Source organism: Papio anubis, chromosome 16 (genome assembly GCF_008728515.1).
Source record: "Papio anubis isolate 15944 chromosome 16, Panubis1.0, whole genome shotgun sequence".
NCBI classification, from domain to species: Eukaryota; Metazoa; Chordata; class Mammalia; order Primates; family Cercopithecidae; genus Papio; species Papio anubis.
In genome coordinates, this window is record NC_044991.1 from 61,002,078 (window position 1) to 61,123,973 (window position 121,896).

The 121,896-nt window shown below is 45.4% G+C and overlaps 3 protein-coding genes and 1 long non-coding RNA gene across 13 annotated transcripts in view; 2 read left to right on the forward strand and 2 right to left on the reverse strand.

Annotated features, from left to right (window-relative positions):
* Positions 1–2,119, forward strand: part of LOC110740604 (phosphatidylinositol N-acetylglucosaminyltransferase subunit P-like) — a 2,308-nt gene extending 189 nt beyond the window's left edge. The window contains exon 1 of the mRNA XM_031656666.1: positions 1–2,119. This exon is cut by the window's left edge and continues 189 nt beyond it. Coding sequence (XP_031512526.1) covers positions 1,604–2,002 — 399 coding nt within the window. The 5' untranslated portion in view covers positions 1–1,603 and the 3' untranslated portion in view covers positions 2,003–2,119.
* A 29,514-nt stretch (positions 2,120–31,633) lies between these two features.
* LOC108580625 (serine/arginine repetitive matrix protein 3) lies at positions 31,634–37,953 on the reverse strand. Its single transcript, XM_021944155.2, has 4 exons — positions 37,910–37,953; positions 36,240–36,310; positions 32,575–33,254; positions 31,634–32,121 (listed from the first exon to the last, which is right to left on the reverse strand). The coding sequence occupies exons 1-4, from the start codon at positions 37,951–37,953 to the stop codon at positions 32,014–32,016; spliced, it is 903 nt and encodes a 300-aa protein (XP_021799847.1). The 3' UTR covers positions 31,634–32,013.
* Positions 32,797–120,105, forward strand: RALY (RALY heterogeneous nuclear ribonucleoprotein). Of its 8 annotated transcripts, XM_021921825.2 has the most exons (12): positions 33,078–33,186; positions 56,548–56,639; positions 71,002–71,084; positions 109,681–109,785; positions 111,963–112,227; positions 113,433–113,505; positions 113,686–113,733; positions 115,739–115,905; positions 116,544–116,657; positions 116,870–117,099; positions 118,352–118,400; positions 119,754–120,105. In XM_021921825.2, the coding sequence occupies exons 5-11, from the start codon at positions 111,972–111,974 to the stop codon at positions 118,394–118,396; spliced, it is 933 nt and encodes a 310-aa protein (XP_021777517.1). In that variant the 5' UTR covers positions 33,078–33,186; positions 56,548–56,639; positions 71,002–71,084; positions 109,681–109,785; positions 111,963–111,971; the 3' UTR covers positions 118,397–118,400; positions 119,754–120,105. The 8 variants fall into 8 exon arrangements, with proteins under 8 accessions (XP_021777519.1, XP_021777513.1, XP_021777517.1 ...); XM_021921822.2 differs by lacking the exon at positions 109,681–109,785; XM_021921823.2 differs by lacking the exon at positions 56,548–56,639 and having other exon boundaries at positions 33,079–33,186; positions 109,677–109,785.
* LOC103888044 lies at positions 95,213–108,664 on the reverse strand. 3 transcript variants are annotated; one of them, XR_004179055.1, is made up of 5 exons: positions 108,378–108,664; positions 108,109–108,178; positions 103,126–103,188; positions 95,408–95,551; positions 95,213–95,293 (listed from the first exon to the last, which is right to left on the reverse strand). It is a non-coding gene; the product is annotated as an uncharacterized LOC103888044 (long non-coding RNA). The 3 variants fall into 3 exon arrangements; XR_004179054.1 differs by having other exon boundaries at positions 95,220–95,311; XR_652389.4 differs by having other exon boundaries at positions 95,220–95,311; positions 108,109–108,222.
* Positions 120,106–121,896: the final 1,791 nt, after the last annotated feature.

Below are 121,896 nucleotides of genomic sequence, written 5' to 3' on the forward strand. Positions count from 1 at the left end.
CACCTGCTGCTTCAACTCGTATTATTCCCAGTCGTTTACCTTCTGGCTGGCAACCTTCTCCTCCTTACCTACTTTTAATGCTCCTACCTCCATTCTGTTCTCTCTACCTTCTTCGCAGGGGCAAAAAAGAAATTCCTCCCATTTTCTCATGGAAAGCTCTTAATCATGTCTTCTGTTACTAGGGGCCTGGTGCTCCTGCCTCCAGTTTGTGGTTCCTCAAACACACTTCCTTCTTGTGTCAGTTAAGGATTGCAACGTAGCAAGCCAACCCCAAAACTTAACTGTCTTAAAACAATACTACTTATTAGCTCATGAATCTCTGGGTCAGCAGTTTCGGCTGGGCTCAGCTAGGTATTATTTCTGGTTTTGGCTAGGTTCATTCAGGCACTGTGGTTAGCCAGGTGACTCTGCTTCAGGGATTGGTTGACTGTCAGTTGGGACAACAGCAGTGACTTGACCACTCGTCTCTCCTGCTCCTGCAGGCTAGCCAGGGCCTGTTCTCACAGTAGCAGCAGGACTCCAAGAGCGACAGAAGCAGCATGCAAGGCTGCTGGAGGTTCAGGCTCAGAACTGGCACGATGTCACCTCTGCCTCATTCTATTGACCGGAGCAAGTCACAGGCCAGCTTGGATTCAAGATGTCAAAAAATAAACTCCATCTCTTGATTGGAGAAGCTGCAAAGTCACATTCCAAGGGGCCTGGAAACAAGGAGGATGGGAGGACTGTGGGTTGGATTCTCTGGGAAGCCGACTCTGAGATGGAGATTAACATGCAGGAAGTTACTCAGGGAGCACTCTTGGGATCAACAGCAGGGGAAGAGCAGAGAAGGAAGCAGGATGGAGCAGAGGGAGAAATTGAAGTGCAATGTCAGAACAAAGGCTTCCACTGACCTCATGGAGACCTCTGAAACTGGAATAGGTCTTCCAAGTTGTCCTGAGTAGAGGTAAGGGGACCAGGCCTCTAAGCTCCCAAGCTGATCAATCATTTATGCAGACTGCCCTGAAAAGGCAGCAGCCAAGGAAATTCCCAAAGAGGGCTTACAGCCAAGAATCATCTGCCAACACTTCTCCCAGTAGCTGGTGGAATAAATCCTTCATTCCTCAGTGGGGGAGGAGGGGTGCCTGTGCCAAACATCACAGTCCACTCGACTGCCACCTCTCCCTAAGAATGCTAATGCTTATGATAAAACGCTTGTCACTTGCTATATATGTATACATTAAATATTTATAATCACTTACTAAATGCATCGCCTAACTTGTACAGATTTTAGAAGATCACAATGCTAAATGTCACTCCTTTGAACTTAGTCGTCATAGTTTCATTGCTCATTTATCTAGGTCATCCACTCGAAACTTTAAGGGATGAGGAGAAACAGCTTCTCCCATCAGAAACCTAGGGAAGAGCCGCTCGCTGGCTCCCACCCAGGGGGAGGGTCATCGTGCGCCTGTGCCTGAGTGGGAGGAGCCTTCGCGCCTAGGCCTTTCCCTCAATTTTTCTTCTTCCCCTCACCCACCCTTCCCCCACCCCACTCCCTCACTGGGGCTTCCTGGTCGGCGCTTGCGCAGGGAACTCAGCGCTGAGACTGTCTAAAGCCCCAGGAAAAATGGTGGAAAATTCATTGCTGCCAGGAAGAGCGATTTATGACTTTGTGCTTCTCTTAAGCTCCCAATTTGGCTTCATACTTTACCTCGTGTGGGCTTTTATTCCTGAATCTTGGCTAAACTCCTTAGGTTTAACCTATTGGCCTCAAAAACATTGGACAGTTGCATTATCTCTCTACCTCCTTATTACTATAGTAATTGGCTATGTGCTCTTGTTTGGGATTAACATGATGAGTACCCCTTCAGTCAACTCCATTCATACAATCACAGACAACTATGCTAAAAATCAACAGCAGAAGAAATACCAAGAGGTGGCCATTCCAGCATTAAGAGTTATTTCTACTAGTGAAGTAAACCAAATGTTATTTCTTGCAGCCAAAGACCTTTACACCAAAAACTGAAATGTATGTGGCCATGCTAATGAGAGGTGAAGCTGGCTGGGCTTCTGGGTCCGCGGGGGACTTGGAGAATTTTCTGTCTAGCTAAAGGATTGTAAACACACCAATCAGCACTCTGTGTCTAGCTAAAGGTTTGAAAATGCACCAATCAGCACTCTGTAAAATGGACCAATCAGCAGGATGTGGATGGGGCCAAATAAGGGAATAAAAGCTGGCCACGGAAGGGAGAAGTGGCAACCCGCTGGGGTCCCATTCCCACACTGTGGAAGCTTAGTTCTTTTGCCCTTCACAATAAGTCTTGCTGCTGCTCACTGTTTGGGTCTGCACTGCCTTTATGAGCTGTAACACTCACCATGAGGCTGTGCTCTGCAGCTTCATTCCTGAAGTCAGCGAGACCAGGAACCCACGGGAAGAAAGAAACAACTCCAGATGCGCCACCTTTATGAGCTGTGACACTTACTGTGAAGGTCTGCGGCTTCACTCCTAAAGTCAGTGAGACTGCGAACCCACCAGAAGGAAGAAACTCTGGGCACATCTGAAGGAACAAACTCTGGACACACCATCTTTAAGATCTTAAGAGCTGTAACATTCACCGTGAAGGTCCGCGGCTTCATTCTTGAAGTCAGTGAGACCAAGAACCCACTGGAAGAAATAAATTCCAGACACACTAACACCAAGCATTTATTTATTTATAAGTTTTTGCCATCATAATTTTGACCATAAATTAATTCAACCGTTTCGTATTAATAGAGATGTACAAAATGTAAGTTGATCTTCTCTTAGATTGTGTTCAATGAATATTGTAAGTGCTCTCATGTATTGTTAATGAACAGAATAAATAAAATACTGCATTACCATAAAAAAAAAAAGTCTAAGCAAGAACCATTTCAAGCCATGCTGGCAACAGAGTCACCAAACTGCAGTTAAGTTATAGACACAATGTTCTTTGTAGTTCTTTGGAGAGAGAAAGACTGAGATCTGGGTCATGGAGAGATGATCACTCAACAGGGAATGCGGAAAGCTAGGATAAAATTTGGCTGGCAAATCAGGTCGTGAGAGAAAAAAGAGACCAAGTGAGGCATTGAAAGATAAAGAAACAGACTGGGCGCGGTGGCTCATGCCTGTAATCCCAGCATTTTCAGAGGCCGAGGCGGGCAGATCGCCTGAAGTCAGGAGTTCGAGACCAGGCTGGCCAGCAGGGTGAAACCCTGTCTCTACTAAAAATACAAAAAAATTAGCCAGGTGTGGTGGCAGGTGCCTGTAATCCCAGCTACTAAGGAGGCTGAGGCAGGAGAATCTCTTGAACCTGGGAGGGGGAGATTGCAATGAGCCGAGATCACACCATTGCACTCCAGCCTGGGCGACGAGTGAGACTCCGTCTCCAAGAAAGAAAGAACCCCACGAGGGCAGCTCTTGAAATATGGGAAGACATTTTATGCCTTACAGAGGCAAGTTGTTTTGGCAAAATTCCAGGAGAGCTGTCAAATCAGAATTTGGGGACCTGGGTGGAGAATTGATTTCACCTGCAACAAAGGAGACTCCCTATGACCACACAGAAAAGCCTCTGCTTTTTGGAAACCAAAGGCTATGACCTTCAAATGCAGGCTTATAGATAGGAACAAACTAACAGGTCAGACCAAAAAGGAGGAGATGACAGAGGTGGCCAGTTGGAAAGTTCTGGGAGAAACACAAAATGCCAGAGTCTTTCAATTAAAGTGGAAAAACCAGTTTACAGTGACTCAATGGAAAGACAAGGATCATGCCATGTGTTGTTAGCTATTCTGTTTAGTCCTCTAGATCTACCCTTCACCTTCTCCACCAGTGGTGCTGTGCCCCAGAGATTCACTTTAACGGAATATATCAAAAGGATTCTTTACTCCCTGACTTTCTATTGGGTTTGCCCAATGGGAGACACATGGAGGATACTAGAGGATGGAAGAAGAGAGAAATGAGGGTATTTATTTACCCAGATCCCCCTCCACTGGGGCCGAGGACTGGAACCATCACGGAGATCCTTTTCGCAACTCCAGCTCTTTCCACATTCATGGAAGCACTCCTTCTCCCTGCCCCATAATGTACCCCCCTCAACAGTCGCAGTCTATGGGGTGCTTCCCCCATTCCTGTTGGCTTCCCTTAACCATTCTTACAACTTTATAAATACTTTCCTGGCCAGGCAGGGTGGCTCACACCTGTAATCCCAGAACTTTGGGAGGCTGAAGCAGGAGGATCGCTTGAGTCTGGGAGGTCAAGGCTGCAGTGAGCTGTGATCACACCACTGCACTCCAGCCTGGGAAACAGAGTGAGACCTTGTCTCAAAAAATAAAATAAATAAATAAATACTTTCCTTGATCACTCCACTTGAGTGTTCTCTCTTTTTTGATGCAATTCTAAATGCTAATCACTTGAGCTAGCTTATTGAAAAGGAGACACCGTGGATTTTTATGGATAATTGTCCCTTTTGGCTGTCCAGCCTCAGAAACGCATACTCACGTCTGGAGAATTTCCCATCATATGAGTCTTGGTGGGAAGTAGAGCTCACTTCCCCACATAGAATGTGGAAGTGCTAACTATTTGCTTTTCAGCCTCCCTTGCAGCTAAGGCTTGGGCATGTGACCTAGGCTCAGCCAGTCAGAGGCATAAACTAAACTTTGAATGAGGAGTTGGTGATGTAAAGACATAAGGACAGTGTCGGGCATGGTGGCTCGTGCCTGTAATCCTAGCACTTTGGGAGGCGGAGGCAGGTGGATTTCTTGAGGCCAGGAGTTTGAGACCACCCTGGCCAATATAGCGAAATCCCATCTCTACTAAAAAATACAAAAAAAAACTAGCCAGGTGTGGTGGCACGCCCTATAGTCCCAGCTACTTGGGAAGCTGAGGCAGGAGAATCACCTGAACCTGGGAGGTGGAGGTTGCAGTGAGCCAAGATCACGCTACTGCACTCCAGCCAGGGCAACAGAGCAAGATTCTATTTTTTTATTTTTAAAATTTTATTTATTTATTTATTTTTGTGATGGAGTGTTGCTCTGTCACCCAGGCTGGAGTGTAGTGGCACAATCTTGGCTCACTGCAACCTCTGCCTCCTGGGTTCAAGCAATTCTCCTGCCTCAGCCTCCTGAGTAGCTAGGATTATAGGCACACACCACCATGCCTGGGTACTTTTTGTATTTTTAGTTGAGACGAGGTTTCTCCATGTTGGCCAGGCTGGTCTTGAACTCCTGACTTCAAGTGATCCGCCCGCCTCGGCCTCCCAAAGTGCTGGGATTACAGGTGTGAGCCACTGTGCCCTGCCAAGACTCTGTCTCTAAACAAAAGAAAACACACAACACAACACAACAATAACAACCCAACCCAGACCAAACCAAAAAAACAAAAACTTCCACCTAAATCTTAAAAAAAAAAAAAAGACATAGAGACAGTGGAGAGGCCCAGTCTGGTGGTGGTGGCCATAGAAGCAGCAATATCCTGTCTCTGGGGCAGCCCAGGCAGTAGGGCCAGTGACTGTTCCTAGCATCCAGATGTGGAGCTTTAGCAGAATCAGAGAGGCAAGTGGAAGGGTCTGGTACTCTGCACTGGGGACAGCAGGGTCCTCACAGGCCCTGTGTTTCTGCCATTGCGGTGTCCAGGTCTGGTTCTTCAGCCTTCCCAGCAATGCCAAAAACTCTCTGGTATCTTTTCTATGGATTCCTCTCCTGCTTAAATCTGCCACAGTCAGTTTCTGTTGCCTGCATTATGAATCCCAACTGGTGGTTTGCCTGCAACCCGAATGTGGATTGCAACTAGGCTTCACAGGGAAATAGAAAACTGGGGCCAATGCAGCTACTCACTCTGCCTCCCACTTTGGTGCCTTAATTTATCTCTACCTATCTATCTCTTTCTCTGTCTCTCTCAATACAACTCCCACATTCTTCTTTCCAGCTGTGGTTCTGTCTTAATTCATGGAAAGACATTATAGCTTATTGTTTAGGAAGCACCCACTTGGAGGTCAGAATGCCTGGATTCAAATCTCAGATGTGCAGTTCACCAACCACAAGGTTTTGGTCAAGTTACTGATCCCCTTTGGGCTCCGTTTCCTCATCTGTACAATGAGGACAGTAGTAGGGTTTTTCTGTTTTGAGGATGAAATCACACAACGTGTGTACAGCCCTCACCAAACTACTTAGGGAACCATCAGTAATTGTTGCTATTGTTATCTTCATTATCAGCGTTATTATCAGCATGGTTTGGGGACTTATAGAGACTACGTAGAGCAGGCATCTTAAACTTTAAATGCCTACAGGAGCCAACAGGGATGATGAAAAGGAGCCATGTATATGAACACAGGCACACACATTTTCCATAGTCCCAAGGGAAGCTCTCCCAAGGGACTATGGAAAGTGTGTGAGTATGTGCCTGTCTAGAGAGAGCAGCCACTTGCCAGCAACAGCCATTTATTGCCGTGTGGAATATGAGCCCAGTGATGCCAGATTTTCCACTATTTCAAGAGAGGTCAGATATCCAGCTTGATGTTTTTCAAAAATCTAAAAAAGCACTATCCTGGCCAAAGGAAAGCTTCCTGGGGCCACAGCAGGCTGCAAACACTAATTTCTATGTTCTAATGCAAATTTCTGGATTGAGTTGAAATTGTCAGGGAGGGAAAGTGGTTAGGTCAGGTTAATTTCATTGGCTCAATCAGGTATGGCCATGGTCCACCACTCACCCAGTGGGGAATGTAGTGGACACTCTCTGACAATGGGGTGTGGGCAGGAATGTAGTGACAGGCATACTATAGAGAAGGAGGCAAGGACCAAAGGGGTGCCCTGAGAGTTGCTTTCCTATGAATGCCAGTGCACTGAAAACAAATGCATCAGGAATGCAGTAAGTCCCAATAACTGCAAGGTTAAGATAGGGGCTTGTTTATCTTGTTATTTATTTAAATAACAATGTGTCTGGTGGTAGGGCATAACAGGGCTAGCACAAAGGCTCAGATATATCCATGTGATTCCAGATTACTTCCACCTTTTCACACCTCTGTCCTGGCATGTAGGCCTTTGTCCTCATACTTGTCACCTCATGGTTGCAAGATGGCTGCAATTGTGACCATCACAACTATATTCCAGGCAGAAGGAGAGGAAATGAGAAGGAGTAAGTAATGGCCCTTATGTCAGGACTTTTCAGAAATTCCCAGCATATGTATATATTTTCATCTTATTGGCCAGAGCTAGTTCCATACCCATACCTAGTGACAAAGGAAATTATGAAGGTGAGTATTTTTAGCTTGGTACATTGCAGCCCCAAAGAACATCAGGGTTTTTTAAAACCCTATTTTGGAAACAAGGAGAGAATAGACCTTGAGTAGGAAATCAGCAGCCTCTGCCACCTCCTCTGGATATGCACCATGTGCCAGACCCCAGCCGAGTACTGAGATACCAGGCTGACAAAGTCTGCACAGCAGAAAGACACAGAAGTGGGCCAGGTGCAGTGGCTCAAGCCTATAATCCCAGCACTTTGGGAAGCCAAAGCAGGCAGATCACCTGAGGCCAAGAGTTTGAGACCAGCCTGTCCAACATGGCGAAACCCTGTCTTTACTAAAAATACAAAAAATTAGCCAGGCATGGTGGTCTGCACCTGTGGTCCCAGCTACTCGAGAGGCTGAGGCAGGAGAATCACTTGAACCCAGGAGGTGGAGACTATGGTGAGCTGAGATCGCACCATTGCGCTCCAGCCTGGGCAACATGAGCAGGACTCTGTCTCAAAAAAAAAAAGAGACAGATACAGAAGTTGTAATCCCAGCACTTTGGGAGGCCGAGATGGGCGGATCACGAGGTCAGGAGATCGAGACCATCCTGGCTAACACGGTGAAACCCCGTCTCTACTAAGAAATACAAAAAATAGCCGGGCGAGGTGGCAGCGCCTGTAGTCCCAGCTACTCGGGAGGCTGAGGCCGGAGAATGGCGTGAACCCGGGAGGCGGAGCTTGCAGTGAGCTGAGATCCGGCCACTGCACTCCAGCCTGGGCGACAGCGCGAGACTCCGTCTCAAACCAAAAAAAAAAAAAAAAAAAAAAAAAAGAAGTTGTTGTGGAACCCAACACAGCTGGGCCGGGTTCCAAAGTGAGAAAATCAGCGCTTTGGCTCCTTACAGATCCTCTAGGCCCCCCATCCTTCCTGACCCTTCCCTGACTCTCCTGCTGTCAGTGCAGTCCCACAAAGGGAAGAGTACAGTGGAAAGAATGTGTGACTAACACCGGTAGCAGTTTCAGGAGGCATCCAAGAGATGTTCCAGAGAGAAATATGTAACTGGCATATCTGGTTTATAATGTGTATTAATTCCTGACATGTAACTTGAGTAATATATGTAAAGCAAAAAGTCCAAGTGCTGATTTAGGGGCCTTATTATTACTCTGTCAGCAGAATTCATGTTCTATTTGTGCAGTGCTCTGGGCCCAGCATCTCGCCTAGGGCAGCAGGAAGGGGAAGGCTTTCTCATAGGTGCCAGTGGATGGTGGAGGCCCCTGCTGATGGCGATAGGGACGTGGATGAGTACTCGGAGCCCCTGGTAGGGTTGGCAGGAGCTCGTTTGGCAAAGAAGATTGTGGAGCTAGACCAAGTGCCAGCTGAGGCTAGAAGCAGAGGCATCCTACCCCTCAGAGACAGAAGTAACTTAAAGTCTAGAAAACTGTGGGCTGTGGAGTTCAAAGCCAGCTCTGCCACTTCATTGCCATGTGACTTTGAGTAAGTTATTCCAGCTCTCTGAGCCTCAATTTCTGCTTCCGTCAATGAAAACCATAATAGAGCCTACCTAACCGGGCTGTTGTGAGGTTTAAATAAAAGTAACAGGTGCTGAGCATTTACTATGGGTCAACGTAGTGTTACAAGTGTTTGACATGTATTATCTCATTGAATCCTCACAGTAACCTCATGTAGATACTATTGTGATGCCTAATTTACAGTTGAAGAAATGAAGCACAGAGAGGTGAAGTAACTTGCTCGGGGTCACACAGCTAGTGACTGGCAGAGCTGGGGTTCATACCTAGACAATCTGGCCCCAGACAACACCCACTGAGATGCTTCAACAGACTGCTATATTTTATAGTAAGCACACAGTAAAGGGGAACGCTCTAGGTCAGTGATGTCCAATGGAACTTTCTGTGATGTAAATGTTTTGTAATTCTGTGCTGTCCAATACACGAGCCACTAGCCACAGATGACTATTTAACATTGAAATATGGCTAGCTTGACTAAAGATGTGAATTTTTAATTTAATGTTAATTAACTTAAGTTTAAATAGTCAGGCCGGGCACGGAGGCTCACGCCTGGAATCCCAGCACTTTGGGAGGCCAAGGCTGGTGGATCACTTGAGGCCAGGAGTTTGAGAGCAGCCTGGGCAATATGGTGAAACCCTGTCCCTACTGAAAATACAAAAATTAACTGGGCATGTTGGCGCACACCTGTAATCCCAGCCACTTGAGAGGCTGAGGCACGAGAATCACTTGAGCCTAGGAGGCGGAGGTTGCAGTGAGCTGAGATGGTGCCACTGCATTCCAGCTTGGGCGATGGAGCGAGACCCTGTCTCAAAAAAAAAAAAAGAAGAATTTTGAATATTGAACCAGCCTTGCATACCTGAACAAAATCTCACTTGATCATGGTGTATAATTCTTTTTATCTGTTGCTAGATTTGATTAGCTAATATTTTGTTGAGGACTTTTACATCCAAGTTCATGAGAGCTGTTGGTTTGTAGTGTGCCTTCTTCTTTCCACCCTTGAGAATCTTCCTAGGCTTGCTGTGTTATGTCCAGGGATTTTTAGTTGTTAGAGAGAGGTCCTGGGAGAAATGGAGCTATTCCATGTTGGTGGAACTGGAAATCCCACACATTCTTTTTTTAAACATATGTACTATTATATGGATGTGCTGCAATGGATTAAACCAATTTCCTGATTAACACTTAGATTCTTTCTAATTATTTGTCATTGTGAACAATGCCACAATTAATAAGTTCATGCATTTGTCATTTCATACTTAAAGGTAAAGATGCCATTATAAATTCTCAGAAATGGAATTGTTGGGACAAACAGCACGTGTATTTTTAATTTTGATGTTTCCAAATTGTCTTCTATAGGCATTGCACCAACTTATATTCCCAATTTTCATGAGACTGCCATGCCCCCTCCACTGACCCTCTGCCAATGGATATCATGTTAGGGTCTTGCTAATCTGATAGTAAAAAAAAAGTCAAGTTTATCTGAGTTTTGAGTCATAGGTAGGCCTTTTCCATACCCTCAAAAAAAGGGATTTTCCTATGTTTTCTTTTGGTATCTTTACTTTTTTTTTTTTTTGAGACAGTTTTGCTCTGTTGCCAAGGCTGGAATGCAGTGGCATGATCTCGGCTGACTGCAACCTCCAACTTCCAAGTTCAAGCGATTCTCCTGCCTCAGCCTCCTGAGTAGCTGGGGCTACAGGCATATGCCACCATGCCTGGCTAATTTTTATATTTTTAGTAGAGCCGGGGTTTCACCATGTTGGCCAGGCTGGTCTCGAACTCCTGACCTCAGGTGATCCGCCCGCTTGGGCCTCCCAAAGTACGGGGATTACAGATATCAGCCACTGTGCCCAGCCAACATCTTTACTTTTTTACTTGAATCTTTGATCCAGGTAGAAATTATCCTGAGCTGTATGTGGTGGCATGTACCTGTAGTTTCAGCTACTAAGGAGGCTGAGTCAAGAGGATTGCTTAAACCCAGGAGTTGGAATCTAGCCAGGCACCATCACCAGAGTCCTGTCTATCTTTTAAAAGTTCCCGTATCTTATCACCAGGAACTAGAGACTAAAAAAGAAAAAAATGACCTGGTGATGAGAGGGATAAATAGATCTAACTTGTTGCTGTTGTTTTCTATCATATGGGTACCCAGTTTTCCCATCAACTCTCTTGGAATAGTCTATCTTATCTCCTCTGGTGTAAGATGCCACTATTATCATATACTTAATTCTTGTGTGTATTTTGGATGTATTCTGGGCTTTCTAGTCTATCCAGCTAGTTGTCTATCTATTCATACAACAACACTATACTGCTGTAATTATTATTTATAAAGATTGAATATTTGATAGCAGTAGTCCTCTCTCATTCTCTTCTTATTTATTTATTTTATTATTTCTTTCTCTTTTTTTGAGACAGAGTTTCACTCTTGTTGCCCAGGCTGGAGTAATGGCACCATCTTGGTTCACCACAACCTCCGAATCGCGGGTTCAAGCGATTCTCCTGCCTCAGCCTCGTGAGTAGCTGGGATTACAGGCATGTACCACCATGCCCAGCTGATTTTGTATTTTTTGTAGAGATCGAGTTCCTCCATGTTGGTCAGGCTGGTCTCGAACTCCCAACCTCAGGTGATCCATCCACCTCAGCCTCCCAAAGTACTGGTATTACAGGCGTGAGCCACTGTGTCCGGCCTTCTTTTTTAATTTTTTTGTAGAGATGGGGGTCTTGCTTTCTTGACCAGGCTGCTCTTGAACTGGCCTCAAGGGATCCTCCGGCTTCAGCCTCCCAATGTGCTAAGACTACGGATGTGAGCCACCATACCTCGCCTTCTTATTTACATTTTTAAAGTTAACTTTAAAACATCCTCAGGCAGGAACTTCAGGAAGTATTCCCGAAGAAGGCATTGTTGTCATCGGAGTTGACAGCTCTATGCATGTATTGTTGCCGAAGACCTTCCAGTGGCACGAGATGTGGGTGGACCTGGAATATGATGATATTGGTGATCCTGATCCTGTGTGGGCCTAGGCCAATGTGTGTGTTTGTGCCCTGGTTTTTAATTTAAAAGTTTAAAAAATAAAAACAAAAACCTTCAGAATCAAAAAAGCTTATGGAATACGCGTATAAAGAAGGAAAATAGTTTTGTAGAGCTGTACAATGTGTTTGTGTTTTAAGCTGTGTAACAGTCAATAGGTTTTTAACATTTTTTAAGTTTATAAAGTAAAAAAGTTACAGTGAACTAAATTTATTTTTTAAGAAAAAAAGATACTTTTCATAAATTTAGTGCAGCCTTAGTGCCCAGTGTTTATAAAGTCGACAGTAGTGTACAGTAATGTCCTAGGCCTTCACATTCACTCACCACTCACCCACTGATGCACTCAGAGCAACTTCAGTCTTGCAAGCTCCATTCATGGTAAGTGTCCTATACAGGTGTACAATAAGATCCTTTATACCATATTTTTACTGTACCTTTTCTATGCTTAGATATGTTTATTTATTATTTATTTATTTGGGAGACAGGATCTTGCTCTGTCGCCCAGGCTGGAGGGCAGTGGCGCAATCTCGGCTCAATGCAACCTCTGCCTCCCGGGTTCAAGTGATTGTCATGCCTCAGCCTCTCGAGTAGCTGGGATTACAGGTGCATGCCACTACACACTGGCTAATTTTTTTTTTTTTTTTTTTTTGAGACGGAGTCTTGCTCTGTCACCCAGGCTGGAGTGCAGTGGCCGGATCTCAGCTCACTGCAAGCTCCGCCTCCCGGGTTAACGCCATTCTCCTGCCTCAGCCTCCCGAGTAGCTGGGACTACAGGCGCCCGCCACCTCGCCCGGCTAGTTTTTTTGCATTTTTTAGTAGAGACGGGGTTTCACCGTGTTAGCCAGGATGGTCTCGATCTCCTGACCTCGTGATCCGCCCGTCTCGGCCTCCCAAAGTGCTGGGATTACAGGCTTGAGCCACCGCGCCCGGCCCACACTGGCTAATTTTTATATTTTTAGTAGAGACGGTGTTTTGCCATGTTGGCCAGGCTGGTTTGAACTCCTGACTCAGGCGATACACCTGCCTTGGCCTCCTAAAGTGTTGGGATTACAGGCATGAGCCACCACGCCCAGCCAACTTAGATATGTTTAATTACACACACACTTACCATATATATGTCTATGGTATAGCAATAGGGTGTGTAGTAGGGTATACCATCTAGGTTTACATAAGTGCACTCTATGATGTTCTTTGCACAAGGATGAAATCACCTAATGAAGCATTTCTCAATATTTATCCCCATGGTTAAGTGATGCATGACTATTTATATGTACATATATACATATAAAGAGAGAGAGGGAGAGGGAGAGAGAGAGAGAGCACATAGGGACTGTGTATAATTACATATATATATATATCTCTTTCCCTATGCCTTATATATTAAAAAAGAAATACATATATATATATTTTTTATTATTGAGTCATCTTATCCAAGAACATGACACATTTTCCTATTGTTCAACATGTCCTTTGGTAATATTTTAAACTTTTCTTCATATAAATCTCGCACCTTTATTCCTAGGTACTTTGTAACGAAGTGTTTAAATTTCTTCATAAATTGAATCCCTGCATCTTTTTTGTTGCTATTGCAAATGGAATATCTTCTTCCTTTGTGTCTTCTGGTTGACTATTGTTTGCCTACATGAAAGCAGTTGATGTTTATTAATTATTTACCATATTATTCCGTGGAATTCATGTATTGTTGTCAGCAGCTTTGCAATTAATTATCTTGGTGTTTTCAGTTACATAATATTTTCCCCCAAATACTAATAGATTTATTTCCTCTTTTCCACATCAATGCCTAATAAGATGACCTAATAAGAAGAGACCTCAGTTCCCTACCTTAGTAGTCTATCTGGAAAAAAAAAGTCTCAACAAATTAACCATAATAAAGATACAAAGGGCAGAGTCAAGACAAGAAGTGAAGGTGTCTGGAATCCCAGTCTAAGTTCATTTGCAGTGTTCTATGCAGCATAAGAGGTGAGGGCCTGCCTGCTTCACCCCTCAATACTGTTGCTTCTCAAATAGCCAGCTTAGAGCTGCTTCTCAAAATCCAACCATAATTTTTCCAGACTGGGCTGAACCAATGAAATAAAATATCTGAGAAGCGAGGAGAGAAGAGGAAGGGTGGAAATAATAATTCTGGCTTTCTTGGGTTTGCACTGTGGCTTCTGGCTAAAAGCTTCATGCCAGAGCTTGCTTAACCTTTCCATGGTCTCAGGAATGGGAGAATCTACCAGGAAGATCCAGACCCTTTGTGCAACAGATCTATGACCAAGATATATCACTAAATAACACATTCCTGTTACAAAACAATGTACCAAATAGGCTTATAGTAATACTTTTTTTAAAAAAAAAAGTATTTTTATTTTGAATAAAAATACTTTATTTTAAATACTATTTTGCGGCCGGGCGCGGTGGCTCACGCCTGTAATCCCAGCACTTTGGGAGGCCGAGGCGGGTGGATCACAAGGTCAGGAGATCGAGACCATGGTGAAACCCCGTCTCTACTAAAAATAGAAAAAATTAGCCGGGCGCAGTGCCGGGCGCCTGTAGTCCCAGCTACTCGGGAGGCTGAGGCAGGAGAATGGCGTGAACCCGGGAGGCGGAGCTTGCAGTGAGCCGAGTTTGCGCCACTGCACTCCAGCCTGGGCGACAGAGCAAGACTCCATCTCAAAAAAAAAAAAAAATAAATAAAAAAATAAATACTATTTTGCTTTTATTTCAAAATAAAATACATTTTGAAAAGTATGAATATATGCTGGTACATGCATAGAAAAAGAGATCTAGAGGAATATTAGTTAAGATGATGTCAAAAGCAGTTATGAGCCAGGTGCAGTGGCTCACACCTGTAATCCCAGCATTTTGGGAGGCCAAAGTGGGAGGACTTCTTGAGTTCAGTAGTCTGAGACTAGCCTGGGCAATGTAGAAAGACTCTATCTCTACAAAAAATTTTAAAAAACATTAACTGGGCATGGTGGTGTGTGCCTGCAATCTCAGCTACTTGGGAGGCTGATGAGGGAGAATTGCTTGAGTCCAGGCAGGTGAGGCTGCAGTAAGCCCTGATCACACCACTGTACTCCAGCCTAGGTGACAGAGCAAGATCCTGTCTCAAAAGAGAAAGAAAGGAAGCAGTAATGTCTAGAGATTGTGGCTATGAAAGATGTCTTAGTCTGTTTTCTGCTACTATAGCAGAACACCACAGGCTAGATAATATATAAAGAACAGAAGTTTATTTGGCTCATGGTTCTGGAGACTGGGAAGTCCAAGAACATTGCATTAGCATCTGGTGAGGGTCTTCCCATGGTGGAAGGGCAGAAAGTGGAAGCTAGTGCACAAGACAGAGAGGGGACATTGGGCTAAACTCTTTCTTTTATCAGGAGCCCACTCCCGTGATAATTAACCCACTCCCTCAAGCCCTCATGACCTAGTCATCTCTTAAAGGCCTCACTACCCAATACCATCACATTGGTAAATAAATTTCAACATGAGTTTTGGAAGGGACATTCAAGCCATAGCAAGGAATATTTATTTTCCATGTTATCTGTGTCTGTAACATTGGTGTTTTAAAGTAACAACCAGATATTGCTTTTGTCATTAAAAAAAGAAAGATAGCTCTACACATACTAAAATGTTTATGAATGAAACAATGTAATTTCTGAGATCTACTTCAAAATAATGTGGGAAGAAAGAAATGGGTGTAGGTAGAGAGAAACCAGACTAGCCATAAATTGATAAACACTGAAGTTGGATGATGGGCAAATGGGAATTTGATATATTATTTCCTCTGCTTTTGTATATACTCAAAATTTTCCATAATAAAAATATTTTAAAAGGAAGTAATTTTATAGACACAGATATGAAGAGACAGCCATGTTGTAATTTTTAAAAGAAACAGCGTTGTATGTATGATATTGCATCTGTGTGCAATGATACTTGTGTCTCTCTCTAGGTTTGGTATATAGGTAAGAAAAAAAAACTTGGGTCAAGTAATAATAACAAGCAAGTTTACTGAACACTTGTGAGGGTAGCAGGGAGCATCTTAAGTATAGAAATCTCTACTTTCTTTTTTTTCAAAATGATGTGTTTAAAGCTGAGCGCAGCACGCATCTGTAATCCCAGCACTTTGGGAGGCCGAGGAGGGCAGATCACCTGAGGTCAGGAGTTTGAGACCAGCCTGGCCAACATGGTGAAACCCCGTCTCTACTAAAAACACAAAAATTTGCCTGGTGTGGTGGCATGTGCCTGTAATCTCAGCTACTCAGGGGGTGGAGGCAAAAAAAAAGATATATTTAAAGCCACCACCTGCAGGTCTTTTGGAAATTTAAGTTTTTGCTAGCCCAGTGAATTTTTTGACGTACTTCCCATAAAAGGGTGGTGTCATGTACCCTCCTTTTGAACCTGGATGGGCTTCTGTTTTGACCAACAGAGTACAACAGAAGTCCCACCTACCTAATATTCGCACCCTTTCTCTACCACTTGCTAATTGTGACCTGTGGCACAATATGAACTTTACGGCTCTATACCTCCTTTTCCACCTCTGTAAAATGAGGATAATCATAAATACCTCAAAGGATCATTGTGAAGATTAGATGAGTTGTATGTGAAATTCACAGAACAATTTATGGGCAGGTAGTAATTACTAAATAAATATTTTCTTCATTAACAACAACAACAAGAAAGAGTACAGCAGAAATGATGCAGTGTGATTTCAGAGGCTGAGTCATAAAATACCATGCAGCTGCTGCCTTGTTCACTGGAGTACTTGCTCACAGGTTCCTGAGCCACTGTGTAAGTTTAACTACCCTGTGGCTGCCATGCTAGGAGGAAGCCCAAGCCACATGGAGGAGCTATGTGGAGGTATTATGATCTGCAGTCCCCACTCTGCCCAGCCTTTGAGTCATCCCAGCCCAGGCACCAGATAGGTGAGCACAGAAGTCTTCAGATGATTCTAGTCCTCAACCCTAGGAGTCTTCCTCAATAAGCCCCTAAACATCATGGAGCAGAAATAAATTATCCCTACGGTGCCCTGTGTGAATTCCTGATCCTCATTATCTATGACCAGAATAAAGTTGTTTTTGTTTTACATCACTAAGTGAGATGGTTTGTTATACACAATAGATAACTGGAACATAACATGCAGACTTTCAATTATATGAGATAATTACATTTGGTTCTTATGGTTTAAATCACTGTAAAGAGCATTTTTGTCCTTGCAGTTAATCACAGTCTTACACTGTAGTCTTCTTTACTTATATTTTTAAGTTAATCTATTATTTTTGTTTAAATATATCTTTAAGAAGAAAAAAGAGTGTTTTTGTAATGCATACTAGAAACAATTGCCATGAAAATTTTAAATCATGCTTTTCCATGTATCATTTTAAATCATGTTGTGGCTCACCAGGGACGTATCCCACCTTCTAGGAATTACTGCATTAAGCTTTCTTCTGATCACAAAGGTCTCTTCTAACTTTTACATTTGAGAATGTATGAGGTTCCTGTCCCCGGGTTGTCATTGCATGCTGCCCCAGGACACCCTCTCTCTGAAGGAGTTCACAGACAGAGTTCCCGTGCAGTGCATGGGAAAGTTAATACTCGCGGGAGGTGACCCACATCAGGAACGGTGAAGGGTCTGAGATTTTACCCTACTTACAAACTCATTAGCTGGATTATTTCCCGAATGCTGGCAGAAGACACAGACTCCTGGGTCAGAGATAAGAAACTGTATTACTTACAGAGAAAGTAGAGGCTGACATCAGGCTTACCCTGATTCCCCAAACCTCCAAAGTCCTGAGGATGCGATGCAGGTGGGCCTGCTCACACGGAGTTGTGTCACAGGAGAGGAATATTGAGCTAAGAGAAACTACTGCTTTTACAGTGAGCAGTCACAAACCTTCCCTTTGAAGACATGACTTCATCCCTCAAGGTTGTTTTCTGCAAACACAACCCTGAGAAATGGCCTGAGTAAAGGGCAATCAGGGTCTTGCCTTCCTGGTGCACCAGCAAGAACATGCAGGGATGCTCAGAGCTCATGGATATCCTGATCACAAGCTGCATGGCCTAGGTCAGATAGGCTAGGGGGTGCTGTGAGGTCCCAGAGCTGAAACTCCACCACTCCCTTCCCAACTCCTGAAAGCATAGCATAATGTCAGCAAAGCGGAAGGAGGGGTATTAAGGGGATCACCTTGACTCCACTTTAATCAGTAATAATAAAAGGCAAATGATTTGCTCACTTCAGCTTTGCTTTATTAGTACAATAATCCAAATGATGCTGAGCTTCTTCAATTTGCACTTTCAAGGAAAATCACACTAACAGGTTTCGTCAATTAGTTATTGCTATAGCAATGCCACATAACAATCAACCTCAAAGTCTCAGTGGCATATGACAGTAAGCACTGGGGTTACAAGTTTCCTGATCAGCAGGTGGCTCTGCATCACTCCAGAAGTAGGCTGGGTGGCTCTGCTGCACGCAACTCCCATCCTCTTCCTGGAACCAGTGGGCTAACCAGAACATACTTAGTTCTTGGAGATGATGGAATTGCAGGAGAGTATGCCTAGCTGTGTAAGCATATTCCAAGCCCATTTGCTTTATGTCTGGTGCTATGCCATTGGCCAAAGCAAGTCTCATGGCCAAGCCCAAAGTCAAGGGGTGAGGAAGTATACTCCATCCATGGAGGTGGAGGGGAAGGAGGAAACGTTCCTGACAACGATGGAACCTATTTTCTATCAAAAGCCCATGGTTTCTCTTCCTATTTTTCACTCACACAGGCCTCACACTCTTTTTGCAAAGTCTTCTTCGTATTTTCCCTTCAAGTCCAAAGTACCGAAGTACAATTAATTCTCAAATAACGAATATACACATGATAGTTCCTCCCTTACCTCTCAGAATTAGGCTATAGAAAAATTTGCACTCGTTTTTTCTCAATTAACCAATATTTCTTCCCAAATAATAAAGAAGAAACAAAACATTGACTCGGAGTTTATGCCTCTTAGCTCCTACTTCTGCCCACCCTGCTGGGATCTGCTCCTGGAGGCTTGACAATGACCCCAGCACTTTATGTTCAAGCTTTTACATGCACACGAGAACTTCTGTTTGAGAGATATGTACTGTGCAATTCCTTATAAAGAATGACTATAGTTTTTATGGTTATATAAGGTTATAAAAGGTAATAAATTAATTTAGGAACGATTCTGAACGAACAGCAAGAATAAGAGAACAATAACTAAAACATCTATTTTCTTTGCTGTCTTGTAGAGTTGAAAAGAACATACTTAGGGAATGAGCTTTACAAAGACGTTAAACAATACAGTACCTAAGAATGTTGTTATGGTGATATCTTTTCCTTAAAGATATTTTTTCTTTATCCCTGGTGTGTGTGTATGTATGTGTGTGTGTGTGTGTGTGAGAGAGAGAGAGAGAGAGAGAGAGAGAGAGAGAGAGAGAGAGAGAATATCAGGGGACGTGTGTATCCCTAGGAGTCTCTGGAAGGTATTTGTTACATGCTTAAAGACCAGTTATTGGCAGCCATTATTATAGCCCCCCAATCTTGTCCCAGCTGTGAACATCCGCTGCCTGGGAGGGCACCTGAAAACTCCTCATCTTTTCCATTGCTGGCGATATCAGTATTCATCAAAATTCATCAAAGGTTTTTTGTTGGAAGTGATAGAAACCCAACTGCAACTACTTTGAGCAAGAAACGGTAGTTCATTCGTTCACATAACCAAACCGTGGACAGCGCCCTGTGGAGCCAATACCCCGGATGACTGGATTCAGCTACATAAAGGCCACCAGGCTGTTCTCTCTCTTTTCTGCTGCTCTTTGCCTGTTGGAGCCATTCTCGCCAGTCGCAGGTGGACTTCTCCACAGGGAGGGGAAGACGGACTCTGGCCACTCCAGAATCACAGCCTTTCAGCTTTAGCAACTCTTGGAGTTCAGAGAACATCTCTCCCTTAGTTTTGGTGTAAAAAGTTCCAGGAGATATCTCTAATTGGCCTAGCTTGAATGACATGCTCATGGCCCGGACCAATCACTATGGCTCCATTTCCACAACAAAGGTGGGATGCGCTGATATGGCCACTGGGGACATCATTGGGAACTATGAAACCACTTTAATTTGTATTAGCTATGGAGATTCTTATGAGAACTATCAAGTTGATAGCAAGCCCTCTCTCTTCGTCTGTGCCTTAGGAGGCCCATCAATGGGAGGGAGGGGATCTGGAGGTTCCTCCTATACAGCAGGGTTTGGTCCCTGTGGGTCAGTGAGTGGGGCTTATAAAATTAAAAGCCAGGTGCGGTGGCTCACGCCTGTAATCCCAGCACTTTGGGAGGCCGAGGCGGGTGGATCACCTGAGGTCAGGAGTTCTAGACCAACCTGGCCAACATGGTGGAAACCTGTCTCTACTAAAAATACAAAAATTTGCTGGGTGTGGTGGTGGGTGCCTGTAATCCCAGCTACTCAGAAGGGTTAGGCACAAGAATTGCTTGAACCCAGGAGGCGGAGATTGCAGTGAGCCGAGATCGTACCACTGTACTCCAGCATGGGCAACAGAGAGACTCTGTCTCAAAACAAAACAAAACAGAACAAAACAAAACAAAACACTAAATGGGTGATGTTTTAGGGTTCTCTCAGTCACACACCTTGGGACAAGAATCCAAGGCCAGGTAGTTTATTTGGGGGATGATCCCAGGGAACACGTTAATAGATTAGGGAGTGAGACAGGAAGGAAAAGGCTGCCAATAAATCAGGTATGATGAAGAAATTCCCCACTGTGGACAACTGGAGCTCAATCCCACTGGGACTTCCAGGACACAAGAACACTCAGGTGTATCCAGTACAAGGGGAGAGGATACTAACATCATCATCAATTCCCTGTCATTGGCTGAACGATATTTCTGTGGGTACCACATCTCCAGTACTTCTGTCTTGTCCAGTGAGTGGGCCAAGTTTGCCTTGGTGTCAGGAGAAAGCTCTCAGCAGAGTCACAGCTGCAGTCATCATCTTAGGGATTCAGGGCTGAGGAGGCACACGTGGGGCCCTAGCAGATGACCCCGGATTTTTAGCCCACGAAACCATGATATGCTGGAGTTTCTCCATCCCGCTGCTAAGTCAATGGGAAGGGCCTCTCAGGTCATATTCCCAGAGGATGGCTCAAGGATCCATGTGTGACCTGGCTGACACCCAAGCCTTCTTGAGGGAGGAAGAGGTGGGAGGAAAGGAAGATGGACCTTTTACTCAAATGCTATGAAATACTCCTTCATGAGACTTTTAAACTGGAAGAGACTCGGTTACAATTAGTAATCAGATTTATATTTTTCTCTATCAGAAAATAAAGGAAGCACACACACAAAAATGATCACTTACGGAAAATAAAGGCTACTCAGGAGACTGAGGTAGGAGGATCACGGAGGCCCGGAGGGTTGAGGCTGCAGTGAGCTATGATTGTGCCACTGCACTCCAGCCTGGAAGACAGAGAAAGACTCCGTTAAAAAAAAAAAAAAAGAAGAAAGAAAGAAAGAAAAAAGGAGAAAGAAAATAAAGAACTATGCATTTTTTGCAACTGTGAATTGTAGAGGGTAGAATTCAATCCTTCCATAATCTCCATGATTATATTTGGGCAGCCCTTTATCTGCTTTGATCATTGCCATATTCATTGCATGTAGCACTGTACTAGGCACATAAAAGATGCAGACTAATAATTTATTGAATGAATGTATGCTTCTATATTTCCCTACTAGTGACCCTTTCCCTCCCGAGATTCAAGCCATTGAATTTCAATTAGTATATTGCAGCTTCACCCAGAGCTGTGGGAGTGTTGGTATTTTTTCTCGGACAATTAAGTGCTTTAGTGGAGAGTCAGGGGGTGAGGGGTTGCGCTCTGTGCCCCACACAAGCTACGCTGGCCTCACAGAAAATGGTGAGACTGTCAGAGCACTGGCTGGTGACGGAAGGGCTGTATGTGCCCTTCAATTTAATGGCCTTTTAATTAGTATCAATAATAGCTAGGCCGTCCCTCGCTGCACTGCCTGTCTGTCTCCAAGGCTCATTATGACCAGGGATGAACAGCGCTCCTCCAATCCCTTATGTCCTCATAGTCATGAGACCCTTTGCTATTGCATAATATTGCAATCCACCATCACACCTGGCCCACAGTAGTTGTTTAATGGATGCTACTTCTTTTCCACTTTTGGCCCTCCTTTGAAGCCCCAGCAACTTTAGGCATTCGAAGCTGGGCCTCTGCACCCCATTCCTTGTAGACAGAGGGGTGGAAGGGCTGGAGATGAGAGTCCTCGAGAGAAAGAGAGTAGCTACACCCAAGGCCTCCCTGGTGTTCGGGCTCTGTGAGTTGGGCTGGGGAGATAGATGGAACTGCTCTGTGTGCGCAGGGCAGGGCTGGGACCGGTAGGCATCCTTCTTTGATGTCGGCATAAACTCTAGCAGGACATTTTGAAATAATCTGATCCAGGGTTTCAAACCAGCAGACTGTAGGTTTGAATGGCTGTATATTTTTAAACAATTCAAATGAATTCATAACATTTCCTTTTCTTTTCCCTGCTTTTCCTGAGCTGTATATAACATTTTAATATTGGGAAATTTAACATCATAACCTACATTTCCTGTGTCTCTAAGGAAAAGAAAAAAATCAGGTGATCTAGCTACACTGGGCCCCGATTCCATATGGTAACAGTTGGTTGAAGCTGGGTAGTGACCACCCCCACATAGAAGGGCATAGGCTCAGCCACTATAATCCTCACCTGACCTGCTTCCCTTGTCTGTGTTATCTGCCTGGCCTCTGCGAGCATTTCAGTATGCTTCCCCCCTCACTGAACAGCTGGAAAGACGGGCTCAGGGAGGGAAGTGGTTTGAGTTGTCTAAGCACATACAGACAAATAATGGCCAACTTCAAGCCAGGCTATTGTGAATCCCAGTCCAGTGCTCCTATACCTCACCACTTTCTGCTGCTGCTTATAAGTTTCTTCAACTGGACAGAAGTTACTGCAGTGGGAGGTGCAGTGGAAGGAGCTCACTCAGAAGTGTATGAATGTGACAGCTCTGTCTCTGCTTGACTGGGGCTGTTGCTTCCCATCTTTGGGCCTCAGCTTCCCCATCTGTAAAATGGGGCTAATAACAATCCTAATCTCTTAGATGTGGTAGAGCTCTGAGAACTCTGTGGATGTAGGAAATGTTATTGAACATGATTGTTGTTTCGATTGCTATGTAACCCCGAAACTTTGTGATTTAAAACAATAACCATTTTATTTGCTTATGACTGTTCAATCCGGGCTGGGCTCAGTTGGGTGGTTTTTCTAGTGATCTTGCTGGTGATCACTCTTATGGTTGCATTCAGCTGGCAGGTCGGCTGATGGCTGGGCTCAACAGAGAAGCTGGGATGGCTGGCCTGACTCTCTTTATACAATTTTAGTCTCTTCCCACCATGTGTTCTCTCCATGTGGTCTCTCCAGCAGGGTAGCCAGACTTCTTACACAGTTGTTCAGGGCTCCCAAGAATGAGCATTCCAAGAGGACAAACCCCAGTGTGCAGGCATTTCCCAAGTCTCTGCTTGCATCACAGCTGCTGATATCCCATTGGCCTAAATTTGTCACATTGAGGTAGAAGGCAGGACTCAACTCCAGAGGTGGGGCTCAAACTCTGGACCAGATTGAAGACCAGCTGAACAGGGAAGCAGTGAAAGCACCTCTCCATAAGACATACCCAGCAATGCCATGTCAGTTTACCACTGTGATGGCAACACCTGAAAGTTACCACCCCTTTCCATGGCAATGGCCTAGAAGTACCATCCTTTGTCCAGAAAATTCTGAATAACTGGCACCTTAATTTGCAGGTAATTAAAAGTGGGTATAAATATGACGACAGAACTACCCCTGAGCTGCTACTCTGGGCATGCTGCCTATGGGGTAGGAGCAGTACCTCTGCTGCTGTTGTACACTGCCACTCCAATAAAAGTTGCCATCTAGGCCTGGTGCGGTGGCTCATGCCTGTAATCCCAGCACTTTGGGAGTCCGAGGCAGGTGAATCATGAGGTCAGGAGATAGAGACCATCCTGACCAACATGGTGAAACCCCATCTCTACTAAAATTCAAAAATTAGCTGGGTGTGGTGGTGCTTGCCTCTAATCCCAGTTATTCAGGAGGCTGAGGCAGGAGAATCACTTGAACCAGGGAGTTGGAGATTGCAGTGAGCAGAGATTGTGCCACTGCACTCCAGCCTGGTGACAGAGTAAGATACTGTCTCAAAAAAAAAAAAAAAAAAAAAAATTGCCATCTAACACCACCTGTTTGCCCTTGAATTCTTTCCTGGATGAAACTTCCCGGGCTAAGCCCCAATTTTGGGGCTTACCTGCCCTGCATCAACATGGCAAAGTCCATAGTCAATGTGGGAGGGGACTACATAAGAGTATGGATGCCAGAAGCATGGTTCACTGGAAGCCACCAAATTAACAGTCTACTGCAATCATTTCATTGGGGTCTAACTAATGGCTAGAGTAGGCAGAGTAGGCCTTCACCTGCAAGGTGAAACTTGATAGTCCCCAAATCTTCCTGCTCAGAATGTTCTCTCCTGATGAACCAGCCCAGATTTGATGTTTACCTTTACTTTGCAGCTTTGGCCCAGCATGACCAGGCTTTCAGAGTTCACATTAGGTCACAGCCCTCAGTGCCAATCCAAATGATTAGTATGATTGTCCATGTGTGGAGAAGGATTCCATGGTGGGCAGGGGGACAGAATGTCCTGATTGGCCAGGCCTGGGTCAGGTGCCATCACCAGGGCCGGGGGGAATGAAGTCAGCCCCTTCTGAATTAATAGTAATAATATGAATACTAGATGACATTTGGGGGTGTTTACTATGTGCCAGTCACTCTTTTAAACATTTTATCTGAATTAACTCATATAATCCAATAACTCCATGAGGTAGATACTATTCTCCACATTTCTTATATGAGGCACAGAGAGGTTAAGGAATTTTTCCAGGTTCACACAGCTGGTCAATGGCAGAGCCAGGATTCAAATCTAGGCAGTCAGACTTTAGTTTCCATACTCTTTATGGCCTGGACCAAGAATAGGAGTAGAGGCTCACAGAAAAATCGGATGCTGGCCAGGCACAGTGGCTCATGCCTGTAATCTAACACTTACAGGGAGTCTGGGATGGACAGATTGCTTAAGCTTACGAGTTAGGGACCAGCCTGGGGAACATGGTGAAACCCTGTCTGTACGCAAAAATACAAAAATTAGCTGGGCATGGTGGCACAACCTGTGGTCCCAGCTACTCTGGAGGCTGAGGTGGGAGGATCACCTGAGTCCGGGAAGTTGAGGCTGCAGTGAACCATGATTACAGCACTGCACTCCATCCTGGGTGACAAAGGAAGACCCTGTCTCAAAAAAAAAATTTTTTTTTAAAGTCAGATGCTATTAAGAATATTGGGAAATGATACAGCATAGACAAAAATAGTATCTATAACTTGCAACTACCCACTAATAACCATAAAGACATGATGTGCCATTTAAAGCATGATCTAAGGAAAACCTTCACGTTCTTTACGCAGAAACTTGGGCTACATGTGGTGGCTCGTGCCTGTAATCCCAGCACTTTGGGAGGCTGAGGTGGGAAGATCTCTTGAGCCCAGGAATTCAAGACCAGCCTTTGCAACATAGTGAAACCCTGTCTTTACAAAAACATTAAAAAAAAAAAATTAGCTGGGCATGGTGGTACATGCCTATAGTCCCAGCTACTCAGGAGGCTGAGGCAAGAGGACTGCTTAGCCCAGGGGTTCAATGCTGCAGTGAGCTATGATCGCGCCACAGCACTCCAGCCTGGGAAACAGAGAGAGACTCTGTCTCAGAAAACAAACAACAACAAAAAACTGGGTAATTGGGTATCTTCCTCTCTACTCCAGATGGGATTCTTTTAGTTTTAGGTTCCCCTTATTGGATCCAAAGCTGAGAAGTTCTTGGGCCACCTAGTCAAGAATTCCTGAAGTATAGCAAATAAGAACATCTGGGACCACACGTTACCAACATCTGGCCACAAACTCTTAAAATAATATGGAGAAGTAGTTTTGGAGAAACAGATGAAGAACATGAGGGGGAAGGTGCTGGGTGAAATGTACCTGGGGAATCATGATTGAAGCAAGGATGATTGAAAAGTCTCTTCAAGTATGTGTGACACTTCTAAGTATTGGGGGGTGGGGTGGGGGTGGAAGGCCTCATGTATCTGTTGTTTCCTGGGCACTCAATCCTCTTTGAACAAGATGCTCTTGATGGTTTTTCTCATTAGAACAAATGTCACAGACCCAATGTCTTCCTCGTTTATATTTCTTCTAATGTGCTTCTGCTTGAGCAAGTGAGCCCTTAATGTCAATTTCAATTAACATAACTGCATCTGATCTCAGTGGTGTCACTCATGGATGCAATGAGGGATGGAGGAAGGTCACTGGGAAGTGGGGAGATGTGTCCCCTCTTGTTCGAAGGCTTGAAGGCACCAGTGAGGGAGGTATTGGGAGGGAAGGTGCGGAATGATTTGCTCCCTACTTTATAAAGACCATACTTTAAAGATGTCAGCCTGTCTTTTGTTTGATAAAAAACTAATGGGAAGACCTAGTGGCAAGGCAGAGAGCAGGGACAAGGGCTCTGAGGGCTGAGCCAGGGAGAAATGAGAGACACACAATCTTGTATTGACTTATAAGAGCTTCCTCCATAACCTTGAGCTCCCTAGTGATCAATCACAGCGTGTGGGAACTGTATGCTCCAAGTCTGCTATCCGGTGTCCTGGGGATTCCCAGGGATGGCTCAAAGTGGTGGTCCGGCCCCACCACTTCTGTGTGTGGCCTGATCTCAGCATGGAAATGGGATGGACCACAGTTTGGGGTGGGTATAACAGAGCAAGCCTCAGGGAGAGGTAGAGATAGTCATAACCTGCCAACTCTTCCTCCCTCTTGTTTTCCATCCTTCCTTCCCTTCCTCCCTTCCTTCCTAAGAAGGGAAGTTGTTCCCTTTGTGCCCTTCCAAAGGGAATTTGTTCAGGAAAGAGAAAAATATGGATTTATGTTCTCCAAGACACAATCCTCAGGGATGATTCTCCCTTCTTTGAGAAGTCAGAGCATTTGTTCTTTCATCCTCTTTGTCATCAATAACAATTATTAGAAGAGCTTACTATTTCTTGAGCACCTTCTGTGTGTCAGGGGACACTACATATATTATTTCTAGCTTTCACAGCAACCCTCAAGGTAAATGTAATTTATGCCCACTTTACAGAGGAGGAAATTGGGGCTTAGAGTGCTTGAGGAGTTTGTCCAGTAAGTTGATTGAACTGGGCCCGGTTCATTCGATTTCTGGCTCCAATGTCATCAATTACTTGCAATATATACTTGCAAGGGACTGGCTCCTGGCTAAGACCTGATAATGGATGCATCTGAAACGAGAAATGTCTTCTATTCAAGTCCCAGACATCCATATCAACAAGGATTAAACACAGAGTTTAACCTGCATCAACTGGCAGTCAAGATGCAAGGGCCGTAATCCTGGTTCTGCAACTCTTTTGATGGGCAGCTTTCAGTGTATATGATGTGTGAACTCCCCTCTCCAGACTTCATCTCTCCATATGCACAATGGGCAAGTTGGACTAAATATGTCCAAGAGTCAGTTCAGTTCAATCCAATCTGACAGCACTCATGGGGCTTTCCTGTGTGACTGTGCCAGAAGGATATAAAGATGGACAAGGTAGACCTCCATTCTCTAGGTGAGCTAGATGCATGCTCTAATACTTCTACACAAAGAGCAAGAAAGCTTGGCGAGCACGGTATCTCATTTAGACTCGGCCAGTGGCAATGTGTGTGGCACAGGAGATGAGGCAGGCTTCAGGGTGGAGGTGCCATTGGCACTTGGGCTTGAAAAGGAAATAGAACATGTGGAGGTGGAGACAGGAGGAAGCTTTTCCCAGCCAACACCACATGGAGCAGAAGAACCACCTGGTCATTCCATAAAATTGTGAGAAGTAACAAATCATTGTTGTTTTAAGTCACTACATTTTTGGGGTGATTTCTTATGTAGTAATAGATAATAGACCCCAAAGGTGGGTGTGTGATTATAGGCTTTATCCTATAAAGGTCAGAGATTGCCCATTTTTAGACCACAGCCTACAGTAATTGGCCTGCAGACATAATTCATTTGGCTTGCACAAGGTTTTTAAAAATAGTTGAGCCAACATTTAGAAATTGGGAGATTTTATATGAAAATCCAGATTTGGGGGCTCTCTTGAAGAATCCTACATCTCAGCACCTGCATTCTAGGAACAGTATGCAACACACATCCTCCAGTTCATGACAGTGCTCTCCACTCCCTGTTGTCTCATGTCTAATCTTCCTAGCCCCTGTAGACACTTGAGGGTTTGCTATTGTTGTTGTTTATTTGTTTTGAGAAGGGTCTCACTCTGTTGCCTAGGCTGGAGTGCAGTGGTGTGAGCATGTCTCACTGTAGCCTTGGCCTCCTGGGCTCAAGTGATCCTCTGGCCTCAGCTTCCCAAGTAGCTGGAAGTACAGGCACATGCTACCATGCTGGCTAGTTTTTTTTTTTTTTTTGTAGAGACAGGGTCTCACTACGTTGCCCAAGCTGGTCTCAAACTCCAGGGTTCAAGTAATCCTCCTGCCTCAGCCTCCCAGAATTCTGGGATTTCAGGCATGAGCCACTGTGCCCGGCATGACATTTGAGTTTTTGATCCATGCCGATGACATGGCAGTGGGAGGCCATTGAAGGTTTTTTTGTTTTGTTTTTCTGTTTTTGAGACAGAGTCTCTGTCTCTCAGGCTGGAATGCAGTGGCATGATCTCTGCTCACTGCACCCTCCACCTCCCAGGTTCAAGTGATTATTCCACCTCAGCCTCCTGAGTAGCTAGGATTACAGGTGCCCTTCACCACGCCTGGTTAATTTTTATATTTTTAGTAGAGATGGGGTTTCACCATGTTGCTCAGGCTGGTCTTGAACTCCTGACCTCAAGTAATCCCCCCACCTCGGCCTCCCAAAGTGCTGGGATTACAGGCATGAGCCACTGTGCCCAGCCCATTAAAGGGTTTTGAGCAGAGAATGAATGATGAGAGTTGGGCAGTAAGTAATGTATTGGTTGGGGGTGACTCTGGGATGGGTGTAGTAAAAATCTATTATTCAATCTGCCCCAGACCATGAACTCCATCTTTTGGGAAATGCATCTTTCTCTGACCATACGGTTCCGATGGGGTTGCCATCTCCCTGTACATCCCACTTCCCTATTCACAGTGATTGGTTAGAGAGTGGCACCTGGCTTAAGTTGGGCCAGTCACAGCACCTGGTTTTCCAGCCATAGATGACTGGTACAGGGACGGGGTCTTACCCATGTTGGACCAACCAAAGTTTTTCCCTAAAATTTTGTCCTTCATACCAGAAGCAGAAACCCTCAGTCTCCTTCCGGTAGAGCAGGTGAGAGTTGTGAGTGGTGAGTGCTGCTGCAGCCAGGTGCCTAGCCTTGAGGAGAAAAACTCACATACAGAGGCCAGAAGAGATAAAGGACTGGGAGGAGAGTCCCGGCAACATTGAAGCCTCTGCGCTCACCACTTCTGTGCATTTTCTGGGCCTGGTTCTCCAGCCCTCCCATCAGTTCTGGGAGCTCCCCATTCCTTCCTGATAAATTCATTTGCTGCATCTGTTAACCTGAGTTTATTTATGTTTCGTAATTTGCAACCGAGAACACTGGTGATAACCAGGGGCTTAGAGGCAATTCCAGGAGGGCTACTTCTCACCCCAGTCAGGGAGGAGCCAAGACAGGGTTTATCCTCAAACGCAGAGCAGGAAGGAGATAGTGCTATTCCCACTGGAAAGTGAATTGTCCTGTGAGGCAGGTATCCCTTCCTGCCACTGACTTCCTCCAGAACCATTAAGTAAATATCTATGCCTTTCTGAGCCTCCATTTCCCTATCTGTAAAACAGGACCTGGGAAAGAATGGTGATTCTTAAACTGTATTCTGTAACACCCTGGGATTTTGTGGAGGGATCACTGCTTAAGAAGGGTGGCCTGTGGCTGGGGTGGGGAGGTCTAGCAGGAAGGACTCTGGGTTCCTCTCCCCTACTTCAAGCAAAGCCACCTCCTCTCCCTCATCTGTTTCATGCCTTGCCTTTCTGTGAAAGGTCTTGCGTAAGAAAGGTGGACAGCTTGAGAGGTTTGAAAACCCCTAGATGAGGTGTCTTGGAGGAACTTTCCAATTATAAATAGTTCATGATTTTATGGATTCTAAGAGAAAGCAGGATAACTTTTGTTTTGTTTTGTTTTTGAGGCAGAGTCTCGCTCTGTTACTGAGGTTGGAGTGAAGTGGTGTGATCTTGGCTCGCTGCAACCTCCGCCTCCCGGGTTCAAGCAATTCTCCTGCTTCAGCCCCCTGTGTAGCCCTACATTGGCCATATCACATTTCCTCATCTGTGAAATGGAGGAAAAAAACAGAACTAACCTTGTAGGATTACTAAGGGGATTAAAAATGCAGTCAAACCAAATTACGTTATATTCTTCCAATCTTGACGCTTTATCATTTATTGTCTCCACCTGTTGAACTGTACTCATCTGTTTTAGTTAGGAAATTATGGCTGCAGGTTATAAAAATCACAACTCAAATTACTATAAAAATATATTTGTTCATGTTAAGGTCCAGAGGTGGGTCAAGCTTCAGGAATGGCTGCACCAGTCTCTGGTTCATTTTTTTCTGTAATGTTTTCTGTCTTGCCCTCCTCCGTGCGATGGTTTTGTCTTCTGGCTGGCTTCCCTCATGATGGCTAAAAATAAAAAAAAAATCTGCTGCAACTCTAGGTAGGCATCATACCCTATGCCATACTATCCAGAAAGCAAAAGAATGTGGCATCTTCATTCTTCACCTTTATTGGACTAACGACCCTAGGTCCTTAATAATTAGGGAGTAGGATAATATAGTAATTCAGCATGTAGGACCCAAAGTTGGACTCCATCATCAGCTGTGTGACTTTGGGAAAGTTAACCTCTTTGTGCCACAGTTTCCTCAGCTGTACAATGGGGTAAGAACAGTACCTACCACATAGGGGTGTTGTGGGAATTAAATATGCTTGAAAAGCACTTAGCAGACTGCATGGCAATTAGTAAATTCTCACTAAGTGTTAGCTAGTGTTGCCAGCATATTTCCTTAGAAATGTCTCCCTTCTGCTGGATGTGGAGGCTCACGCCTGTAAGGCCAAGGCAGGAGGATCACTTCAGCTCAGGAGTTCAAGACCAGCTTGGACAATATAGTGAACAGCCCAGAGTGATAGCACATGCCTGTAGTTCCAGCTACTAGGGAGGCTGAGGTGGGAGGATTGAGTTTGGGAGGTCGAGGCTGCAGTGAGTCTTGATCATGCCACTGCACTCCAGCCTGGGCAACAGAATAAGACCGTGTCTCAAAAACTGTACAAACATGGCAGGGTGTGAGGTGGCTCACGCCTGTAATCTCAGCACTTTGGGAGGCCAAGGCGGATCCCCTGAGGTCAGGAGTTAGGGCCCAGCTTGGCCAATTTGGTGAAAACCCGTATCCACTAAAAATACAAAAATTAGCCGGGCATGGTGGTACACGCCTGTATTCCAGCTACTTGGGAGGCTGAGGCACAAGAATCGCTTTGAACCCAGGAGGCAGAGGTTGCAGAGAGCCGAGATCGTGCCACTGCACTCCAGCCTAGGCGACAGAGCGAGACTCCATCTCAAAAAAACACACAATGAACAGACAATAAATGACAGAACAAGAAGATAAACTAGAGAACATCTCGAGACAAGGTGTTCAGGGAAGATTTCTTTTGAGGAGGTGATATTAAAGCAGAGTTTAGGGAATAACGTCCGAGGCCTTGCGCTCAGGGTCGTCAACTCTTTAATTTGATTACTCTTCCTTTTGAAGCAGGGCAGGGAGTCATCAAACAACAGAAGGGCAATTATAACTGCTGGTATGGCAAAGCCAGGACTCTGAATTCAAATTCTGCTCCATTCTCAGGAATCCCGTCTGTTAAGCAGGTTCTGGGGAAGCGATGTGAGTCGTGAAATCACAGTTCAGAGCAGGCATCGAGAATATGGTCAGTTCTCAACTTTCAGGGAAGTCCATAGCTGAAGAATGAAGGACAACGGGCCTCTTGTGCTCTCATTAGGAAGACTGGTTCACTGGAGGCTGGAACACGATTCAAGTGAGAGATCCCGACAGGAGAAATGTGTAGGAGGGAGGACTAGCACCTGGATCAAGTTATAAAACATCTCCTGCATCTTTTTCGGACATCACCCTCAGCGCGGCCTCTTCGCCCAGTCCCAGATTAGGCAGCGAAGAGCGATCCTCACCGTAAGTGCCACGTCCCTTGAAAGCGAAAGGACCAGGAGTTTCTTCCTGCCTCGTCTCTTCCGGATCCCTCCTGCACCGCCCGCAGCCTGCAGGTTTCAACGCCATCTCCAGGCCCCGCCCACCTCAAGCACCACCCCTCAGTCCTTCCTTGGGGCACGCCTCCTTCCGGCACCCGCCCAGAGTAGGCGCCCCTGGGGCCCCTCCTCCCCTCCCTGCTTCCGGGCCCGCCTCCTTCAGGCCCGCTTCTACCTTCCTCCCACTCTAGGTTTCTCTTCAGCCCCGCCTCCCTCTGTCCGTGGCTCCGCTCTCTGGGCGGTTCTCCATTTAGCCCCGCCCACAGCATCTCCTTTCAAGCACTGTCCTGGCTCCCAGCTCTCCATCGCCTGCACGGCCTTCCCTGCCTGTCCGGCGACACTCTTACCAGGGCCTCATCACCCTCTTAGCTCCGCCCCTACTTGGGCTCCAAACCTGTGCAAGCGACTCTCTCTTCCCGCCCCAGCCCCGCCTCCCCAAGCCGCGTCTCAGTCCCTCCTCCCTTTCAGGCCCCGCCCCGGCCCCGCCTTCCTCCTGTCCCCGCCGAAGCTCTGGACCTTTCCAAAGCCAGGCTGAGAGGGTGGGGAGAGCCCATGCGCTTGAGAAGCCGGGCTGTTTCTGGGCGGGGCTGCAGACTCCTAGTTCTCGTGTCACCGTGTCCTTCCGGGGAGACAGAGAGAAGGGGGAGAGCCCGGGACTAGGGCCGGAGCGGCGGGCGGGGCTGAGCAGCGGGGAGCCGCTCCGGGTGCCCCCACCCCCGCGCGCCTCAGTGGTGCCGGCCGAGGGCAGGGCTCGCGGCTGCGGGGCTCGCGCCGCTGTCAGTGCGGCGGGGCGCGCAAGCGGCGCGGGCGCGGGGCAGCGGAACCCGGAGAAGCTGAGGGGGCGGTAGCGGCGGCGGCGGCGACGACGACGACGACGACGACTCCCGCGCGTGTGCCCAGCCTCCTCCCGCCGCAGCTGCCCTTTTCCTCCCTCCCTTACGTCCCCGAGTGCGACAGTACCGCCTCCTTCCCAGCCGCGCGGCTTCCTCCAGACCTCTCGGCGCGGGTGAGTGGGGGCTGCGGGCGTCTCCTTAGGGGTGCGGGGAGGGTGTGTGCTTTGTGCCTTTCCGTTCACTCACTTCTTCAGGCAGGCCGCTGCCTATATTTAGAAACTCTTATTTCTGCCCTTCGGGGAGTTCCCGAGAGCCCGAGTAACTCTAGGCCCCCTCCGCCGCTCCTTTCTCCCACTGGGACCCGCCGCCCCGGGTCGCCGGCCCCAGCCCTTAGCGCCCGGTCCCGCTCCCGGCCGCCCTGGCGTTCCCTGCCTGCTCCTTTCCCGCGGGCCAAGTCTGGGCCAGTAGTTGGCTGGGTGGGCCCGCGCCCGCTCGGAAGTTGGAGTCTTTTGTGCTCGTGCCCCGCCCCGCCCGACGAGGGGCGGAGGGAGGGGAACGGAGGCTGCTCCGGGGAGGCCTCGGGCGGGCCCGGCCGCGGCTGCTTCCGGCTCTCCTACCCAGGCTGGGTCTACGGGCTCCCGGAGGCGCGCAGAGCTGGTCCTGTCTCGGCTCCCGCCTCTTCTGGGCTGTTTGCATGCCTTGGGCTCGGAGAGAAACAACAACGGGCCCTCGAACTGGGGCCGTATCCGCGTTTTCCTCAGCCCCCTTGGCGGCCGAGCCTTAGTTTGCCTCTCGGTGACATGGGGGGAAAGGGAAACCCGCCTCGCGGGGTGTTCATGGATTCAGGGAGGGAACTAATATGTGAAAGAAGTGGTTAACACCAACAGGGAGCATTTAATGAGACTTCACCCAGGAACTTCCCAAGCCTTATTTCGTTTAATGCTCACAACGGCCTTGTGGTTTATCCTCATTTACAGAAGCAGAAATCAAGGCGCAGAGGGGTCAAGTAATTTTCTCCGAGTCACAGTAGCCACAGAAGTGCAAAGGAGCGGTGCCAGTACCTGTTATTTATTAATATTTCCTGGTGTGAGCATATATCATCTCTTAGTGCAGAGGGCATTTTTACCTAGCCTTGGGTCACACCATTTAATTAGGGACATAACTCTGGGTTTTCCCTGACTTCTGGGCCGTTGTCCACTATACTATGGATGAAATTCCATTCTGGGGTTACCATAGCTCCAAAGGAAAAGGTTTGGATGAATTCCTTGCTGGTATTGCGACAATTAGAAGTTGATGGATGCAGACTCCAGGACTCAAACACAACTCAAATTCCCGGGGGTTTTGGCTCAAGGAAGCTTTGAGACTGTAAACGGTGGGATCCACCCTTTAGTTTTTGTGTGGCGTGTTCCTCCTCCCAGACCTTGCAGGTTCTCTATGTTTAGATTTATCAATCCTAGTTTGATGGGGGTTAGGGGGAATCGCTGAAGTCATCTGCTTTGAAATAAATATTTCTCCTATTTTCAGATAAGGCCCAGAGTGGTTAAAGTGAACTAAAATTAACTTTGGCAAATGTTCCAGTTTTTCAATGTGATCCGGTTTGAGGGAGTGTCTAAAAATCAGGCAAGGGAGTTTCTGGGCCAGGTCTTGAGGAGTCTCTTGATGTTCACATTAGTTCTTTGGAGTCTGGTAGGTCTGTGGTGCCTGGCCAGGATTCTGGATTTAGGAGTCCTATGTAGGAGTTGAAAGGGGTCCTACCGACCATCTGGTCCACCTTTTTCCATACCTGCCTTTTCCTGCTTCCCTGCTAACTGAACCTTGGAAAGGGGAAGTAAGTTGTCTGAATTCAGATTGCCTTGTCAGAGCGAGAACTGAAATTCCCGGTCTTCTTCCTCCTAATCCAGTAATATTTTTATTTCTCCCATACCTTGCCACTTCTTGTATTTTTTTTTTTTTTTTTTAGTAGAGACGGGGTTTCACCGTGTTAGCCAGGATGGTCTCGATCTCCTGACCTCGTGATCCGCTCGTCTCGGCCTCCCAAAGTGCTGGGATTACAGGCTTGAGCCAGCCACTTCTTAAAAAGGGCACGAAACCACTTATTCAGGTCTTAACGTCAGGAATCCTGAGTAATTGGAAATCCCAAGGAAGTTTTATAGTCCCCACCACTTTCTGTGCCTTATGGTTAGTATTAAGAGGAGGCCAGGTTTAAGCACAGGTGTACTAGTTCTCACAAGTCACCACTTCGGTTTTATGTGTTTATGGCTTATATACTCTTCCATAACCATTATGTGGTTTAATTTCTAATCCATTTCTGTGAGGGGGTTTGTAGAGCTTGGTTTATGTCTCTTACTGTGAGGGAATGGAGACATAGCATAGCACTTGCCTTAGATGACAGAATGAGTAAGTAGTGAGGACAAGACACCTCTCTGGAGCAGAGGATTTGATCTGGCATCATAAACTGAGCCACTCATTGTGGCTCTCTGAGCCTCAGTTTCCTTATGTGTAAACTCTCATAGGATTGTTGTGGGGATTATTTTAAAAATGGCTTTGAAAGTGCTTTATAGTGGCAGTAGTAATAGCTAAATTTATTAAGTACTTAACGTGTGCCACCGGCCAATGGACTGAGGACTTTATGGACTATATTACTTAATTTTCAGAGCAACCTGTGAATTAAGTACTATTATTATCCCTGTTTTATAGAAGAAACAGGCTTAGAGAGGTTACATTACCTGCCTCAGGGTCATGTAACTGGTAAGTGGCCAAGGCAGTATTCAGACTGCAGACAGTATAACCTTAAAGCTGGCATGCTTTTTAAAAAAAAAATTGTGGTAAAATATATATAACATAAAATTAACCATTTAACCATTTCAAAGTGTACGTTATGTGACATTAAGTACATTCACATGGTTATGCAACCATCATCACTGTCCATTGTCTTCCCCAGCTGAAATTCTGTACCCATTAAACTAACTCCCCATTCCCTCCTCCCTCCAGCCTCCTGAAAACTATCATTCTACTTTCTATGAATTTGACTACTCTAGGAACCTCATGTAAGTGGAATCATGCAATATTTGTCCTTTTGTGACTGCAAAGCTGGCACACTTAATGTCTTCTTTAGTCTCAGCGTGCATTGTAAATGCAAAATATTAGTCCTTGCCTGTAGCAGAGATGTGACATGCAGCTCCAGAGCAGGAACCCAGGCCTGGTTGTATCTCTGAGTAAGACCTACTTCTCTCCCCCTTCGGTTGAGCTTGCTTATCACCGAAGCCTGTTTTGAATCTCTGCTGGCTCCCTCGGTATCTGCAGAAGAGACCTTATACCCTGTGTTTTTGGAGACGGAGTCTCTGTCGCCCAGGCTGGATTGCGGTGGCACGATCTTGGCTCCCTGCAACCTCAACCTGCTGGGTTCAAGGGATTCTCTTGCCTCAGCCTCCCGAGCAGCTGGAACTACAGGCTTGCACCACCATGCCTGGGTAATTTTTGTATTTTTAATAGAGATGGGGTTTTACCATGTTAGCTAGGCTGGCTTCGAACTCCTGAACCTCAGGTGATCCCCCTGTCTTGGCCTTCCAAAGTGCTGGGATTACAGGCATAAGCCACCACACCAAGCTATTACGCCCTTAAAATAGAACCTAGATAACTTCCCACCCTCACCTCGTTTGCAGCTGCCTTTCTGACAGTCTAGGGTTTGGGGATATGGGGCTGCAGTTATCAGGAATAACAGTGCAGTGGCAGCAGCTTGGATCAAAACTACTCAGGATGATTAAGTAGATCACCTTTATGAAATGTTCCCTCTTTCGTCCCCCTCTTTCCATAAAGACACACAGGAGGGATTAGCTTTTGGGTTCTTAGAGGATGTTTATGGATCCTCACTGCTTGCAGTTGGTTAAGATGAAGTTAGATGCTGCATATAGCGTGTCAGAATGTCCTTTTGACCGTCTTCTGTGTTGGTGTATTTAGGGGAGTGGGCTTTTTATGCTTATGAAGATGGTTGGAATTTTGTCCTGATAACAACTGGGGGTTGGGAGAGGTGGTGTCTCAGAGATGGGTAATAGGGTAACAAACACATGATCATGTGTCTGGTCATGTCACACTCTCCTTAAAAATCTGATGGCCCAAACATTGCCTACATATTAAAGTTAAACAAATGTGACCCATGAGGTCAATGTGTTGAATTTATTGGATAGAATCTTGTAGTTGAGGGACCTTATAGTCATTTAGACCAGCTACCTGGCTGATATTTGAATTGGTTACTTGTTGAGACTGTCTTTCATTGGATACCTCATTTTTGGAAAGTTTTTCATTCGCTGAACAATTAGTAAGCATCTGTCAGACCTGGTACTATGCTTAGGGATTTGGGTTCATATAGCCTAGTGGGAAAGATAGGCAAGGAAACAGGCAGTGTGAAAAGTGTTGTGACAGGGACAGGTACCAGGAGAGCACAGAAGAATGATGCCTAACCCAGCACTGGAAGGTCAGGAAAGGCTTCTTTGGAGGAGAAGTTAGTTAAGCCTAGCCCTCAGGAGAAGAACAGACATAAGCCAGGAAAAGAAGAGATCTGGGGAGTCAGGGAGGAGGCAGAGATAAGACTGTTCTAGGTAGAAGGAACAGCAAGTTCAGAAATGGTGATAATAGGTTAAGACTTTTGGCCATTTACCATATCCATTACGTACTATTCTAAGAATTTAATTTGTATTAACTTATTTCTTCCCATAACCATCCTGAAAGTAAGTACTATTATTAATCGCATTCTGTAGTTGAAGAAACGGGCTAAGAAAGCTAAACAAATTTCTCAGGATTATTGGGTGGAGCATAATGCTTGAGGTGGGTGGATGTGGCCAGACAGGAGACTTTCAAGGTAGGCAGAGCAGAAGCCAAGTCAGGAAAGGGCCTTCTTGCCTGTGTTGAGGAGTTTGGACTTCATCCTGAGGTGAGGGGGCCATGATTCGATGTACATTTTGGAAGGATATCTCTGGCTGCCTGTTCAGGAGTGGACTGGAGAGCTAGAGCACTGTGGGCAGAGAGGCCAGTTAGGAGGTTGGCAAGAGGTAATGATGTTTCAAATGAAGGTGGTAGAAGAGCATGTGCAAGAGTGTGTGTAGAGAAAAGATGGAATTGCTGGGCCTGGTGGCTCACGTTTGTAGTCCCAGCACTTTGGGAGGCCAAAGTGGGTGGATCAGCTGAGGTCAGGAGTTTGAGACTAGCCTGGCCAACATGGTGAAACCCCGTCTCTACTAAAAATACAGAAAAAAATTAGCCGGGTGTGGTGGCAGCACCTGTAATCCCACCTACGTGGGAAGCTAAGGCAGGAGAATCACTTGGATCTGGGAAGTGGAGGTTGCAATAAGCTGATATCGAACCACTGCAGTCCAGCCCTGAGTGTGAGACTGTCTCAAAAAAAAAAGAAGAAAAAAAAGAAAAAAGGTGGAATTGAGTCATGAGACACAGATTATTGGTGTGGAGTTAGGTAAGGAAGGAATCAGGATGACATCTGGTTTCTACCTGGTGCAGTTTTGTAAATGGGTGCTGTTTATTGAGGTGGAGACACAGGAGAAGGAGGAACACGTAAGGGAGGGGGTAGGGTTTCTTATACAGGGTCTCCTTACATATGCTTTCGCTTACCTCTAGTTATGGATTCCAGTTCTTTGTGTCAGGTCTGAAAGGGAGAGAGTGAGAGTATGGCACAACTGGTCATGTTCCTGGCTAAACTGGATGATGCGAACATTAGTTTAGGAAGAGAGGAGATATTCAATCCTAGACATCCAGGCATGGCACAGCCTGGAAACTACTTACGTTAAGCCGAGAAAAGTTTACATTTTCTCCAGGCTACGTCCTTTGGCACTTTACTTTTCATATATTAGTGTATTCCTCTCTAAGTCGAAGCCACTTCTCTGCTTACTCTCTGCTAGGCACTGGGAAAACAAAGATGAGTAAAACTTAATCCTAACGAGCTCATAATCCAGAAGGGCAGAAATCTCAGTAGCTTGGATGCAGCAGTGGCCTGGGGAGAGGGTGGATGGGGCAGGGCAGGGTAGGACAGGATGGAGAGGGACCCGGACGGGTTTTTATTAGGGATAGGAGTCAGGAGACCCCACTGTGTGTGCCAGTCTTTTTCTCAGTTGGCAAGTGTCTAGGTTTATTCATCCAAATAATGACTAGATGACCCACAAAGTCCCTTCTAGCAATTACATTTTAAGATTCTAGGTGGTGGTTTAGATAATATATCTCTAGGAGAGATGTTTTCTTTCTTCCTCTCCCCCTTCTTAGTTTGGCATTGGTGAGGGGGGAATGGGGGTGGAGATAGCAAGGTTTTCACTTGAGTGTCTTGGTCTTAATTCAATTTTGGCCTCATGCATAAAATGTATAGCTGGAAGGGAGAAAATGACAGCCGTTAACCTGCTTGTCCTGCAACTTCCCCCTCGATACTGTAAGGATAGTTTCAGACCTGTGCTCAGGATGCAGCTCACAGACCCTTAGGAATAGAGACAGTGTGCAGTGGAATAAATAGGAAGTCTAGTCACTAGCCTGAGCATCGTTTGGTCAGTGTGTGGGCTGGACTAAGGCCCTTTTTATAGCCTTGTTTCCTCATAAAATCATCTGGGGAGTCCCTGAAATTCTGTAAAGGTCCAAAGAGTGGGGGTGGGGAGGTAGGGACAGAAAAAGGGTTGGAGGTCCCCCTCTCTCTCACTTCTCCCCTGTCTTCGAATGAATAAGTAGAAGCAGGTATCTGGCCAAGTATTAATGTTTATCATCTTTTGTTTCCACAGCCTTGCCTTAATTTCCTCAGTGTTAGCGTCTTATGTCATTTCATAATGGCTTTCATGGTAATCAATGTCCTGTACCTCCTGGGAGGAAGGAAGGAAAGATGGGATATTGTCCCTGGGCTCTAGTCTCCATCTCCAGAAGAACCATTTAAGACATCCACTGCCCCCTGTTGTTTATTCTGGGGTTGGGATAGGGAGTTGTGGCTGAATACTTGGGTTTCCTAGAGGGTACATACTTGAGTTTCCTAGGGAGTGCTCTACTAACTAAAGTGCAAATCTGGCTATCTTCCCAACACACCAGTGAGTTTGACTGGGGAAAACAGCCGTCAGTGGGCTTTTGATGCTTGCCAAACCCATGTTAATTGTAGGTATCTAATACTCTCTGGGATCTCTGTCTTCCTGTCTGTGAAACAAGGGAATTGGACTAGATAATCTTAAGTGATATTTCTACCTTTTTACAGTTTTGTGAAAGTGGCTTGAGAATTTATCTCTGGAAGGAGAAAGGACTTTGCTAAAGTATTGAGAGGATCTCAGAGGGTTGAATTCTGGGTTCACAGACGATACCTTTCAGTATATAAACAGATGGATATTGCTTTTTAGAGTGGACAGCTTGCTGAAAAATTGCTTGTGAGATGAATTTGTCAAATTGTATGCTGAGCTCCATTATAAACTTGGAGCTGTAGCCTCATGGGACAAACTTGGAGTCTAAGACTATAAAAAAAATTACATTTAAATATGTAGCAAACTTTAAAGTCACATAATAAAGGAAAAAAAAACACTTTAAGATTCTCACACAGTGGTAGTAATGGAAAAACACTAGACCAGAAACTTGCATTTCTTAAGAGCTTTAGCTTATGGAGTATATACCCCACTGAGGTTACCTGCCCCTTGAAGTGCCATCTGTAGAGACTGAATAGTTCTGTTTGTCAAGGTAAGACTCACTGCTTTATTTCAAGTAAATATTCTCTTTTAGAATGCCAGGTTTAGAAGCTTAATGTTATTGGCCAGATTTTCTTCATTCCAGAAACATTTATCTGGTATTTAGCTGTCTCCTGTTTATTTTATTAAGGATTTTAATAAGCTTAGTTAATGGTACTATTTACATGGTGTCTGTTGATCTCTTTGTCTAGTTTCCTTTGAAATTATTTGTGTTAGTGAAAGCAAGCCCAGCAGTAGATTTAAAAGGGTCATTTCCGTAACTTCATTTATCTAGATCTGGGTTTTCTTTGTAAATGTGACCACACTATACTGAGAAGTCAAATTTTTTTTTTTTTTTTTGAGACAGTCTTGCTCTGTCGCCCAGGCTGGAGTGCAGTGGCATGATCTCGGCTCATCGCAAGCTCCACCTCCCGGGTTCACGCCATTCTCCTGCCTTAGCCTCCCGAGTAGCTGGGACTGTAGGCGCCCGCCACCACGCCTGGCTAATTTTTTGTATTTTTAGTAGAGACGGGGTTTCACAGTGTTTGCCAGGATGGTCTGGATCTCCTGACCTCGTGATCCGCCCGCCTGTGCCTCCCAAGGTGTTGGGGTTACAGGTGTGAGCCACCGCGCCCGGCCATGTTATTTCCTTTTTATCCAGAACATGAATTTAAGGCTTTGGAATTTTGTTCTTGCGGATACCTGTAAGGTGGTACTGAGGAATGGTGTTGCTGCCAATGTAATAATGAGGGCTGTGCGTGACTCAGTTGGACACAAGAATAACTTCTCTTCAGACTTTTAAAGATTCACCCTAAATTGATTCTTACACCAATTAAAATCAACCCTTCCTAAAATTAGGGTTCAGAGGAAGTTACTTAGTTGCTGTGGCATGATTATTTATGCTTGGGAGTCCAACAGCCTTCCATCCCTAATCTCAACCATTCGTTCCAGGAATTTGGAGTACCTCCTATGTGTTCTCCTTGTGGAGAACATAAAAACCAACAAGACATAATTCCTGTCCACAAATTACTTTGAGTCTTGAGAGGAAGACAGAGAAGTAATTCAAATCCAGCCTGCTGCCCTGGCTCATATATTTGGATTGAGAGTTCAAACGGAAAATAACATAATTGATGGCTACGTCAGTAGACAAGGAGACCAGTTTGATAATCTGACTTTCAGTGTGTAGACTTTTTTTTTTTTTTTTTTTTTTGGCATTTCCTTCTCTCCCTTCTGTTTTTTACAGATATTTATCCTCCGTTGCTAAGGTGTCCAACACCCAGTGTGTAAAGTCAGGAGTGTTAGAGTAGGGGACAACATTGCCCTTCAGGTTTGGGTGGCCAGATACCTGCATCTGGACACCCAAACAGTTCTCTGGCTGGCTTCAGGAAGATTTGGTATTGTTTTGCTTCTTATGAAGAAATGAAGAAAATTAAGTTTCATACTGAATTATTTTAAGTTTTATTACGCTCTATTTTGAAATAAAATTGCTCTGTTTCGTATGCAAGTGGAATTATCTGAGGTGTGGTTTCTGGCATTCGATCAGTCTGTGATTTAATAATTGTGATTATATTGTAGTTTGTGAAGCCCATTGCCACTGCCTCTGCCAGCCGCCTTTGAACACTTTGCAGCAAGGAGCCCTAGCAAATGGAAATGGTGGGCACATTGAGGCTCTCCTGGTTTTGAAGGGCTCTTCCCTCTTTCCTACCCTTCAGAGAGAAATGTTACTTGGGATGCTGTGTTGTGCTCCCTATTTCTTCCAACAATTTAGCATTGCCTGTGGGGTCTGGAATAATAAGGCCATGTAAACTGGAGATGTCATTTCTCACTCTGAAGTTCCATTTTCTCGTCTGTGAAGTGGGGTTAATACTCCATATCTTGGCCGGGCGCGGTGGCTCAAGCCTGTAATCCCAGCACTTTGGGAGGCCGAGACGGGCGGATCACAAGGTCAGGAGATCGAGACCATCCTGGCTAACATGGTGAAACCCCGTCTCTACTAAAAATACAAAAAACTAGCCGGGCGAGGTGGCGGGCGCCTGTAGTCCCAGCTACTCGGGAGGCTGAGGCAGGAGAATGGCGTAAACCCGGGAGGCGGAGCTTGCAGTGAGCTGAGATCCGGCCACTGCACTCTAGCCTGGGCAACAGAGCGAGACTCCGTCTCAAAAAAAAAAACAAAAAAAAAACAATACTCCATATCTTGCCTTCCTCACAATGTTATTGTGAGGAGCAAATTAGAAAGTTGTAAAATCACGAGACAATTTATATGTGAAGAATCCATTAGTCATTTGTCAGAGGTGAAAGGTAAGTGACAGAATTTTCCATAGGAGGGGAGATCGATCTCTTTGTAGGGAGCAGGGAGAGTGATCTCAGCTGATCTCTGGGATTGGGAAAAGGTGTGATGAAAGCATTTGGACAGGGGCAATGATGAAGCAAAAGACTAAAGGTGAACTGTGTAGCGGGAACAGTGAGTGAGTGTTCTCTAACCTCATACTCTTAAGTCCTAGGTTAGGCATATGTTTAGCTTTAGTAAATACGCCACAGTTTTAAAAGGCCTGCCAGATTACATGGTTAGCGATGAGAAAATTGCTGCTGTTCTGTGTCCTTGTAAACGTTTGGGATTATCTGTCTTTTTCATTTGAAGCCATTCTGTTTAGTATAGATATGAATTTTAAGAACCACAATATGAATTCTCACATAGCAAGTACCATAAAGGGGTACAGTGATTGGGAAGGTCAGAAGGGGAAGAGATTGCTTCCTTTGTACATGGAGGAGGGGCAGAGGGGGAGTTCCCAAGGAACATTTGTGGACCAGTGAGTATTTGTGCTGGACCTTGCAGGATAAGGATAATGACCATCTGTTGTCCAGGACCATTTTAATTTCTAAGATTCTGTCTGGTTGTACTTACAGATTATGAAATACCAGTATTGCCATGTCTGTACCGTATCTCCCATACTATTTAGAAGCAACACCCAGGTATCTTTTCCTCAACTGATGTGCTTCCCTTCCCCCCTTTTCCAGAAAGAATGTTCACAGGTGATTAGGCTGCAGAGATAGAGAACATTCTGTGCAATGGGGACAACTTGAGTAGAGGCACAGATGAATGACTAGACTGAGTAGCATCCATATTTCTGCTAATGAGCAGGTGGTAGAAGTGTCCCACACTTTGGAGATGGGTGATACCTTCTCATAGCCTCTTAGAGCAGAGCAAGGTCATGTCGTTATGAAGCCAGTTTGTATTTAAACTGGATAAAAGGATGAGAATGATCTCTTTGCTTATAATTACATCATTTCAGGAAGGAAATTAATCCAGTAAACAGTCATACTTGAAGTATATCAAAAGAGAGTTTTTCTTCTTAAAATGGTTGGGGAGGGAAGGGAATACTGAAACCTACATAACTTAGTCTCTCAGAGCTCATCTATTACTTGTATATTTGCTCAGGGAAAAAATTGCCATTTCTTTGTCAGCTTTTATCCTGCCAGTGGACCCTAGCTGGGTGTTTATTTTGTGTAGTTTTACCAAATCACTTTGAAGGTTGGCATGAACATTGATCATGTCTTTGAGCCTTTCTTCTTTGTTCTGTCAGCAAATATTAGAAAATGTACCTTAAATTACTTGGTTGGGGAAAATAAGGTGGCCCTGCCTGCTTCCAGAGAACAGCGCTTTCATGTTAAACATTAGTCAGCTTCTGATCCTGTGTCAGGTCATGGGGTGTTTGTCAAGATAGACAGGGTGCTAGAGCTGCCACTAGGGACTTTCACTAGAGAATTTCTAGGCCCCCTGTCGAGGAGACTAGTTGAGTAGTTGATTTAAAAATCTGATGGGCCGGGCACAGTGGCTCACAGCCTGTAATCCCAACACTTTGGGAGGCCGAGGCAGGCAGATCATGAGGTAAGGAGATCGAGACCATCCTGGCCAACATGGTGAAACCCTGTCTCTACTAAAAATACCAAAATTAGCTGGGCGTGGTGGTGCCTGCCTGTAATCCCAGCTACTCGGGAGGCCGAGACAGGAGAATTACTTGAACCAGGGAGGTGGAGGTTGTAGTGAGCTGAGATCGTGCCACTGCACTCCAGCCTGGAGACAGAGTGAGAGACTCTGTCTCAAAAAAAAAAAAAAAAAAAATCTGACCTGGGTTTTAAATGTTAGCGCAGCCTTGCATATTAGTGATATTAATTGGGTGTCCACTATGTTGAGATACCGTATTTAGTACCTTGTGTTTATACTAATACAGCTAATATTTACTGAAGGTTACTATGTGTGAAGCTTTTTATGTATATAAAATATTATTTAATTCTCACCTCAAACCTAAGAAGTAGGCTGTGTTGATCGTGATCATACAGATAGGAAATCCAGACACAGGGAGGTTAAGAGATATGCCGTGGTCAGCCGGGCGTGGTGGCTCACGCCTGTAATCCCAGCACTTCGGGAGGCTGAGGCAGGTGGATCACGAGGTCAGGAGATCGAGACCACAGTGAAACCCCATCTCTACTAAAAATACAAAAAATTATCTGGGCGTGGTGGCAGGCGCCTGTAGTCCCAGCTACTTGGGAGGCTGAGGCAGGAGAATGGCGTGAACCCGGGAGGCGGAGCTTGCAGTGAGCCGAGATCACACCACTGCACTCCAGCCTGGGGCGACGGAGCGAGGCTCTGTCTCAGAAAAAAAAAAAAAAAAGATGCTGTAGTCACGCTGCTGATAGATGGAGTTGCTAGAATTGAAACCTAACTAATTCCTCTTTATTTTTAATATGGAAAATTTCAAATATATACAAAGTTGAATAGGTTAATAAAATATGATTTATCCATCACGTGACTTCAACAGTTAGCAGTTCATGGTCAGTCTTGTTTCATTTATACCCCTACCTACTTTTTTCCATTCTGTGCTTTGAAGAAAATCTCAGCTATCATATTTTGTCCTTAAATATTTCACAGTGTGTCTCTAAAAGATGACTTCTAAAAACAATTGTAATGCCATTACCATCTTTATAAAGTTTAACAGTACCTTAATAAAATAAAAATCCACATGATTATGTTCAAATGTTCGATTGTTTTGTAAATGTCACAACCTTATTTTGATAGTTTGATTCAGGATTCATATAAAGTCCACACATGGTTCTTAAGTCTTTTAAGTCTCATTTAATTTATATGGTCCCTTCTATAGTCACACTTTGCATAGAGATGTTTCAGTCAATGATGGGCCGCAGATATGACAGTGGTCTAATATGATTGTAATATCATTTTTTTTTTTTACTGTACCCATTGTATGTTTTAGGTGCACAAATACTTACCATTGTGTTACAGTTGCCTACACAGTAATATGCTGTATAGGTTTGTAGCCTAGGAGCAACTCTATACAGCGTATACTACGTAGTCGAGGTGTGCAGTAGGCTGTGCCACCCAGGACTGTGTAAGTGCACACTGGTGTTTGCACAAGGACGAAATCGCCTAATGATGCATTTCTCAGAATGTATCCCCGTTGCTAAGTGATGCATGACTGTAGTTATCCCCCGTTTATTTGTTGAAGAAGCTGGGTGTTTTTTTCTATAGATTTTTCCATGTTCTGGATTTTGCTCTTTGCATTCCTATGGTGTGTTTTCTGTGTTTCTTTGTCCTCTGTATTTCCTGTCAATTGTTGGTTAAGGACGATATCTCTTTTTTTTTTTTTTTCGAGATGGGGTCTCGCTCTGTCACCCAGGCTGGAGTGCAGTGGCGTGATCTCAGCTCACTGCAAGCTCCGCCTCCCAGATTCACGCCATTCTCCTGCCTCAGCCTCCTGAGTAGCTGGGACTACAGGTGCCTGCCACCACACCTGGCTAATTTTTTGTATTTTTACTAGAGATGGGGTTTCACTGTGTTAGCCAGGATGGTCTTGATCTCCTGACTTCGTGATCTGTCGACCTCGGCCTCCCAAAGTGTTGGGATTACAGGCATGAGCCACCACGCCCGGCCAGAACAATATGTCTTAACCATGACAGCCCTACAAAAATAGGTATTGTTCTTATTTTGTAGGTCAGAAAACAGACTGAGAGAGGTTGGGTGGCTTGTCCAAGGCCACACCAGGATTTGAACACAGGCCTACCTGTCTGCAAAGCTTTTGTTCCTTCATCACTAAACCACTCTGTGACCTTAGGCAAATCATTTTAAGTTCTCTGGGTCAGCCAGGTACACCTGTAATCCCAGGACTTTGGGAGGCCAAGGCAGGCGGATCATGAAGTCAAGAGATCGAGACCATCCTGGCCAACATGGTGAAAGCCCGTCTCTACTAAAAATACAAAAAATTAGCTGGGCGTGGTGGCACGTGCCTGTAGTCCCAGCTACTCAGGAGGCTGAGGCAGGAGAATTGCTTAAACCCAGGAGGCGGAGGTTGCAGTGAGCTGAGATCATGCCACTTCACTCCAGCCTCGGTGACAGAGCGAGACTCCGTCACAAAAAACAAAACAAAACAAAAGCCAGGTGCAGTGGCTCACACCTGTAATCAGCACTTTGGGAGGCAGTGGAGGGTGGATCACCTGGGGTCAGGAGTTTGAGACCAGCCTGACCAATATGGTGAAACCCCATCTCTATTAAAGTACAAAAAATTAGCTGGGCGTGGTGGTAGGCACCTGTAATCCCAGCTACTTGGGAGGCTGAGGCAGGAGAATCACTTGAACCCAGGAGGCAGAGGTTGCAGTGAGCCAGGATTGCACCATTGCACTCCAGCCTGGACAATAAGAGCGAAACTCCATCTCAAAAAAAAAGTAGTTCTCTGGGCCTTCACTTCTTTGTTTGTGACCGTTTGAGTGCCTACCATGTTATAGTATGGTACTAGATGGTGTGAATAATACCCATATGAGTAAGACTGTCTTCAAGGAGCATGTAGTCAATCAGGGACTGCAAGACCATATGCTATTTCAGACAAGGTCATTGTGGGGCTATGGGATCCTTAATCTCCCTTAAGAGTGTCCTGCCTCCCTGCCATCCTGTCTTGCTGTTTTCTGTGCCATGCTCTTCACTGCTGCCTGGTACCTTTTCCTACAAACCAGTTTTGTTGTATTCTCCCTGCTGTAAGTCTAGCATAGGAGTTTTGGTAAATAAACAAAAGTTTTTCCAGCAATAAACTTTTCTTTGGATTGAGTTACTGTTTCAAGGGCAGCTACTCTTTTTTTCTCTTGTGTTTGGCAAAGGTGTTATTGCTTTTATGGAGATGCTGAAGGAATCTAGGGAAGATAGAATGATGATGGAATGAAGCATGGGGAATGCCATCCTGCATCAGGGGAGAACATATATTTAGCATTGTACTGTTCACTCCCAGGGGCATCTGACTAATGGGGTAATTTTGCTCTTTTGCAAAGACAAGGAGCTTTTAGTTGTGATGTTCAGGGAGCAGAATTTTAAAGGTATTCTATTTAGGGGAACCAAGCTGCCAGCAGTGTTGTCGTTTTTTAAATTGAGACAGGGTCTTGCTCTGTTACCCAGACTGGAGTGCAGTGGCACAATTGTAGCTTACTGCAGCCTCGAACTCTTAGGCTCAAGCTATCCTCACGCCTCAATCTCCTGAGTTGACATGACAGCTGGAATGACAGAGACATGCCACTACACCCAAGTGTTTTTTAAAGTTTTTTGTAGAGATAAGGTCTTGCTTTGTTACCCAGGCTGGTCTCACACTCCTGGCTCAAGCAATTCTGCTATCTTGGCCTCCCAAAGTGCTGGGATTATGTGTGAGCCATTGCACCCAGCCTCTGTTATTATTTTGAGTGGAATAAAAGCCTGGGGAGATTGGAACTGCTTTTCAGTCGAGATTGTATGTATGTGTGAGATGAGAGGTCCTGTCATAGGGCTATGAAGGTGACTGATTTCTCATGAAAAAGGAGGACGATTTTTGAGAAAGTAGCAGAGACTAGAACCTGACGCTGACCATGAGGAATTTTTCCATTTATAAGAGTGGGAGTAGGCCTGTCTTCACTCTCTGAGTCCTCTACCTGGGATTTGTTTTGTTTTGTTTTGGTGTTTTTTTTTTTTTTTTTTTTTTTTGAGACGGAGTCTCGCTCTGTCACCCAGGCTGGAGTCAGTGGCTTCATCTCGGCTCACTGCAGCCTCTGCCTCCTGGGTTCAAGCAGTTCTCCTGTCTCAGCCTCCCAACTAGCTGGGACTATAGATGCGCGCCACCACGCCTGGCTAATTTTGTATTTTTAGTAGAGACAGGGTTTCACCAATTTGGCTAGGCTAATCTTGAACTCCTGACCTTGTGATCTGCCCGCCTCAGCCTCCCAAAGTGCCGGGATTACATACATGAGCTGCCACGCCCCGGCCTCTACCAGGGTTGTTATATTGTGACTCCTTGTACACTGGCTAGTCCATGCTTTAGAAGCTTGTAACCTGAAGCAAAGAGACATGGCTTGGATCTTTGGGCAACCCTTTGAAGCATTGGCCCAATTTGGCAGAAGCTTTGAGTTTACAACTTCATGTACTTCATGTTCTTCATTTCTCTACTTTTTTCTACTTTCTGCTTCTTTATCGACTGGCTTCTTTAGACAGCATATTTGTTCTCAAGTTTGTCAAAGTCACACCATTTCCTATTGTTTCTTTGATACTCAAGCCCAGTGTCAGTTGTCATTTATCACCAGAGTAGCACTGTTTTTGGGAAACACTTGATCAGCTCATTTTTGCTAGCTGCTTGCCACCAAGGTCCAACCCAGCTCTAGAAGGAACGCTAATATTGAAGAGACTTTTACCCAGTTAAGGTGCTGGTGAATCCCCTGCGACTAAGTAAATTATCTTCATTTTACTGGGAACTTTTGGTGCCCTTATTGGCTGGTAAATCTGTCTCCTGGCCTATCTTAGGACTTCATATGGACAGCAAACTAGTCAAGGCTCAGTGCATCATGTCCTTGTCAAGTTGGCATTTTTTGCAATCCTTGTTATATATTTGTAAGGTAGAGTGGAAGTGAGTCTGATGCATCATAAAGGAAACCATGGACATTAATTCAAAATCAATAGTGTTTTACTTAGGAGTTGGTACCTGGTCTTTTTTTCTTCTAGTGGCACTCTGTTGCCCAAACTGGAATGCAGTGGTGCAATCTCAGCTCACTGTAGCCTCTACCGCCCTGTCTCAAGTGGTTCTCCCACCTCAGCCCCCTGAGTAGCTGGGACTACAGGCATGCACCACCACGTCCTGTTGTTTTTATGTTTTATTTTGTAGAGATAGGGTCTTGCTCTTTTACAAACCAGGCTGGTCTTGAACTCCTGGGCTCAAGCCATCCTCCTGCCTTGGCCTCCCAAAGTGCTGGGATTACAGGCCTGAGCCACTGCACCAGGCCTGAAAGTAGGCAAAAGAATCACCCAGAAAGTCACCTGCTGGTTCCCTTTGACTTCTTGTGATTACTGTAACATCATCCAGTATGTGGAGTACCGTGGTAATTTCCGTGACAACTGATCCTGATTTCCAGATAAAGAGAGGGAGCTAATAAGTGTTAGGAACTCAAAAAGGGTAGTAGGCTAAGTTTTTGTGATGCTAAGTAGAATTTTTAGCCGAAAGGCCCTTTCAGCGGCAACTGCCTGATTAAACCTCTTGCTCTTGTAGGTCTGAAGAGGTTAAGCAACTTGCCTAAGGGATTGCTATGTTTGTGGAATAAACTCTGGATCCTCAGCTTAGTACCTCTCCGTGCCTGCTATTCTGCATAACTTTTTTCATTATATCTTGGCTGAACTGCGAGCTATATGACGGCAGAAACCATGTCTGTCTTGTTGATGAGTGTTTTTCCAGAGCCTGGCATAGGATCTAAGTATTTTTTGAGTGAATGAATAAACTGGGGGTGTTTCTCAAACTGAAATACATGGCTGCATAGTAGATGATACATGAAATCACAGGGTAAAGCATACATCTTCCTGAAGTGTCAGTATACTTAGATTTTTTTGGAGTTGGATTAGTTTAAATATTATAACTGGTAATTTAAAGTTTGCTTTTAACTTTAAATATCTTTATGGAATGAATGATAAATTAGCATGAAATGTTTAAATGAAGTGAGAAAGCATCAAATAAGTTACAGGATTATAGCAGGCCCTTTGAATTCTACCCCAGGGTGAGTCTGGCATCATCAGATCTCTGATATTTTTAAGAGCAGCTAGAAATCTAATTTTTTAAAAAGTGAGACCTGATTTTGAATGTTGGCAATTAACTCAGAGGTTTTTAAGTAAATTTGTACATATCAGACATATTCTTGGGCCTAAACATCTGCTTGTGACCTTTGAGATAAAATACAGGTCTGAGCAGGAACTAGACTTTGGATAGGGCCAAGATAGGTGGTGGTGTCAGGGATAGCTCCTGTTCTGAGTCTGGCTCCCTCAGATTTCAAACTAACCATAAGCAGGGGTGGAAAGAGTAAAGCTAGAGACTTGATCAGAACAAATTCCCACAGTAAACATCCTCTATAGGAAACGGCTTCTGTAACTCACAGGCTACCGTATCCCTTCTCATTTACTCCCCTTGTTTTGCAGATGAAACTAAGGTCCAGAGAGGGAACCAGAGCTTTCTTCTAGGACCCTAAGAAGCAGCCATGGGACCAGATGCAGTGGTTCACGTCTATATTCCCAACATTTTGGGAGGCCGAGGCAGGCAGATCACTCAATTTACAACAGGGTTACATCCCAATAAGCCCATTGTAAGCTGAAAATATCGTAAGTTGAAAGTCTTTTTTTTTTGAGACAAGGTCTCGTTCTGAGGTTAGGAGTTCGAGACTAGCCTGGCCAACATGATGAAACCCTGTCTCTACCAAAAATACAAAAAGTAGCCGGGTGTGGTGGCACACGCCTGTAGTCCCAGCTACTCAGGAGGCTTAGGCATGAGAATCGCTTGAACCCCAGAGGCGGAGTTGCAGTGAGCTGAAATTGTGCCACTGCACTTTAGCCTGGGCGACAGAGCGAGACCCTGTCTCGAAAGAAAGAAAAGAAGCAGCCATGGGTCCTGGGCAGGCTCCACTTCAAACTCTTGAGCTTTGTTTGGTTTTCCTGCCTCACACACTTGGGCCATGGGGCAGTGGCTTCTGGCATAGCCTGCGGTGGTTGGGAGAGCTGGGCTAAGGCTTCTTGGTGCAGCCCTATCATCATGAAGTGGCGGAAGGTTGAGGTGGCAGATGGTAATGTGCTGAGCACTCTTCTTGGTGCAAAGGGTCTGTTTCTGTCACTAGCATCAGATTGACCTTTTTTTTTTTTTTTGCCTAGAGAGATGTAGAAGACAGCGCAGCAAAAAGAAGCCTCAGGGCCCAGATAGAGCTATCCCTCCTTGTGCCTTCCTTGCCTTTTCTCTTCCTCTTCATTTTCCTTCCTCCACCTTCTTTCTTTTTGAGCCCTACTTACCCTCTCTTCTGCATCCTCCCCAACCCCCCATCCTTTGTTTTTTTCCTCACTGTTGCCCTTCTTGAGAAATTCTTGTATTGCTACTGTAGTGCGCAGAGCTTGGGATCGAACCTGTTTTCTGTGTTTTTAAAGGGAACTTGCAGTAAAAAGTAGGGCATCTAAAATAGGGAGACTAGACATCTTGAAACTGTCCCCTCTTCTTCTCCATTCCCACCCCAAGTCATAAAGAATGAAATCTAAACTCTGGCCTTGGCCACAAGGCTCATGCAGTCTGGTGCCATATCACTTTGCTGCCGTTTGTCAGCAGCAAAGTGCTTAATACCTGCTGTTTCCCTGTGCCAGTAGGAGGTTCCCTGTATGTGCCAGGCTGTATCATGACTTTGACTACAGACAGTCCCTGGTTTACAGTTTGACTTACTGATTTTTTGACTTTATGTTGGTACGAAAGTGATATGCATTCAGTGGAAACCGTACTTGGACTGCTCATACAACTAGTCTGTTTTCACTTTCAGTACAGTATTCAATAAATTATATGAGCTATCCAACACTATATTATGAAATAGGCTTTGTGTTAGTTGATTTTGCTCACCTGAAGGCTAGTGTTAATGTTCTGAGCATATTCAAGATAGGCTAAGCTAAGCTACGGTGTTTGGTAAGTGCATTTTCCCAGCCTGGGCAACATAGACTTCATCTCTTAAAAAAAACAAAACAAAACAAAAAACCTAGCTCGTGTAATGGGGCATTCCTGTAGTTTCAGCAGCTACTTGGGAGGCTGGGGTGGGAAGATCACTGGAGCCTGGGAGGTTGAGGCTGTAGTAAGCCTTGATTGTGTCACTATACTCCAGCCTAGGCATCAGAACGAGACCTTGTCTCAAAAAAAAAAGACTTTCAACTTACGATATTTTCAGCTTACAATGGGCTTATTGGGATGTAACCCTGTTGTAAATTGAGCAGCATCTATATTTCCCCTAAGTAGAAATCCCCTTATCTTCTTATCTCCTTTACCTGACAGACTCCTATTTATCTTTCATATCAATTTCAATGCCACTTCCTCAGGGAAACCTTCCCTAATCACTACAGAAGCAGAATTAATTTTGATCAAATAAAATACAGGATTTATAGCAGACCCTTTGACTTCTAGGACTGCTGTAGTTGTACTCTAGTGCTGTGTCACACCCAAATCCTCTCTCGTTCATTAGATCGAGACATTACAGACCAGGGGATAGTGTGCTACTTACCTGTATTTCCCTTGTGTCTCTGAAATAGGCTTGGCACAAATAGTACTTGCAAAATGAATGATGGAAATGTGTATGCATTGATACTCATAGTATAGTTTGGTGTTAAGTGCTACAGATGAAATATGACAAAGTGTGCTTTGAAAGAAGAGGCTAAATTTGGGGGTGACTAAAATCAAAAGAAATTATTGACTTGAGGGTCTCTGTTTTGTAAGAATACGTAATTAGCTTAAATAAGCAGCAAAAGGTTAGTTTTAATTATGTAGTTTCTGTTAATAAGTGTTTTTGTCTGTTTTACCTCAATTTGAGCAGGTAAGTTTGCCTGCTTGCTGGACATGCCTCAGAACACATGAATAGCCCGTACTAGATCTTGGGAACGTGGATCTTAGCGTCACTATGGAATAAGTTCTTATATAAATACCCCCAGCCTTTTGAGAGCAGGGCTTATTAAAGGACGCATATGTAGGGCCAGTACCTACTGGCAGTTGGGTTCAGGGAAATGGGAGTGACGTTTTAAAAAGCAGTCGGATTCTTAGCTCTTGAAACTTATTGTTAACTTAAATTTCCAGTAATTAAAAATTTTAAATTTTAAAATTAGAATTGCCAGTACTTTAACCTTTGAGAAGGGTTTCTTAGAAATAAATTTAGTAATGTCCTCAAGACGTTAGTCTTACATTTAAACTTTTTTCTTTAAAACTTGGTATTGGTTGTTAACTTTTACACAGTTCTGAGTACTGTTAATATCTGGAAAGTATCTTGAGATATCAGTGGAAAGCTAGACAATCTAAATTTAACAGGAAATACTTTTTTATGATTCAGAAAATAAAATCAGATTTCTTCAAAGTCAAAAAAAGAAATACGACAAAGTGCTCTGGAAATTTACTGGAATTCTTGAGAGAGAACTAACTGGAAGAAATGTTGGAAGCTTCTAGAAGCTGGTAGCATTTGAGCTTGTCCTTAAAGATTCAGCAGTTCAGTTGGCAGAGATGGTGGGAAGAACCTTCTAGATGGAAGGAATGGTTGGTAATGAGGAAATACAGAAGTCAGGCCCTACCTGCTAATCTACCTGTCCCCCTTATTCAGAATTTCTGTCAAATGTGTGCTAAATCTCTGTGGGCCAGCCTAAAGGAAATTTACTTTTCTTCCTATTCTTTCCTTCCCTTCTTCCTACCTCTTTTGTCCTTTTTGCCTTTTATTTTTTGTTTCTTCTCAATGTTTCCCTTTTTTTTTTAATCTCCCCATTTCTCTAGTCCTTTAAAAAAATCCAAAAAAACAAAAAACTTTATTTACCTTTCTGTACCTACTTCTTTTTTGCACTCTTCCTAGGTAACCCAAGAAATCCAAGCCTTTGGGTGGAGATGTGAATCAGCCATACAATATTTAACTCCAAATAACACCTCCCCTTGTGAAGCTGAGAAGTAATTCAGTCATAATTGCTTCTCATCTGTCTCTTGTGTTTTATTGGCATAGACTTTTTTTTTTAACCTCCCACAATGCTGGGGGTGTCATTATCATTTTATTTTTCATAGTTGTCAAAATGTCAATTTTAATGAGAAATTTCTGCAGATAGGTCTGCCCTTGAGTGGTAGGAGCCTTCAGGCAAAGCCAGGGCTAGATGAATCAGAAATGTTCATGGATCTGTTTTCTCATGCATACAGGTGTATAGGCCACACAGAGATAGACATACACTTTTCCCCATCCCTGCAGGCTCAATGCTTTGCAACATGTGCACACACACACACAATTGAGTCATGATGGTGCATATATGTTCTCTCTTCTATACACATTCAAAGTATCTCCCTTACACTTTCAAGCCATCTATTCCTCTTCCTCCCATATGTGCACATATTTACCCTCTTACACCCCTGTCCCACTGTCTTCTACCCAGATACCCAGAATTGTGTGTGCTACAAAAGTATCTGCAAGCCTAATGCAGACACCACACTGTTCACTCCCTTACATATACGCACAAGTCCTCCCCTCCATACATGCCCACATATACTCAGACATCTCTACCCATGCCAGATGCCACACACCGAGTACCACAGCATCCTCCACATTTCTTTATACCCAGGTGCTATCACCACCACCCCTTAGGGTGGTGTATCTTCATAACAGACATTTTAGTTTCAGACTAGTTTTGAAAGGAAATGTTCTTTGCCGACAGCCAAGCTAGCAGACTGTTAGGAAGTTGGAACCATTTATGACAGATCCTTTGGATTCAGGCCCCTAGTATAATGATGGGGGTAGGGGAGGACTGGATCAGACAACAGTGGGCTACCTCTGTTACTGTTTATGACCCAAGGTGAGTTTGAACCTGAGTTCACTACTATTGGAAGGCGATCCCATACTTAGCACAAGAGAGCCAAAGCCCCACTGCATGTGTTCCAAATCAGAATCTCGGGGGTCTGGCATAGAAACTGATGTTTTTAATGAATTCCCTGAGTCCTTCTGTTGTGTAGCCAGGTTGGGAAACACTTATCTAGAGAAAGAACTAGAAGTAAAAAGATATGCATTATCTTCTGATACCACCTTGAATAAGTTTCTTTTCTGGACCTCAGCTTTCTTCACTGAAATATAAAAAACCTTTACTCATAAAGGACCCTTTGAGTTCTAAAATTTCATGCTGCTTTATGATGAATTTAGTCTGGGATCTTTTTCTACCTCATGGTGTCCGTTCTCTGTGTCTGCCTGGGGCAGGGCATTTGGCCAGAGACTAGCGAGACAGCCCAGGCCCTGACCTTCTGCCAGAAGCACTGACACAGCTCCTAATTAGAAATGGATCAATATGGGCCTGCAGCCAGGCCTGGGGAGCCTGGGAGGAGGCTGGAGTCCTGCTCCTAGGTGAAGAGAATAATTACCATGAAATGGATCTGGTTGTACTTGTCAATACAACAGTTCTGCTGGTGTAGCCCACCTCCCCTGGGGACCAGCAGGCAGGGCTACCCTGAGCAAATGGGGAAATGGTTAACTTGTATCCCTATTTGATGTGTTTTCCTCACCTTTTAAATTCTTACCTAATGTGATGCTAGGTACATAGTATAGGCCCCCTCTTCAGATGGAAAAATCACTTATTGAATACCTACTAAGTGTTAAATACTGAGTCTCATTGTGTTTATTTCTCCTTGCAACCTACTGGCATAGGAGGGAAAGGAAACTGAAGCTCAGAAAAGTCAAAGTGAAGTGACTTGGCTGCCCATTGTCATATAGCATAATCTCTATTGTGCTATGCTATTAATACATTTCTGAGCATTTGCAACACCGATTCCAATCTGACGAACTGTTTTCTACCAGGGCCCTCCTTTACCCTTCTACAGACTGAACTGGAGCTCAGGCTGTCTCCCTGGAGCTGTTCAAAGACTGGAGGAAATTCTTTAAAACCTGTGGTAAGGCAGGTGTGGCGGATGGGGAGGGATGCTCTGCTTGCTTTTGCTTTCTCATCTCCTTTCCAAGGTCCCTAAGGAGTGAGCAGGCTCTAATGGGAGAGATCAGTTATCATTTGGGATCAATGAGAAGGTTTTCTCCTCTATGGAGTGCAGAGTCAGGTTTCTGAACTGGCCTTGTGCAAGGAGGGGGAAGGGGTTCATAACTGGATGCATTGGAGAACCTGCAGGCTTAACATCCTCAGCAGCCAGTGTGGTCAGACCAAATTCCTCCTATAGTTGGTCATTCAGCAGATACTTGTTGAGTGTCTCCTGTGTGTCAGGGCTTGTGCTAGTGCTGGGGTTTCTTACATGACCTCACAATCTAGCATCAGAGTCAGACAAAGATACAAACCACAGTATAATGTATGTTCCTTAGAAGAGTGTATAAGGGATTCTGAGATTCCAAAGGCATGAATGGGGGTTCTCCTAGGGGATATAATTTTGATCTGTGTTTTGAAGGAAGAATGAAGAGTAAGAGTTAAGCCAGGAAGGGCACTCCAGACCAGGGAACCAGCACAAACAAAAGCATAAAGATGTGTCTGGGAATTCTTGATAAAATGGTGGGCATTAAAGCAGTACCTAACATGTAGCAAAGCAGATTGACTGCCCTGAGCCCTTATCCTTTGCCAGATTTAAGGCTGTAGTAGTAGCTATTGGATGGCAGTAATGCAGGAGCAGCAGGTAGGGAGGAGGAGATCGATTTATTAGCAAGTGCCGACTGAAACTTATTTCTAGACTTCTGTGGGGAAGAAGGGAGGAAGCCTGAAGAGCAGCAGCCCTCTGTCCTCTGGGCCAGACCTGCAGAGGTGTTGTAGTTCTTGGCAGTGGTTTGAAAGTTCATCTGCTCCAGGCAAATAGCTTTGCTTCTCTCATGGCAAAGTCCTCTGCTTCACACAGTCTGCCCCTCCTTTCTGTGTTCTTTTAAAGAAAGAAATTAATGGAATCTGTTCAAAATACCCCTGAAATGAAATTACATTTTTAACTCTAATTACCCTAATTAAAACTTGACAGCCGTAATCCTGGAATGGCAGATATGCCTGGGACAAGCTCACTTACCCAGATGGAATGTTGTTCTGTTCTGGGTTTAGAAGAAAATTTCTTTCGGTGTTTGTTTTGTTTTTTCCATCAGCAATTTAGTCTTTGACCCCACAAATTCCACACGATAGGATAGCTGCACTTTTGGACTACAGGCTTGCCCAGGACCCCTAATCTCAACAGAGGTTCCTTTGCATCCAGAGGTAGAGCTCCTGATGATTCTTACTACATACCTTTGAGTTTTTTCTTCAGTTGAGATTGAATTGCAGCCTTTCCCTCAGTGAAATCACCTGCCTTGGGGAACCAAGGATCTGTTCTTGTTAGAAGGCTGTCTTCTGGTCTAGGGCTAAATACGTATTGGGGGTCAGTTTAGGGCTGGTACTTAGGATACAATTTGAGGCTGGGGACAAGGAGGTCTGAAAATAGGATCCCTTGGCCGGGCGCAGTGGCTCACGCCTGTAATCCCACCACTTTGGGAGGCTGAGGCAGGCAGATCACTTGAGGTCAGGAGTTCAAGAGCAGCCTGGCCAAGCTGGTGAAACCCTGTCTATGCTAAAAATATTTTTAAAATTAGCCAGGCATGGTGACGGGCACCTGTAATCCCAGCTACTCCAGAGACAAAGGCAGGAGAATCGCTTGAACCTGAGAGGTGGAGGTTACAGTGAGTCAAGATTGTGCCACTTGCACTCCAGCCTGAGTGACACAGTGAGACTCCGAATCGAAAAAAAAAAAAGATCCTTCTACTCTTCACATAGTTCCAGTTCCTTTAATGCAGCACAAGTGAGAGCAGCCTAGTGAGATGCCTGGTCTTGGCCTCTGCTTTAAGTGGTTACCTGGCTGGACCCAAAAACATGATGGGATGGGAGGTAGGGGCAAGCCCATAAAGCAGACTGAAGGGTTCTTTGATGCTGTGGGTCGTCTCATGGTTCTGCTAGAACCAAAGATCCCCATGTTCTAGTAATCTATTCGGCCTAGAAGCCTGTTCAGTAGGCAGACACTGGGTGCTCTGTTAGGTACTGCAAGGGACACAGAGTTGAGTAAGATACAGTCCCTGCCCTTGAGAAACTTAGAATTCTGGAGGAGTGGGGAGGTAGTGGTGGGTGAGGGACAACCATATACATAACAAATTATGTAAGACAGAGCAAGCTTTATTCGGTAGATAGGAAGCTTGAGTGCCCACTGTGTACCAGGTTCTGAAAATAGTGTATAGACATATGAGACACAGTTCCTGTTTTTCAAGTACTTCCAGTAAATTAGATAGGCATGTAAAGGTTCACTGTAACACATGTAAGTGGAGGATGTGCTGGACAGATTACCTGGGAAGGAGGCTAGTCAGGGAAAGTGAGGATTAACTCCCATGGGGGTGAGGGGGGAATCATTGGCAAAGACTTCTCCCAGATGTTGGCATTTGGACTTGTCTCTAAGTAGGTAATATTGGCAAAGGGATGGAGAAAGTCATCGCGGATGTTAGGGAACAGCATGAGGAATGGTAGAAGCTGCCAGATTACAACTCAGTGTAATTGGAGTGCAGTGTGCAGGAAAAGGATGTAGAGGATGAATAAGGGTAGAGTTTAAACCATCCTGTAGGCAAAGGGGATCCACTGAAGTTGCAGGACTGTGACAGGAATAATGAATTAGGCGACAGAGGTGATTGGAGACAGATTAGTTAGAACAGGTGTCAGCAAACTAATGGGCCAAATCTAGCCCACTGCCTCGTTTGTAAAGTTTTACTGGAACACAGTCACACTTGTTTGTTCATCCATGATTGCTTTTGCACTACAATGGCAAAGTTGAATACCACACAGACTATGGTAGCCCACAAAGCCTAATTACTATCTGATCCTATACAGAAAAAGTTTGCTGACCTGTAAGTAAGAAGGTAGTTATGCAGGTTCTGTAAGAGAAGATAAATGTCAGAACTAGGCCTGAAATGGATTGCAGGTATTTGAAGAAGGGACATGATTTAGCAGAGAACACCTGTCTTACCTACCTCTCAAAACTTTATAAAAATCAAATTTACTGAAAGTCACTGTCTTTTTCTTTTTCTTTTTAATTAGTTTATTTTTTGTGAGACAGAGTCTCACTCTGTCACCCAGACTGGAGTGCAGTGGCGCAGTCTTGGCTTACTGCAACCTCCACCTCCTGGGTTCAAGTGATTCTTGTGCCTCAGCTTCCCAAGTAGCTGGGATTACAGGCATGCACCACCATGCCCAGCTAATTTTTGTATTTTTAGTAGAGATGGTGTTTTGCCATGTTGGCCAGGCTGGTCTTGAACTCCTGACCTCAAGTGATCTGCCTGCCTGGACCTCCCAAAGTGCTGGGATTATAGGCATGAGCCACTGTGCCAGGCTGAAAGTCACCATCTTAGTCCATTTTGTGCTGCTGTAACAGAATACCATAGACTGAGTAATTTACGAACAATATAAGTTTGTTTGACTCATGCTTCTGGAGGTGGGGAAGTCCAGGGCCCCTCACCAGGGGCCGCATCTGGTGAGGGCCTTGTTGCTGCATAAAAATGTGGCAGAAGGCATCACATGGTGAGAGAGAGTGGGAGGGCCGAACTCACTTTTATAATAAACCCACTCTCAAGATAGCAAACACTTTCCTGCAATAATGACATTAATCCATTCATGAAGGCAGAGCCCTCATGCCCTAATTTTGCCTCTCAGAGTCCCCCCTCTCAACATTGTTGCTTTAGGGATTAAGTTTCCAACACATGAGCTTTACGGGACACATTCAAACCATAGCAGCCATGGCCATAAAAGGATACTTGATACACAGGCAAGTCCTGATTTGTCTTTATTAGCTGTGTGACCTTGGGCCAGTCACTTAACTCAGAAGTTCGGGTGAATATGAGTAGAATAAAGAAAAGACTCATCAATCAGATCTTCCTCAGGAGACGGAATTCTTTTTTAAAAATTTGTTCTTTTAAACTTTCTTACTTTTTTTTTTTTTTTTTAATAGAGACGGGTCTTGCTCTGTTTCCCAGGCTGGTCCTCAACTCCTGACCTCCCAAAGTGATCCTTCCACCTTGGCCTCCCAAAGTGGTGGGATTACAGGCATGAGCCACCACACTCAGCCTTCTCTTTCTTTTTTTTTGTTTTTTTCTTTTTTTAAATACAGTGTCTCACTTGGCTGCCCATGCTGGTCTCGAACTCCTGGGCTCAAGTGATCTCCTGTCTCTGCCTCCCAAACTGCTGGGATTATAGATGGGAGCCACCACACACAGCCTGGACAAAGCTCTTATTCTCTTCTCTATACCTTATACCTAACCCCTAGTTTTTAAGTTTGAGGGCCCTCTAGTGGAAAAGACAGATACCATAGAAAATCTGGAACATAGTATGAGTTGAGAAGTTGGGGATGGGTAGGCAGAAGGTTTTGATCACTCAAAGCAGCTGATGTTGTGGGTGGAGGGGCTTATGATACTTTGAGACACCCTGTTCCTTTTCCCTCCATAACTGTTGACACTTGTTCTGTCCAGTTTGAACTTGTTTCTGCCCCTCAACTGCCAGAGCACATAAGGCCCCTACGAAACTAAAGGCTGGCTTTATCCCTCAGTCGCCTTTACCAAACAGAAACTGTGTGCCACTTGACATCCCTATGTGCCCCTCCCTGCCACTCTACTCAGCCCCCTATGCCTTACTTCCTTTTTCCTTCAGCACTGTGCATCTGCCCTGAAGGATGGAAAAAGTACCATCTAGGGAGACTACAGTGGTGAGTTTTAAGCTCATTTCTGCCTTCAGCTTCCTATGTGACCTAAGACAATTCATTTCACGTCTCTGGCCCTTCTGTAGGATCCAGTACAGGTATCTTCAGCCACTTTTTGGGACTTGGGATTTCTTCTCTAAGGCTCCAGCTTCATAGCATAGCATTTTTCCCCCCAAAGTTCCCCTCTCTTTTCAATCTAGAATATTAGTATATGCTCAGAGATCATTTGCTTGAAATTCACTACCTTCACCCATGAGGAGAGTAGTCATATCTCTTTTTATTGGTAGGGTTCCAGGAACTGGCAGTCAATCTGATTGCTAGAGTGGAACAGACCCTGTCAGCAAGTCATGATGTCTCCAGGTATGGGTGGTGTAGTTCAGTACAGGCAAACTTTTGGCTCTGGGAATCCAAGATACAGTAGAGGAAGAAGGGCCAGGCAGTAGTCTAGGCAGTTTACATACTTTTTCCCCCTCATTTATCTTCACTATTCTGAGGTAGGTGATTTAATCACCATTTTACAGATGTGACAACTTCAGTTTTAGAGAGTATCATTCAGTAGACAATGACTGACTCATTGCGAATATGGGAAAACAACTAAATATTTCTTGCTCCCAAGTAGAGAAGAGTGGTAGAAGAGACAGGCAGATGAAACAGTGGTCAGAGCACTAAGGATACCCAGTTTTGGTGGCAGAGCCAGGACTTAAACCTAGGTCTATCTGCTGGTTCTTTCTACTATATGCTGCCTTCCTTACAGAGGGGTGGAGAGAGCAGCAAGCCCAAGTGGACATCTAGGCTGGCAGGCAGTCTCTGGACGATGGCCATTCATGGGGAGGCCTGTCCTTGGATTTTGAGCTGGGCTTTAGTTCGGGGGGGTGGGGGTGGCGGGGGCTAAAGTCTTAGGCGGGTGACTAAGACCAGGGATCTCATGTGGAACTGAGCCCATTTATAGAATAAAGCACCTAATTTTGTGCACTCCAGAAAGTGAAGCCTTATGGTCAGCACTGATCATATGCTGAAGTATCACAAGAGCCCCACAGTCAGTCTATGGTATAATAACAGGGAGGAAGAGTTGGTATCTAGGTACATGGTTGGGGTCCAGAGTTTTCTTTAAAAATGAATGTTGGGTCTGGTGGATAAATGAGCTCTCAAGTATAGAACATTGAGCACTGGGACCTCAGTCTGCTAGTCCATTCCCCTTAGTTCACAGATGAAAAAACTGAACCTAGCATTATCAGGGGCTTTTACTGAAGAGTGCCCAAGGTAAAGCAGGAGGACTGAAGGATGCTCTAGCCCAGAGCTAACTAGCCATGGTCAGAGAAAAAGGAAGACATGGCCTCTGGGGAAAGGAACCAGCATTTGCAAACGCTGTGCTGAGAGGAAAATGGTTCAAATTTTTAAGCTGAAATGATTTGTAGACTCTAACAAGGCTTATTTTTTTAACCCGAAGACAGCCTCCCTATCAGCTTCTAAAGTCCCTCGCCTCTCTCACTTCAGGTGGGATTCAGCAATTCAAATCCAGTTCTCAGACTAATTCTGATTCCAGGCAGGTAAATGAAACAGTCTTACCCTTGACTCCCATCCATGTACCTACAGTCTTTACGTAACTGAGCTGAAACTGAATCCTTACTGAATTTTTCACAGATTCCATTTTGCCTGGCCATCCACTTACGATTTTAATTTTTGGGTGAAATTGGTATTATCTCTCAGATCGTAACCCTCCACCCTGGAACTGGAGTTCCTGGACTGAATCTACATCTGCAGTTAGAGCAACATCATTGCTTTTTTGTTGTTGTTGTTGTTGTTGAGATGAAGTCTCACTCCTGCCTCCGCCCCCTGAGTAGCTGGGACTACAGGTGTGTGCCACCATGCCTGGCTAATTTTTTTTTTTTTGTATTTTTAGTAGAGATGGCGTTTGACCATGTTGGCCAGGTTGGTCTTGAACTCCTGATAATCTCAGGTGATCCGCCCGCCTTGGCCTCCACTGGGATTACAGGCGTGAGCCACCACACCCAGCCTGTCATTGGTTTTTGAATACCTATTCAAAAATTGATTTGTAAACTTGAAATTTGCAGTTCCAGCCTCCACATTGAGGTCCCCTCCAAAGTTATTCCATACTGTATGAAGTCTGAGTGAGGTGAGAGGTAGCTTGGTTGGGAATAAGGAGACTGGGTTCTGGCCCTGCCACTGACTTCCTTCTGTGTGACTTTGGACAGATTCTCCTCCCTGCTCTGATCTTACCTCCCTTTTTGTAAAATAGTTGAACCCTTCCAGCTCTGGTCTCATCAGGGGCATGAAAGCCATTTCTACACGGTCTCAGTTGCACAGAGCAGTGTTTGGTCGGAGCTTTGGTGTGTTGGTTACTCATTATAAAGCTTTAGATTCTCACTTCCAGCTCAAGATGGGGAAGGGGAACCATCCAACTGTCTCATTAGCATGGAGAAAAGAAAACAGTAATTACTCGTGCCTCCCTTGATAATTCCTGCGGGTTGGATCTTCTAGGGAAGGAGGAGGGGAAAACTAGAGATAGCTTCAGCTGAGAAAGGAGAAATGCTGTTAGCTACCCAGAAAATGCAGAGGCAAGAATGATTGTCTTGCACATCTGTTGTATTCTGTGGACGTTCCTCCAGGCAGCTTGGAGACTGCCTAGATTGAGTTTCATCTATTTATGGCATGCATTATGTTCTCATACGTGAACATGGGTTGGGCTCAAGACCCCTAATGTCACCTGTCATTGAGAAACCAGCTGTCCTCTAGGGCCTACTTTTTGATACACTGGGCATCCTGACACCTGTCTTTGTTTGGGAGTATGGGAGGGTTTTACTGAGCCATTTTGTGTCCTGGCTGCATTTTTTATTATGTTGTGAGGTCATTTTCTTTACCCCCACAGCAACACAGCCAGTTGTTTTATTATGCCTGAGCGTAGGCAACCATACAGTAGAGCCAGTTACAAGGGTCAAGGTCAGGTATCCTTGTGAGGGGAGGAGTCTGGAAGAACTGCAAGACCACGGGGTTTAGTAAAGGCTGGGATAAGCAAGTCTTAGAGAAGGGTTGAGGCAGTTTTGAGGCTGAGAGGTTAGGGGAGCTGGAACCCAACTATCAAATAGATTGGCAAGTTAGCTTGTGGGATGAGGGCCATTTGCCCTGTGCCTTTGCCCTGTGCCAGTCTTTTACTCCCTGTGTGTGGTCAGTTGTGAGCCCTCGAGTGCTGACTGTGGCAGAAATGGGTTGGAGACTGCCTTCAGGGGAGCCCTGCCTGAGGGAGCCTGGAGCCATTAGACTGAGATTATCTCCTGTGGCTGTGGCTGCTCACTGGTGCCTTGGTTGCCACCCCAGAGGCCTAGAGAACCCAGCTTCCCTTTCTCTTCCTGTCTCTTCAGGAAGGTAACCCTTCAGCAACACCTCTTTTTTTTTTTTTTTTTTTTTTAAGACAGTCTCACTCTGTTGCCCAGGCTGGAGTGCAGTAGTGCGAATTCAGCTCACTGCATCCTCTGCCGCCTGGGTTCAAGCTCTTCTGCCTCAGCCTCCGGAGTAGCTGGGACTATAGGCATGCAGCACCGCACCCAGCTAATTTTTTTATATTTTTAGTAGAGACAGAGTTTCGCCATGTTGGCCAGGCTGATGTTGAGCTCCTGACCTCAGGTGATCCGCCCACTTCAGCTTCCCAAAGTGCTGGAATTACAGGCGTGAGCCACCTTACCTGGCCCAGCACCTCTTTCAGCCAGTCTTCCTGTGGGCCCTAGAGCTTGCTTATTCTAAACAGCAAGAGTTCTGTAGAGACATGCTATTTTTTAAAAATTGTTTTACAAATGTAGGAGATTATTTCCTCTATCAAAATCTTTCATCTTCGGCCCCCTGGGAATGCTCCTTTTCTCTTGTCCCAGACCTTTTGCTTGATTCCCCACCCTTTGATGTCCAGATCCAGGCTTCCCATAATTTTCACTCTTCATTCACTTTCTGGCTCCTTTCCCTAGCCTCCAGTAGTAGATTCCTGGGTTTTCTTTTTTTAGAGGATAAGGAAGGTTTTTCAACAGAGCTTTCATGACAGGGAGCTATTGGGGAAAGGTCCAGAGGATGTCAGTAACCCCTTAGCCACAAGGAGAGATATACTCCCAGGGCTTGTTAGCTTGGAATAATGCTGATAGAGGAGGAAGCTGTGACAAGAGAAAGAACCTGCTTGTCTTCTGACCTCTGCAGGCTTCAGCTTAAACCAGGCAGAGGTTGGGCTGGGGCAGGGCAATAGTGAGGACTAAGGGTTGGAGCCCTGAGCAACTTGTCGATAAGTGCTTCACTTTACCTCCTGTTGACAAATTTAGTTTGGAGTTTGCACAAGCACACTCCCTTCATTTAACATTTATAAAGAGAAATTCCTGCTGCTTCTCTTTTGAATAAAAGTCCTTGGTTCTGGTACCAGAAGGAAAAAGATCTTTTCCAAAGTCTAGACCTCAGACTTTTTTAAAATTTAATTTAATTTCATTTTATTTTGTTATTTTTTTTGAGACAGAGTCTTGCTCTGTCGCCCATGCTGGAGCGCATCGGCTCACTGCAAAGCTCTGCCTCCCGGGTTTACGCCATTCTCCTGCCTCAGCCTCCCGAGTGGCTGGGACTACGGGCACCCGCCATCACGCCCGGCTAATTTGTGTGTGTGTGTGTGTGTGTGTGTGTGTTTTTAGTAGAGACGGGGTTTCACCGTGTTAGCCAGGATGGTCTCGATCTCCTGACCTCATGATCCACCCACCTCGGCCTCCCAAACCTCAGACATTTTAAACCTGCTCAGGTGTCTCCTTCCTTACCTATTCTCCCTTCACCCCTTTCCCATCCTCTTTTCTCTGCTCCCTGCCTTTTCACTCCTCGCATCTCCCTTAACTTGTGAAAACAAGAATGGGAAAAGGACACCTTAAGCCAACAGATTAGTAGGTGTTTGGTTGATATAAATACTGGGACTGAGACTCTGAATATGGAGCTTGAGATTTTGGACTTGACTTCTAGTCCTCAGAATAAGAGTTACTGGGCAGGTTTTGTTTATTCCTTGATTAACTCACATGTCAGATAGTTAGACTGACACAGAGCCTGGCAGGTAGTTCAGAAGACCCTAATCCTACATCACCCAAGACCCATATGACAGTTCATAAGACCCTAATCCTGCCATAAGGTCACAATCTTATGGAGAAGATGAGCAGCAGTGAGCACACAACCCCCACTCCCTCCACATCCCCCATTCAATCTTTGAATTTTGAGGATAGAAAGAACTTTAGCTTATCTGGTCTTCTTTCATGTTACTGTGTAATAAAGTAAGGCAGATCATGAGAGTACGTAGGCTCTGGAGTAAAGTAAAGCAGACCTGGGTTCAAATTCTAGCCTTGTTGCTTACTAGCTGTTTGACCTTGAATGGCACACTTAGCCTCACCTGTCTTCAGTTACCTTGGTTGTAAAATGGACATGTCATCACCTACTTCACAGGGTATCATAAGGATTAACAGTTTAACACCCAGCCTCATGCCTGAGGCATAGTAGCAGCCCATATCTTTCTGTCACCCTGCATCAAGGCTTGGCTTAAATCTTTGCTTCTTCTGTGAAGCTTCTGAGACAACCCCAGGTCAGACTGATTTGTTTCTTCACTTTCACAGTATATAACATTCTTTGAACTGTTAGATCCTGCCTAATATTCTTAGTAATTTTTTTTTGTGGGATATCATAGTCCCATCCTGAATGCCAAGTGCCTAAGGATAAAGACTGTTCTCAATCATCTGTGCGTCCTCCATAACCCCTCACTCAGAGCTGTGTACATAGCAAAGCCAACCAGTATAGCTAGTATGAGGAAATATTTTTTGACTAATTAGATAGAAGGTTCGTGTATGTACTCTGTTTTTCAGCTTACAAGAAGAACTATAAAAGACCTGGCTGGGACTCTCCCATCCTAACTCTGCTCTTTTCCTCACCTGTTATCACATTGATAAAAACATGTGATCATAAAATCCTTGTGTTGGCAGTATAGGAATTCCCATTTTGCAGATGAGGGATCTGAGATGAAGATTAGAACTCAGGTCTCTTGTTGGGAGATAGATCCAGACTAAGTAGGAGGAATAGAAACAGAAATCTTATAACTGGCTGGGCGCAGTGACTCACGCCTGTGATCCCAGCACTTTGAGAGGCCGAGGCAAGCAGATAATTTGAGGTCAGGAGTTTGAGACTAGCCTGGCCAACATGGTGAAACTCCGTCTCCACTAAAAACAAAAATTAGCCAGACGTGGTGGCATGTGCCTGTAATCCCAGCTACTTGAGTGGCTGATACAGGAGAATCGCTTGTACCCGGGAGGTGGAGGTTGCCGTGAGCTGAGATTGCACTACTGCACTCCAGCCTGGGCAACAGAGCAAGACCCTATCTTAAAAAATAGAAAAGAGGCTGGGTGCAGTGGCTCAAGCCTGTAATCCCAGCACTTTGGGAGGCCGAGACGGGCAGATCACGAGGTGAGGAGATTGAGACCATCTTGGCTAACACGGTGAAACCCTGTCTCTACTAAAAAATACAAAAAACTAACTGGGCGAGGTGGAAGGCGCCTGTAGTCCCAGCTACGCAGGAGGCTGAGGCAGGAGAATGGTGTAAACCTGGGAGGCGGAGCTTGCAGTGAGCCGAGATCGCGCCACTGCACTCCAGCCTGGGCGACAGAGCGAGACTCCGTCTGAAAAAATAAAAATAAAAATAAAAAAGAAATCTTGTAACTGACTAGGTCTCCATTCTTTGGAAGAAGCAGGAATTTTTACAAGGAAGAAGGGGAACCCAGGGGTACTGTATTCCTGAGGCCTTAGCTAATGGTGAGACCAGAAGTGAATATACCCACAAGCCGGAGATGTTTCAAGAACATGGCAGAGAGAGTGGCGAGAAAAGGGTTCAGGATAATGTCATAGATTCACTAGGCCTTGAAAATTAAGAAGGGTTTGAATGTGTATAAATGAAGAAGGGCAATTCCAGTGAGATAACAGTATGGGCAAAAAATATGGGAGGTGGAAAGCCCACAGTAGAAGTAAGGCAGATGATGACCAGATACTGGCATACCTAAGAGCAAGGCTGAGGTGAGCCATGACTTTTTTTGAGCAGGTAAGTGGCATTAGGCCCATTAGTCTGGCAGTGTGGGTCTCATGGATTGGAGTAAGAGGGGTAAGGGAGACTAGTGAAACAGAGACCGGGGAAGAGACTCCTGTAGCAGTCTGCCTTTGTAATGTCAGTAAGTTTTGAGAAATATTCCAGTAGTGCAAGCAAGAGATAATGTGATCCTGAACCAAGAGGAAGTTGACAAAGTAGGGAATAAATAATACTTTGGGAGGCCAAGGCAGGTGGATCATCTGAGGTCGGGAGTTCGAGACCAGCCTGACTAACATGGAAACCCTACTAAAAATACAAAATTAGCCGGGCGTGGTGGCCGGCGCCTGTAATCTGAGCTACTCGGGAGGCTGAAGCAGGAGAATTGCTTGAACCTGGGGGGCCGGAGGTTGCAGTGAGCTGAGATTGTGCCATTACACTCCAGCCTGGGCGACAGAGTGAGACTATGGTGAAAAAAAAAAGAAAGAAAATAATGATTTGGATGAGCTCTTAGAGTGGAAAAAAGTAGAGCTCTCAGAGGGGGAAAAAAAAACCCCACAAGGATTTGGCCGTTGTAGGAATGGGGCAGAGAGAGAAAGAGGGGTTGAGACCATGAATATTTGGAGTCTGAGTACCTGGGAGAATGGTTATGCCATTCTCTGAATCATAGAGGCTGGGAAATAGAAGATGAATTGAGTTTGTTGACTTGTTGATTGGAGGTGTTGATAGTCCAGTCCCTTTAGCACCCGACTCCCTGGTGCCTCTGCCTTTGTCTTTTGATCCAGAGCTACAGAGATCCTTCAATTCCTTGTGCTTGCTGCTTTGTTCCAGACCTGGAGGCCCCCCGCACCCTCAATCCCTCTACTCATGACTTGGAGCAACTTTCACTCCCTCTGAAATAAAATAGTGCTTAGGCCAGTACCTACTCTGTTTCCAACTGTGCAGTAAATGCACAGTTGTTATTAAATGGCCGTTGTTATTATCATAGCTTTGAGATTACAGTAACTAGAGATTAGAGAAGCCTCTGGAACCACCTGGCTGAAGGACTCAGGAGTCATTCAACTTGTATTCGGTAAAAAGCCTGGACTGCAAGTATATGGAGAGGATGTCAGGCTTGGGTGTAGATGGGTGGGGGACTGTGAGCCATGTAAACTAGAACAAGAGAACATGTTTCCTGCCTTCTTCTGTTTTTGAGAATTGTTACATGTAATGTGAGGTTAAGAGGGCAAGCCCTGGAGTTGGACTCCTGGGTTCAAATCCCAGCTCCACCATCTTGTTACCGTGCAATGAGCAAATGCACTTAATTTCTTTGTGCCTCAGTTTCCCCATTAGTAAAATAACACACCAACCTTAAAAGATTGTGAAGATTAAATGCGTTAATACAAATAAAAGGTTTATATCAGTGCCTAGTATGTGCTAAGTATGTGCTACTATTCTTATTCTAGAGTCTGCTCTATTCCGTTCCACATTCCTGGGAATGAATATATAGGGATTTCTCTTCACCATCCTCACCCAACAGAGGAGGGGTCTGAGCACAGAAACCTGAAATAAATCTCAGAGTGCTTGAAAGTTTGTCTCAGCTAGAATCTAGGTTATCTAAGCCTGGAGGAGCCTGGGCCACAAGTGACAGTTAGAGTTGTCTAGAAGACCTGAGTTTGACTCCCAGTTTTACCACTTGACTTATTTTGATCTTGGGCAAGTAACCTAGTCTCTGAGCCTTAGTTTTCTCATACGTAAAATACAGAACAAATTCCTTCTTGTGTTTCTAGTATACCTCATTTTCCTTGTGACTCCATTCTAGCTATATTATTAGTCTTCTTGTTCCTTAAACATACCAAGGCCACAGGGCCTTTGTACTTGCTGTTCTCTCCCTGGAACACTCTTCCCTCAGATCTTTGCATGTCTTATCCCCTCACTTCATTCAAATCTCTCTGGATGTCACCCCTTATAGAGGCCCCTCCCTGACCATTTTATGTAAAATAGACTTCACCCTTACCTTTTGTCATTCTTTATTCCCTTACCTTGCTTTCCTTTCCTTTTTTTTTTTTTTTTTGAGATGGAGTCTCGCTCTTGTTGCCCAGGCTGGAGTGCAGTGGCGTGATCTCGGCTCACTGGAACCTCCCCCTCCCAGGTTCAAGTGATTCTCCTGCCTGAGCCTCCCAAGTAGCTGGGATTACAGGCGCCCACCACCATGCCTGGCTAATTTTTTTTTTTTTGTATTTTTAGTAAAGGCAGGGCTTCACCATGTTGGCCAGGCTGGTCTTGAACTTTTGACTTCAGGTGATCCGCCCCCCTCGGCCTCCCAAAGTGCTGAGACTACAGGCATGAGCCACCACGCCAGGCCTGCTCTATTTTTCTTTATGGCACTTAGCACTACTTGAAATTATATGCTGTAAATAATTGACCTGTCTTTTGCTAGGATGCAAAATGTGTAAGGTTAGAAATTTTGAATGCCTGCTGCCTGTTCTGAGCAGCACCCCTAATGGACTTTTCTCTCTATTATAGGTGAGCCCTATTCCCGGAGGCAGGTGGTGCTGACCCTGTAACCCAAAGGAGGAAACGGCTGGCTAAGCTCAGCATTGTTACTGGTGAGTGAGGGTGCCTGGGAAAGCTCTGGGCAAGCTTAGGCCAACATGGAGGGTAACTAGTTTGGGAATTGTTTTTACCTTCAGTACAGATAACTCACAAGTGATTATTTTCCTACTCCTTGTCTAAGAGATCGGATGTTGCACAGGTAACCTTCTGAACTGGGAGGAGTGTTGAGACTGCTCTCCTAGAGCTGCCACAAGAATGTCTGGGATCATTTACCATGAGTAAGGCAGAGCAGGTCTGCTTCCTTCTTGCTTCTGCTAGCTGCTTTCTGCTGGGATGTGGCGGGTGGGGAGCTATCCTGGGACCTGGCGGCTGTACCTGTCCTCTCACAAGCTCTTTAACATGACCTCACAGCCCTTAGAGATTTTTTTTTGGCGGGGGGGGGGTAGAGAGGGGACAGAGTTTCACTCTTGTTGCCCAGGCTGGAGTGCAATGGTGCGATCTTGGCTCACTGCAACCTCTGCCTCCGAGTTCAAGCAATTCTCCTGCCTCAGCCTCCTGAATAACTAGGATTACAGGCATGCACCACCATGCCCGGCTAATTTCATATTTTTTAGTAGAGACGGGGGTTTCTCCACGTTGGTCAGACTAGTCTCGAACTCCCGACCTCAGGTGATCCGCCTGCCTCAGCCTCCCAAAGTGGTGGGATTACAGGTGTGAGCCACTGCGCCTGGCCCCTTAGAGACTTTCTTAGATTTAGTTTTTACTGTGATCTGCCAAGCTCATAGGTCAGCTCCAGAAAATCCTGTAGTTTCTTCAGTTCTGCAAAATGTCATATGAATAATGGTGAGAGTGGAGTGATTAGGGCTTTATAAATGGGATGTCAGGGGAACCTGCAGATGGTGAGAAGGAAGGAAAATCCACACATTAAGAACTTACTGTGTTACTGATGTCAATCTAGACAAAATCCCTTTTTGTTTGTGTGGGGTTTTATTTTTGTTTTTGGGAGACAGGTGTCACTATGTTGCCTAGGCTGGTCTCAAACTCCTAGGCTCAAGTGATCCTCCTGCCTCAGCCTCCTGAGTAGCTGGGATTATAGGCATGTACCACCACAGCCTGCTCTGAAACCTCATTTTATAGATGAGGAAATTGAGGCTCAGGAACTGAAATAATTTGCCCAGGGTTCACACCTGGGAATCCATAAAGCTGGTGTTAGAACCCAGGTCAGTCTGACCATAAATGCCGTTGTTCTTCCTGACCTGACAGGCTTTCGTTGGGCCGCTAATTTCCCTCTCTAATTCTGAATTTTCTTACAAAGTTCAAGAAGGCAGACTTAGGGATTCAGAAAGGAGATTCAGTTGAGGGGCTGAACAGGGCAGGTAGGAGTTGGGGGTCCCTCTGAGCAGTGGTATTTCTAGTGAGGGGAGCTACTAGACTGAAAGATAGGAAGAACCTTCAAGCAGGCAGAGGCCCAGGCTAAAGTGACCAGAACAAGAAGAATGTATCTGTAACACATGGTATCTCATAAACACTTGGGCCAGTACAGGATAAGGACCTGAGTACTGGCTTGAAGTTGAGAAACCTGGGTTTTTATCTTCTTTCAACATGTGCCCTTGGACAGTCTTCATTCCCCTATTTGTAAAGTCGGAGTGCCTCCTTGTCCCCTCATGTCTCGTGTGTGCACCAACCATGCAGGTATGTTACAGAGAATCAAATGAGAAATGCAAGTTGGAAAGCTTTGTGAATTGTAAAGCAGCATGAATGAAACAAGAAAGTGAGAGGAAAGCGTTTTAAGTGTCTGTCTTAGCTCGTTTTATGTTGTTATAAAGGAGTACCTGAGGCCGAGTAATTTATAAAGAAGAAAGATTTATTTGTCTCACAATTTGGATGTCTGGAAAAGTTCAAGATTGGGTGTCTGCACTCAGTGAGGGCCTTAGGCTGCTTCTACTGTGGTGGAAAGGGAACTGCTGTGGCTAGAAATCAGATGGTAAGAGAGGGAGAAGGGAGATGCTAGGCTCTTCTTAACAACCATCTCTTACAGGAACAAAAAGAGTGAGAATTCACTCGCTTCCCCTACCCTCCTTCCAGGTAGGGTATTAATCCGTTCATGAGGGATGCCCCCAATGATCCAAACCCCTCCCATTAGGTCCCACCTTAAACATTGGGGATCAGATTTCAGCAAGAGGTTTGGAGGAGTCCAGCATCCAAAATATAATAGTATCTGTGGCATCTCAGTCCCTGACCTGTTTGCCACCCCATTCTCCAAAAGTAAACAGGAGGATTTTCCTTTGGAAATTTTTCACTGTAAATCTTCTCTTATGCCCTTCTCCTCCTCTCCTTTCTTTTGTAGGCCCTACCCATAGCTTAGTTTTTCCTTAAGGAAGAGGATTCTAGGGCACAGATGACAAAGCCAGGTAGCACAGGCAGCCACGATTTGCAATGTGTGGGCTGCAGAGTGCAGGTTTAAGTGCACTCATGAGCCCTGGCATAGGATACTACAGCAGTTCCCAAGAGCCCATCCCAACAGGAGTCGGCACTCCACTGAGGTGTTGCCTCGTTCCCTGCTGTCATCTCTTGAAGAAGGCTATTACTCCTTTGGCCCTAGGTTCCCTGCCTGCCCCTGCTTACTGCTAGTGAAAAAGGCTCTTGTGCTGTAGCCTCACATTTTATGGAGGCCATGGTCATTCCAGTTTTTCTACCATCTTGTTCTCCCCCTTTACCAACGATGGAGACCATTCTCTTCATACTGGGTTTTAACAATGGATATTCTGTTCTTCTATCTGCCTGAGAGTGCACAGAGGGTTTTGACCCCTACCTTCCCTCGTACTCTGAATATCCAGGCTCTTGCTGCCACTTCTTTTTGCCTTGTTAATGTAAAGTTCTACAGCTTCTGGCCTTTCCCTGGCCTGGGTGCCAAGCTTGGATTTTATATGCTTCCTGTAACAACTGCTCTGTGAAGAAGCTCCACTATTAACTTTTAAAATATGAACGATTCCATGTAAATCAATGTATAATATATACATTTATATGTGATAAGCTACCCATATAATAGCTTATTTATCTAACAGCCTCATTTTTCCAGAGTCCAACTGAAAAACAAGAGGGAAGTAAAGCATTGTCATCCTTAAGTATTTGCACAGTGCTAATTTATTCTTATTTTTTATTTTTATTTTTTTTGAGACAGAGTCTCACTCTGTCGCCCAGGCTGGAGTGCAATGGCACGATCTCCACTCACTGCAAGCTCCGCCTCCTGCGTTCACACCTTTCTCCTGCCTCAGCCTCCTGTGTAGCTGGGACTACAGGCGCCCGCCACCATGCCCAGCTAATTTTTGTATTTTTAGTAGAGACGGGGTTTCACCGTGTTAGCCAGGGTGGTCTCAATCTCCTGACCTCGTGATTCGCCCGTCTCGGCCTCCCAAAGTGCTGGGATTACAAGTGTGAGCCACCGCGCCTGGCCATTTATTCTTATTTTTACGTGTTGTTGTAACAAGTTTAGCATTTGGTTTCTAAAACCCCATAAGATTAAAAGCAGCATATCAAAAAAGGGAGAAGAGCTGCTATATTAATCCCATCTAGGGGTGAGAGCTGAAAGCTGACTGAAAGGGGAGGAGTGAAAGAAGAGTAAGTTAAAACAACAGTCTGGAGGCCACTTAATTTAGGAGCAGCACCTCCACAACTATGTCCGTCAGTAAGATGAGGGTGGGGCTGGGTAATTCTGTGGTGGTTTTGGGTTCCTCTTGAAAGCCAAAGTTTTCAGAAAATGTTAAGTATTTATAGTGTCTACTATATATTATCAAACACTATACTGAATGCTTTACATAAATATATTTCATTTTCATAGCAACTTGGGAGGTAGGTGGTGATATTCTTATTTAATAAATTACTTGAGAGTTAGAGAGGGACGTGTAAGCAGTGATCAGAAGAGCTAAGCTTAGAACCCAGAAGAATCTGGCTCCAGAAAACCAAGTTTTTTTCTATTATATCCTACATTGGCTCTTTCCCCACTACCTAAAACCCTGGTCCTTCTCAGGCTCTTAAGCTAGTAGTCCCCCGCTACTCCTTTTTATTCATTCTCCTATAGACATTTTTCGTTTTGAAGATACACATTTATTCATTCATTCAGTGAGTATTGGATTGTCTGTCATATACCAGTCACAGTTTCAAGTGTTTGAGGTGTAGCAGTGAATAGAATAGTTTTTTCTCTGTAGTTTATGTTCTAGTAGAGGAAAGCAGATAAACAAATAAATCTGAAGAAAAATAAAGCAGGGTAAGGGAATAGGGAGACACTGGATTATTAAGGAAGGCCTCTCAGAAAGTAAAATTTGTGCCGAAATATGTAAGAATTAGAGTAGTGAGCTATATGTATCTTTGGGGGAATAACATTCTAGGCATAGAGTTCAGCAAGTTCAGAGGTCCTGAAGTAAGAGCATGCTTCTTGTGTCTGAGGAACGAAAGGAGGCCATGTGGCTACAGATGTGGTAAGAGCAGACAGCCTTCCTTACCTTGTTCCCAATTTTAGGAGGAAAGTATTCCATCTTTCACCATTGTGTGGTGTTCAGGCTAAGGAAGTTCCCTTTTATTCCTAGTTTATTAAGAGGTTTCATTATGGATGGGTGTTAGATTTTGTTGATTTTATGGTCTTTGTTCTTTATTCTACATTGACATTACATTAATTGATTTTCAGATATTAAATCAACTTCACATTCCTAGAGTAAATCCCACATGGTTGTAGTGTATAATCCTTTTTATATGGAGTTAGATTTGATTTACTGGGGAATACTGTTCTGTAGTTTCTTAGGTCTTTATCTGCTTTTGGCATTAGGGTGACCTCATGGAATGAATTGATATGTTCCCTGCTCCTCTGTTTTCTGAAAGAGTTTGTAAAGGATTGGTATTATTTCTTCTTTAATTGTTTGATAGAATTCATCAGTGAAGCCACATGGGCCTGGGGTTGTCTTTGTTGGAAGAGTTTAAAATTACTAATTCAAATGTCTTACTTGTTAAATCTACTTAGATTTTCTATTTGTTTTTGAGTCACTTTTGATAATTTGTGTATTTTAGGAATGTTTCCATTTCGCCCAAGTTGTCTAATTTGTTGGTAATTTGTGTCTTTTTTTTTTTTTTTTCTTGGTCAGTCTAGATACAGGTTTGTTCATTTTGCTTGTGTTTTCAAAGAACCAACTTTTAGTTTCATTGTTTTTCTTTTCCATTGATTTTTTACTTGTGTTTTTATTATTTTCTAATTTCTGCTGCTTTGGGTCTAGTTTGCTCTTTTCTAGTTTCTTAAGGATTAGTTTATTAAATTTTGAGGCACAATACACCCCTAACCAAACAATTCTTCAGGCTTGACTATACCAGTGGACTGTCAGTTTGCTCCTTCTGATAACAGTAGCCTCTGGAGAAGTATCAAACTTCAGAGGGGGCCTGATTCAGAAACAATAGGGAAGACAAGTGGCCTACAATGTATATGTGTTACCAGTAGAGAGAGTGCTAGGGCTAGACCCATAGCGCCTGGCAGCCTGGACCCTACCTCCCCAAAATCAGCACTAGGCGGGCAGTGAGGCAGGCTGAGCTTCAAGTAAGACATATGGGGGTGGTGTAGCAGGAAGTCAGGTGACACTTGGCAAGCCAGGGCCTCCCAGGCTTCTGAGGAAGGTTCCCTGATAAAGAGCTAGAAGAGACAGCTGCCTACCTCATGGACTTCAGAGGCTTCACAGTGGCTTTTGGGGGACCTTTCTGAACACCTCTTTTGCCTGTTACAACTGAAATTCTAAGCAGAGATTTGATTCCATTAAATAAGGGTTACAGTGCAGATGCCATAGGTAACATTGAGGTGGGAGGGGCTCTGAGCAATACCTGGGCTTGCTGGGGACTTACTCGTGACCTTTAGTTTCCTCATCTATAAACAAGGAATAATAGTTTCTACCCAGCCTACTGTGTAAAGCACATTTCAGGTAAGTGCTATATAAGACCATTGGATAGTGTACAAATGTACAAGACTATTAATGTTAGTAATTACAGTGTTAGGGACCTGGGATAGAGTCTGAGAAGGTCTAGGAGCAGTAGCAGTGCATCATTGTCCTTCAAGGTATGGGGATGAATGTTTGACCAAAGTGGACCTGGTGGCTTAGAAAGGGCAGGAGACTCATTGTCTGCCAGTGTAATCATCAGAGGGCTCCTAGAGAATTCTGTGTAGGAGCGGGGATCTGAGGGGGAGGCTGCCAGAGCAGCTCGTGTAAGAAACAGCTGTTCCTATTCACTCTCCACCCGAGGATTTTGGCCATATTTTATTACTTTGGTTCCAGAAACAGCTGGCTTGCTTGAGGATTGCTGTCATAGCAAAGCAATAACCTACAGCTTGCTTGGGGAAAAGGAATCGCATGCAAAGGGCTCTGAGCGCTATGAGGTCCTGGGTTCCCCTGTTCCCTTCCCCAGTTTTCATTAAAACTAAAGAAGATCCTTTTGTCCCTTTGGAGCAGCAGGCCAGAGCAGAACAGCCGAACAGGAGAGGGACCTATAGGTTAGATTAACTGGAGGGCAGTTCTAGGGATTTTGGCTGTGGCAGTGAGACAGGGTCCTGAGCCTAAGAACATTGCCAAGAGAACAAAATCTAAGCTGGATAACAAAGCTCAAGAAACCATGGTCTGTGAGCAATGGTGGTTCTAGAACTTTGAGATGAGTAAGAAGTGAATAAAGGGGACTTATCGAATGGGACAGATTGGGGGGTGCTCAAAACTTACTTTACCCCATTAACACAAAGCAGAAATTGCTTCTTTGGAATTATCTGTCATTGTATTATTTGAGTCTCCACTATCCATCCTTCCCCTCATTGCCACCTCCCATATCCCCAATTAACATAATCTGTCAAGAGTCAACAATTCTGAGTACATAGGGCAAGAGGTAAAAGATAAAAGATATCTGTGACATAAGTCATCTTTAGGAAGATTAAGTAACTGCATCTTTCCCACTATTGTGTGTATTCTTAATACCAAGATTTGGGTCCTTGATCTGACATTTGTTTTCTGTGTGACTAACTTGTCTGAGCTGTAGTTTCCTCATATAAAGTAATGCCTACTTTATATAGCGATCGTGTTGCTAGTAGGAGATGATGAAGAAAATACCTGGCTTGGCTTGGTGTTCAATCACTAGTGATTGGAATAAATTCTGATACCATGTGTTGAGCGTCAGATTGAAGTAGGAGAGTGTGGCGACCCAAGCTCTTAACCCCGTTCTACTGACTCAAACCTGGGAAAGCATTTTATACCTGGGCCTGTTTTTCCTCAGTTCTGCAAACAGGGAATGAGGTGGAAAGTTGGTCCATAATTGCTGATGTTTCTTCCTGTTCTGTGTCTCCAAAGGCACATTGGTCTGTGGTCCAAAAAGATTAAAGAGTCAACAGGGACCCAAGAGAAGTCTCAGCTTCGGTCCTGCTTAAGCCTGCAGCAGGACCAGTTAAAAACAAAGAGCCACTATCTATAGTAAGGTGTTAGAAGTGGCTGGAAGTCTGCTGCAGGGCAGTGACCTGCCTGTCACCCAGCATTTGGAAAATAAATGTCAAAAAGAAAATCATAATGGCCTAGAAGATTGGAAACTGAGTAGCTAGCAAGTGTGAGAGAGGGGCCATGAGGCATAGGACCCAGATTGTGCTCTATCACCCACTCACTGGGTGTTCCCAGTCACGCTGTTTCTCTTTGCATCCTCCATATCCCCATCTGTAAAAATGAGTTAGGCATTGTATTCTCCAAGGGCCTTTTCAGGACTAACTTTCTGAAATTTCATTGGCCCCTTTTTTCTGGCTCTTGTGTTTGTACTCTAGTTTTTGCCTTTAGTACTGAGGATTTCATTTATGAGAAGGCTTTTTAACCAGACAGAGTTTGTCTAGCCCTAGGGTATTCAGAATGCTCTTGAAACTATAATTTCAGGCCATTCAGTTTTCATCTAGAGATGCCTTGGTTCACCTGATCCTACTCCCTCGTTTAACACTGAGAGATAATGCAACAGAGAAGAAAGACTACAGGCTTGACAGCTGACCCTGAATTCAAATTCCTGCCAGTATTAGCTTAATCTTTCTGAACCCTATCATCATCATTTAAAAGTGCAATAATGGGCTGGGCATGGTGGCTCACGCCTGTAATCCAGCACTTTGGGAGGCCAAGGAGGAAGGATCACGAGGTCAAGAGGTCGAGACCATCCTGGCCTACATGGTGAAACCCCGTCTCTACTAAAAATACAAAAATTAGCTGGGCGCAGTGGCATGTGCCAGTAATCCCAGCTACTTGGGAGGCTGGGGCAGGAGAATCGCTTGAACCCAGGAGGCGGAGGTTGCAGTGAGCAGAGATCTTGCCACTGCACTGCAGCCTGGGCAACAGAGTGAGACTCCCATCTCGGGAGAAAAAAAAAAAAAAGTGCAATGGTGATAACAGATTCAGCACACAGAATTATTTTAGAAGAGGAAAGAAAAAACTGAGGCCCAAGAGGTGAAGTCAGGTTCAGGTTCTCACCCAAATCCAAATCTCTTGTGTCTCGTTCCAGAGTTTTTTTCCCCTCTAGAGCCAAGGTCAGTTGTGCCCATATGGATATGGTAGCAAAGATTGGAACTGAAAGCATGTCAGCTTTTTTAACATCTCCGCCAACAGCCCTCTCAATTCCCCTGTGGCGTGTGTCAATAACACAGCCCGTACTTGTTTTAGAAACAAGCGCTCCATAAGCACTCCTGTTTGATTTGCTTTGGCTGGTACAGGATCCAGATGCTCTTAGAATAGCACAACACTCTCCAAATCAGCCCATTCCCATTCTGAGCCACTCACAGCTCTGATCTGCTGCTGGCTGGGGTTCATCTCTGAGTCTTCCCTACCTATCATGTGAATCACATTCAAACTTTCGCTAGTTTGCCCTTTCCCTCTTGAGTAACATTTATTGTGTGCATACTGTGTGCCAGGTATTGTGACAGGTACTTTAAATAGATTATCTCCCTTAATCTTTATAACTCATTAAGCTATTAATAGCTCCAGAGGGGAAAGCTGAGGCTCAGTGAAGTGAATGAATTTACTGAAGCCATATCTAGTCTCTAAAAGAGCTAGAGTTTGAACTGAGTCCTGACCCTATCGACTAAGCCGTAAGGTAAGCTCTTTCCTGAGTATCACACTGCCTCCCTGGCCTCCCTTCCAGGAGTGTAGAGTGTCTGGGAGTACCCAAGAAGAGGCGTTTGGTGCCCTGAGTGTAATAGGAATGTCTTCCATGCCTTCAGTGTATTTTCCTGAGAGTTTCTGCACTCTGTGCCTCAAACCAACTTCTCCAGAACCCAGGTATAGAGCCCAGAGATCCAAGCACTAAGTGAGAGAGGCCATGTTTCCATCGTGATCATGGAACTGAGTCCCTAGTGAAAAGTATATTTGTCCTTTTCAAAGTTGAATGGAGAGAGTATTTCAAGCAATAACCCCTACTTGTATGCCCAACTCTGAAGTACAGGGAAGGAAAGGGAAAGGGTCTATACTCCTCGACTGTGATAAGTCTCCTCCAGGGATCTGGCAGGAGCGGAGACATGCACACACAAAAGATGTTAGGACTGAGATTGTTCTGATAGGTTCTCAAATCTGTACTCAGCAGTTTGCAAAGCGATTTACCTTCAAGAAACCGTACTGTGAAGAAACTGAAGGAATCTGCCTTTATGTGACAGAGCCAGGGGCTAGAGTCCAAATCTTTAGTCTTGATAATGCCAGTGAGGCTAAGTCTTCCCTGAGAGGGTTTTCTCCCTGGCGTTGGACCTACCCAGTCTCCAGTTGCAAAAGGAGCAGGCCCTTAGTTTCTGTCTTTTTCTGAGCCTTCCTCTGCCCTCTTGTCCCCCTCCTCACTCATTCATACTCAATTGCTAGGGACTTACTTTGAACCCTTATAGGGTGTTACTTTTAGGCACAGGGTGATAGGAGATATTTTTTGTCTCTGTATTTTCCCCAGGATCAGTTGCCATAAAATCATGGAATTTTAGGATATCAGAGTGGGAAGGGACATTAATTGACAGTCATCAAGTTTACATAGTAGCCCTTTTTTAAAACATATAAATCCAAAACAGAGCTTCTGGCTGGGTGCGGTGGCTCATGCCTGTAATGCCAACACTTTAGGAGGCCGAGGCGGGTGGATCATCTGAGGTAGGAGTTCGAGACCAGCCTGGTCAACATGGCAAAACCCTGTCTCTACTAAAATACAAAAATTAGCTAGGCATGGTGGCGCAAGTCTGTAATCCCAGCTATTTGAGAGGCTGAGGTGGGAGGATCGCTTGAGCCGGAGTGGGTGGAGATTGCAGTGAGGCGAGATCAAGACACTGCAATCTAGCCTGGGCAACACAGCAAGACACCGTCTTAAAAAAAAAAAAAAAAAAAAAAAAGCCACCACCAAACACAGCTGCTTTGGCTGAAGCAGCAGCAAGAGGCCTAGTAGCTCAGCCTCCCCACTACCCTTACCAAACAAAGACAACCCCCCGAGGCAGCTGCCTTAAACTTCAGGGTTCCCAGGATCACAGTTTGTAAAACAACACTGACCTGAACCAGCTTTCCCATTTTATCATTGTTAAATTGAAGCCCAGCAAAGGAGAATAATGTGCCAGGGTCACAGAGTGAATTAGTGGCAGGTGCCCTGACTCTCTGCCTTGTGTCCTTTTTACTATCCTATGTCATTATGTCATTTCGTTAAGTGACCACTTCTAACACTTGACTAGCATCCTGTGCCTGGGTGTCAGGCTTCTCTTGCCTCATGACGTCTGGTTCTTGTGAGGTAGGCAGGCTTGTGAATGTGTGTGCCTCGGTCAGGGCATAATTTTCATACATAGAGCGAGCGTGTGTCAAGTTTTGTTTAATTGTTTAATGTGGAAACCAGCAGAAGTAGAATAGCTGTGAAACTGGATTTAGGTTGTTAATGAAAGAAGGACTGCTGAAATAAGATTGTTTTGGTTAGTGCCCTGATGAAAATATAACCTTTGAAATTATTTTGTCTGCATATAAAAGGTATACCTTCTTAGTTTTTTACACATTAACCTCTAACTGCAGAGTTTTAAAACATTTGGACCCTAATCATTTGTGAAGAATAACAAAATTCCGTTTCCCAAGAGTGTCAGATGACTCCGTTCATAATAAACAATGTGTCTAACATGACTTTAAGTGGTCACACAATCATCTTTTTGCCTTACTTCCGAATTTTGGATAATTTTCCTTAACATACAGCCACTGAAAATGATCAGAACCTCTTGTGTTAAAGCCAGCTAGAGCCATCCCAACCCAGGAAGGCAGCTTTCTGCTCAGGGAACAGACCTGACCTCTTTACTAAGGTTTCTGCAGTCAGCAGCCATCAGCAAGATCTTGAGTTCGCTCTCCTTGCACCCCTGCTCAGTGGCCTGGAATTTGGCCTTTGCTAACCCTAGACTTGCTTCTTTTTCTTCCCCTGTTCAAGGAGGCTCTTTTCTTGCTTGTGGTCTCACCCTCAGGACCATCTTGGATGCAAAGAGGTTACAGATTTCCATTTGGAAGAAGTTTCTTTTATGTGCAGAGCCAGTTCTACTCAGAATAAGCAGCTGCTTTCATTATGTGGTTTTGTCTCTGAACATGTTTTGTCCATCTCTCCATGCCCACTGCTACCACCCAAGGCCAGATCTTAATAATCTGTCTCTGGCAGCGTTTTAATTATCAACTCACTTGCCGCTCCATGTCTAGTCTTTACCCTGAAATACAACCTTTTCTCTCTCCATAGCTTTTAAGACACAGATCTTATTCCTATGACTTCCTTGCTCATGAAACCTCTAAAATCTAATCTTAGTAGCATGAAATTTGAGGTTCTGCAAAGACTCTTTATCCCTGTTCTTTCCAGTCCTTTCTCCAACCCTCTTCTCATACCCTGTTCCATAGGGGTTCATACTAGTGGGTAGGAATATTAGAGAAACCATCTTTGGGACAATATGAAGGTTAGGAAGCATTCTTTGTTGTGGGGCCATGTTAAGATTTAATTTGGTAAACCTTTGTGCTGGGCACAGAAATAAGTCTTAGGAATAAGGAGTAACCAAACACATGGTTAAGGGTTTTGGAGCCTGTAGTTGATGAAGGACAGGAAGGTAAAGTAAGTAGGCTAGAGCGATAATCACTCTGAATGGAAACATGGAGAGTGCTTTAGGAGCTTGGAGGGGACCACTACCTGAGAGATGAAGGAATACCTCCCAGAAGAGGTAATATTTGAGTTGGACTTCAAAGATGAGGCATTTGGTAATTGTAAAGGGGAGACTGTAACTTCTAAGCAGAGAGACCAGTGAGGACAGAGGCACAGAAGCTTATGTGTGTGTTTCAGAGAAGGGAAAACAGTCCATTGTAGCCAGAGTATAAGAGTTCAGGAATGGGACTGTGGTTAGGGTTAAAGTTACCAAAGTAAGTTGGGGTCAAACTCTGAAGGACCTAATATTGGAGGCTATTGTGTATGTACTGTGTTTCACACATAGCATACAGTAGTACTTCATTAATTAGGTGATATATATTTGTCTATTTGTGCGAGTATGTAGCTCTGTGTTAGTATGTGCATTACCTTTTTTTTTTGTTTGTTTTTGAGATGGGGTTTTGCTCTTGTTGCCCAGACTGGAGTGGCAATGGTGTGATTTCGACTCACTGCAACCTCCTGTGTTGAAGTGATTCTTCTGTCTCAGCTTCCCTAGTAGCTGGGATTACAGGCATGCGCCACCACACCTGGCTGATTTCGTATTTTTAGTAGAGACGGGGTTTTCCCATGTTGGTCAGGCTGGTCTCGAACTCCCAACCTCAGGTCATCTGCCAACCTCAGGTGATCACCCGCCTTGGCCTCCCAAAGTGCTGGGATTACAGGCGTGAGCAACCACACCTGGCATGTGTGTGAACATTTGAAGAACCATTGAGGCCAAGCAAATATCAAAAATTGAAGCCAGAAAGACAGATTGGACCTAAGCTTACCTAGGCTTGGAACTCCTGAGATGTTCCCCAGTCCCACAAGCCGATATGTTAGTCACAGAAAGCCAGCATTGGAAGGGACCTTAGGGACAGTGTTTATACTTACGTACATTCAGTTATCCATTCAGCAGATGCCTGATACTGCCCATAGAACTGGGATACAGTAGTGAACAAAACAAGGACTGCCTTCATGGAACTTGTTATTTATTTATTGAGACAGGGTTTCACTCTGTCACCCAGGCTGGAGTGTGGTGGCGTGATCATGGCTCACTGCAGCCTTGACCTTCTGAGCTTAAGCAATCCTCCTACCTCAGCCTCCTGAATAGCTGGGACTACAGGCATGCACCACTACACCTAGCTAATTTAAAAATTTTTTTTTATAGAACCAGGGTCTCCCTTTGTTGCCTAGGATGGTCTCAATGTCTTGGGTTTAAGCGATCCTCCTGCCTCGGAGGCCTCCCAAAGTGTTGGGATTACAGGTGTGAGCCACTGTGCCCAGCATAGAACTTGTTTTAATGAGGGAGACAATAAAAAAATTAGTAAATCAATTATGTAATTCCATATGCATTATGAAGAAAGATAAGCAGGAGTAAAGTGTTAAAAAGTGGCCAGAGTAGACCTCTCTAAGGAGGAAGATCATTACCAGCTTAGAGAAGAGCAGGTGAAAAGGCCCTGATGCAAGAACATGTTTGTAGAATAATTAGAAGGCAGCCAGTGTGGCTGGAGCAGCAGCAGTAAAGAGGAAAGAGGCAGGAGATAAGGCTGGAGAGTGGGCAGCTGAGGCCAGAACATAGGGCCCCGAGGTCCACTGGGCTGATGAGGAAATGAGGTTGGCATGTAGCCAGGATCACACATCAAGTTAAGAGCCAGGCCAGGATTGGTATGGTTCTGGTTCAGCCTCCCTGCCTTTGCTCCCTGCCATCTTCTGTCTTTTGGCCAAGATTAACTTGAATCCCATTTAATACCTTCATTTTCATCTCCCTCATGCAGCTCTCTGTCATTTCTCAGACCTACATTTGCTCACATGACTTGGTAATAGAGTGATTTCTGGAAGGTCGTGGCTAGAGTGGTCCTTGGACATCTTTTAGTTCAATCCCTGGTATTAGAAATCCAGAGAGGGAAATTGGCCTACCCAAGGCTACTTACCTAGTTAGGAGTAGAACTTGATTTCCTTTCCCCAGTTCTCTTGCTGTCTGGTGTCTGGCTCTTCATTTTCTGTGTGCTGTTCCCTTTTTCTTACAGTTTCCAGCGGAAGGGAATCAAGTTGTGACCCACGTAATTGACACAAGCAGCTAGTAGCATTCCAGGACCCTCTGCCACCTGCCCTCACTTTAGCTTTTTATTTGGTCTTTGTCATGTGAATTTACTGTTTGATTCAGGCCAGTGTCTTTGAACTACTACCCTCTGCAAAGACATGTTGCTAACTCTGCATCCTTGCTCATGCTATTATTCCCACACCTGAACTGGCAGCCTACTCTTAACCACCGGTCTGTATCCAGGAGGCTTGTCTTTGAAGCCCAGCCCCAGTCTTATCTCCAAAGAAGCAATGTGGAAAGAGGATAAAGTTTGGAGTGGGATATAGTTGGATTTGAATCCCAGCTTTGGCACATGCTGGGACCAAAGAAATCTTAGACAACTTGACTTCTGAGAGTGGTTTTCCTGTTTGTAAATGAGGCTACTAATACCTGCTTTGTGGGGTCCTTGGAAGGATTATTTAAGGTATTGTATGTGTACATACTTTAAGCACTGGGTAAAGAGAATCTCTTACTCACTCCTCCTCAAAGGTGCCTTCTGAATGCCCTTTCCCTTTTTCCTAATACCTAATAGGTAACATTTCTTGGGAGAGATTCTGTGTGAATCTCTGCTAAGTGTCCAGTACTTTTAAAAGGCACTTAACTCTGCATGTGATTCCATAGCTGTCGCCAAATAAAAAGTTAATTTTTAAAAAGCACTGATCTCATTTTTTATATATTGGTGTTACTCTTGTTGTATGTAGATAGAGGCCAGGTTAGAATTCAGTATATACCTGTGTTCCAGTTGTTGCTCTGTGATTTTCTAACTGTGTAAACTTGGACAAGCTACTTGACCTCCACTCTTTTTTTCTTTTCTTTTCTTTTCTTTTCTTTTCTTTTCTTTCTTTCTTTTTTTTTTTTTTTGAGGTGGAGTTTCACTCTTATTGCCCAGGCTGGAGTGCAGGGGTGCGATCTTGGCTCGCTGCAGCCTCCGCGTCTTGAGTTGAGGCGATTCTCCTACCTCAGCCTCCCGAGTAGCTGGGATTATAGACATACGCCACCATACCTAATACTGTATTTTTAGTAGCGATGGGGTTTCTCCATGTTGGTCAGGCTGATCTCGAACTCCGGACCTCAGGTGATCCTCCCGCCTCGGTCTCCCAAAGTGCTGGGATTACAGGCGTGAGCCACCGCACCTGGTCTTGACCTCTACTCTTAATGTGTTTTTTCCGCTAGAGCCCTAAAATTCAACACTAGTTACATTTGGAAACCTGACTTGCTTATCTGCTCACCTTGGAAAATGTATCTTTGTTGAGTACAGAGCAGTAGCACCTGGGCTGGCCCTGTGTGACTTAGAGCAGACAGTATGGGAGGTGGAGAACTGGGTGCATGGGAACCATTAGATCAAGGATTGAAAATTCCTCACAAATCAAATAAATCAAAAGATTTCTGAGGTGGGAGCAGGGGCAGTGTTGATGGTGACTCTGCTTAGATTATCTTCTGGGGATGGAGGATTGCCAGCTCCACCAAGTGGAAGGACTGGTGATACACAGCCACTCTTGCATGTGCCTGGGCAAAAGACAGTGTGTTGGTGGCAAATGCCTAATGTGTCTATGGCTGACCATGGGCCATCTCTGCCGTTCAACACATCAGCTGCTGTCAGGGTTGTATTGGTTTGATAGAGCTTTAGTCTTCGGAGTCACGCAGACCTGAATTCAGATCCTTCTCTGACATTTACTATAATAATTGTGTTCCTTAGGCTGATTCTTTCTTTATCTCAGATCCTCTTTTTCCTTTTCTGTAAAATGGTGTGGTGGATATCTGCTTTTGAGGTTGTGAGGATTTAAAATAACTTAGGTAAATAGGTACCACACAATGCCAGATACTTAGCTGGGTGAATAGCCTGGTGATCTGTGACTGTTAGCTCTTTGAAGACCAGTATCTCTAGCAGGTAGCAGTAACGTCAGCACTGCTCTGATTCCCTGACCAACCCCCAACCCCACCTTTGCCTCAGGGTTGTATCTGAGTAAGCAGGATTGTTACACAGCAGAGATACAGGAGCAGAGCAGGTAGTTCAGGAGCCGCTGATGAACAAAAGGCTTCTTCTCTCTGTTCCCAATAAATTGGTCCTTGGGGATCCTAGCTTTGAAATTCTAATTGACACAGGAAGGAAAAGATTCATTAGGCTCTGGACTCATTAAAATGCTCTGCTGCTCACCTACAATTTATTCTTGGCACTTCATCAAGAGGAATTAAGTAAACCAACGGACTGGGAGGCTGCTGACAGCAGAGTCGCGTGTCTCGTGCTCCTGAGGGGATGAGAGTGTTGGGCCTCCTATGCTATGGAACATATAGCTGGCTTTAGAATCTCCTCACCCCTAGGACTTCACATGAGTCTAAGTCTCATGTGCTTTAAACAATGGAGGGACCTTCTGAGATCATGCAGTATAACTTATTTATAGATGGTCCAAAGAAGAACTAGGACTTGCTCAAGGTCATGAACACATTAGTAGTGGAGTTAGAATTAGAATCAGTCAGGCTGCATGACTTCTAGGTCAAGAATATTTTCTCTGCATCACCTTTGGATTTCTACACCCAGTGTTTCATTCATTCAGCCTTCAACAGATACTTTTAACACATTCTGTGTGCCAGGAGTCTGTAATAACGAAACAGCCATGGAGGAAAGTAAATACCTGATCCAGTATTAGGAGAGATTAGAAAGGCCTCCACGTCTGAGGGAGGGATAGGAATTAACTCAGCAAGGAGAGATGAGGAAGGTTAAGGCTGAGGAACTGGCATCTGTGAAAGCCAGGCTCTGAAGGGGAAGTTGAATCTTGCTAGAGTGGAGGAATTGAGGAAGAAATGAGATGTTAAGGCGAGTCGAGTCTATGAGGTTTGGGCCACTGCATGGTTGTAAAGAACCCTAGACCTGGGATTAGGAGTCCTGAGTTCTAGTTAACGTTTCTGCTACCAATATGTTAGTCATCATTCTAGTAACATTTCACATCTTTTAGATGTGCCATGATGGGCACTGGGGTACAAAAACGCATAAGGTGTATGTAGTCCCCTCCCTCAGAGATCTGTCAGTTTAATGAGGCTAGCAGGCTAATTAGCAACCCCTATAATAAAGGAACAGTTACCTCTGCTGTAGGAAGTCAGAATTGAGCTGTGTGTTACTTTCAGCACTTTCTCTGGGCTTTGATGATCTCACCTGTCAAATGGTAAATAACCACTGTCTTATGTAGCTCATAAACTGATGGGAAGACAGACAACTTTGTAATAATTGGCGTTTGTTTGGCATTTTGTGGATTTCAAAACACTTTTGACATCATCAATTCATTGAACCTTAATTGCAATCTTATGACTTAGGAAATTTCCCCACAGTGTACAGATGAGGAAACTGAGAGAGGTTGAGGCTTATTCATAGTTTCACAGCTTTTGATTAACAAAATTTGGGATTGTAAATCTAAATCCCATGCTCTTATTTTGGAAAGTGTAAAGATGGCAACCTTTCTTTCTGTCCCCTCCTTGGTGGCAAATTGTCCCCTTCTTCCCCTTTTCACAGTCACTAGAAATGCAGAGAATGTCTACTCTGTATAAAAAGCAGATCTAAACTGACTGGGGAGAAAGAAAGGAGCTTATTTCAGGTGTTCTTCAGACTGGACTCTAAACTTTTAAGATCATGTGCTCCTGTGCTCCCATCAGCTCCTGCTGTTCCATCTCATGCCATTTACAGAGCGCTCTCTGAGCCACTATTTCGTTGGCTACTCATAGCAACTTGTGGGGTAGACAAAGTGTGCTTTACAGATGGGTTAAACTGGGGTCCAGAGTCCCTGAATTGTACATGCCAGAACCAGGATTGAATGTAGAAGTCTTGGGCTCCTGACACCAAACAGGTGCTCTTAACTTACAGAATATAGGCTCCTTTGATTCAGCTCAGTTCAAACAATTCTTGAATAGAACCCATGTGCCAGAGACTGCTATGCAAGAGAGCCTCAAGATGGTTAGGCTCAAACCATCTCGGTCTAGTACCTTACTTAAGAACAGGGACTTGTGTTATTTACTTCTCTGTCCGCAGTCAGGACCTTTGTCCAAAAATGCTTTGCTGTTGTTTTTGGCCTTAATCTGCCAGAAACTAGAGGGAGCAGATGGCCACAGCAATGTTACGAGGATGTGATGTCAGGCAGGGTTAAAGGATGAATTGAGAGCCCTGCACCCAACTACTTCTGTGTCTGTGCCTAGGCCCTTGTCAGGGTAGTCTCTGTCTCAAAGGAGAATGTAACTGGTCAGCCTGGTCCCATTTCTCATTTCCAGTCACCTCCCTGTGTTGCCATCCAATATAATGGGGTTAGTCTCCTGGACAGCAGTCATACAGAGGCTGCTAGGATTTGCTGTCCAAATGACCCTTTGGACCTATTTCCCAGGCATGTTCCGAGATGATGGTAAGGAGTCTAGCCCCACAGCCAGTGTGACATTTCTATCCAGATAACTCCTGGCTCACAGGCCTCCCACCAGGCTCTTACCCACTCCCATGTTTTCACCCTGACTCCTAAGAAGTAGATTGGCAATTTAGTGTGAGTCTGTCAGACAGCCTAGCAAGTAATCAATACTGTGAGAAATGGACATATTTCCTGTTTATTCAAAATCCTAATGAAAATTTTAAGGAGCACTATTTGGGAAGGGATGATTGGGAACCTTTCAAGAACAAACAGCTTAGAATTCATGAACAAAAATAGCAATGTTTATTCATAATGTTTCAGATGCTCCTAATATTCACATCTTTATATATTACAGACCCCTTTCATATGTGTTATGGCTTTTGAACCTTAGAGCAACTCTGTGAGGGAAGCAGTGTAAGGATTACTATTCCCACTTGACACTTGAGAAAACTAAGGCCCAGGGAGCTTTAAAGAGAGTTAGGGACCATCTAATAGTCATGGTGGCAGAGCCCAAAACAGAACGATGATTTGGAAAATGAGTACTCCTGGGTTTGAAATCTGGTGCTTGCCACTTTCTAGTTGTGTGACCTTGGGCAAGTTACTTGGCCTCTCTGAGCTCAGTTTCCTTCTCTGTAATACGAGGATAACAATGTCTACTCCTTATGATTGTGTATGGATTTAATGATATAATTAATGGAAAATGCTAGCACAGTACAGAACACGTGTTAGGAGCTCAGTAACTGCAGGTGTCCTATCTCATAGGATAGTGTTTTCAGTATATTGTTTTCTGAGTCTTTGAAAATTGATACTTTCACTGCAGTAAAATAGACTACATATAATAAATTCTCATTAACCAGAGTATCATTTAAGTGCCTCACTAGGTTAAGAGAACTGGATAAGAAGGGAAGGCAGGGTGCTCCAGGCACTGGCTAAGTACTCCTGATGCAAATCACAGTAGGTTAGAGCTGACAGGGACCCTAGAGATCTGTCCCAGTGTGTCTTCCTCAAATTGTGTCTTCCTCAGAAGAGATGTTAATAATTTGGGAAATATCAGATTGAATAATGCTAATAAGTACATTTCTTTACTGCTGACTTCTCAGACCCTTATTGTGTGTGTCTCTTGGGAACGAGTTGAGAGTGGAATATGCCAAATTTCCTCTTCTTGTTTGACCTTGGAGCCCCTTTTTTGAGGAACTCTCATTAACGTCTTGAGGAACCCTGGTTTTCCATGGAAGATTTCATGTAACAGACTCAGTCCAGTTCTTTAATTTTTAAGATGAGGCAAGCTTAAGGTCTGTAACCAAGGTCTACAGCCCATGGCAGAACCATGGCAGAACCAAGTCTAAATCTCAGGGTGCCTAACTCTTTCCCAGGCCACATTATAATTTGTACTCCATCATTGTTCCTTTTCTAGCCAGCAAATCCTAAAATTACAGAGGATCCTGCAAACCACTAATCAGAGAGCATTGTTAGAGCGTCAAGCTTTCTGTTTTGATGTGTTTATCCCAGTAGGCAGGAAAATGAGGAAACAACAGGCTTAATGGCCATCAGATGTTTCCAAACAGTTGAAGGACCAGGGGTCAGGTAATTATCTCAGTAACTGGAAAGGTGCCCTTACCCTGCAAAGTCGAACTCTGTTCTTCCTGCTGTAAGAGGTTTGAGTTACATCTGGGGGACTCATCCAGTAGGCCCACAGTCCAGCTCCTACTGAGAACTAAGCTCTGACACCAGTAATATAAAAAAGATCCTTAGAGGGGTTTGAAGAGAATATATCCAATTTCTGCTCCTCTGTCACCATCTCCATCACAAAATTGAGTGGGTAGGAATATCCTGCTGGATTTCTATCCAGACAGTGGCAGAGGAAGTTGGCTTTGGCATTTGGCGAGGCTATCCTTGCATTTTACTAAGCCTTCTAGTTCAGATCAAGTTTTTCTTTTCTTTTTTTTTGAGACAGAGTCTCACTCTGTTACCCATGGGGGCTGGAGTACAGTGGCGCGGTCGTGACTCACTGCAACCTCCCCCTCCTTAGTTCAAGCGATTCTTGTGCCTTAGCCTCCCGAGTAGCTGGGGCTACAGGCATGCACCACCACACCTGGCTAATTTTTTTGTCTTTTTAGTAGAGATGGGGTTTCGCCACGTTAGCCAGGCTGATCTCGAACTCCTGACCTCAGGTGATCCACCCGCCTCGGCCTCCCGAAGTGCTGGGATTACAGGTGTGAGCCACCGTGTCCCTCCCAAAAATACCACCTTGGCCGGACGCGGTGGCTCACGCCTGTAATCCCAGCACTTTGGGAGGCCGAGGTGGGTGGATCACGAGGTCAGGAGATCGAGACCATCCTGGCTAACACGGTGAAACCCCATCTCTACTAAAAATACAAAAAATTAGCTGGGCGCAGTGGCGGGCACCTGTAGTCCCAGCTACTCAGGAGGCTGAGGCAGGAGAATGGCGTGAACCCGGGAGGCGGAGCTTGCAGTGAGCCGAGATTGCGCCACTGAACTCCAACCTGGGCGACAAAACGAGACTCCATCTCAAAACAAACAAACAAAAAAAACCCCACCTTTAACTTTGCAAGTTTATACGGTAGATTGTTCAAAGCACATCTGATCTCAACACAACCCTGTGACATAGAGGTTCTTTTCCAGGTATCATATGAGGACGTTAAGGCTCAGAAAAGAGATGGTGAGTTGTCCAGGGTTTGACAGCAAATTAGTGATAGACCCTTTTCACAGATGCTTAGTGCAAGGCCGACATTTAGTAAATGTTCAATATTTTTTTTTTTTTTTTTTTGAGACAAGGCTTCACTGTGTCACCCAGGCTATAGTGCATTGGCACAGTCATGGCTCACCACTGCAGGCTCAACCTTCTGGGCTCAAGTGATCCTTCCACCTCACCCTCCCAAGTAACTGGGACTACAAACATGTACCACCATGCCCGGCTAATTTTTTAATTGTTTTTAGAGACAGAGTGTCACTATATTGCCCAGACTGGTCTTGAACTCCTGAGCTCAAGCAGTCCTCCTGCTTTGGCCTCCCAAAGTATTAGGATTACAGGTGTGAGCCACCATGTGTGGCCAAAAAATATTTATTAATTGAAAATTTTAATACATTCTCAGGGATCAACTTAAGGTCTCCTAACTCTTTGCCCAGTATTCTTTCCATTAAGATCGCTTGGTGGGGCCAGTGGTTGGGTTTCATCTCAGGGTGACCAGATAGTAAAGAGAGGGAGGGCTGGATCTCTGTCACTATTGATATGCTGACAAGGATGGCATTTTCTGGCCTTTGCTGCAGTCCTTATATATACTCCCCACTACAGAAAGCCCAGATTCAGTAGTCTCTGGGCTGCAGACTCAAGCTTTTATTGCCTTTGCTCCCTGTAGTATACTGAACAATGACACCAGTGACCCCCAGCTTCTCACTCTGCCTTCTCCTTTATTTTCTGTCTCATCAGTGTCTTGCCTCTCCTTCTATTCTGCTGATGGATGAGGAACTTGAGCTCATTTCACAAACATCAGCTACAAGGTTCACTGTTAAGGAGTTGTTGTGTCACATACCTTGGGAAACCATTTACTGAAAAATGCCCACCTAGGATTCTTTCACCTGTTCACTAGCAGAAATTTCACTGGTTGCCAGGGTAATGCTGGAGGCTGGGATTGCAAAGATTAATAAAACAGTCTCTGCCTTCAAGGAGTTCAGAATTTAACGGAGGGAGACAGATATGTAAATACAAAAGTGCAGCAGATGTTGCAGTAGAGGTCAGCAGAGAGTATCTGGGTCCAGAGGAGGGAGTGGCTGGATCTGCCTACAGGGTGGGAAACAAAAGCTTTCCCAAAGAGTGTTCTATAGGGACATCACATCCGTGGGTTTGTACTCAGAACACTCATGGCCCCAGCCACACCACCAGATCAGAAATTGGTTCCAGGCCGGGCATGGTCGCTCACGCCTGTAATCCCAGCACTTCGGGAGGCCAAGGCAGGTGGATCACTTGAGGTCAGGAATTCGAGACCAGCCTGGCTAACGTGGTGAAACCTTGTCTCTACTAAAAATACAAAAATTAGCCAGGCGTGGTGGCGCATTCCTGTAGTCCCAGCTACTTGGGGGGCTGAGGCACAAGAATCGCTTGAACCTGGGAGGTAGAGGTTGCAGTGAGCCGAGGTCGCACTCCAGCCTGGGTGACAGAGTGAGACTGTCTCAAGGAAAAAGAGAAAGAAATTGGTTCCAGTTGTACTTTATTGATGAAGCTGTCTCTCTCTTAATCTTACTCATGTTTAGAGTATGATATTTTGAGCTATCTGTTAAATGGGGGCAATAGTAATACCATTTTCATGTAGAAAATTCTTGAGCATTTAACTTGCATTATCTTAACGTTATCTCATTGAATTCTCACAACAGCCTTATGGAGAAAGTACTGTAATATTATTTCCATTTTACAAATGAGAAAACCAGGCATAGAGAGGTTAAATCATTTACCCAGCATCATACAGCCAACATATAGCAGAGCTGGGATTTGAACCCCAGGTAGTCTGATTCCAGAGTCATTTTCCTAAAACGGCCCCAAAAAGAGCCATTATGACGTTGATGTAATTCTTACCTCAAAGAGTTGTTTGAGAATTTAAATATACTTAGCAATGTATCTTCCATGTAATAAGCAATTAATGTAATGATCATTTATATTACAAAACATTCTTTCCTAAATGCTGGGGTGGATTGGGCTGTTGCAAAGATATCCCCTTCCTGTCTCTCTCCAACTTTTCCTGGCTTTAGCATCTGTGCAGCCTGCCGCTTTGTATCTTAAACAGCATAGATAAGGAAGGAGGTGGGGGTAGGGCACGGGGACTGTGGTATGTGGCTCTGTTGGAGTTCAATTCAGCAGATACTCCCTAAGCATCCACTCTGGGCTAGAGCCTGTCCTGATGGCAGTGGGGATGCCAAGATGAAATAGATTGTGGTCCCTGCTGTCCAGGAATTCACAGTCAGTCTGGGAGGAGAGATGACACCGAAACAGATTATTTTAATACAGTCTTCTCAGATGGATCTTAGCCAGCACATCAGACCCCACTGCCCACAGCTCATTCACAACTAGCAGGGCAAGAATGCCTTACCATTATATTGATTGTTAAAATAATAATCCTGTTAATATCTTTGACATCATTAAAGTCACTGTTATTAATGTAGAAAGTAGTAATATCTTAGAGAAGGTCAGCAGCTACTCGAAAGAGACTTTTAACATGCTCAATTGGAAAAACCTATTTTATTTTTATGGGTAGGAGTGTTCCAAAACTGCGGGTAGGGCTAAGGGTGTCCTTGGCTTGGGGACTATACTGTGGGGAAGGATTTATGTCCACCCAGCCTCCCTCCTGGCCACCCGATGTGCTCCATAGTTATCACATACTTTATAGCTTCTTGTTCCCAGGCACATTTTTTTATTTGGCAGAATGAGCAAGAACAGGGGAGGTACCTTTCTGAGGCAAGACGTCTGTCAGGAGAGGCAGTGACTGAGTGCTGAGATTGGCAGGGGCTATTGCCAGGGCAGCTAGGGCTTTATGGAGTGTATGTCTTATTGCATATATTACCTCCAGTTAATGGATCCATGGACACCATCAGTGCTTCCGCCACATGCCTAGCAGTGTGCCCCAAAATCTCTGTGCTGCTTGAGGAGAGAAGACTAACACATGAGACAAAAAGGGTTTGGCACAAGATGGGATGCTTTGCTCAGGGGTTGGATTGGTGGTTCAGATGCTCAAAAGCTATAGGGACTTACGAGTGCCTCCTTATTGAGCACTGGGCTGCATACGACATCAGAATGGGTGATGGCCGTCTCTTAGTGTCCACAAAGCCCTTTCTGATCTGATCTCAGCTAGGCGCTCTAGTATCATCGGCATCATTTCTTCTTACATCCTGGACCCTGGGCAAACCAGAGTACATCATATTATTCACTAAATGTGGGATCTCTGTCAAACTTCTGTAACTTTCCTTATGCTGTTTCCTCTTAATTGTACTCTCTTCCTGTGTGGGGGTTAACTTCAACTCATCCTTCAGGACAAGATTGGAACTTATTGATGACTCTTCTTGTCTGAGTCTTCTCCCTTTCTTTCTGTCCCTTAGGTAATTGACATGCCTCCAAGTTCCTAGTTGCTCCTGTCATAGACCTCATCAAGATGAAACATAGGTTCTGGTTTTCTTGAGGTCTCCACCACTGACTGGACTATAAATTCTTCTGGGGGAAGATTGTACTTTATTAGCCTCTGTACTTTTATACAGTGTCTGGCAGTAATAGGTGGACAATAAATGATTTTTTGATAAATGAGTAAATCTTTTTAGCATGTTACTCCTCTACCTAGGAACCCACAGTAACTTCATGGCACTCAAAACTTTGTAGACTCAAAAACTAGTAAACATAGTAGACTATATATCTTCACATGTACATAAAAACAATAATGAGGATTTGATTTTCCCTACTAATTTAACTCTACTCTCCATACCCACCACCTGCCCAATATGGCGATGCATGATGCTGCGAGGTTGCCATGAAAGTGACATTCATTGGAGATAACAGTGTAAATTGGTATAACTCTTTTGGAAAGCAGTTAAGCAGTGTCTTGCCAGAGCCAATAAAATGTTCATATATTGGACCAGTAATTCCACTTCTGGGAGTCTGTCCTAAGGAAATAGTCTAGTTTATACAATAAGCTTTCCCTCAGATGCTGTTGTTTTTAATAGTGAGAAATTGGAAAAAGCCTAAAAGACCACCAGTCTAAACTATGATAAATCTACTCAGGGAAAACTACAAGCTTTTAAAGCAGTAGTGTAAAAAATGATGCTTACTGAAAACTGTGCGGCAGTAAGGACAAATATGTTATAATATATATAATAAATGTATTACAATGCTAATTGAAAAAATTAGGCTACAGAGTTGAATGAGGGATCTAACCATGTAATCCAAACATAATGTGCAAGAAAAACACTGGAAGGAAATACACTAACATGCTAACAGTTATGTCCCATAAAGGGCTGGGCGTTTAACAGATGATTTCATATGGTAATTTCAAATAATAAACTTACTAAATATAATAGCACAAATTCTTACCCAAATTATTGGTTAAGAATTTTGAAATAATAAACCGCCCAGGTGTAGTGGCTCACGCCTGTAATCCCAGCACTTTGGGAGGCCAAGGTGGGCGGATCACGAGGTCAGGAGATGGAGACCATCCTGGCTAACATGGTGAAACCCCGTCTCTACTGAAAATACAAAAAATTAGCTGGACGTGGTGGCGGGTGTCTGTAGTCCCAGCCTCTGATCTTAATTTCCGTTTTAAACAAAGAAGTGATAGGGTAATATATTACTCTGGTGACAGTAGAGGATTATTTAAAGGATGTTAATAAGAATGAAGAGAAGGGGGCTACATTCTAAAAATACTGAGGCCAGATATGCAGGGCGTGGTGAATAACTCAGTATGTGGGGGAAACATATATGCCTAATAGAAAACATTGGCTCAAGGAGTTTAATGAGATGTCCAAGGTCACACAGATAGTAAGTGGCTGATCCTGAATTAAAACCCTGTTCTGTCTGTCCAAAGCCATGCCCTTTCTCCTGCAGCTGAGACACCTATCATAGTTTTGGAGAAACTTTTTTTTTTCTTTTAACCAGTTGTAGTGTAGAAGCTTGTTTAGCGTAGCACCTCCTTTTTGAGGGGAAGGGGGCCAGAAAGGGTTAATTCTTTCTAAGACAATGACAAGGGGGAAAGACCATAGATACCAAAGCTGCTTCTGTCATGATCAGTTGAACTGATTAGAAGTTCAGTAGGCATTGGGTGTGTCATACCTGTCGTTTTGAGGGCTGTTTTTTGTGAAGTTGCAGTGGTTCATTGGTTGGCTTTTGTTTGTTGCTTAGCTTATGGTAGCAGGGCCTCTTGGACGTAAGCATGCATATGTATACCGTATTACATGCTAATGAACATTTTGTTCATTGCACCAAGTTTATTGATGCTGCTGCTGCTGTGGGAGTGAGAGAGGGGTCAGGATGGCAGCTTCAAACAAGGGACAATGTCTAAGCTGCTCTCTGGAAGGAAGGGTTCACCTGACCATACAATGCCCTATCCCCATACTTACCTCTCAATGACTAATCCAAGAAAAGTTGATTTTGAACTTGAGTCTATCCTTTGAAGTATGATACTTATCCCTTCGGAAGAACCTATTTCATATTGACGTGTTCACTCTCTGACCTTGGGCAAGGTCTCTGGTGCTAGGGTTTACTCTCTGCACTAGGGTTTGCCTAGTAGAGAACATTGGTTCAAGGAGTTTAATGAGATGTCCAAGATCACACAGCTAGTAAGTGACTGATCCTGAATTTAAACCCACTAGGGTTTACTCATTTATAAAGTGAATGACACATAACTACTCAGAGGATTGTTGTGTATAGATTCAGTAGCCTTAACTCATGAAGAGGCTTGTAAGCTACATTAAAGGATTTGAACTTGGTTCTTTATGGTGGGAAGCCCCTGAAGGATTTTAAACAGGAGGCGGCAGGGGCACACTTGATTGATCACACAGGAGGCAGATGCTTAGTAATGTTTGTGGAGTTAGTGTTGTTACCAGGGAGACCAAGGCAGAGTGGCTGTGACTGTGGCATCATTCTCAGTGGTCCCCTTTAGACCAAACATGTGGCACTGTGGGAGATGATGCTTAGAGCCCTAAGTTATGTTTGGATCAGCACCCTGGAGAGAGGTCACCCCTTCCTTCCTTCCCCTGCCTGAATGTGGGAAATTTAAAATATATGTCGATGCATATGCTGTCTTGTAGGGTCAAGCCTTTGGGGCTATGAGGGGTGCCACTTAGTGTGTTCAAGAAGGATTGTTGTAATGAGGAAAATACTGATTCCGCATGAAAGGATTTTAATCAACTGCCCTGATACCTGAGGGACACAGTACTTGGCTGGAGTGCTGAGTTTTGCACCATCCAGCCCTTGCTTCCAGCCTGTTGGCTTCCTGCTTGGGTGCCTCTGTCTAGGAAGACGTGCAGCAGCTATCCATCCTGGGAATATTCCTGTCCATGCTTATGTAGCACATCTCAGGGAACAGAACATGTTATCTCCTTTGACCCTCACAGCAACCTGTGTTACAGGGATTTTTATCCCCATTTTACAGGTGGGGAACTGTGAACCTCAGAGAAGTCAAGTGCCTTTTCAGGGTCATACAGCTAGTAGAGACGGGATTCAGGCCCCAGCGCTCCACAGGCAAGGAGAAATCCAAAGCTAATAAGCCCCCATTACTATTTTAACTTAGAGCTGTGCTTGTTGTGGGAGGAGTTAAGCCTTCCTCTCATACAGGTTGGGAAATGAGAACAGGATGCGCTACCACAGCACAGCCTTCTGCACCCTGACTCAGAATACAGCAGCCACAGAATGTAGAAGTTCCATCAGAGACACAGAATAGTGAGCAACTGGGGGCTTCTTGCAGTATCAGTCCCTGGGGCCCTGTTGCCCAGCAGGGGAGCCTAATCTGCTCTATAGGGTCCTCAAAGCACAAGGAGGCCTTGGTGGGAACCTTTGCTTAGGGTCCTCTTCCTACCTAATTTCTCAAGTTGTATTCCTTATGAGCTCTGGCAGCTGTAGTGTTCCAGATGCTCATTTATTTATTCATTCATTCAGCACTTAATAAGTACCTACTCCTGTCTTTCCTTTTATGTTCAAGGCACGTTTCCAAATACTGGAGTTTTGGTGATACACTTGAAGAGACTTTATTGCATCCACAGTCATAGTATTTTTTTCCTTGATCACAGTTCAGCTCTAGGTTAATGTTCCATTAGAACTGACCACCTTCTTTTTATACTAACATGGAAAAGTTCTTGCAGGTTCCAACAACAACAATAATAATTGAGATTGAGCATCCCTAAGTTGAAAATCCAAAGTTCTCCAAAATCGGAAACTTTCTGAGTGCCAACATCACATTCAAAGGAAATGCTCATTGGAGCATTTCAGATTAGGGATGCTCACTCAGCTAGTTAAGTATCTGCAGATATTCCAGAATCCATAATCTGAAACACTTCTTGTCCCAAGCATTCGGATAAGGAATACTCAACCTGTAGCAGCAGGAGCTAATATATTTGCATGCTTTCTGTTGTGCTGGACACTATTCTGAATGTTTACATGAATTATTTTATCCTCTAACAACCCTAGAGATATGTATTGCTATCTGCATCTTACAGATGAGACAGACACTTCCCGAAGGTCATGTCATAGCCAGTTCAGTAACAGAATGAAGGTGTTTGGTTTCAGTTCTCTCCTGATGACATTCCATGTCCTCTCTCACAGGAGTAAAGATTCAGGCTTTGGCTCCTGCTTGATGGCAAGCCATGTATTTAACTCCTACACACAGCAAGCTTTACTTCTTTCTACACTGTGTCGTATGACCCACTCAGCTCTGAGTTATGCTGAAAGATAACACTACATAAGCTCAAAGCAAAAAGCAGTTTTGTACACTGATGAAAATTTGACTGCACACGTGGGAAGATTGAAGGTGCACTATTGTGCCTTTGAACACTGGTGAAGAGCTTCAATTTGCCCTGTCATAGTCTTAGGTAAGTACAGTAGCATTCAGGAATGAATCTGGTTTCCATCCCTCTCAACTCCCTAGATGGAGAGAGAAGACTGGTTTGTAAACTGCCATGATACAAGACAGAAAATGAGAAAACCTTTTATTCCTTTCACTCTCCTGGCTAGTTTCCTCGTGTTCTTCAAAGTATGGAGAGAGGGTCTGGAATACCAGACTCTTCAGAAATATATACTCAGGCTCCAGGAGAGTGGTTCCAGTCCTCCATTAAGCCTAGATCGTCTTCCCTTGCAGGATGTAGCATGATGTAGAGCAGAGACCAAGATAAATCACCACTCAAAGTTCTAGGTGGCAGGTCCTTAGTCTCCCTATCCCCTTCTCTCAAGAGAGAGAGACAAGAAAAGGAAAAAAATTGGATAGTTTTTGTAAATTAGTCTGACACTGATATCTAAAAACAGTCAGGCTCAAGGACTTGGAAAGAAATGAAGTAAACTTCATGCTTTCTTTGCTTTGGTTTCATAGAAGTTCACAGTTGAGCAAGAGTGGCTTAGAGCTGTGTTACTCAAAGTGAAGTTTAAAAAGCAAAACAAAAGAAAAAACTGCTTCACCACAATTAGTTTTGAGAAATACTGACTTATTTAGTTAGTGTGACAATGTGAAAAATAACCTCAGTCTTTTGATTATAAAATGAGATTAATAATACTTGCCTCAAAGTGCTGCTTTGGGGATTATTTGATGGTAAATAATGTTTTGAGTACTTAATATTTGCCTACTGCTGTGCACTGTACGTGTATTATTTAATCTTCTCCACAATTCTGTAGTAAATTTTCTGAAACTTTGGATAGGTTATAGGATTTGCCAGAGATCAAAGGTGTGGCAAGTAAGCAAGTAGATAGGATTTGAATGGGAGTTACGTGGCATGTTCTGTGTAAGGAGCCTGTTCCCCATGTGGGCTCCCTTGTCACTGTACTTTCTCTGTATCACTAATGGTAGAGATCTGCTTTCTTTTTTTTTTATCACTGACCCTAACTTACTTTGTTACCTTGGGCAAGTCCCTTTCTCTGAGCCTTAATTTTTCTTATTTACCCTCAAGGGTATGCCACATGACCTAGGTTTTTTTGTTCCCTACATCAGGTGGCATATCCTAGGAACCAGGGACTTTGTTCATCTCTGGTTCCACAGCATCTAGCTAGATAGGCCTGGCATATAATGAGTATTCAGTACTGAGGCCATTGGTTACTCTAGAGGATCTGTAAGGTTCCTTTTACTCACTACTTTCTCTGAACATCCTACATACTTTATCCTCTGCCTTCCCCACCCTTCCTCAACATCATGTTTCCTGCCTAGTTCATAGGACAGCATGACCTTATTTCCTTATGTCTGCCTGTCGTAAGCAGTCTTGATCCTGCTGTACTTTCAGACAGCCCACATGGTACCCATGTTTTTATTGTCTGTGAAATGTGTCTAGGATAAACTACCAGGGATATTAAGTTAAGGGGTAGAAGGGGCCTGCTCACAAAATCAGAAGAACACTCTTACTCCATTCCTACCCAGTTGGGCCTGCGCCTACGGCAACCCTGCCAGGCCTGAGTAATGGCCATAGCTTGGAGCAGGGTTTTCCTTGAGCTCCATCGGGATTTCCAGTAATTGGAACATGGCACCTTCCAACTTGTAATGGATGGCAAAACAAGAGGGGCATTTGTCACTGCCTGACTTCCCTGTGGGAAAGAGGCTCATAAGTCACAGCTGACAAACCCTTTGATGACTTTTAAACTTCATTTACAGAAAAGAATAGCTATAATCAACCAACAGCAAGCAGTGACTAATCTTGCCACATTATCACTGTGAGGAGCCAACCCTTAAGGCATAGGAAGGGGGCAGGGGCCATCCCCAAAGCTCACAGCAAGTGCTGATTGGCTCTTGGACTTGAGAGTATGCCTTCAGCTAGGTCCTGTGAGTTTATGCTCCAAGGATCGGTGTTAGGAGGTAGAGGAAGAAACTGACAAGGCAGATACAGGGCATGCCCAGTTTTGAAGCCGTTCTGGGCCAAGATTATGAGATCAGCTCTGGTCTCGCACATATTCATCCTACCTCTGCCATTTCCTGGCTTGAGTGAGACCAAACACCAAGCCTTAGTTTCCTCATATGTGAAATGGTCACAACATATATCATCACTATCGCATAGCAAAAGCCTTAGTGCAGTTCCTGGCATGTAAGTACTCCACAAGTATTGATGATCATTATCATCATCATGTTTGGGCCTGGAGTACCTTTTGTGGTCACATGGTTTAAAACCTAGGTTATATGGCATGTCAGCAAAGCCAGGACCATTCTTCCTGTGGATGGGGGCTCAGTGGGAGCAGTGTAATGGAACGGGAATAACACAGGCTTTAGAATCAGACAAGCCTTTGGGTCTTTCCATCCAAAGCATGCAACTTAATGTGACTGTAGACAAATTAAGTTGTTTCTGAGTCTCAGTTGTATCTGTAGAGTGCAGATGATACTACATATCTCAATAGATTGTGATCAGGATTACAAGCGATTATGCCTGTAAAGCTTTCAACTCAGTGCCTGGTACAAAGTTCTACATATTAAATTGTGTGTTCCCTTTTTGTTCTCCCTCAAGGCAAGAATAAGTATGCATCTCTCCAGGGAGGCAGGAGACAACAGTGAAGACATTCTTGTATTTCAGACTTCTATTTCCAGCTCTGTGTACGGGAGGAAGAGGAGAATAAGGGGATCAAAGAGGAGAAAGGGATACCTTTTGTATATTGTTCCTTCCTCCTGCCAGGCCTCTCCTGCTGTCACTACTCAATGGGAATTCCTCTTAAACACTCTCCCTTTTGGTAGAGCCTTCCATGCTGCTCCTACCCCTTCTCTGATCTCCCAGACTACTTTGCTTGGACAGTAGACCATCTCAGGGCATGTGTACCTTGTGGCCATGATAGATGTCCCCTGCTGGACGGGGAGTTGCTTGAGGTCGCAGACCCAACTGCTGAATAAATAAATAAGTGATCGATTTGTTAGTTACTTGATAATACCCAGTCCATAGTTAGCTCCATATTTGGATATTTATAATTATGATCAGACGGACAAGTAGGTGTTTGGATGACTTCTATGGCAAAAAATAAAGAGGCTGACAATCATTTGTAGGTCCTTAATTCTAACCCAGTATCAGGGATTATAGGCATAAGTTACCTACCCATCCCTCCTTAACTTGTCCGGTTCCTGGAACTAGGAAGGGGAGCTTGTGACAGATGGTAAGCCTCAGCCTAAGGCCCCAGACAAGAGTAGAGTTAGTGTTCAGGATGCAGGAGGGTGGGATTATATACCCAGACCATGCTGTGGGGAGATAACTGAGGCCTGCCTTCTGTTTCTGCTTTGGGGTATCCTCTCAGGGCCTATCAGATACGGATACCAACGTCAGTAGTATAGGACCTCACAGTACAGTTGAGGGGTGAGAATGACTCAGCAAGGCTGGAACCCCTCCTGGCCAGTGTTCCCTCCTCTCCCAGCCCCATACAGTAGTGGTTTGACAGGAATGGGGTGGGGACACCTTTATGAAGTTTCTAGGTTTGGTTGCAGATACTAGGACAAGGGAGAACATGCATAGGCTCCCTACTCCCTACCCCCAGCTCCCTTACTGTCAGGCAAAGTGTGGTGCACAGGGAGATGACATAGTAAAGAACATGTCATCTTAGGGCTAGGATGTGGAGGAGCTAGAGTGCCAGGCTAGGTTCATCTGTTTTCATAGAGCATTTGGGTTATCCAGTTTCTTAATACCTACTAGTCCTACCCATTATACCAGCACTTTACTCATATTGTCTCCAGTTCTTATCCTAATTCTGGGAGGTGGGTATAATTTCCATTTTGCAGTTGAGGACTCTCAGGCCCAGCAAGGTGAAAGGATATGGCCACAGTTACAGTTTTAAGTGATAGATCTTGGATTGGAGCTCAGTCCTATCTGACTCTAGAGCCTGAGCTATTTTTGCTATTTCATATGCATTTGTCCTTTGTTACTACGATATCGTTTTAAAAAACAGGTTCCGGCCGGGCGCGGTGGCTCAAGCCTGTAATCCCAGCACTTTGGGAGGCCGAGACGGGTGGATCACGAGGTCAGGAGATCGAGACCATCCTGGCTGACATGGTGAAACCCCGTCTCTACTAAAAATGCAAAAACTTAGCGGGCTGAGGTGGCCGAGAGCCTGTGTCCCAGCTACTCTAGGGAGGCTGAGGCAGGAGAATGCGTAAACCGGGAGGTGGAGGCTTACAGTGAAGCTGAGATCCGGCCCTGCACTCCAGCCTGGGGCGGCAGAGGCGAGACTCCGTCTCAAAAAAAAAAAAAAAAAAACACAACAGGTTCCAGAGAGGCTTCTTGAAAAGCAAGTAGAGCAGAGAGACTGGTGTGGCTGTGTTCCCAAAGCATTCCACAGTGCCAGCACAGAGGAGGACACTCAGGAAGTAACATTAAATGAGTGAAGGAGCTAGGAACTGGGTAATAATAGAAATTGGCATAATCTGTATCTTTTTGATAGTATATTACAGATGCAACAGAGCACTTTCACATCAGTTAGCCTAGTTGATTCTTGGACCTGAAAGGTAATCAGGAAGAGATTATTTCTGTTTTTGGATTAAAGGCAGAGAGGCCTAAGAAATTCGTGACTTGTTGCAGGTCGCATGACTAAGAACAGTGGGTAGGCCAAGCCTTCTGGACCTGTGGCTGCAGTGCTTATGCTTCACCCATCAGGGCTGTTTGACATGCAGGAGCTGACTCTTGAGAGTGATGTCGGAGACTAAAAGAGGCATTCAGCCCAGGAATTAGTCCCTATATCTGGCCAGTAATAATCATTTGGGCACTGCTAATGCAAAACCCAGGACAGTTTAATGAGATTAATAGATGTTCTGTATCATCCCTGGCACGCCTGAAGTAAAAGCAAAACCTCAGACCAAGGAGGCCTGGACACTGATGAGTCTAATTGCTTGACTTTCTCAGAAATGATCTTGATCACTAGTAGCTATTTCCTTCGACCTGGGATGTCCCCAGGGTTATCTACGGGCAGAGGCTGGCTGAGTGCTGTTCCCCTCATGTGCAGAAAGGAGAATAAGGCCAGAGAGGAGTGCCCAGCAGGACTGAACCAGACCAGAGACTATAAATGGCACAGGGACATCAAGACCTAAAAGCAGCAGCTCCTCCTTGAAATAGGCATTTCAAGAGGAAGAATTCAGTGCTGGGGAGGATTTGGGAGTCTCTGAGTGCCTGAGACTAGACTTGATCTGATAGGCATTATTGGGAGGCACATGAGGGGGTGACATGGCAGTTAAAGTGTGGAGACAGCCATTGCCAGGACAGTGGAATGGAGAGTGTCAGTGAAAGCCTTGATTCAGGACCCCTAAGCTGCTACTTCCCTCACCAGCTGGTTGACCTTTAAGTAAGTCACTTATCTTTGCTGATCCTTTTTTTTTTTTTTCATTTACAGTGGGAGGCCGGGATGGGTGCAGTGGCTGGGTGCCTGTAATCCCAGCACTTTGGGAGGCCAAGGCGGATGGATCAGGAGTTGAGACCAGCTGACTAGCATGGTGGCATGCATCTCTACTAAAAATACAAAAATTAGCTGGCTGTAGTGGGCGGGCACTGTAGTCGCTTAGCTACTCCAGGAGGCTGGGGCAGAGAGAAGTGCTTGAACCGGGAGGCAGAGGTTGCAGTGAACCAAGATCATACCATTGTACTCTAGCCTGGAGCTACAGATGTGTGGTAGAGAGCCCTCCACCACAGGTTCATGGACAACCTCTTTTTTTCACTGTATTGCAGCACATGGTGGAAGATGCAGGAAGCCAGCTCTCTGGGCCTCTTGTTTATTTATTTTATTTTATTTTATTTTATTTTGTTATTTTTTTTTTTTGGGGCCCAGGTCTCGCTCTGCCATACCAGGCTTAGGTGTGCTTGGATCTCAGCTCACTGCAAGCTCCATGCCCGGGTTCGCCATTCTCACACTCGGCCTCCAGTGGCACAGGACTGCAGGCGGCACCCGCTCCCCGGCGCCCGGCTAGTTTTTGTATTATTTTTTTTTAGTAGAGAGCCCAGGGTTTCCACACGTGTGTAGGATGGTCTCGATGCAGGCCTGCATCCGCCTGTCTCCCAGCCTCCCAAAGTGCTGGGATTACAGGCAGGCCACAGCCTTGACCCTCTTATTTATTTTAGAGATGCAGTCTTGGCAATTAGCAGCCCTAGGCTGGTCTCAACTCCTGGCCTCAAAGGATCCTCCCACCTTGGCTTTTCAAAGTGCTGGAATTAACTGGCGTGAGCCACTTCCTGGCCTGGGGCTCTTTTTCTTTAAAGGCATTAAACTCATTCTTGAGGGCTTTCCCTTCCCTTTGGGACCTAATCACTCCCAAAGCCCCACTTCCTAATACCGTCATGTTAGGGATTAGGTTTCAACACAGATTTGGTGGAGGAGGCACACTCATACTACAAGAGATATAAACTGGATTTGTTCACTAAAATTCTGTGCAACCATGAGGAATTGTAGTAGAAAAGGGAAAGGGCAAGGACCAAGGAGAGCGTGAGTGGCTGACGCAAGGTAACATAATCTTGCTGGGGAAGTCAGAACCCAAGGCATCCCTGTGCCATGTGCAAGATACCTGCAGATACCTGTTTCTGAGGTTCTGATTCCAGTTCCGGCTTTGCTCTGTTAACCAATTACCTTGCTTCTCTGAACCTGTCTCAGTTTCCCTATGTCAAACAGCTCCTCACAGGGCTGTTGTGAGGATTAAATACTGTAATACCATGCAGCATTCAGTAATTAGTGGCTTTTTTTTTTTTTTACGGGAAGTCTTGCTCTGTCGCCTAGGCTGGAGTGCAGTGGCGTGATCAAACAGTTCTCCTGCCTCAGCCTCCCAAGTAGCTGGGATTACAGACGTACACCACCATGCCTGGCTTTTTTTTTTTTTTCTTTCTTTCTTTCTTTTAAGTAGAGACAGGGTTTCGCCATGTTAGATAGGCTGGTCCTGAGCTCCTGACCTCAAGTGATCCACCCGCCTTGGCCTCCCAAAGTGCTGGGATTACAGGCATGAGCCACTGTGCCAAGCCAGTGGCTGTTTTTACTGTGACGGCTCTTTGGGTATCTCATTTACCCAAAGTTCAGAGGTAACTTTTAGGACTTTTCTACCTTTGCAAACCCCTGTCACTTTTCTCCATGTTCAGGCTTGGCTCTCCTGTGTTCAAAAACAATTTCCAGCTGAAATATTTCAACTGGAAAAAAATGAATTTGTTTTTGCCAGGTTTCTTCTGCTCTTACTAGCCTAGAGGAGCAGGCCCATCCCTTTGAGCTGTAAATTGCATTTCAAAGCCTGTGTCCCTAGTGGATTTTAATTAACTTAAAAGGCCCAGCTTTTACGCAGCAGTTGTTTCTCCTGCAGGTATAGGTGAAGGCACTTATTGGGGAGCCAGTCCCCAGTTTTCTCAAACATAGTGTTTTGTTTTGTTTTGTTTTGAGACACTGTGGTCTCTCCCAGCTCCTCACTGTCTTGGGGCCTGTCTCTCACCAGCCCAGAATGAAAAATGGAATATAAGGACCCTAGACTTAGCGTCAGAGGACCCATGGGTTAGTCTTGGCTCTGCTACTCACTAGCCGTGGCGTCCTGGCCAAGTTTTTACTGTGGGTAAAACTTCGTTCCTCCGAGTGAGAGCATTTATAAGCTCTATGTGCACACAGGTCTCTGCTCATCTGACATTGCAGAAGTCTCTAGGAACAAATTTGCTTCTCTCCCTTCCTCCAACCACCAAGAACAGTCCTTCTACCCACCTCTCTTCAGCTCATTGCTAAACCTAGGACCTCTGGGGGCTGCAGACACCTTGCTCTCAATTACACAGCTAATCTGAGAGGCAGAGCTTGGCCCAGGGCAGGAAATAGCTTACCAAGTCAAGTAGCTCCTGCTGAATGGATGTCAATATTTTCTAGAGCTGCCACTCTAAGCTAGGGGGAAGCCTTGAAAAGCATAGCAAGAATTGGGTGGGAGGGATTGAGTTGGTCTGTGGAGGTGGGTATTTGGGTCAAAGATTAGAAAAAGGTATCTGGGACCTCTGCCCCAGTGGTCCTAACCACTTAAGGCAGTCCACAGCTAGACCTTCTCACCACCTCCTGGGACATATGTCCACTCCCTCCCTAATATTGATTGAACACTTACTGTGCCTCAAGTTTTGTCAGGCCTGCCCTGTAACATTTGCAGGGCAGCGTAACAAGAGTACAAATAGAGACCCATGTACCATATGTTTAAACATTTGAAGGTTCTAAGTGAAGCTAATAAATTGTGATGTCCCTAACAACTTGGAATACCATGTCTAAATTTAGAATTCTTGGACTCGTTAGGATTCTGTACCTGAACCTGGCAGTTCAGGGAGACCTAGTCTGGCCCCACCTCCTTTTCATTCCCTTTCCCAATTCTATTCCTCACTTAGAGGAGCCTCATCAACATGTGTGTGGTCACTCAAGCCTTTCCACACCCCCATAGATACCTGTCTCTTTGGGCTGAGGGAGTCCACACAACAGTAGCACATCCTGCGCATCCTGCTTCCAGAGGAGTGTGCAGGGCATGAAAGTGGATAGGGGGCTGTTGAGACGAGGAGCTCAGAGGTTGGGTGCCTAGAGCATGCCATAGGTGAGCATTTCTCCTTTTAACTGCAGACTTCTCACCCAGAGCAGCACTTGCAACCACATACATACACTTCCCAAGTCTCTCCTCTACAGATCAGAAAACTGATGTTCATATGCCATGGCTTCTGGCTGCTGCTCCTTGGCATTATACAGAATGAGTTCCACTCTGACCTTTACCCTCATCTAGAATGGGGCTTGCAGATGGCAGTATTGGAATAAAGAGGTGCAAGCCAGTGTAATTACAAGATCTTGTGAAGGACTTTAGGGTTTGCAAAGTCCTTTTATGTGCATCATTCCAAACCCCAGGGAATGAGAGAAAAGACTGGCAGAGCCAAACCTTAAAAACTTGGCTCGCCAGTCAGGGAGGTGAGTACTGATCTTGTCACAATACCATGAACAGCTGTTCAGCAAATGCTTCCTGCTCAGTGGTGCTTGTGGCTCCCAGTAGAGGTCACTCTGTCTCCATCCACACCCCAGGCTTGGTTGACTCCCTCTAGGCAAAGCAGGTGGCTTCTCCCTGGGCCAAAACTGTAGCTCTTTGAGCTGAACTACCTAGGAGAGAATCATCTGATGCCCATACAGGGGCCCTATTAACTTCTTGTATACCCATGGATAGACAAAGAATTAACCCTTGAATGGCTCGGCATCCATGTGGGAGAGGGATTGTCAGCGAGAACTGTGAGGAATGGCAAGCCCATGGGAACAACAAGCATTGAGCATTTCCTGCCTCGTATGCTATGCACAGCGTGTTATTCTTTGTGTCCCTCACTGCCTAATAAGTGTAGATGAGTGGAACCGCAGGTAAACTAACCAGAGTCTGTCTCTTTCCAAGTCAGTTCCAAAGGTGGAACCAGCCCCTTCATCAGTAGCAGTGATGGGACCCTCTCAGCCCCTTTTCTTTATCTGAGATAATGCACTCCTGACTCCAGTATATCCATTAGGTAAGCCTAACCCCAGGAGCAGTTTCTTCCTAAATTGGGCTCAGGTCCAGCCTATGATTTCCTTGTAAACAGTACCACCTGCTGGTTAGAACATGCCAGCTTCCAGGCAGGGAGGATTTAGGAGAAAAGTCTCTTATCCCCTAGTGGGATAAGAGATACAGATTTATTTTTTCCAGTTCACTGAAAAGAAAATCCCCCAACATATTAGGTAAGTAGGCTGGCAGACTGATGAAAGTTTTTATATATGCTCTTTGGAGTCTTCTATCACCTGAAATGGTCCTAAGGTTAGGTTATTGAGATAGGAGGGTTCCAAAAGGGAGCGGCATCAACCTACACCCATGAGCAGAAGACTGGGCCGGGAACCGCGAATGCCAAGGCTTAACTTAGGCTTTTCCTACTGAAACTGAGCTTCTCTCCTTTTCCCTTTCCCCGTGGTGCCTATGCCTAGCCATAAACTGTGAGGGAAAAATTTGTACAGCCCTTTGGGGTAAAAGACCTGACCAGAATATATAGACAGCAAAGGGTAGGTGCAGTGTTATGTGTAAGCCAAACAGAAAAATATTTGAATGAGTTAGTATTAATATGGGTAACTAAAAAATAAATCTATTAAAAGTAATTCTCAGGTGAATGTGCTGACTTTCTGTGGTATCTAAATTGGCTTTAGCTCTGGGAAGCAAAATGATAAAGTTGAAAGAAATAGACTTTAGGGACGGACTGACCTGAGTTTGAATGCTCCTTACTAGTAAGTTAATGAACTTGTCAATTTCTGGTAAAATATGAGTAATCACGACATTCACTTGTGGGATCTTGGGATTATTCAGTATTGTATGCCACCCTTAACCCACAGTGAGTACTTGGCGAGGCTTTGTATTAGTCCATTCTTGCACTGTTATAAAGAAATACCTGAGATCGGGTAATTTATAATGAAAAGTTTAATTGGCTCACAGTTCTGCAGGCTGTACAGGCCTCTGCTTCTCAGGAGGCCTCAGGAAATTTACAATTGTAGTGGAAGGAGAAGGGGAAGTAGATACGTCTTCATATGGCCAGGGCAGGAGGAAAAGAGACAGTGGGAGGTACTACACTCTTCTAAATAACCAGATCTTACAAGCACTCACTCACTATCACGAGAGGAGCACCGAGGGGGAAATCCATGATTTCAGTCACCATGATCCAGTCACCTCCCACCAGGCCCCACCTCCAACACTGGGGATTACAATTAGACATGAGATTTGGGCACGGACACAAATTCAAACCATATCAGGCTTTTCAAAATGGCTGGTAGCAATCCAGACAGTTCTGTGTCTGGATCAGACTAAGCAGTTTTGTTTTCTTTTCTTTGTTTTATTTTTTTGAGACAGAGTCTCGCTCTGTCACCCAGGCTGGAGTGCAGTGGCACAATCTCAGCTCACTGCAACCTCTGCCTCCCGGGTTCAAGCGATTTTCCTGCCTCAGCCTCCCAAGTGGCTGGGATTATAGGTGCCCGCCACCACGCCTGGCTAATTTTTTGTGTTTTTAGTAGATACAGGGTTTCACCATGTTTGCCAGGCTGGTTTCAAACTCCTGATGCACCTGTCAGGTGATGCACCTGTCTCGGCCTCCAGAGTGCTGGGATTACAGGTGTGAGCCACCACGCCCGGACCCTGCAGTTTTTATCATGTGGTGGTCTAGAGTAAACATCACTTGCAAATACCATGTGACCATGGTTCTACATTGAAGATCTTCAGATTTAGATCCTGAATGGAATAACATTTGAGATGAGCATTAAAGAAGTAGACTTAGAAGAATTAGAGTCAAGCAGATGAGGGGGTCAGATCCCAGCCCTGCCATTCACTAGCATCGTGGCCTCTCTGAATGTGAGATTTCTCCCTTGTAAAATGTTGTGGTTCTGCATATCATGTGAGTACCAAATGAGGGGATATATGTAAAGCACCTGGCATGAGGTCAGCAGCCAGTATGTGGCAACTCTTGGTAACATGACAAGAAAACAAGATGCAGAAACAGGTAAGCTGGATGCTATAAGGGTTAAGGAAGGTAAGAGGCAATTCATTTATCCAGGATATGGGCCGTGGGCAGTCCTTGAGTCCAGCCCAGGGACCCAACTTCACAGATATATGGGCCGTGGGCAGTCCTTGAGCCCAGCCCAGGGACCCAACTTCACAGAGGCTCTCTCTCTTCAGGTAGGCACCATGTCCTTGAAGATGCAGGCAAGCAACGTAACCAACAAGAATGACCCCAAGTCTATCAACTCTCGAGTGTTCATTGGAAACCTCAACACAGCCCTGGTGAAGAAGTCAGATGTGGAGACCATCTTCTCTAAGTATGGCCGTGTGGCCGGCTGTTCTGTGCACAAGGGCTATGCCTTTGTTCAGTACTCCAACGAGCGCCATGCCCGGGCAGCTGTGCTGGGAGAGAATGGGCGGGTGCTGGCCGGGCAGACCCTGGGTAAGCCTCTCTCCACTATATTCTCCTAGTATTCTCTAGAGTAGCTGCTATCACTATCCAGTTCTCAACCCCCTTCTCTGTTTCTCTCACCACTACCACTGCTCTGAGATTTTAGAAATTTATAAGGTATGGTTAAGTAGTTATGAAATTAATCCCTATAGGGAAGAATTTTAGAAGCCTCTGGAAAACACTTCTGACCTATCTCTGCTTTCTCAGAGCTTGTTAGTGACACGCTTTACAGTTCCAGTTAAAATGCAGATTCTCCAGAGAAAGAGACCAGAATGGCCTAGAACAGCCTGTTACACCGGGTACAGATCCCTTAGGTTAGAACCCTTTCTGAGAGCGAGCAGGAGGGTCTGGGAGCACAAGGACAATGCGAATACGCTTACACTTGGCTTTGGTGTCACGTCCATGTGATATGACTATGCTAGTGGTCTCTCTTGAAGTATGTACAGTGTTCATGTTTGTGCATTTACTCCTGTGTACATGTGTATGTTTGAAAAGGGGTATCTATATGTGTTTTTTTCCTGAACAAGAAGTGTATGGATTGACTGAACATATGGAGATATGTGGATGCATACCTTTGTATGTATAGGTGTCGTGTGTGTGTGAGAGAGAATGTATTTGAATGTGTCAGCAGATATGCATATATTTACCAGGTATTTATTGAGACCTTTGCATGTAGTAAGCATTATTCTAGGCATGAAGGTGTTTGGTAGAACATCCATGTGAATGTGCATTGGCTCATTTGCATGTGGGTAGTTGTCTATACTGAGTGTACTTGAGGGTACACATTACCTGTGTGTCTTTCTTACCTGGATATGTGAATGTGTGTGTGAGGGTGGCTCTATGTATGTGTTCCCATGTACTTGAAGTATTATGCATTTACATGAGTGTATTTCAGAATATGTATAGGAATACTCGACGTGTGTGGGGGGGGGGTGGGGGAGGACATGTTTATGAGCGTGTATGGATGGATCTGAAAGTGTACGGACATGTAAACAGGCATATCCATGTGATATCTGGATATGAATCTAATGTTTGATGACTAGATGTGTGAAGACCTTTGTTGGCGCCATCAGTGAGCAGAATCCATGTGTATACCATGTAAGCACATGAATTGCTGTGTGTGTGCATGAGGGTGATGGTTGTGGGCACACTACTGTCATGCTAGCATTCCAACTCTGCCTTCTCCCTCCACACAGACATCAACATGGCTGGAGAGCCTAAGCCTGACAGACCCAAGGGGCTAAAGAGAGCAGCATCTGCCATATACAGGTGGGGCTGTCTGTCTGTCTGTCTGGGTGGGATGGCTCTCTCTTTCCACAGAGGGAGTAAATGCTGGTGTGACAGTGTGCTGAGTCTAGAACTTGGGGAGGTGTTTGGAGATGAGGGCCTGTGGAAAGTGGGCTGAGTGGCCGTCCCTAAGTTCCAGCCCTCTCCCCTTTGTTTCCCCAGTGGCTACATCTTTGACTATGATTACTACCGGGACGACTTCTACGACAGGTGAGCAGGGGAGGGGCGTGCCCAGGCGTGAAACAGCCAAGCTGGAAGAGTCCTGAGAGATTGTTGGTGCAGCCCACTCAGTTCTCCAAATGAGAACCAAAGCCCAGAGGTTTGCCTAGGGTTGCTCCACCAGTCAGTGGCAGAGCTGAGACTGGGGTCCTGTTCTGCAGATACTCAGGCCAGAGCTCCTACTGCCATAGCACACTGTCTACCACGCTAACTACCCTTTTTCCTTTTTGTCCTTGGGTGAGACTCAAGGAGACTGTACAGCCAAGAGCTGTATAAATGTGGCCAGTTGGAATACACAACAGGGTACAGCGCTGGTTGCGGAGAGTTTGAGCCTTTCCCTCTGTGAGGTACCCAAGCAGCTGGTAGGAACCCCAGAGCTCAGTCTAAGCCTCTTGGGTTTATATTTAGAGACAAGAGGCCAGCAGCCGTTTGGAAGTCTGATTAGTCCCTGATGGGCTGTGGCCTACCCTCTACTCCCAAGCCCTACCCAGACTCCAGCCCGGAGGCTGTGGGCTCCCACTACAACAGCACTAGCCACATTCTTGAGTAGAAATCATGGTAGAGACTAACTCAAATCTCTCCTCCTACCTGCTTCTCTCCCTCTGTCCATCTTAGCCCACCCCAGGCAGCCCAAGAAGAACAGTGCCTCTCTGAGCATCAGTCGTCCACCCCGACCCTCACCCCCGACCCCCTGTGAATGGTTTCAGGAGACTGTGTGGTGTAGTGGGAAATATCCTGGGAGTCGGAAGATTTAGGTGCTAATCTCAGCTCTGCCACTGAATGGATTGTGTGACCTTGGGCAAATTCCCTTCCCAGTTTGTGAAATGGGCTTGCACCAAGTCTCTCCAGGCTCCTCCAGCTCTGGGATTCTGTGGTTCAGTGATTCTGACCAAGGCCAGAGCCGTCCCCTCCCCTTGGGGGCAGAAATGCAGGGTCTGGGATTGGATCCATTCCCAGAGACTCTCCATCTGCAGCCATCACCACCTCCAGGGAGGGGCTCCCTGAACAAAGGAGCCCCAAGGAATGGGGCTTTGGCCCAGTGGTGACAGATTTCCTGGCTGTTGTCAGGAAAAATGATATGGAGTATACCCCCTATGGCCGCAATTCCCTGAAAAAGGTGGTAGCAGCAGATGTGGGAAAGACTGCTTCTCAGCCTACTCAGTTTCTGCCTGGTCAGCTGGAAAGGAAGCCCTCCGGGAGAGGGCTGGGAGATGACTTTGGTTGGGAGCAGTGCACAGCCTGGGAGCCTTGGGGGGTCTGATTGAGCTGCCTGACCTTGATACTGTCCCAGGCCCCTGGCCTTTGTCTCTGGAATGGAGCATGAAGGGTGTGGTGATTAAGGAGGTCAAGTAAAGAAAGGGCTTCGACTTCAGTCTTACGCCTCTGAGGTCATGGGCTCGTGAGCTGAGGGTCTCAGTACCCTGACCTTTCATCTATTAACACATTCTAAAGTGTGTTTTTAACCGAATTCTTTCATACTGTACCCTTGGGTGGACACTGAATTTGGGTAGCCGTCCTCATTTGGCATATGGGGAAACTGAGGCTTAGGCAGGCTCCGTTGACCCCCACTCCCATACCTCTTTATTCCTAGCTGGGGATTTGTGCTGCTTTGAGAGTGACAGACTCGGAGCAGAGGTTGGGGTGGCAGTTGACCAAGCGGAAGTCAGGTCATGTAATAGAGCAGGCCTGGCTGTCAGGGGACCCAGGGATGTCTCCTCTTTTGAATGGGGTGTAACCACTACCACCTGCTGCCTTGCCTGCCCTTACTTGGCCTGGATGGTTGGAGAGGTTGTAGTGAGGTCGTGAGGATCCCAACAGCCATCAGGGTCCGGAAAGCCCTTCCTCTTCACTTCAGGGCTAGCTGGGAGCCTGCAGAGTTGTGTTTAGTGCAGGCCTCCCAGCCCCTCACCAGCCACACACATTTGGAGCTGGAGCTGCAATACCTGCCTGGTGGCCACAAGCCATGCTGCAGCCTCTGGCCCATCTGCCCTCACAGGCTCTTCGACTACCGGGGCCGTCTGTCGCCGGTGCCAGTGCCCAGGGCAGTCCCTGTGAAGCGACCCCGGGTCACAGTCCCTTTGGTCCGGCGTGTCAAAACTAACATACCTGTCAAGCTCTTTGCCCGCTCCACAGCCATCACCACCAGCTCAGCCAAGATCAAGTGTGAGTAACTGTATCGTCTTTTTTTTATCATTAGCAAAATAATAGAATGACATTTTTTTACATTGGAAAATAGATAAAAGAAAAAATCTTCCACAATTCAGCTGCTCTGACACAATCACGTATTTTCATGCATTTCTGTGAGGAGACAGCTGTTTTAGGAGGAGGGGGTGGGTTGGGTAGGGTACAGAGGGTCCAGTGCTGGATATGGTGCCCAGTGAAGAAATGATGCCATCTTTCCTCTAGGAAGGATAAGGACGGGTCTACACAGGCCCACTACTCCACATTCACTCTGGTACACACATACTGCTTAACTAAGCACGCAGGAATTCAGATTGCAGAAGACATGTTCTTACTCAGGTGCGCACAGAAGAGCACACCACACATACACACCTGTGCTCCTGTCTTTCCTGGGTCCCTTTCAGAGTTGAGATATCGGGAGAAAAGAAAGCCAGGTTCAGAAGTGTTCACTGTCATTGTAGGGATGGATGCCAGGTAGTCTAAGGAGGAGGCCTTTTCCCTGAGTAGGGAAAAAAATAATAATAACTGCTTTCCTGGTTGAAAGAACAGGGCTGAGGTTTTGTGCTACTGTCAAGCCTCCAGCCCCATAGATGACAGCCCTGTCCCCCCTCCACTCCCAGTAAAGAGCAGTGAGCTGCAGGCCATCAAGACGGAGCTGACACAGATCAAGTCCAATATCGATGCCCTGCTGAGCCGCTTGGAGCAGATCGCTGCGGAGCAAAAGGCCAATCCAGGTCAGCCTCTGAGGATTCTCACCTACCTCCGCGACCAGGGCACAGGGCAGAGCATGGGGAAATAATACATGGGAGAGAGGAGCTAGGGTGGCCCTGCAGATCCCGAGCCACCTGCACTCACCATGCTGAGGCCAGCTTCTGCTAAGGTGCTGCCCTAGACAGCTGCCCCAGGCTGAGTTTTATTCTCCCCTCCTCCTCCCCTTCCCCTCAAGATGGCAAGAAGAAGGGTGATGGAGGTGGTGCCAGCGGCGGTGGTGGTGGCGGTGGCGGTGGCGGCAGCGGTGGCGGCGGTGGCGGTGGCGGCGGTGGTGGCGGTAGCGGCAGCCGGCCACCAGCCCCCCAAGAGAACACGACTTCTGAGGCAGGCCTGCCCCAGGGAGAAGCACGGACCCGAGATGACGGCGATGAGGAGGGGCTGCTGACACACAGCGAGGAAGAGCTGGTGAGGGCCTGGCCAGGGGCACGACTGGGACTTGACTGCGCTCCTATTCTCAGGAGACCAACAGGGCAACGGGCAGCCTGAGCTGGTTGCCCTCATTGTGAACTTCCTCTTCTCTCCTTCCCAGGGGTTCTAACGGTCCTGGGGGAAAGAGGGAAGAATGAGCAGGGGGCACTTGCCTATCTCAGACACCATCAGAAGTCCCACTGAGGCCTAGGGCAGACCTCCCCTAAGTGCAGGTGCATTCTGGCCTCCGGTTTCCACATGAGTTGGAGAAGGGGAGATTTGGACATAAGAGAGCCTGCAGAGCTTCAGAGCAGGGCTGGGGTGGCTTGTGGAGGCCACACCCAGGAGGTGGGTGTCACCTTCACATGAGGATTTTCTAAAAGCCGTTGCTGCTCAAGCACGAAGCAAAAGCTGTCTCATAAGGGAGTGAGCTCCCCACCTATTACTAGAACTATTCAGGCTGAGGGCGGGAGGCCATTTGACAAGGAGCTTATGTTGAATGGGAGGGTAGACCAAACTCTGAGTCTGTGGGATATGGGTTGTGTACTTGCTGCTCATTTACTTAATGAACTCTCATTGAGCACCAAGACCCAGACCACACTCTCTAACTTCACATAACCTTAACAAGAGCCCTGTACTATGCAGAGTATTCTGTTCCCACATTTTACCCTGTGAGGAAACCGAGACTCAAAGACTGAGTGGCGTGCTTAGGGAATCAGCTCATAGGGACTGAACCAGGGTTGGAGTCTAGACTGACTTGCTGGGTCTGCAGCTTTCTCCTTTTCAGCACTGCTAGGTTCTATCATGAGAACAGATGGGCTCATGGCCGTGACAGTTAGGAGGTCTGCCTTATGCCCAACTCATCTCTCAGTATAGCCTGATCCTTCATCTTATTTGCTCAGGCATAGCAGTGTCCATAAAGGCCCTAACAAAGACTTAGATGCCTCCAGAGATGGGGAGCTCACCAGTCTATAAGGCTTTCAGCCTTCTCCAATGCAGGCTGTCTATGCACAGAAATGGGGCTCCTGCGACTCCCAGAACACCCTTCACTCCTCAGACCACCCTCACAAGCTTCCAAGCCAGCTTTGTTGGCTGGTCCCATAGTCATTCCCCTTGGCTGTTCCTGCCTCTTCTGACTGTGTCCTCTAGATGCTCTCTGGACCCTGAAGTTTTTCTGGACAGATGGCTCAGGGCAGGACTCAGAGCTGCAGTGAGTGATGTGTGGTCTCTCTTACCTCCTCCCTATCAGGAACACAGCCAGGACACAGACGCGGATGATGGGGCCTTGCAGTAAGCAGGTACAGGGGTCCTGTCCTGATGGGCAGAGGGTGGGGAAGCAGTGAAGTGGAGGTTGTTGCTTTTTCCCTGGATTGTGCAGGAAGTGTCATGAAGCATACCTGGCCTGATAGCACTGACTGTGCCCAAGAATGAAGTCCCTTCCATATCTAGCTGTCCCATCACACCCCTTCATTCCTAGGGCTTGCCATGCTGGGGAAGCAGGTGCTGTAGATGGGCCAGCTGGGCCCGCCTAGCAACGGTTCCTTCCCTCAGCACACTCAGCCGTGTTGCCTGTCTCTGCCCTTGAGGAGCTCCTAGTCTGGTAGAGGAAGATATGAGCCATTACCACCTAGTGTGAGCAGGATAACAATAGAGCGAGGCCAGGTCATGGAAGAGATGATGTGTAGCTGAGCCTGCTAGTGATTGAGGGAGCAATGTTCCACACCAAGGGAATGGCCTTAGCCGTACAGAGCTGTGACAGTCTTTGGTATGTGGTGAGGCCAAGAGCCTCCTGTGGCTGCAGTGCCCGGCTAGTTGGTATAGGACTCTGCTTAGCATCAGAGGGTGATTGTGAAGGACCGTATGTGTCAGGCTTAGGGGCTGGGATTTGATTCTTTCATGGGGAGGAAATGCCCTGTATGACAGGAGCTACACCTGCTTTCTCTGAGTTCATCTTCAGTCCCACAAGCTGATGATTGTACCAATATAATAGATGTGGAAACAGACACTAACGGGGGCAGGGAGATAAGGTAGTAATTGGTGGAGCCTGGATTTCAGCCCAGTGGTGTTAGGCTTCAAAGCCCACTCTCTGGCCACTGTTTACCATCTACTCTGCCCTACCTTGAAGGAAAGCCAGGACACCCCTAGCTCTGCCTACTCTCTGACCCATTCCTTTGGGGTGCCTTGGGTGGAGAAAGGTCTCAAACACCAGTGTTCCCAGGGAGGTGTCTGGATAGATGACACATTTATGCTGTAGTAAGGAATCCCACCAGCAAAGGCCCCAAGAAGAACTTTAGAAAATTCTACATATGCTGCAGTCTTCTTTTGGAACTTCTTGGTTTGTTTTGTCTGGAATGCAAACAAACCTCCATATCCAGCCATCCTGTTACACCCGTTTGTGCCTGATGCTTGCCAAAGCTTGTTAAAATAGTTCACAGGTGAGTTAACATGGGCTCAGGTGAGGAAATGGAGGTTCAAAGAGCAGGTGAGACTTGCCCAAGGTTACATGGCCAGGAAATTTTGAGGCCACAGCCAGAGTGTAAGAGTATCTCTGTCTCCAGACTTCATTCTATCCTTTCTTCCCTACCCCTGTTATTAGCACCAGGGTCTCTTCCTCTCGGCCTTAGTCTCTTCTTTGTTTCTCTCTCTCTCAGCCTGACAGGAGCAATGGCCACCAGCAGGTGAAGGGCATCGCTGCCCCAGGCCTCAAGCCGGGCACCCAACCCTGGATGCCACCCCCCAGCGGGTACCAGAGGAAAGCTGGCAGCAGGTGCCTCCTCCCCCAACGCATCCCAGCCAGTGCCATATCCTCTGCAGGTGGAGTTACTGGCCTACTCCTTCCCCATGAGCCCTCCCTGTCTGCACTGCCCAGGCCAGAGGGTAGAGCACAGGAGTTTCCCCACACTGCCTCCCCTCCCCAGGACACTCCCAGGCTTGGGTTTTTTCTATAGGTTTGGCGGGGGGCCACAGGGAGGGGACCCTGACAATAAAGAGATTGGATCCCAACCTGCTCTGAGATGGGATGATTTGTGTTTTCTCATGAAGATATCCCAGCCCTTCTGCCCACCAAAAAGCTGGTCTGGGGTGCCTAATACTGATCCATCTGGACCTTAGTGTCCTCGGTGGTGATTAAAATGGCCAGTGGGGCCACTGGGGAGGGTTGGATATGCTGGCCCAGGAGCAGCTTGCTGGCTGAAGCGTCAAGCAGTTGTGACCCACTTGGTTTACCCCATAGTAAGTCAAGACCTTATCTCTTTCCCCGGCTTCTAAGTCTGGTCTTTCCAAGCTCTTAAAAGGATTCTGGAGTCTGCCACTATGTACCTTCTCTCTTCTGGCTGAGGACACTGTAATTTTTTCACTTGGACTTTGTCCTCCCACCAGCTTCCCAGTCACCTGCTTCTGCCCTATACCATCTCCCAGCAGCCGTGCAGTCTTTCCGAACGTATCCCTTCCCTGCCTAAAATCCCTTTACTGACTCTTCCTCCTGAATGTGGGGTGTAAGATCCTGCTTACTCCAGCCTCTCCTGTTTTTGTCACCACCCCTTTCCTGCCCCTGACACAAACCCTACATCTCAGCCTCACAAACCACACAAGTTCTTCACACTCCAGGCAGGTTTGGTAGCAAGGAATAGAGTTGCACTCCACTGACAGCAAGCAGTAGGAAGTTTGCATCAAGAAACACGCAGCCTGTCTGCGCCTGTCTTGGGCCACCCATCTAGACATTTGTTCTCTAACAATCAACCGGGTTCCTTCAAACATGTGCTTCTTACACATGCTCATTGTGTACTGCTAATGTCACCTCCTTCCCCCTTAACTCCTCACAGTGAATGGATCCATTTTCCCCATGTTCAAGTTCCCAAGAGAGAATCAACTGCCACTGCAATTTTTTTTTTCCTAATCACTCGTAGGTTACAAGTTCCCACTCTGTTCCAGTGAGCTGCGGGATTCATATGTGGCCACTTAGGCTGGTCTTGTTGATATGGAGCTGTGGGAGGGCAGCACCCAGAAATAGGCTTTGTTCCAGGCCTGGCACGCACTCTTCCTGCTCCTACTTTCTCTACCTGGGAAATAGCCGCTCAGGATGAAGCTGCTGCTGTGGTGTCGCCACCTCTGAGAAGTCTCCCAGACCCTCCGACTGCTCGTTAATTGCTCATCGTTCCCCCAACACAGAATTCAGTCCCATCATCAGAAAGGGCTTTAGGTTTTCCCTCCATCTTTACGTGTTGCTCAGAGTTTGCAGATCTGCTGGAGTCCTTATTGAAAACTCCCGTTTCAAACCAACCTGATCTACAGCCTCTAAAGAAGCTTCCCCCTGGGCTTTGGCTCTAGGTTTTGGTAGAGGGTGGAGGCTTTGGGCAGTGCTCAAACTCCACAGGGAAGTCTTTGTTGTCCATGTCTCTCTCACTGAGCAGTCCTCCTGCCTGTCATCCTTGGCAGGCCAGCACTCTGAGGTCCCAGTGTAGCTCTGCGCTTTGGTCTTCCCAAGCTCTCCTGGGGCCTGACTAGGCCAGCCCCAAGGCAGCCAGAGTTCTGGCCTCATACCTGAGCCAAAGGCCCCAATCCCTGCTTGGCCATTGCCTGAGTATTAGCTGCCCCAGCAGGATCACAGTCCCCATACATCTGCCTGCTAGGGACCCTGGGCAGCAGGGAGAGAGTTGAGATTTGTCAGGAGCCCATGGTGGAGGCTGAGACCTTAAGGCCATGAGATACAGGCATGGGGTGAGAAACAGGCGCCTTGGAATTGGGCTGGGCCTTGGCCCAGCTTAGTCAAATCCAAAGGCTTCAATTTGGAGAGAT

Coding starts and splice junctions, on each gene's coding strand:
- RALY (XM_021921821.2), top strand. CDS start 111,972: ATGTCCTTGAAGATGCAGGCAAGCAACGTAACCAACAAGAATGACCCC. Junction 115,906..116,543: donor CAGCTCAGCCAAGATCAAGT/GTGAGTAACTGT, acceptor CTCCACTCCCAG/TAAAGAGCAGTGAGCTGCAG. Junction 117,100..118,351: donor CACACAGCGAGGAAGAGCTG/GTGAGGGCCTGG, acceptor CCTCCCTATCAG/GAACACAGCCAGGACACAGA.
- LOC108580625 (XM_021944155.2), bottom strand. CDS start 37,953: ATGGCCCCCTCACCTCAGGATGAAGTCCAAACTCCTCAACACAG. Junction 36,311..37,909: donor GTCCAAACTCCTCAACACAG/GCAAGAAGGCCC, acceptor TCTCTTCTGCAG/ATACCGAGGGAGCCAGCAGA. Junction 33,255..36,239: donor TCAACCGAAGGGGGAGAGAA/GTAGGTCTTACT, acceptor TGAAGAAGTGAG/TGAACGGAAAGGCACAAAGC.